Source organism: Mustelus asterias, chromosome 16 (assembly GCF_964213995.1).
Source record: "Mustelus asterias chromosome 16, sMusAst1.hap1.1, whole genome shotgun sequence".
Taxonomy (NCBI): Eukaryota; Metazoa; Chordata; class Chondrichthyes; order Carcharhiniformes; family Triakidae; genus Mustelus; species Mustelus asterias.
In genome coordinates, this window is record NC_135816.1 from 35,882,244 (window position 1) to 36,026,422 (window position 144,179).

At 42.6% G+C, this 144,179-nt stretch overlaps 1 protein-coding gene and 1 non-coding gene across 2 annotated transcripts; one reads left to right on the forward strand and one right to left on the reverse strand.

The window, feature by feature from the left end:
* Positions 1–10,148: 10,148 nt before the first annotated feature.
* Positions 10,149–97,776, reverse strand: LOC144505096 (polypeptide N-acetylgalactosaminyltransferase 10-like). Its single transcript, XM_078230909.1, has 12 exons — positions 97,505–97,776; positions 69,253–69,358; positions 58,986–59,124; positions 49,216–49,382; positions 39,225–39,410; positions 36,248–36,431; positions 33,505–33,622; positions 31,121–31,228; positions 27,002–27,223; positions 21,672–21,788; positions 19,886–20,035; positions 10,149–11,060 (listed from the first exon to the last, which is right to left on the reverse strand). The coding sequence occupies exons 1-12, from the start codon at positions 97,634–97,636 to the stop codon at positions 10,896–10,898; spliced, it is 1,794 nt and encodes a 597-aa protein (XP_078087035.1). The 5' UTR covers positions 97,637–97,776; the 3' UTR covers positions 10,149–10,895.
* trnav-aac (transfer RNA valine (anticodon AAC)) lies at positions 60,798–60,870 on the forward strand. Its single transcript has one exon. It is a non-coding gene; the product is annotated as a tRNA-Val (tRNA).
* Positions 97,777–144,179: the final 46,403 nt, after the last annotated feature.

Sequence of the window (144,179 nt, forward strand, 5' to 3'; positions counted from 1 at the left end):
GAGTCAAATGTCCATTGATTTCAGTGGGACTGGAAGATCCCATTAGCAGATGGAACTAGAAAATCCTACCCTGAATCTTTGTAAAATCAGTTCATTTTTGTGTTAATTCTTTGAAAGAAAAAGCTGGCTACGTACTTAGAAATGGGTTGGCAGTTATAATGATTAGTAAAGGATAGGTATGCCATGGCACCTGATGAGTTTCTATACTGCTGGTACATTGAAAATGTTATTTTCTTGTGGAAAGCATCAAACCAGGACAGATTGTCAAATGTGGCAGGGTCAAATGTTTTACTGGTATAGGAAAAATATGTCTTAGTGGTTACAGTTAATAGGTAATGCTGCCTGAATGAACATAAGTGGTAACAAGGGGTTGGAATGTCTGTATTCAGATGTTCTTTTGTCTAAATCTTTTGTCTTCTTCAGAGAATGCACTTACCCTTGTACTGTGGGAATGCTTTTCTTTAAAAGGAACAATATTCCAACATTGAACTATGTGAGTAATTTTTGGGCAGAAGAATGAGAAATTCCTGGAATGTTTCCACAGTTAAATCAGTTAAAAGCATTGACAACTATTTACACTTGATTATTCACCAAAAGATACATTGTTCCATCGTTTGGATCAGCATATCAATAGGTAAAACAACAGATATTAAGCCCAAAAGGACTCAAATGCAGTGTCCTTATTTATTGTAAGGTGCATAGAGATGGAATGGATGTTCACTGATACAATGGAACATAAAAGTACACATATTGGAATAACCTATCAAAGCAAATTACTGCAGATGTTGGAATCTGAAACAAAAACAGAAAATACTGGAAAATCTCAGCAGTTCTGTAGAGAAAACAGAGCTAACCTTGAGTCTGTACGATTTTTCGTCTCCATTTTCTATAATCAAAATTTTTGCCATTAATGGCTTAAACCCATGTTACCTCTGCAAACGCCATCAGCCCTACTTAATTGGATTCTGATTTGATTTATTGTCACATGTATTAGCATATAGTGAAAAATATTGTTCCTTGCGCACTATACAGACATTGAGAAGGAGAGAGTGCAGAATGTAGTGTTACAGTCATAGCTAGGGTGTAGAGAAAGATCAACTTAATGCGAGGTAGGTCCATTCAAAAGTCTGATGGCAGCAGGGAGGAAGGTTGGTATGTGTCCTCAGACTTTTTTATTTTTTTCCCCAATGGAAGAGGATGGAAGAGAGTATGACTGAGGTGCTTGGGGTCCTTAATTATGCTGGCTGCTTTTCTGAAGCAGCGGGAAATGTAGATAGTGTCAATGGGTGAGAGGCTGGTTTGAGTGATGGACTAGACTTCGTTCATGACTCTTTGTAATTTCTTGCGGTCTTGGACAGAGCAGGAGCCATACCAAGCTGTGATACAACCAGAAAGAATGCTTTCTATGGTGCATCTGTAAAACTTGGTGAGAGTCATAGGGGATATAAATCTCCTTAGTGTTCTGAGAAAGTAGTTAAACCTGTCCTCTTAAGTTTTCCTGCTCCTTCCTCCTACGAAAGTACCCCCTCCTCTGCCAATGGCAAATAAATCAGCTACAAGTTTTGTAGATCTTTATCCTTTGTTTTCACGTTCCTAGCTTTTAAGTTTATTCAAAATCTATTTTTGCTCATTTCTTTTGTCATCTCTCCTATTCTATTAATGCATTGTATTCTTTGACATATTGAAGCTCTTGAAACTTTTCATGCAAAAGCATTGTTATGTAAATAACTTAAGAACTGCAAGAAATATGATCTTGCAAGAGCACTTTTAATTCCTGTGGAATGACTCTTTCTTTGTTAGTTTCTAAGTTTGCACAGTTAGTAACTTGGTGCGTTTTTCTGCTTTGATGTATTATCACTTGCTGCATTAGTTTTACTCTGAACAGGATGATCTGACTGCGGTATTCAGCACCTTTCAGAGAAAACAGAATCGAAACAAGAGCTCTGACGAAAGGTCATCCAGACTCAAAATGATGGATCTGTTCTCTCTCCACAGATGCTGTCAGACCTGCCGAGATTTTCCAGCCTTTTTTGATTTTGTTTCAGATTTCAGCATCTGCAGTATTTTTCTAGCATCTAAAGTATCTTTCCTTGCCACAGTAAATAGGAGCAGTAAGTTGCCAAGGGGCATTTATAGATTACCTGTGAGCAAAACTATGGCAGATGAAGTTTAATGGAGGAAACCGTGTGGACATCCACTACGGACCTTAGAAACAAATTTCAGATTACTCTAACTGGCGAGAAACTAGAAATAACAAATGAGTGCAATGTTTCAGGGGTCCAAGTACAGAAATTGCTAAAAGCTGGTGGAAAAGTACAAAAATAGTTTAAAGGCAATTAAAATATTGAATTTTAGCTCAATTGAGCTGAAATAAAAGGTGGTGGAAGTTACTGTGCAACTGTACAGTTAGACACCATCTGGTGCATGTTCAGTTCTGGGCAATGCATCACAGAAAAGAAATATTGGCTTTAAAGAGGATGTTACATAGATTCACCTGAATTATAACGGGGCTAAAATAGTTCAATTATGAAAACATATTGCATAGACTAGGGCTGGCGCGGCAAGCCAATAAGATTGCATGCGCAACGAAAAATTGAGTTCACGCCCGGTTTCTTGCCGCGTGCAGAGTTACCGGCAGTGTTTTGCTGGAAGGATCGGCTCCGCGCTCAAAAAAGGGCACAAAGCCTATTTAAATATTAAGAGCATGCTTAGCAAATCATTAACGAGCCCCACATGGCATCATCCAGCCTCATTTGCGGTTGGTCCTCATGCGAACAAGTCTTATGGCTGGTCTCCACCAGCGGAGAATAGACGTGATGGCCTCGCATGAGGCATCGGAGGCCATTGAAGCCCCAGATGGTCGGAGGCAAGGCCAGGCAGTGCCCACCTGGCACCATGGCACTGCCAAGGGCACCATTACTGCCAGGGCAGTGCCAAGGGGATGGGGGTGAGGCTATAAAAGATGGGGAGCTCTGTGGGTGCAGAGCTCAGCAGACAGGGGGCTGATTAGCATGGGGAGTAAGCAATGGGGTGTGTTCAACAGGGAAGGAAGACCTTCAAAGTGGGTGTTCGCCAAAGGGGATGACCGGCACAGGGGGATGATCGGTGTACAGGGGAATCTGGCAAATGGTGGAATGGGCAGGGTATGCTAGAGAGCGGGTTGTGTCTGGGGGTTCATGGGGGGGTCCCAATGCCAGTGACCTGTGTTGCCATGGGGAGAGGGGGGGGGGGTTACATTGCCTAAATTGGTGGTAATGTCCATGGGATGGATGAGGTGCAGGGGTGGCAGGAAGTTCCCAGTGCACTAGAAGATCAGGGAGCCTGTGCAATGGCACCCTGAGCAGTGTGCAGCCGGCTTCACTGGTCAGCTTGGTCTCCGCACTCCCCCCAAACTGGTGAGACTCTCACTTCTGTCATAAGACTGCATTTTCAAACTCGCCCAAAAAACAGGTCTGAAACTTACCTGTTTTCTCACTTGTTCGGTACTTTGGATTTTTTTTGCAAGATTGGAAGCTAGTTTTTTTATTCCCTTGATTATAGAAGAGTGATTGAACTGAGGTGTTTAAGATGATTAAATAATTTGACAGGATAGATAAATATAAACTATATCATCTGGGTGGGAGAGTTCAGAACAAGTGTGTAATACTTTTAAAATTAGTGCCGGACCATTTAGGAGTGATGTCAGATCACGCTTCTCCATACAAGTGTTTCTGAAAATTTGGAAATCTCATCAGAGTAGGTAAATTGAAAATTTAAAAAATAAATTGTAGATTTTTGTTAAACAATGGTATTAAAAGTTACAGGACCAAGCCAGTTGGTGAAGTTAAGATACAGATCAACCATGATCTGACTGAACAGCAGCAGAACAAGTTTAAGGGACTGAATAGCCTATTCCTGTTCCATTGTTCTCAAGTAATTAACTTCATACCCTGCCATTACAAACTGTATGTATGAATGTCAGATGTTCTTATCTCTCCCACTAAAACAAGCTCAGAAACCAAAAATTCCAATATGTTTGATTACACATACAGCACAGCTTTCTTGAGCTGACTGGCCTTGATGAAAAGTCTCCATGAAGTCTGAACCTCACTGATAGGTTCTCAGTTAAAAGCATACTTTTAGATAGTAGTAGCACTGGAATAAATTCAAAGAGTCAAAAACTGATAAAGTACCCCGTTTTTACTAATGCTGCAAAAAAAAAACTCGGGTTACATCTTGTGTACTGCAGTTAGTTTTCGGAACACCCTTCAGGGAAGATACTTTAATTTTCTTACCAAATTTACAATTTATCTAAGGACTATAGCATTCTTTTTCTTTCAACATATTGCAGATATGTTACAAGGATTTCAGATTTGTTTGAAGTATCAAATTCCAGACAAATACCAAGATTTATCCACCTAATGTATGTCATTAGCCCAGAATGCATAATATATTTAGTACTGAATATGTACACAGGTGGCAACAGGCAACTTTGGAAAATATGATTCCCAAATCTTTCCACCACTCAGAATTTCCTCACCTCATATCTGTATCCATTGAAGACTATTTGATAGAGATAGATTGCAGTGATTGGTCTTTGATACAAAAATAATGGAGTTGTTGACCAAAGACATGCTACATGACTGTGGCATCATTCTCAACCTGTTTCCCCTGACATGGATAATCCTCTTCCAACACTTCTCTACCATATTCCATATGCTATGAGTGCACTTGCTTGGTTCCATTCATATCTGGTTGTTGCCAGAGAATCACCCACAATGGCTTCTCTTCCCACTCCCTCACAGTTACCTCTGATGTCCCCAAGGATCTAGCTTTGAACCCCTTGCATTTCTCAGCCACATGTTCCCCCGGCAACCAAAAACATAGCATCAGTTTTCACGTGTGCTGATGACACCCAGGTCACCACCACCACCACCTCTCCACTATCTCCTTTTCCTACATCCAATACTGGATGAGCAGAAATTCTCTCCAGTGAAATACAATGTATTGGGAAAACTGCAACCACTGTTCAGAGCCCACTACAATCTGTGTTCCTTAACCACTGACTCTCCCTGACAACTGAGGCTAAACAAGACTTTTTGTAAACTTAGTATCATATTTTGCAGAGATGAGATTGCAACTACATATCTGTACCATCACTAAAATTGGCTAATTTCACCTCTAAGATCACCTGACCCAGTACTCCCTCAGCTAATCTGCTGCTGAAATCATAATTCATGCCTTTCGCATCTCTTTTCCTCAACTATTCCAATACACTCCAGACCACCCTCTCACATTCTCCTGTCAATAATTAGGTAATCAAAAACTCTGCTGCCCACCTTATTACTTGCACCAAGACCAGCCATCACCAGTTTGTTGACTTACATTGGCCTCTAATTAAGCAAAACTTTGATTTTAAAATTCTCATCTCTATTTTCAAATCCACATCCTCTAGTCCCACAACCTTCCAAGATACTGTGCTGCTCTAACTATAACCAACTGAACATATTTTTTTTATTTGCTCCAATGTTGGTGACCATGCCTTCAGCTGCCTCGACTCTGGGCTGCACAATTCCCTCCCTGAACCTAAAGCGTTCCTTAAAACCTCTTGACCCTAATATCTCCTCGCATGGTTCATTGTCAACTTTTCCTTTATAATGCTCCTGAAGCAGTTAAAGACATTTTATTATGTTAAAGGCACTATATAAACACAAGTTGTTGTATATCACCAAAGGATTATGTTTCTGAAACTTCGTTTTGAAATATCCCTTAACGAAAGACATTTTTGGAGGTTAAATTTTCCCCGTTGCTATGCAAGATTTATCAGACCAATAGAACCAGAAGAGTTAAAATTAAAATCACAAAATTAGTATTAGGAGAGAATTGTTTACCTAAAATGATGATCAACATTTGGAATAATCTAGCATGCAAAGTAGAAGAGTCAGACATGGATGTTGAAAATACATTTGAAGGTTTGGCTGTCAGAGTTACAGGGGAAGCGATTCAGGTTTCGAGCCACATGTCCTTATGCCCTTACATTACGGTCAGTGCAATAACTTTATTTTGATCTGGTGGCTCTATTATATATGGATCTATGAGCAGATTTCCAATTTCACCCACTAAAGTAATTGTGAACAATTACTATTCATGTTGGGAACAGCAAGCTCTATGCAAAGGTCAACAGTGCCAGATCCTCTTCATTCCGATTTCCTGTTTAAAGCAATGTGACCATTTATGGTAATAAGACAAACTGAAAGGTTGGATTACCTCTTCTATGGTATTTTGTTTCTTGACCCTCTCAGTTTACATGACTGGAATTTCATGGCAGTGGGCACTAGGCCAGCAACAAATTTCAACATAATCCGGGGGGGTATAATTAAATGCAAAAGGAGGAAGTTGCCAGGACAAGTACTTAGTTTCAATGTACTCAAAGCAGTAAAGCCTGTTCTAATGATATAGTCTCTTGCACAGACATCGATTAAAAATGGATTTTAAGACCTAAATTGAGGCCATCTATGAAGCAAAATAGTTCATGGGTACTTTCAAATAACCACCTTAAACAAGGAAACCTGGTCTGGATTTAAGCTAAAGATAGTTTTTATTGCTGATACCTCTCCCCGGCTCTCCCCACCCCCAGCAAATGGGTATTTGGTTACTTCTTCCTGCTTTCCTATTCTGTGTGAGATTTTGAGATGAAATTGATGTGGATTACGTAGAAGAAATGCAAAAATTAGTTCTGATAGGAAGAAGGATTTGCTGTGGTGAACTGGGTTGCTGAGTCCTTCACTGCCTGGGTAACAACAGTGCTAAACTCAGTAATCTTGGCACACAGGTAATGCAAGATCTTAGAACAACACTTAAAAGACAGTGACCACTATGCTGTAGGTCCACATGGCATTTCTTTGGTTGCGCCAAATATCAAATTATTTCAGCCTCCAAAATTATGCATAGTTCCCAGAATGTTCATAACCATTACCAACAACCTAATGTTACAAAACAGTAGTGATTTAAAATATTTTCAAAGAATAACAAATGGTCAAACTGAAGAACCATGTTCATTTAATAGTACAATTTGTCAATTTCCTCAGATATTTACAATGAGATAATTCATGTAGCAAAAAAAAAAAGACTTGATGGAAAATACCACAAAATATTTATACAAACAGTTTGAGAGCCAGTGGACATTCAGTTTTGAGGACTATACATTTGAACAGTAAAGCACTTGGTAGTTCTAACGATGATTTTAAATTTGTCAGAATATATTCTGTGGTTGACACATACATAATCCTAAGTAATTAAAATGTAATATGGCTACCCTTACCAAAAGGCCATTTCAAATGCACATTTTCTCAAAGGCAGAACTATTGTATTTCCATTGTAATGGTATATAGTTGTGAGGCCAACTTATCTTTATACTTCAGCAGGTTTTTTACAGATGTATTTGATAGATGTGATATTGGTTTGATTTCTCAAAAGTCATTCTAATCCACAGATCAGAATTGGACTGAAAGCATGTCTCCATTTTATGCTTGTACAAATGTTCTGAAGAAATCAATAAAATGTCTAAAAGCCAATACTGGAGAACAATCATTTAATATTTAACTCTCAGCACCCCTCCCTCCACTAAATTTGGATTTTTGAAAATAACGAGTTCTGCTTGTGGGAGAGTCTAAAACAAGGGATCATAAATATAAGACACCCACTAATAAATCAAATAAAGAATTCAGGAGAAACAGCTTTACTCAGAGTGGTGAGGATGTAGAACTTGCTACCCACATGGAGTAGTTAAGACAAATAGTATTGATGCATTTCAAGAGAAACTACATAGGTATATGAGAGAGAAAAAATTAGGAAATGTCGCATGCTACCTATACCAATGGGGACAAAGTAGAAATGGTTGGGAGCTTCAAGTTTTTAGGTGTCCAGATCACCAACAACTTGTCCTGGTCCTCCCATGCCAACACTATAGTTAAGAAAGCCCACCAATGCCTGTTTCCTCAGCAGACTAAGGAAATTTGGCACATCCGCTATGACTCTCGCCAACTTTTACAGATGCAACATAGAAAGCATCCTTTCTGTTTGTATCACAGCTTGGTATGGCTCCTGCTCTGTCCAAGATCACAAGAAATTACAAAGGGTTGTGAATGAAGCCCACTTCATCACTCAAATTAGCCTCCCACCCATTGACAGTGTCTACACTTCCCACTGCCTCAGAAAAACAGCCAGCATAATCAAGGCCCACACGCACCCCGGACGTACTCCCTTCCATCTTCTTCGGTCGGAAAAAAGATACAAAAGTCTGAGGTCACATACCAGCCAACTCAAGAACAGCTTCTTCCCTGCTGCCATCAGACTTTTGAATGGACCTACCTCGTATTAAGTTGATCTTTCTCTACACCCTAGCTATGACTGTAACACTACATTCTGCACTCTCTCCTTTCCTTCTCTAAGAATGGTATGCTTTGTACAGCACACAAGAAACAATACTTTTCACTGTATACTAATACATGTGACAATAATAAATCAAATCAAATGTTGTTAGAGTGAAATGAAAGATGTTGGGAGGAGGCTCAGGGCAACATAAACACTATTGGGCTTATTAACGCATTTTTTGGGCTCTTCCATGCAAGATGTAATGCATCCTTGTATTTTCATTGGATAATCCCATTAGACTTCTATAAGAGCTTTGAATTCAGTCATAATTGAATCTAAGCATTTCACAGAAATTATTTCTCTTTAAAATCATGCACAATGGAAAACATAGTTCAAAAAACTATGTAATTCCCATAACTCTAATCTACTGATGAGCTGTGTGGCAGTTAAAAGTTGTCTTGTGCATAGATTCGCCTTGCCTGGTGCAGATCACGCCGATCCTGGAAAATAGCATGCGGGCCTAAAAATTGCTTCTACACCTGGTGCCAAATGGTTTGCAATCGTCCCGGTCCCTTTCTAATGGCGCCAACCGGATCACACCCAGGAAAGGTGCGAGGTCAATTAGCATATTTAAAGTGGCGTTTAAATATAATTAGATGGTTTAAAACCCAGCTCCCAGGATCTTCTAACCTATGAGTGCGGCACGAGAACAGTGAGAATGAATAGTGGTCTCGGCCAGCGGAGAAGAGGAGCGATGGCCATGCCTGGGGGCGGGGGGGGAGCGGTCAGAGGTCATTGAAGCCCATGGGTGGTTGGGGGCATGAAAAGAGAGTACCCACCTGACAGTGGACACCAGGCACCCCGGCGGTGCTAGTTGAGCAATGTGCTGGGCATGACAGGGAGGGCTGTGCAGGAGGGGTCATCCAGGATGGCGCTATGAAGAGGTGGCGTATGATGGGGGACTTGCAGGGTAGAACTTGAAGGGGGTCACAACGGGGGTGGCATATCAGGCGTCAGGCAAAGGGACCCACAGGGAGGGCTTCATGTCCGCAAGGCCGGGGGTGGGGGGGGGGTGGGGGGGAGGGGGTGGGCGGCGGGGGGGGGGGAGAATAGTTGGGGAATGTGCACAGATGAAGTGGGGTGGGGTGGAGGTCTCCCAGTGCACTGTGAGATCAGGGTGCCCTTGCGAAATGACGCCAGAGTACACTGAAGCTGGGCTCACCGGTGTGTTAGCTGCCTGCCTCTCCACCTCCCCACCCACCCAGCCTCAGTATCGGTATGCAACTTACCACTCTCCAAAAAGTAACTGTGGGATGATTGCGGTGCAGAGTGTGCCTGGGAGACAGGCGCGGATCGCTCTCTTATTCTCACTATTATGACAGTTTATTTTGGGGAAAATTCCACCCATAAATAAAGTAGAAGTTTAAATATTCCCCACAATCATTGTATTTCCTTTAAAAGAAAGCAAAATTGTGCTTAACTGTTGCTCATAGATTCAGAGTTAAAATAAGATTCTTATGCTAAATTTCTCTGAGTGCATTCAAATTTTGTTACAGACATTGCATAAAGTTATTTGAATACAGGTCCTTACATATTTCTAAATAAGATCATTTCCAATAACCACTATCCAAGGTTGGTAACATGCAGAAATTGTCATCTTAAAGTGCAAAATAAAAGGGATAAGTAAAAACTCTGAATCCGGAATAAAATGTAATATTGGTGTCAACATGAGAAACATGTAAATGTAGCAACTTGATTGTTAAAAACAGGAAATATACAGTCATGGACGCACCACAGCATATTTTATATTCTCCCATTTTATTTCAGTGGGGTGCTTCTGAAGGTTATTCTGGTCATAATTAAATAGTGAATAAACTATACCTGGCGCCATTCCTTTCTTTATAAATCAAGGAATTTCAAAATTGTGGCAACCTCCACTATGGAAAATAGAACTTTGTATAACATGGATACTTAGCCAGTTTAGAAAATATTGCAGTCAATTTTAATTGTTATTTTTCACCGCACAGGTTTCTTTAAAGTGCTATCACATCAGCTAATTTAAATAATCACTTGCAGCAATTTAGCGAAGTTATAAGTTTCCTTACATTATAATAGTGACTACATTTCAAAAGTACTTCATGGACAGTGAAGCGCTTTGAGACTTCTAGTCATCGTGAAAAGCACAGACGCAGATCCTTCCTTTTCTTTAATCAAATTAGAAAATAAATTGGCAAAGAGTGTGAGCTGGCTAATAGCTCGGGTGAGGTATGAACCATAGTGATATGTGTACTCTCTGCTTTTCACCTGCCAAGGCACTAGAAATTAGCTCAAGTTTATTATTTCAGCATACAAGCGTTTGTACACTTCAAGAGCGTATGATGTCATCACTGAAACACCAGCCTATACCTGATTCATTCCTGAGATTAACCTTTCAAAATACCATAATTATAAAAAAAAACCTGGATTTGGCTATAAAAACATCCCATAGAAACCACCCTCAATAAAAATGAATGATTACATCTCAGTGTTTTAAATACAAGTCACTACAAGTTTTGGGCGTTCATATATTCCAAGACTGTTGCATTTATATTTTCAAATATCCACTGTTGTGTGGGAGACGAGGGATTACAGATATTCATAAAAATGTTTTTATCTGTTGCACTGCAGTCCATACAGCTATTACTGACTGGATGGTACAGAGTCTTGTCCTAGAAGACAGAATAAAAAAAAATATTGAGTAAATGATTTTGGTATCAGTATGATAACATCTACTATATGTACATTTCCTTCTGCTAACAGGCTTAACCCGTTTTGCTTAAAAGAGATAAAATTTCCTTCGGCTACAAAGGGAGAATTAAAATAAACCAGCTTAGAGTTTCAGTAGGCCTTCATGGAATGTAAACATGTCTTGATGTTAGTCAAAGGTACGGCTGAGTGCAAGTATGTGATCCCGAAGCTCACTATACTTCACCTCCTGGAGAGGAAAAAATAGTGAAGGAGATCAAAAAAAATGCTTTGAAATGTTGGAAATATTCAATAGGCCACCAGTTAAGAATGTCTGCTCATGGTGCAAATTGCACCATTTGTTCTCCTCAAGCTTCAACTCACCTGCTAAATCAACTCGCCACTCAGAACTCATTTTGTAGAATGTAACATTTTTGTGAACCAATGAAAATCAGGCAGCATTTTATAAAGCTCTTTTCAGTTGCTTAAAAAAAAGATATTCTTGATGCAGTTCAATTACAGAAAATAAGCATTTTTAATTCCAAAGTCAATTCTCTACCTGTGAGTAACCCAAAATTACTTAAAAAGGCTTTAAAAAATAGATACAAAACCATTTGCCAATTCTGCTGGAGTACAATGTTCAATTTTAGTAAATTTTTGAGAACATTGAATTCAATTACTTCGAAAATATGCTAATGGAGTTCTTGCATCCAAAGTTCCTTGGAGTTTAGAAGAGTAAGGGATGATTTTATTCAAACATATAAGATCCCAAGGGGTCTTGACAGGATAGATGGGGAGATGTTTTCACTGGTAGGAGAGTCTTGGGCTATGGGGAAATGGCACAGAAAAGAAGTTGAGGCCGGCCTAGACAGCCATGATTGTATTGAATGTTGAGATCAAAAAGGAGGAGATTTTCATGTCGAGATCAAAAAGGAGGAGGTATTGAGAAACATTAAGGTAGACAAGTCCCCAGGGCCTGTTGGGATATACCCCAAAATACTGAGAAGCAAGGGAGGAAATTGTTGGGGTCTTGAGAGAAATCTTTGTATCCTCACTGGCTACAGGGGAGGTCCCAGAGGATTGGAGAATAGCCAATGTTGTTCCCTTGTTTAAGAAGGGTAGCAAGAATAATTCAGGTAATTGCAGGCCAGTGAGACTTATGTCAGTACGGCACGGTAGCACAGTGGTTAGCACTGCTGCTTCACAGCTCCAGGGACCTGGGTTCGATTCCCGGCTTGGGTCACTGTCTGTGTGGAGTTTGCACATTCTCCTCGTGTCTGCGTGGGTTTCCTCTGGGTGCTCCGGTTTCCTCCCACAGTCCAAAGATGTGTGGGTTAGGTTGATTGGCCATGCTAAAATTGCCCCTTAGTGTCCTGAGATGTGTAGGTTAGAGGGATTAGCGGGTAAATATGTAGGGATATGGGCGTAGGGCCTGGGTGGGATTGTGGTCGGTGCAGACTCGATGGGCCGAATGGCCTCCTTCTGCACTGTAGGGTTTCTATGATTTCTATGAGTGGTAGGGAAATTATTGGAGAGGGTTCTCTGAGACAGGATTTACTCCCACTTGGAAATAACTGGACGTATTAGCAAGAGGCAACATGGTTTTGTGAAGGGAAGGTCACGTCTCACTAACTTGATCGAGTTTTTCGAGGAAGTGATGAAGGTGATTGATGAGGGTAGAGCAGTGGATGTTGTCTACATGGACTTCAGTAAGGCCTTTGACAAGGTCCCTCATGGCAGACTGGTGCAGAAGGTGAAGTCGCATAGGATCAGAAGTGAGCTCGCAAGGTGGATACAGAACTGGTTCGTTCAAAGAAGACAGAGGGTAGCAGTGGAAGGGTGTGTCTCTGAATGGAGGGCTGTGACAAGTGGCGTTCCTCAGGGATTAATGCTGGGACCTTTGCTGTTCATTTTATCTATATATGATTTGGAGGAAAATGTAACTGGTTTGATTAGTAAGTTTGCGGACGACATAAAGGTCGGTGGATTTGCGGATAGCGATGAGGACCATCAGAGGATACAGCAGGATATAGACAGGTTGGAGGCTTGGGCGGAGAGATGGCAGATGGAATTTAATCCGGACAGATGTGAAGTAATGCATTTTGGAAGGTCTAATAAAGATAGGAAATATACAGTAAATGGCAGAACCCATGAGTATTGATAGGGAGAGGGATCTGGGTGTACAGGTACACAGGTCACTTAAAATGCCTTCACAGGTGGAGAAGGCAGTCAAGAAAGTTTGCTTGTCTTCATCGGCCGGGGCATTGAGTTTAAAAATTGGCAGGTCATGTTGCAGCTTTATAGAACCTTAGTTAGGCCGCATTTGGAATAGTGTTTAATTCTAGTCGCCACACTACCAGAAGGATGTGGAGACTTTGGAGAGGGTACAGAAAAGATTTACCAAGATGTTGCCTGGTATGGAGGGCATCAGCTATGAGAAGAGGTTGGAGAAACTTGGTTTGTTCTCACTGGAATGATGGAGGTTGAGGGGCGACCTCATAGAAATCTACAAAATTATGAGGGGCATGGACAGAGTGGATAGTCAGAAGCTTTTTTCCAGGGTGGAAGAGTCAATTACTAGGGGCTTAGGTTTAAGGTGCATGGGGCAAGGTTTAAAGGGGATGTATGAGGCAAGTTTGTTTTTACACAGAGGGTGGTGGGTGCCTGGAACTCGCTGCCGAGGAAGGTGGTGGAAGCAGATACAATCGTGACTTTTAAGGGGCGTCTGAACAAATACATGATTGGGTTTGGAATAGAGGGATATGGTCCCCGGAAGGGTAGGGGGTTTTAATTCAGGGAAGCATGGTCACTGCAGGCTTGGAAGGCCGAAGGGCCTGTTCCTGTGCTGTAATTTTCTTTCTTCTTTGAATGGTGGGGCAGGCTGGAGAGGCCTGGTGGCCAACTCCTGCTTCTATTTCTTGTGTTCAAGATTAAGCAAGCTTAATTTGAGATTCTGATGAAAGATCATTAGCTTTTTCTCTCTCTCCACAGATGCTGTCTGACCTGTTCAGTATTTCCAGCAATTTTCATTTTTATTTTGGATTTCTAGCAGCTGCTGTATTTTAATTTTGTACTAATTTTCAGAGCCTGTTCACAGCTTGCAAGCAGGGGTACAATTAGTGGAAATTTCCAATGATGATTACTTCATCCTGGAGGCGTGGCCAGTTGTGGGTGGGGCTGGCTTCTAGTGTGACTCTTTATAACCAATGCCAGTGATTATGGAAACTCAATTTGTACGGAATATAACTGCCACTTAAAATTCCATGTTCGGATGAATTTCACTGAAAGAAACAGCGTGACCGAACAAAAACCCTACCTACCATTTTTACAACAGTGCAATCAACCAGAATCAACAATGTTAGCTATTGGACCTTCAGCTAAGTAGACAATGATCACATTCAATTGTTAACTGAGATTCGGTCAGAATTTCTGCAGAAAGCATTTCTGTCACTGTCAACTAGAGAATGTGGGGAGGATTACCTTCCACATTGGCTTGATAGCTCATAGTGTCTATGGGAATTTATTTAAACTGTACCATATTACTTTATCAAGTAAGTATAATATAAATAGAAGATCTTGTGGTGCAGTGGTAGCATTCCTACCGCTGGACTAGAAGCTCCAGACTTGTGTCCAACACCAAAACTTATTGGCCACAGAAACAGCGTTCAACGTGGTTGTACAAGCTGATAATCAGTTCAGAAAGCCTTCCACTATTTCCCCCACTTTTCCCCACAATGGTAAAAGATGGGTATGAAGATACACTAACAACAATATGAATGCATCGTTCTTAATTTTAAAATTTGATTTCTTAATCCAATCTTAACTTTAATCAGATAACCTGCCTTGAAGTGAACTACCAATGCAAATAACTCATCTGATGGCAGCCATTACTGATTTGGTACATTTATGCATGTCAAAAATTGACTTTGTTACATCCAGGATATGACCACTTACATCTGGTCTTAAAAAAAACTAGTTTATAACTAAAGATTGTTACCTCAAAGTCATTACTGCTGTCAAAGTGAAGAGGGGGAAGCAGGATCTGTTTTCTTTTAGAAAAGAGTAAAAGGTTTTGAACTGTTAATGTTAAGTAGAAAAATAAAAGGAAGCAGGGAAATTATGAAATTTAGGAACAATAGGAAAAACCAAAATGTTGTTTTAAGTTGAAAGCAGTGTATAATTTTACAGTTGTATAGTTAAGGTTACATTACATTAATAAAACTATTCTTGACATCTGATACAATAGTAACATTATTTGCTTCTGTGCTAGTGTGTGAACTGAATTTGATTTTGGAAAATTGACTAGTATGGGAGATAACTCATTTCTCTGGACTTGCTAGCAATCTAAAAGTTAACACAGAGCAAGCTAAGCTCTGTGTTAAATTAATGGGCCACGTGAAATGACTTTGAACAGTCACAACCCAGCATGGAGCAGGGTTACGAATAGAAAAGATGCAAATGTCTCTCTGATGCAATACAAGATGGATGGGCAGAGTATTTTTCTTTTAAATACACCAGTTTAGATACATCATGTTTTTATACAGGAAGGATTTAGGAACTATTCATTATGAGAAAGTGAGGAATGATGTTCAGGATTGGTGGTCTATTTCCAAACCCAAAATTATATAGTTAGTTCCATGTCATCAAAGTAAATTGCACCACTTAGTGGAAAGTTGTGGGTTTGCATGTAAAATTCTTCACGTGGCAAATTCTCAGTAGCAGGATTGGGAAACAGCATGGGTGAATTATCAAGCAATTCTATTGGGCTCCTGCCAAAGTGGCATTGTCAGATCCAAAGCTATCTGCATCAGATCTAGAGTGTAGGTACTTCACCAGTGTGGTATGATTTTGTGACTAATAGCTTCAAATCAGCATCTATGAATAATAAAAATGTTAATTTTTGCTTAATGTAGGTACTCAGTCACTGTTTAACAGCTGAGTGAAAATCCAGCCATGAATTAATCTGAAACATTCAATTTATAGGGTGGGTTATAGTCTATAGTGTATAATGACTTCCCAGAACATGTACGGAATTTGTATTATTGTGTACAGCTGATGCACAGAAATGTACTTCACAATGATAATCCTCCCCCTTGCCCTTTAAGTACATTAACCATTCCAGCAGTTTCCTTTTCTTTTGGTGTGTTATCTAGCGGAATACCTTTGCAAAAAATAGAAACAGGTACAATGCAGTGGACTGAATATATATTCACACTATTTATACTTTTGTGAATGAATAAAGCCTTTCACTTATTGAATGTTTGCTAATTTACTTGATTGTTAATTTGCATTTTCACTTGCAATGTTTGGATTTACATTTTTTCAGGATTAGCCAAAATCTTCCAGCCTTGTTTGTAGCTGGGGACTTTCCCAGTTAGGTACACAATGAAGTCCAGTTAACTGATCAGATTGGGAATGCGACTGCTGATGGTTGGCTGCTCATGATTCAGCAAGTTATCAACCTCAAACTTTCCATCATCTTCAACACTGACAACTACTCATCTTCTTCCAATACACTCTATTGCAGTCCAGCTCTGTGACACTTAGGATACATTTCAGTCCTATCTGCTTTTACAAGGTCACTACATCTCCATGGTGTTCTCCTTTTGTGCTCGTATTGTCAATATTTAGTACATCCTTGATATTCTCAATTTACATTATGCACATTGGGAACAGCATCTAGAAATGTGGAGTCTTGTACACCATTGCAACACTGCTTCAATTCTTAGCCTCCACCTTTAATGCCACCACTGTAACCACCCTTGCCAAATGTTCACCTAACATTAAGCTTAAGAGGAGTTATAACCCTCTAAAGAGTAAAGTTGAAGCATAGAATAAAAGTCAGTGACAGCATGAATATGCTGCCATTGAGTTGAGTGATAGGAAACAGTAATGATGAATGGTTGTTTTTAGAATTAGGCAGTAATCAGTGGGATTCCTCAGGTATCAATACTAGGACTTCACCTTTTCTTGATATGTATTACTTGCATTTGATTCTGGTGTACAGGTCACAATTTCAAAATCTGCATATGACACTCAAGTTGTAAGTTATACGAACTGTAAGAAGGATAGTGAGAGATGTCAAACGACATAGGCTGGTGGAATCGGAGGGAGGCATATGGCAAATGAAATTTAATGATGAAATAATGCGAAGCGACACAGTTTGCTAGAAAAAAACAAGGGGAACAAGATAAGATAAAGGGTAAAATTGAAAATGGGATGCAAGAGGAGAAAGATCTGGGCATTTATGTGAACAAATCATTGAACTTGGCAGGGCAAATTCAGAAAGAGATTAAAAGGCATACTGTATCCAGGGCTTTATAAATAGAGGCACAGAGTACAAAAGCAAGGAAGTTATGAAACACCTTTACAAATCACCAATTCTACCTCAATTAGAGTAGTGTATCCAGTTCTGGACACCATACTTTAGAAAAGATATGAAGGCTTCAGAGAAGATGCAGAAAGAGGGATGAGGGGCCTTAATTACATGGATAGATTAGATTGTTTTTTTTAAAAAAAAGAGTAGGTTGAGAGGGGATTTGGGACAGAGTGAGCCGGTAAAATCACGCATGAGCCGAGAAATCAGGATCACACCCGATTTCCTGGTTCTTGTGATTTTACAAGGTCAGCCTCTCGGCAGAAAAGGGCAAAAAGCTGAATAATTTAAATATATTTAAATTTGAATTTCTATGTATTTAGTGAGCCCGGAGTCCAATTGTCCGAGCTCACTTGCCTTTACGGCCTCTCCGGGAGATGTTCTCTCTGGTGAGGAAAACACCTGCTCCCCGTGAACAGGGAACAGTCGGTTGGCCTCGCCGGTGGAATCGGAGGCCATTGAAGCCCCCCCCCAGGAAGACCTAGGGCAAAGGGAATGCCCCTTGGGCAGTGCCAGTCTGGCAGCTTAGCACTGCCAGTCTGGCATCTGGACAATGTCCATCGGGCAATGCCAGGGTATGAAGAGGGTGACCAGATTGGATCGGGGGTGGGGGCCCGCTGCCTTCTGCAATGGGATCACATCAGGGAGAGGGGAGGCGTGATTGGTCTGGACTGCGGGGGCTGGATGCCTATGCATTGTTGGACCTGATCAGCCATGGGCCCTCGTGATTGCCGGGGACACGGAGTCTGTTGAGGCTGCCTGCATAGTAAGAAGTCTCACAACACCAGGTTAAAGTCCAACAGGTTTATTTGGTAGCAAATACCATAAGCTTTCGGAGCACAGCTCCTTCGTCAGATGGAGTGGATATCTGTTCTCAACAGACACAGAAATCAAATTACAGAATACTAGCAGCAGGGGTCTGATAGCACACTCTGTCTGTTGCTATTGAGCATGTACAGAATCAGAAGTCTACACATGCACAGTAGCTCTCTCTGCAGGCTAACTGGTGAATTAAGCCCAGTCCACTGCCTGCAGCAGCTGGAAACAGTCTACACCAGGTTTTCAATGACGAAGTGCATAAGATTGAGTGTGAAAACGTGCCCAAAAAATGGATCAGGAACTCTCCCATTTTCACGCCAGCTGGACACTTAGAATCATTCTCGTAAAATTCCGCCCTTGATACAGGCCTTTAAAGGCTTGAGGCGGTCGAGACAGAGCTGATAGAACTAAACTGCTCCCATTAGTAGGTGGAAGGATCGAGAACACAGAGTTAAGGTGAATGGCAAAAGAATCTAAGGGAACATGAGGAAAACATTTTTTAAAGAACAATGACTGGATAGGGTCTGGAATGAACCGTGTGGCGATCGGATCAGTTGTGGCTTTCAAAAGGGAATTGAATAACTGCCTGAAGAAAGGAATTTGTAGGGCTATGGGGGAGTGAGACTAGCTGAGTTGCTTTTGTAAGAGAGCTGGCATGAGCACACAAAGACCAACTGGCCTCCTTCCATGTTATAACCATAAGTGTTGGTAAAATTAACTCCAGCTGCATTTCCATCTCACAGTCCTGGCTCCATCAACCTCAAGCCTAGCTCAGGGAATAAAGGCTAAGCATCTCGCTAGAACCCATGCTGAGCTTCCTCACTACCTTTTAACTGTTGCCAAAATTACTCTAACATGGGCCAAGTAGAGTGTTGGTGCAGGGGTTTGAAATGAGCATGTCGGCTCAAGGTACCAGGGATAGTGGAGGAGTTGATTTCCATCTTGGACACAGTCAAGTGCAAGCAACATATCTTAAAACAAGGATGTCAAGGCGTTGGAAATTAAAGCAACAAACAATATTAAATAGGACACTTGCCATCATAGATTATCTTATTTGACTCCTGCATATTTTTAGTAATTCATGGCACCTTTTCTCTTCCAGGTTAATTGCATTGGTAGCTGCTTGCGGACACTCGATTCTTGATTAGTAATTTGTATGCCCACTTATTACATTTGAGGAACATAAGAAATAGGAGCAGGAATAGAGCCAACGGAGGGATTTTTCCCATTCCTTCCACCACGGGATCGTAGTGGGTGGGAGGATGGACCATGCAAAGGTTTGTTGACCTCAGGCAGGATTTTACAGTTTTGGGGCAAGTGCAACTGAAAAATCCCACCCTACAACTCATTCAAGCTTGTTCTGCCATTCAGGAAGATCATGGATGAACTTGTACATCAACTTTTCATTTATCAACACTTACTTTATATTAAATTTAACGTGCTGGATCGGCATTTCAGAGTTAATACCCTCAGTCAATTTGGAGAGAAAAAGAGTGTTTCCAAAAATAAATGGTACTAAGAGAGACTTCCTCATCTGTGAATTTGTCCTCTCATCTATGTTATTCACAGCTGTTGGAAATTATTCCCTTATAAAAATTGATTAATACCATTCACCTTTTTATACTTCCATAGCTGGTTCCCACGCATTCCATGGCAATCAAATAATGTAACAGGACTATTTTGTGAAACAGCATCAAAACAAAATTTTCTCGTGTGCAGGGGATCTCCGGGGCGTATATCTTCTCGCCAACCCAAAGTGAATACCTAATGAAGTTCAAAATCAAATGTGAAAATTAGTAATGTAACAACTTACTACTGCTGTGACTAAAAATCTTAACACTACAATACCTATGAAAAGGAATGAGACAACAGGGCAAACAGATTAAAAAAGAAAAGCCAATGGGATCCAGGGAAATGTAGTGACCTGGATACAAAATTGGTTCAGTGGCAGAAAATAAAGGGATACTGATGGATATTTTTGCAACTGGAAGGCAGTTTCCAGTCGGGTTCCCCAGGGTTCAGTACTAGGTCCTCTGCTTTTGGTGGTAGATATTAATAATTTGGAGGTGAATGTCGGGGGAATGATCAAGAAGTTTACAGATGATACAAAACTTGGCTGTGTAGTTGATAGTGAAGCAGATAGCTGCAGACTGCAGGAAGATATCAATGTACTAGTCAGATGGACAGAAAAGTGACAAATGGAATTCAACCTGGAAAAAGATGTGGTGATGCATTTGGGGAGATTAAACAAAGTGAAGGGAGACTAGTGGGAGAATACTAAGAGGTGTAGATGAAGTGTGGGGCCTTGGACTGAATGTCCACAGATCCCTGAAGGTAGCAGGACAGGATGGTTAAGAAGGCATATAAAATTCTTTCATCATTAGCCGAGGTATAGAATGTGAGAGCAGGGAGATTAAGCTGGAACTGCATAAATCATTGGTTAGGCCACAACTTGAGTACCATGTGCAGTTCTGGTCACCTCATTACAGAAAGGTTCAAGTGCATTAGAGAGAGTACAGAGGAGATTTACAACGATGTTGCCAGGACGGAGAAAAAACTGCTATGGAGGAACGATTGACTAGGCTGGGGTTGTTCACCATGGAACAGAGAAGGCTGAAGGGAGATTTGATTGAGATGTACAAAATTGAAAGGGGCCTGGATAAAGTGGATGGCTTATTTACTTAAACAGAAAGGTCTCACACTAGGTGGCATAGATTTCAAATGATTGGTAGAAAAAATAAAGGGGAGATGATGAACATCTTTTTCACCCATAGAGTAGTAAGGGTCTGGAACTCACTGCCTGATAGAGGCAGAAACACTCGATTCATTTAAAAAGATGACAGGATATGGATCTCAAGTGCTGTAACCTGAAGGGCTGCAGACCAAATGCTGAAAAGTAGGATGAGGCTGGGGACTTGTTCTGCACTGGCACAATCAAGATGGGCCAAATGGCCTTTTTCAGTGCCATAAGCTTCCTATGACTGTAACATGGGACGGAGGAGATGTGGAAGTATGTGATTGGGAGAAGGTATTGAAAGGCCCATTGAAGATCATATTTTCCCCATAAATGCCATCCCAAATGCAGACTGCAGCTGCTAGTGGCTCCTTTCCTTGGTAAAATGTGTTGCACTATCCAGTGCCTCTCTCCCACCCACAAGACGTGGACACACAGAAAAGAGTAGAGTTAAAGAAAGAAAAGCAGCAGGAAAGGGTGAGACAAAGGCAGACATTATGGGCATTTGCACCAATGCTAAAAAATCCCGTCTGAGGTCAACGGACCTTTCTGTGGTCTGTGCCCCACCTGCTACGATTCCCGCAGCAGGGAAAATTCCACCCCTAATCATGACCAACTGGTTCTTAGTTTGTAATTGAAATTAAAGCACTGTTTCAGCTCACTGACCTGTTCATGAGACCAGGTTCCATCTACACCACCTTTGATACAAACATCCAACTTCAGCTGTGAGCCAGAAGCCCCATGTTTACTGTGCACACAGAGACCCATGCCAACATTACGAATCTGGGAAGGAAAGTTATTTACGTGAATTATAAAACAACTTTTGTAATGAATTGCACTTTTTTGGCTCGGGTTTTTCTAGTTTCCGAGCTCTGAACAGGAAGGGACAATTGTGCACTGATTCAAATCTCTTAGGAAAGTAGTTTAACCTCCTCCCTTTTTAGAATTTGAATCTTTCATCATCAATGAAAACAAAATATAGACAAGGAAGGATATTTGGCCATCACAGCTGTTGTTTTTATGGGCTATGTAGAATCCATCAATAACTTCCATTCCTATTTCTATCTCACTTGACTATTTCAAGCTATTAGCAAGAATCCATTTAATATAATAAACGTTCATTTTCTGAACTTCTCTCTTTATCACTATTATCGTAATTTCTTCTATTAGCTAATTCTTTGTTTTTCAATAGTTAAGAATCTCAACCCCTATCATGCTCTCAACTAGCTGAAGAATAGGAGAAATCACCAGCTTTGGTGGGATTTTGTTTCTATCTGTAGCTTTTTCAGCACAGTGGCAAGCACTGCTGCCTCACAGCGTCAGGGACCAGGGTTCAATTCTGACCTCGGGTCACAATGTGTGTGGACTTTGCACATTCTCCCCGTGTCTGCGTGGGTTTCCTCTGGGTGCTCCGGTTTCCTCCCATAGTACAAAAATATGCAGGTTTGGTTGATTGGCCATGCTAAATTGACCGTGTCAGGAGGATTAGCACGGTGAATATGAGGGGTTACAGGAATTAGGGCCAGGGTGGGATTGTGGTCGGTGCAGACTCGATGGGCTGAACGGCCTCCTTCCGCACAGTAGGGATTATATGATTTATATTCTTTGTTATAGCTCCATTGAAATCTGTTCAGGAAATAATTTTGTTTGACATGCAAGACCCTTCTACTGGTTCAGGGCCTTCCCCCTCTTAACTCATCAGCCCTTGTTTCTATATTTTTTACCCTAGGAAAAATAATAAAAATTCTACTAACATTTATCTCCTACATTTCACTGTCTACCTATGTAACTATTTAGTTCTCCATAGCAATGGTTTTTCCAGCTAGGGTCTGGCTTTCTATTACCTGTATTAGTTCACTCCACTTAACCCAATTTTTCATTGGTACCAATTAATAAACTTTTGCTGTTGACCTATCCACCATTTCAAGAACCAGTCATAGCACCTAGATAAAGGTTTCCGCCACAGAACTGTCTGCTGAGGTTTTACTTACAAGGCTCATACTTATTGGATACAAGGTTTATTTATAGTGGCTTCATGGAACACCTAGTACCAAGTATTATCTTGTCTTCTTCCTCACTTAACTACACTCACCTTCAGGAGATGGACCGCACCAGACCTGCGAGGGACACACTGCACCAGGATAGGATAAAATAGAGCACGGGGACGAGGCCAACACTCATCTTTGGGCGGTGGATAGCTGTGGACCCGTGAGGTACACGCTTCACCAGGGCAGGGTAAAAGAGTGCGGGGACTAGGCCTTCACTCACCTTTGGGCAGCAGAGAGCACCGGACCTGCAAGGGGCACACTTCACCTGGACAGCCGTCAAACAGCGCGCTGAGTTTGAAAAAAAATCAAAGAGTGACGCCACACGAATACAGAAGCTGATTGGTTTGTGAGTCGCTGATATTAGGGACTGTGTTTAAATAGCTGAAGCTAAAAGAAACTTATTTATCGGGAAAAGTATTATTTATTAGCTATATTTAGATTTGTATAATCTGAGAGGGTTGTGAATCTATGGAAATCACTGCCGCAGAGTGCAGTGGATGCAGAATCAATCAATGGATTCAAGAGAGAGATGGATAAATATTTGATCAAAAGCAGGATAAAGGGCTATGGGGAAAAGGCAGGGAAGTGGAGTTAGGATGAGATGGAGATCAGCTATGATCATATAGAATAGCGGAGCAGGCTCGAACTGCTGAATTGCCTACTCTCGCTCCTAATTCCTATGTTCCTATGTTAATTTTACATTTAAGACATGTCAGGTAAGGACAGCCGAGTGGAATGTGTGACTTGTCATTTGTGGTGAGTCCTAGCTGACCACATGTGCAGAAGTGCTCCCAGCTGCAGAAACTGGAGCTCCGGGTTTCAGAGCTTGAGCAGCGGCTGGAAACACTGTGGCACATACGTGAGGCTGAGTGTTATGCGCTTAGCACGTTTAGAAGTTGATCACACCACAGCTCAAATGACTAGAGGGCAGAAGGGAATGGGTGACCAACAGGCAGTCCAGGAAAAACAGGCAGGTAGTGCAGTTGTCCCCTGGGGTCCCATTCACTAACCAGTATTCCATTTTGTAAGCTGATGAGGGCACTGGTACCTTAGAGGAGTGCAGTCAGAACCAAGTGACAGGGGATTCATTAGTCAGGGGAGAAAATAGGCGTTTCTGCAGCCAAAGATATGACTCAGGATGGTGTGTTGCCTCCCTGGTGCCAGGATCAGGGATGTCACTAAATGGCTGCAGGGCATCCTGAAAGGGGAGAGTGATGAGTTAGAGGTCGTGGTACATGTTGGTACCAACTGCAATAAGTAGAGAAGATATCTTGGAAGGGTCCTCAAACGAGGCTTTGTGGGTAGAATTTAGGAATATAAAGGGGGCAGCCACATTGCTGGGAGCGTATTATAGACCCCCAAAGAGTCAGCGGGAAATAGAGGAGCAGATATGTAATCATTCACTGAAGTGTAAGTAATAATCGGTAATTATACTAAGGGATTTCAACTTCCCCAACATAAATTGGGATTGTCATAGTGTAAAGGGTTAAAAAGGGCCAGATTTCATAGAATCATAGAATACATTGCAATTTCTTGCAATGTATCCAGGGAAGTTTTTGTATTAATACATAGAAGGCCCAACAAGGGATGGCAAAATCCTCTATCTGCTTCTGGGGAATGAAGCCAGACAAGTGTTCAATGTGGCAGTGGTGGAGCATTTTAGCAATGGCGACCACATCACACTACAGTTCAAATTTGTTATGGACAAGGAGAAAGATGGCCCGCAAAAGATAGCTTTGGAATAGGGGAAGGCAGATTTTATTAAAATAAGGCAGGATCTGGCCAAAGTTAACTAGGAACAACTCCTTGCGATAAAGTCTACAGTGAAGCAGTGGGGGACATTTAAAAAGGAACTGGGGAGAGTACAGGTTCAACATGTCCCCTATCGGGGGGTAAATGTAGGAGCAATAAGTTCAGGGAACCCTGGATGTCTAGGACAATTCAGGACTGGATCAGGAAGAATAGACAGGGTTTTAGCAAGTCCAAAGGGAGCAATTCCAGCTGTGGCCCTAGAGGAATATAGGGAGTGCAAGGAGGAACTTAAGAAAGTAATTAAAAGAACAAAAAGGGGGCATAAAAAAAGACTTATGAACAAGATTAAGAAGAATCCTAAGAAATTCTATAAACACATTAAGGGGAAGTGGTTAACCAGGGAGACAGTAGGGCTCATTGGAGACCAAGGGGGCAACCTGTGTGAAGCCGCAGGACATTGGAATATTTCTTTTTGGTCTTCAGTCAGGAAAAGGAGACTGTAGGTACAGAATTCAGGAAACGGGACTGTGAGGAACTTGCACAGTTTGACATAGGAAACGAGGAATGAGGTGGTATTGGTGGCTCTGACTGGCTTAAAAAATGGACAAATCTCCAGTTCTGGATGAATTGCATTCCAGACTACTGTGGGAGGCAAGGCAAAAAATTGCAGAAGTTTTTAATGCCTCTCAGGCCATGGGGGAAGTGCCAGCGCATCGGGGGATGGCTCATGTGATGCCACTTTTTAAGGGTGGTGGTAGAGATGAACCAGGAAATTACAGACTGGTGAGTCTCATGTTATTGGTAGGGAAACTATTGGAGAAAATTCTGAAGGAGAGAATTAATCTCCACTTGGAAAGGCATGGGTTAATTAGGGATAGACAGCATGGCTTTGTTCAGAGGTCATGTCTAACAAATTTGATAGAATTTTTCAAAAACGTGATCAAATGTGTGGATGAGAGAAGTTCAGTTCATGTAGTTTATATGGATTTTAGCAAAGTCTTTGAGAAGGTCCCACATGGGAGACTGATTGAGAAGATTTAAGCACATGGAATTCAGGGAAACTTGGCGAGATAGATCCGAAAATGGCTTCGTAATAAAACACAGAGTGGTGGTAGAAGGCTGTTTGAGTTACTGGAGGCCAGTATTCAGTGAGGTACCACAAGGTTCAGTGCTGGGACCCTTATTGTTTGTTATATACATATATAATATAGATGATAATGCGGGGGGGGGGAATGATAAGCAAGTTTGAAAATGACACCGAGATTGGTAGGGTGCTTAATAGTGAAGAAGAATGTTGTAGGTTAAAGGAAGATATAGATGGGCAGAGCTGTGGCTGATGGTATTTAACCCTAAGTGCAAGGTGATGCACTTTGGAAGAAGTAACAAGACAAGGGATTATTTAATGAATGGCAGGACACTAGAAGTTCAGAGGAACAGATGGATCTTGGGGTGCTTATTCACAGATTCCTGAAGGCAGCAGAGCAGGTCAATAGGATGGTTAAGAAGGAATGTGGGACACTTGCTTTTATCAGTCATGGCATAGAATACAAGAGCAAGGAGGTAATGTTGGAACTGTACAGAATATTGGTTAAGCCACAGCTGGAGTAGTGTGTGCAGTTCTGGTCACCTCACTATAGGAATAATGTGATTGCACTAGACCGGGTAGATGAGATTCACCAGGATGTTGCCTGGGGTGGAGCATTCAAGCTATAAGGAGAGACTAGATAGGCTAGGATTGTTTTCTTTAGAGCAGAGAAGGCTGAGGGGGGCCATGATTCAGGTGTATAAGGATATGAGGGATATGGACTGGGTGAATAGGAAGCAGCTATTCCTCTTGGTCAAGGAGTCAATCACAAAGGGGCATAGTTTTGGGTTGGGGTAGGAGTTTTAGAATAGATTTGAGAAAACCTTTTTCACTCAGAGGGTGGTGGGAATCTGGAATGCACTGCCTGGGAAGTAGTGGAGGCCAGAAGTGTAACAACATTTAAAAAGTATTTGGAATATCACTTGAAACATCAAAACATTCAAGGATATGGGACAAGTATTGGAAAATGACATTAGCGCAACTTTAGCTGTAGTTATTGTCAGTGCAGACTCGATGGACCAAAGGGCCTTTTCTGCGCTGTACGCCTACACCTTCTGTGAATTATACAGCACTGAACCACAATATCCCTTTGTAAATTCCAGCAGACCCACCTCTCCCCAGGCACAAGCTGGGGGTTCCACTGGTGGATAGTATTTAGGCAAATCCCACGCCACTTCAGTCATAAACCACTTAAAGTTTTTGCAATTAAGGGAATTCCTCAGTTCTTTCTGTGCAGTCAAATCTCCAGCAGAGATATGCCTGTATTCTGGTCTTCGCTGATAAAGATACTCAGCATATCCATCCATCCACACCTCAGCAACTCGTTTCAAATTCTGTAACACAATCAAAATTTCTCTGAATGAATTACGTAATCAGTCTTCTTTTGCATAATGAAAAAAAAATGACAAACATATCTTGTGTAAATGCTTCAAGGGCTGAGAAATTTGGTTCCTGAAGTTTAAGTGGGTGAGGAGATACAATGTTTTCGCTGATGTAGATTGGCAATCATGTGAAATCTGAAGTTTCTGTTTCGAGGAGCATTGGTTAATCAGATTTCCCTCTCTGTTTTGGTAATTTCTTTCATTTTGAGGGAATTGTTTAGGTATAACGTAAAAGTGAACTTCAAACTTTTAAAAATTCATTCATGGGGATCGCTGGAAAGGCCAGCATCTGTTGTCCATCTCCACTTGTCCTCGAGAAGGTGGCGGTGAACTGCCTTCTTTAACTGCTGGAGTTCATGTGGTGTAGGTACACCTATGGTGCTGTTAGAGAGGGAGTTCCAGGATTTTGTCCCAGTGACAGTGAAGGAAAAGCGACACAATTCCAAGTTTGGATCATGTGTGGCTTGGAGAGGAAACTCCAAGTAGTGTTGCTCGCAGGCATCTACTACCCTTGCTCTTCCAGATGGTACCGGTCATGGGTTTGGAAGATAATGTGCAGGTTAAGTGGATTGGCCATGCTAAATTGTCCCTTCGTGACCAATAGGAGGAATAGCTAGGTAAACGTGTGGGGTTACCAGGATAAGAGGGTGAGGGGGGGGGGGGGGGGGGGGGGGGGCGGAGTTGAATAAGATGGTCAGCCAGAGAGTCAGTACAGACTCAATGGGTCGGATTCTATGAGTCTTGGTGAATTCCTGCAGTATATTTGGTAGATGGTACACACTGCTGCTACTGTGCGTTGGTGCCGGAGGGAGTGAATGCTTGTGGATGAGGTGTCAATCAAGTGGGCTGTTTTGTCCTGGATGGTGTCAAGCTTCGAGTGCTGTTGGAGCTGCACTCATCCAAGCAAGTGGAGGGATCACACTCCTGATGTGGGCCTTGTAGATGGTGAACAAATTTTGGGTAATCAGGAAATGCCTTCTTGAACTGCTGTCAGCCATGCGGTTTAGGTCCACCCAACAATGCTGTCCCAGGTGAGTTACTCGCTGCAGGATTTCTAGCCTCTGACCTGCTCTTGCAGCCACAGTTTTTATAAGGCTGGTTCAGTGCAGTTCCTGAGCAATGGTAATCCCAGGATATTGACAGTGGGAGATATAGCAATGGTAATGCCATTGAATGTCAGGGGGCAATGGTATTTCTTGTTGGAAATGGTCATTGACTGGCACTTGAGGCACAAATGTTACTTCCCACTTGTCAGCCCAAGCATCGTCAGGTTTTGCTTTTGTATTTGGACATGGACTGCTTCAGTATCTGAGGAGTCTTGAATGCTGCTGATTTCTGCAATCATCCCTACTTATGACCTTATAATGGAAGGAAGGTCATTGATGAAGTAGCTGAGGATGGATGGGTTTAGGACCCTTAGGGACTCCTGCAGTGATATCCTGGAACTCAGATGATTGACCTCCAACAACCACAACCATCTTCCTTTATGCCGGGTATGTGTCCAACCAGCAGAATGTTTGCCCCCAATTCCCATTTACTCCAGTTTTGCTGGGGCTCCTTGATGCCATGCTTGGTTAAATGCTACCTTAATGCTGGGGGCAGTCACTCTCACCTCACCTCTGAAGTTCAGTTATTTTGTCTGTGTTTGAACCAAGACTATAATGAGGTGAGGAGCCAAGTGATCCCCAAGGGAACCCAAACCGAGTCGCCGTAAGTCGGTCATTGCTAAACAAGTGCTGCTTGACCCTTCCATCATTTTACTGATGATTGAGAGTAGAATGATGGTGCATAATTAGCCGGGTTGGATTTGTCCCTTTTGTGTACAGGGCATACCTGGGCAATTTTCCACATTGCCGAGTAAATGACAGTACCGTAGCTATACAGGAGCAGCTCGGAGTGCAGCAAGTTCTGGAGCACAAATCTTCAATACTATTTCTGGAATATTGTCGGAGCCCATAGCCTTTGCAATAGCCTGTGCCTTCAGTATTTCTTGATAATGTGTGGAGTGAATTAAATTGGCTGAAGACCGGCATCTGTGATGCTGGGGAACTTATGGAGTCATGATGTGGAGATGCCGGCGTTGGACTGGGGTGAACACAGTAAGAGTTTTAACAACACCAGGTATTTGCTACCAAATAAACCTTTTGGACTTTAACCTGGTGTTGTTAAAACTCTTACTGAACTTATGGAGGCCAAGGTGGATCATGCCCTTGGCACTTCTGGCTGAAGATTGCAGCAAAAGCTTCAGCCTCATTTCTTGCACAGAGTTGCTAGGTTCCCCGATCAATGGGGGTATTTGTGGAGCCTCCCCCACCAATGAGTTGTTTACTTGTCCACCAACATTCATGACTGGATGTGGCAGGATTGCAGAGCTTATATCTGATCCATTGGTTGTAGGATTGTTTAGCTCTGTCTACTGTATGCGGCTTACGTTGTTTGGCATGCATGTCGTCCTGAGTTGTAACTTCACCAGGTTGACATCTCATTTTTAGGTATGCCTGGTGCTGCTCCTGGTATACCCTCCCGCACTCTTCATCGAGCTTGATGCTTTACAAGCACCAGGAAGAGAAACATTACACGAGTTGGTCGAGCTTCAGAAGCTGAAGGACGTGTGTGTTGGAGCTGCACTCATCCAGGTAAGTAGAGTGTGTCCAATTGCATTCCTGACTTGTGTCTTTGTAGATGGTAGAAAGGCCTTAGGGAATCAGGAAGTAAGTCAACCATCAGAGAAAACCCAGCTTCCAACCTGCTCTTGTAGCCACGGTACTTTTGTGGCTGATCCAGTTAGGTTTTTGGTCAATGACAACACCCTGGATATGAATGTTGATACTGTTGAATGTCAATGTGAGGTGGTTAGACTCTCTCTTCCTGGAAATAGACTTGCCTGGCACTTGTGTTGCATATATTATCTGCTACTTATCAGCCCAAGCCAGAATTTGGTGCAGGTCTTGCTGCATCTGGGAACAGATTGCTTCAGGATCTGAGAAGTTGCAAATGGAACTGAACACTGAACCATCATTGAACACCCGCACCTCTGACCTTATGAGGAAGTGAAGTTCATTGATGAAGCAGCGAAACATGTTTGTGCCTGAGGAAGTCCTGTAGCGATCACCAGGTCCTGAGATGACTGGCCCCCAATAGTCACAGCTATCTTTCTTATTGATAGACATGATTCCAACCAATCAAGAGTTTTTCCCTGCCAATTCCTGTTGATGCCAATTTTCCAAAGGCTCCTGGATGCCACATTCAGTCTAATGCTGCCTTGATGTCAAAGGCACAATCTCATCTCATCTCTAAAATTCAGCTTTTTTGTCCATGTTTGAACCAAGACAGCAATGAGGTCTAAAATCCAATGATTCTGGCTCTAAAACGAACAGCATTGGGAAGGTTTTTGGTGAATATGTGTTGCTTGACAGCATTACTGATGGTACCTTCCATCACTTTGCAGATGATCGAGAGGAGGCTTTTAGGGCAGTAATTTGCCAGTTGGATTTGCTCCACCCTTTGTGGGCAGGACATACCTGGGTAATTTTTCATTTTGTTGGATATATGCCCTGCATTGTAGCTGCACTAAAGCAGCTTGCCTAGAGGTACAGCTGATTCTGGAGCATGTCTGCAGTAATAGATCAGATGTTGCAGGGCCCATAGTTCTTGTTGTATTCTGTATACTCGATCATGTTTCAATTTTCTCAGCCTTGAGCATATTATAGATGTGTTTCATCGATTGGAAGATGCGTGGTATCCAACAACTGAAACATGATAAGGTCTCACAATTTCCTTTAAAAAACAGGCAAGTTTACATAATGAAAATTAAAGAGAAGAAAGGACACATAAATGGAAATCACTTACTCTAGGCAAGCCAAATCCACTTGGAATCTTGTAGGGAACGTATTTTCTGTAGATGTGTCCTACCCTGGAGCAAGGGATATCTTCCATCCGTCCACCACACATCCATACCTGAAACCCCAGTCAAAAGCAGTGTATTAACAATGTAAATTTAAGATAGCCAACCTGAGATCCACATGCATAATATAAGTCATCAGCACTTTAAAATGATCAAATCAACCCAGTGTAGTTCAAAAAGATCAGATTTATTTAACATTCGCACAGTGTGTGAAGACCAAGAATAATCCTCACTTCAAGCTGAGTTGAGTGATGATTGGATTTAGACCTACAGAATTAATTCAGATCCCATTTTAAAGTTATACGTTCCAGTATTATTTTAACACAATACAACCAGATCAACTTACTTAGAAAATGAACAGTTGAGGATTTGGGAAGGGGTGTGAAAGGGTGAAGCAATAGAGAGATGAAAGTGAATGAATGAGAATTAGCCTTTGAAAACAGGCAGGGCATGGAGCTTTCCATTGTCAGAGACCAGGTGCCACAGGGTTTAAAGACATTTAACTGAGAGAACAGTGAAAACGTCCCAAGTGTGGGATTGGGAAGGAGAGAATTACAAATGCAAAAGATTGATGGGGGACAAATCAACACAGAGGAGTTCATAATGAGTGCCATAAAGGTTGCAGAGACTGAGAACCTGGAGAGGAAGCACAGTCCTGTTGCCCAACTTCAGAACCCCAGAAATGAGGAGAACACGAGTGGGGAACTACCCAAGAAGACGGTCCAGATGATCTGTGGAGAAGTTGTATGGCATGTGTCATCTGAATCTCTGGTGCTTCGGTAAGCTGCCCAGATTCATATAGGTTAGCAATGTGCAACACAGTAAAATTAATCATTATACAGTACTCCTACGTAGAAATGCCACCCACACAAATCAGCAGTTACATCAAAGAAAATAAATAAGCTCAATGGCAGGACAGATATTAATCCACAATTTTTCATATTTGTGAAAAGGGCACAAGGAAAAGTGAAAGTAATCTACAACATTAGACATTTTGTAAAATTGAGTAATAACAGATGAAGAATGACTTCACCTTCCATTCAGTCTCATAATTATCAGTTTGGAACTTGAAAAAAAACTCATTGAAATAGATAATTGCAGAGTTATCAGATAGTTAAATAAACTTTACAGAGCAGAAACATGCCATTTAGCCCAATTCGTCTTTATTTATGAACATACAAATTAGGAGCAGGAGTAGGCCGTTTCGCCCCTGGAGCCAGCTCCGATTGTGGCCTCAATTGCACTCTCCTCCTAACCCCTATTATCTTTTGACTCCTTTGTCAATCAATAATCTAACACAGCCTTAAAAATGTTGAATGCCTCTGGCCCACCACTTTGAGGAAATGAGTTTCACAGACTCATGATCCTCAGAGAAAAAGTTTCTCCTTATCTCTGTCTTAAACGGGAGACACCTCATTTTTAAACTGTGCTCCCTATTTCTAGCCTTTCCCACAAGGGAGAACATCCTCTCATCATCCACCATGTCAAGTCCCCTCAGGATCTTCTATACTTCAATGAAATTGCTAAACTAAACTAAACTCCAATGGATACAGGCCCAACCTGTTCAATCTTTCCTCATAGGATAACCCCCTCATCCCAGAAGTCAGTTGAATGAATCTTCACTGAACTGCTTCTAATTAGGCTTTTTTCTTAAGTGGGGAGGCCAAACAGTACCCAGTACTCTAGATGTGTTTAAGCCCCATAAGAGCAATCCTTCTTCATCTATCAGCATACCATTTTTCCTCATCTGCTTACCTATCTTTCCTTTAAATGCATCTATGCTAGTCACCACAATTACTTTGTGTGGTGGCAAGTTCCATATTTTAACCCCTCTGGTTAAATGAAATTCTTCTGAATTCCTTGCTGGATTTATTAGCGACTAAATTATATATTTGAGACTCCTAATTTTGGACTCCCCTGAAGTGAAATATTGTCATAATAACCTATCCAACATACTTAAAATTTTAAAGACCATTCCTAGGTCAGCCTGGAGCCTTCTGGTTTCTAGTAGAAAGAGCCCCATTCTGCTGATAATTATAACCTATCATAATTGTGCAATTCAAGATTCCACATGCTTGTATAGAAGAATGCAATGTATAACTTGAATACTGTACTTCAAACCAAAAAAAATTGTCAACATTGTTATATAGTAGAGTCAATACCTTGGAAAAGATGATCGACTTTCATTCACAGTGAAAGTTTCTAATTAAAATATAATATTTGGCAGCTGATTATGCTGCACTAAAGAATATTTTAATGATGTACACTGCTCCCAAATACAGTTAGGAATGTTGTGAATGCATTCATGCGACCATGGTACGTCACTCACCTTGAATGATATTTCATATTGTTCTCCTCCCCAAATTTCCAAGCCTGTGTCATAGCCACCCAGCTCCCAGAACCACTTCTTGTCAACAGCAAATAAACCTCCAGCCATGACAGGTGATCTGGAAAGATACAAGTAGACCATTTTGAGAACAATTATATAATTAAGTGTGCAAGGTAAATAGGAAGTGTTAGAGAACACAAAAATGGAGGAAGTTATTAAGTTAGGGCAGAGGGCAGCAAGGCTTGAGATTTGAAAAACAAGAACTAGAATTTTGAACTCAGGGGTAATGAGGACATAATGATGGGAATTTGAGAGTTATTTTGGTGTGAGCACAAGCTGTTGTGTGTTAGATAAGTTCAAATATACAATGGTTCAGGTAGAATAGCCAGAGGGGTCAAATTTAGAGCTGGAGGAGACATGGTTTCAGCAGGAAATAGGAAAAACAAAGTCAGAGATGGAAGAATGTAATTTTATAATGGAGTGCGCGTAAAGAAGGATGAAGAACTCAGGTTGATGAAGGAAACCAATGTTCCACACTTCCTGACATGTTCAGGTTACAGGTGGTGAGGTTGATGAAATAAAGGCTGGTGGCATTTAGCCAGAAGTTTTGTTCATCCACGTCTTGATATTAAATGGGCAATTTTAGAGAATGACACCAACCTTTGGAACAATGGAGAAGAGAGTGAGGTAGAGCATCCCTGTCATCAGCATACATGTGATTCTGACCCTCAAACGCTCTGTCTCCTGCCTTCAATCTCCTCCCAGATTTCTGGTTGTGGATGCAACCAAGCCAACTATAAATGTACCATGTGCTCCCAGACAAGATGGAATGAACTCCCTTCCATTTCCAGGACTGCAGAACAGTCGGCCACTGGGGAGAATGCAACCCAACTTTAAACCCCTGATCCTCTTTAAGAACAAGGCATTAGAGCTAGCAGGAACACATTCTATTTTCATCATGGAATCGGCAAAACGGACGACATCTTACCAGTGTCAGATAAGTGACTGAATATTTACACCGTCGCCCTCACATCCCCATGAAACACCACACAAACACAGGGATCCAATCCATTCTCCGCCTCCTTAATTCCAAGAGAGTTGTTCTTACCTTCCACACTTTTACCCTTTATCCTGCAAAGGAATAGGTAGTGCACGAGGAGGAACATCATGCTGATGGAGGAGGAAGAGGAGGAGCTGGGTAGATCCAGGGCCCAGTGGAATGGTGTCAGTTGAAGTTCACCTGCCTGTTCCTGACTTTCAGCACAGGAGTAAGTCAGGCCTTTGCCCTAACAGAACCATGCCAGCCAAACACTGAAAGGAAGACCAGCCTCTCATGACCAAACTCCAGGGCTGCAATCAGGAACCAACTGGCATCAGCCTTATTACCAACCCTTCTGTGTAACATCAAGAAGCACCCAGGGCCAGAAATTTTAGCAAGGTGGGCTTTCCCGTCCCACCATCAGCAGGGAATACACCACTGCCAACATGGTCTGCCTGACAGCCATTTCCGCCTGTCACTCGGGAGGAAGTCACACCTTAGAGAACTGGCCAGTAGCTTCTTAGTCCCTGAAGTGACAGAAGCTGCAGTGGGCAGGAATGGGACTACAAGCAGCCCCTGGAGCGGAGGTTCGGGGATTCCAGGAAGAGATAAGTTTTGGAATCTCAGAGCTGTGAGGGTAGGGGTGGCCTGGGGAGAGGACAGTGGGGGATTGGGTGTCAGGTGAGAGGCACCCAAGTCCTGTGGTTGGTTACCGAACGTTAAAGAGGAAGGAGGCCTGAAGTTGAAAGGGGGCTTCTGATGGAGGTGCCCTCCTCCCCTTCCCACCAGAGGCCACAATCAGATTATTTTCGGGCTTCCCACACACACAAGAACTTCTCCTAACAGCCTAAAAGTTGAGGCTGGGTAGGAAACAGCCTTTAAGTGGCCAATACTTGGCATTAGAGTGCAGAGGGGTTAGGGCAAGCACAAACCCAGCAGGAAGCCCATCCTGGGAGTTTTGCTCACCCATGCCTACAAACCTGCGGTGAGCATAAATTTCAGGCCCACATCTTGTATTTCAGGTCTATGGAGACACTGGTGTCTAAAATAGGTTAGCACTGCTGCCTCAAAGCACCAGGGACCCAGGTTCGATTCCAGCCTTGGGTGACCGTCTTTGTGGAGTTTGCACATTCTCCCAATGTTTGCGTGCAAAAAATATGCAGGTTTCGGGTGCTATGGTTTCCTCCCACAGTCCTAAGTAGTACAGGTTAGGTGGATTGGCCATGCTGAATTGCCCCTTAATGTCCCAAGATATGTAGTTAGGGGGATTAGCAGGGTAAATATGTGGAGTTACAGGGATGGGGGGGGGGGGGGGGGGGGGGGGGGATGGTGGCCTGGGTAAGAAGCTCTGTTGGAGAGTTGGTGCAGACTCGATGGGCCAAATGGCCTCCTTCTGCCCTGTAGAGATTCTATGATTCCAGGTGACAGAGGAGCCTATAAAATCACTCAAGGCAAGTATAGTTATAAAATAGGAGTAGGGTAATTGTTAGCATTTTGCAATAAATGATTTAAAACAGACTGCTCCGAGATGGCAATTTCTGATTCAATGAATGGAGTTAAGTTGGCGGGTAAAGAAATTCACTCTGGTTTTAAAAATAGCAAGTGAACTTGACTAGGGCAAAGGATGACAAAAAAAATCTTTGTTCACTTCATCATACCACAGCCCTATCCTTGTTGATCACTAATGTTTCAGAAAAAACTTACTCAAAAGGGTCACTTGGATCAGGTTTGCGTAGCTCTACTGGAATGGGAATACGTTTATAATACATTTCCCAGTCAAATGCTCCTCGCATGGCATCACCAGCCTGAGTCTCATATCCAAAATTGTCATGGTCAATAACATCAATCATAGGACACACTATTGTTTTGTGGTTCTGAGCAATTCTGTCTGAAAAAATTAAGAGAATAAGGATTCAAATTTAACATGTAGTCTTAGAATGACATAATAAAATACTATTTCAATGAAAGACAATTTTCAATCCAAATATGATTAGAAAAAGTCAGCAGACATTCTCTTGTGCCAGCAAGGGCAGTGTGCATGATTGTGAGCCATTCTATCATTTGGCTTATTTCAACAAACTCTAATCTAGTGTGCCCATGTACTCTTACAATAAGGAACATAGCGCTTAAGGAGAGGCGACACTAAATGACTTCTCTCCTCTCTAGCTGAGAGTCATTGAGAAATTGGGTGTAGGACCTCTAAATTAAGAATGTGCCTGCAATTCGGAAGTTTAACTACATTTTCACCTTGTACACTTTCTCCAAGTTATTTCCACCATTCCAAACTTTCCTTTTAATTTCTCTGCATGCTTATTCAATCCCCCCCCCCCCGACCCTCCCATTTAAAACAAAATGTGCTAGTCTGTTCATGACCAACAGTGAATAAATTCCAAATTCAGTCAGACTGATTTAATGATACTTAATATGCATAAAGGTTATCTGCATGTGCTAAGAATAAAATACAAGGCATTAATTCCCAAGGTAAGAAGCAAAATACTGCAGATGCTGGAATCTGAAACAAGAACAGAGGATGCTGGAAAAACTCAGCAGGTCTGGCAGCATCTGTAAGGAGAGAAAGCAGAGTTAACACTTCAAGTCCTTTGATTCTTCATCAGAACTGAAGGGACGGAGAATGTTTAAGGTTTATTTATTAGTGTCACAAGAGCTGTGAGAGATTGCAACAAAAATGTGGCAACTTTAAGGACAAAAGACCTGGTGTGGGAGGGGGAGGGGGAAATTGCATTGAACATATGAGATATTTTTAAAAAGAGTTTAAAATGGAGGAGAAAGGTCACAATCTAAAGCTGTTGAACTTGAGTTCCGAGGACTGCAACATGCCCAACAGGAAGATGAGGTGCTGCTCCTCCAGTTGCGCTGAGTTTCACTGGAGCATAAGCAGCAAGCCAAGGACTGACATGTGGGCATGAGAGCAAGCAACAGGAAAGTTGGGGTCATGCTCATCGGCCACCCAGTCTGCGTTTAATCTCCCCAGTGTAGAGGAGACAACATTGGGAGCAACAAATACAAGGGACCAAATTGAAGGAAGTGCAAGTGAAACATTGGTTAACCTGAAAGGAGCGTTTAGGGTCTTGAATGGTGAGGAGGGAGGAGGAAAAGGGTCAGATGTTGCACACCTTTTGTGATTGCAAGGGAAGGTGCCATGGGAAGGGGATTGGGAGTTGAGCATGATGGAGCAGTGGACCAAGGTTTCACGGAGGGAGTTGTCCCTGTGGAATGCTGATTTGGGGAGGGGGGGTGAGGGGAAGATGTGTTACATGGTAGCGTCATGCTGGAGTTGGCAGAAATGGCAGAGGATGATCCCTTGAATACAGAGGTTGGTAGGGTGGGAGGCAAGGACAAAGGGGACCCTATCATGGTTCCGAGAGGGAGGGAAACGGGGGAGGGCAGAGGTGCAGGAAATAGGTCGAACCCAGTTGAGTGCCCTGTCAACTGGTTGAGAAACTTCAGTTAAGGAAAATGCAGACATGTCAGAAGCACCATTTTCAAATGTGACATCATCGCGACAGAGGCAGAGAAACTGGGAGAATGGGATGGAGTCTTTACAGGGAGCAGGGTTTGAGGAGCTGTAGGAGTCGGTGGGTTTGTAATGAATATTGGTGGCTAGTCTATCACTCGAAATAGAGATAGAGAGGTCTGCGGAGGAAAGTGTTGTAGATAGACCATGTGAAGGCGAGAGAGGGGTGGAAATTGAAACGTAATTGATCAAATTTATCCAGTTTCAGAGGAGAGAATGAAGCAGCCCCGATACAGTCATCGATGTAACAGAAAAAGAGTTGCAGGAGTGGGCCCCGAGTAGAATTGGAACAAGGAGTGTTCCACATAACCCACAAAAAACAGGCATAACTGGGCCCACACGGGTACCCATAGCCACACCTTTTACGTGCCGGAAGTGAGATAAGTTAAAGGAGAAGGTATCTAGTGACAGAACACGTTCAGCCAGGTGGAGGAGAGTGGTGGGGACGGGGATTGTTTGGACCTCTGCTCTAGGAAGAAGCAGAGAGCACGCAGACAATCTTGGAGGGGGATGGAGGTGGACAGGAAATGGACGTCCATACTGAAGAGCCAGTAACCTGCAAATTGTTGATATGACGTCAGACATCAGATGAATCATGAATGTAAGTGGGAAGAGACTGGACAAAGCGTGAGAGAATGAAGTCGAGATAGAAAGAAATGAGTTCCGTGGAGCAGGAACAGGCTGAAACGAGGGGTCTACCAGGGCAGTCCTGTTCATGCATTTTGGAAAGGAGGTAGAAGGAAGTTGCATGGAGATGAGGGATTATGAGGTTGGAGCTGATGAGGTCAGTGGCAATCCTGAAAATAATGGCTTGATGTTCAGTGGTCGGGTCATGGTCCAGGGGAGGTAGAGAAAGTGTCTGAGAATTAGCACTCGGCAAGCCAGATAACAGCGGCACTACCCTTCTCAGCAGGTGAGGGTTGGACCTAAGAAAACGGAGTGTGGAAAATTGAGAGGGAGATAGGTTGGAGTGAGTGAGAGGAGCAGAGAAATTGACACGGCCAATGTCACACCAATAACTCTCAATGAAAAGATCAAGAGCTAGAAGGAGACCAGAAAATAGGGTCCAGGTAGGAGGACAATACTCCCTCTGAGCTTTCCGTACTCCCTTTCATGCATTACCTACTTGTGATTTTAGTTTCTTACCAAGTAGTGGGGGCAGCCAATTCACATTTGCTTCACAGTGAGAATCCAAGAAAGTTATGACCTCCGCTTTAGCCATCGAAGCCCCGAGTAGTCGCGTTCGAATTAAACCTTCTCGTTTCTTGGTCCGCACAATCCTGACCTTCGGAAACTGTGCCATATATTCCTCCAAGTTCTTTTTCAAGTATTCTTTTTGAAAAATTAAAAGAAAGTGCAGAGACTGTTGGTTTCAGAACAACACAAAGACACCAAGTACCCTGCGTGGCATCATCTGTCTGATTAGGTACGTTGTGAAGCACAATGTGTAATCTCTGTCTCTTTAAATATTACCCTTCCATGATGAAAATCAATAATTCTGAATTCTATTTGGATTCTGAATGTGCATCATTCCCCAAGGACAACTGAATTTAATCCCAACCCAAGAGCACCAAATACTTGCATGTTTCTCTCTCAGCATAGCATCAGATATTTATAAACTGGAAGATTATCATTTTACTTCCCCTCTTGGTGCAAACTAAGTGTGGTATATCATAAAGCTATTAATTCTGAACTGTAAAGATGGTTACCATAACAAAGATATTTTGTTAAAAATATTGAAAATAATAGGACAATAGCATTGATACTACTTACAATTACTATTGATAAAAATAAAATGTCCAATCTCTCTCAATTTACAACTGGAGTGGAAATGGCAAATTAGTTACATTCGAAGGGAGATATGTAGTTTTCCTCATTCACAAACGGGATTTTATGGGAGGGGCAGGGGAATATACGAGGCAAGGTCTGTGTCTGGCGTATAAGCAACTTCACCAAACTAACTGACTCAAGTTTCTTTACTTCCTTAAAAATAGGTTTCACATTTTTCTCTTCGATTCACATTTGACAAATTTGTTACTTGAATTCATAATATTTCCTCAAATCTTTGTTAGCAATATTTACATAGGTAAGATGCCACTGATATTTTTAATATGTTTCCAGGACTTGGTTTTCTCAATGCGTTCTCCAACAACAAGAAGTCATTGCTCAGTGCTACTTTCCCCTACAAGACTTTATGTAAAATTATTGATTAATTACCAGTGCCCTAAACAGCATTCCATTTAAATCCTGGGGAAGTAGACAGGTTTTTAAATCTTTAGGTCCCTGATATGTTTCACACTTTGATTTTGGCTGATGAGCCACTCCAATATAATTTCAGCAAATCATCTATCACTTAATTATAGAACTATAGATTCAACACCACCCTAATTTGGTCAGAGGGCAAATCAAATTGTCGCACACTAAACCTGTTCAAAGTCCAGTTCCCCCTCAAATTGCTCTAACACTGCTATAGCTGATGGATCATTTGCCATGAACCAGAGGAGAATGGGATTTGGTGATTTCTTCAGAGCGTTTCCACTCTCCCATTCTATTCCCTTTATTCCATCATCTCCTCCCCTCATAGGCTTGTACAATCTACTTTTGTTGATGATTCTACTCTACATTTGTCATCTTTCTTTCAGATTACAAAGACTGCACGTAACTTTCAATTATTCTAGTGCACTGCTGATATCGCTATCTTTAGATTTCCTCGAATGGATTTTTTTCCAATCCTTCAGGAAGTGATTTATTGTTGTCTAGTGTCAGTCATGGCTTAGTTAGGAGCGCTTCCACTTCCAAGTCTGAAAATTGAAGGTTAAAGTCCCACTCTTGAGTCTTGAACACAGAAGGGGTGACATGGTGGCACAGTTACTACTGCTGCCTCACAGCACCGGGGACCCGGGTTTGATTCCCGGCTTGGGTCACTGTCTATGTGGAGTTTGCACGTTCTCCCCGTGTCTGCGTGGGTTTCCTCCGGATGCTCCGATTTCCTCCCACAGTGTGAAAGACGTGCTGGTTAGGTGCATTGACCCGAAGAGGCGCCGGAGTGTGGCGACTAGGGGAATTTCACAGTAACTTCATTGCAGTGTTAAGGTAAGCCTTACTTGTGACTAATAAATAAACTTCACTTTAAAAAAGACTCCAGCCTGACACATCAGTGAAGTATTGAGAGAATGCTGCACTACTGGAGGCACCATCTTTTAGAGGAATGCTAAATTTGCTACAACAATCATGAATAAAAATAAATTCAACTGTCACATAATTTAAGAAAAGAACAACAAACCAGCTACAATACAAATGCTGGACATAGGCAGCATCTGTAAAGAAAGAAGATATTGTGAAGTTGTACGAACTAAGGAATAGCATGATGGGAAAATTGGTCAACTATTTGGTACAATACAAGAACGGCTGACCAAGCTATTTCAAAATGCCTGTCCCCTTTAAGACCTGATAAGGTTGACTCCGCATAACTTAAGGCATGAATAAGACCAGAGAAGGTCAGGCTATTCCAAAATGCCTGACCTCTGTAAGGCCTGATAAGGCTGGCTCCTCATATCTTGTCTTACTCATACAGCCCTAAGTTAAGGTCAGGGATGAAGGAGTCACCGACCTCTTTCTGTTACATCAAAGGACAAGATAAGGGTATGAATGATGAGACAGAGCTCTAGGAGGTCAGCAGGTTGTGCCATGATTAATGACATTGCCTATGATTCTATTACTGATCAAATTCCTGAATAAGCTCTGGTCACGCAAACTGATAATGATTATGTATAAATACTGAACTGATTCTTTCTGTAAGTGCGGACTTGGAGGAATTAGCAAGTTGTACCAACTGCTCTCTGAACTCAAGTTTCAGCCAATACTGCATGCAGTCTTTCGTAAATAAAGAGTTATTTAGTCGGAACGAATTTTGTTGAGTCTTTCTATCACAGTCAAGAAGTAGGAAAATTTTCACTTCAACAATATGGCGGATCTACTGTGCATTTCCAATATTCTCTACTTATAAATTATTTATTGTGAACACACTATATAATCAGAATATACTTAAGCATTGCAGAGTTTATTAGTCAATTAATAAACTCTGTGGAGGTTCAGGCCCAATATTTATTTTGTTCCTTGACACAAGGTCTCTTTTGCGAGGAATAGCAACACTTGAGCCCTGATATTATTCAGTTAAAAGTCTGGGAAGAGCAGAGATCAGGAGGGAGATCAGAATGAACACACACACGCACACACGCGCTTGTGTCATGGTATATCAACCGAATAAACTACTTGCTCCAGGACTCTAATTTGTAGCTTCTTGTAAACGTAAAAATCCATGTGAATCATAATCGTGTTGCAAGTTGAAACACCAGAATTTCTTTAATACATAACTGTTGCAACATCAATAAGCAACTTGATGATAAAAGCTAAATGGATATTATTAGGAATGCAAATTCAAAGCTAATAGGGATAAATTCTAACAAGAATTGGCATTGATTAAGATAATGATATGATCTGCAGAACCTCACCCCGAGGTTCTGCACTACTAGAACAATAAATAGGCATTGCCATGGTAGCAATTAGTCCAGGTTTATAATCTAGAAACAAAGGTTAGATGAGTTCACTGGAACTTGACAGAATTTGTTTTTGTAGGGCAGGTGGTGCTTATGCAGAACAATATTAAATAGGCTGGGAGGTCCATTATGGGCCATTTAGTAGAAAGTTGAGAATATTAAGCAACTTTAAAGGCTGAATGGCCTTTTTGCATTTCATGCTTTTGTTCTCAAGCCCGAATGAATTTTATAAACGTTTGGCATTTAACCATCTAATTTAAATAAACTGATCATGGCACCGCTTACTGCAATAAAATTCTACTTTGAGAGAGTCCCAATAGCATCCAACATCCTCCCAAAACTCACGAGTGCAATTTAAATTGTGCCAAATTTTATCTTCAGTAATTAATGAGGGAAGACTCCTGAAATTCACCTTCAATAGACATAACTTCAATACAAGTACGTCAACAGCAAAAGATATTTGAAGTAATGACCTAAATACTGCTGTGTACATTTAGTGGGATTGCATCACCACGAAGAAATTCTTCTGAGACTGCCACCATTTATTGTAAACTGAAGATAAATAGGACTGTTATTCATTATGTAGGGAAAGTTCAACCTATTCATCTATTATTTTCTTTAAATTTTAAAACACTGAAAGGTTCATCAGTTCAGTTGAATAGAAATCAATCTGGCTAATTAAAACAACTTTACCCAACATAACTGTTGACTAAAACCTCTGTAATGAAAAATAACATTATGGAGAGTACAACGATATTTCAAGAGGTGCACTTCCCCACTGAAACAAAACCATACAGTCCTGATCCCTTTGTATTATAGAATATACTTAATGGGGCAGCGTTAACATTAAAATGCAAAACTCTTTGCACCATGCCCTCAGATTGCAGTGTCATCTTTCAAAAGAAAGCATGATAGCTCTGAAATTTGAGAATCAGATATCCGGAAGCAGAATGACTCAAACTATTTGTCACTTATTTTTATTCTGGAGAATGTGCAATCCTGGCAAGACAATGGCCCAGAGCTTCCGATCCCAATAGTAGTAAATGCTTAACACATTGGCTGCTATTAAGGAATATAGCAGAACTGGTAGCTCTGCAGAGAGCTGAGCTGTGCAGGAACTCTGAACTTCCAGCTCAGCATAAGGGCTCACCCGCTATTGATTCCCCTGGAACCTGCCAGTGTGCAAGCTTGGGCTGTTTGCCCAGAAGTTAGCTACTTCTTTTGTACTGATTTATTAGCACTGTACCCAGCCTGCTTGGAGCAGAGCAGACCTTTCAATCAGGAGGCATGTCTACACAATCCTCTCATCCCCGATACTGCTAAGCATCCCCCCCACCACCCCTGGCCCACAGCACAGTTCCACCCATCACCCGCAACCCTAGTTCACATCCCTCCCCTGGCTCATCCTTCACCCAGGGTGGAGGGAGTTGCTGGAATGAAGGATTAATTAAAAATTACCTTGAAAACACCAAACTGAAGGTAAGGGAAAGCCTTTAATCCATGACGTCAAATGATTTCATTTCAACTACACTTTGTCCCTAGGCCTCCCTGTTCACCTCAATGATTGATCAATGCTGCTGCTGGGTCACAAGGTTCCTGTTGCAGCCGGCAAAAACATAAAAAAGGCATGAGCCACAACTCTGCTACTGACTGGAAGCTTCAGTCCCATATTTATTACCCATGCCTAGTTGCCCTTAGTGAGTGTGGCAGTCTCCTTAAACTATGGAGAGCCTTAGTTTTATTAAAAATATGAATAATTTATTTTCATCCCATCATTTTGGTTCATTATTGCCAACTATAGATACTGTGATAAATTTTGCCACTTGGAATTTATTTCCACAAATATTAAGATTAGCCTAAATTCCAGACTATAGAATTGCTTTTTGACATTTATCTATTCACAAGATATTATTGTGTTATGGGTTTGTTTGGTGTCTCATTGATGAGATCTTGAGACTTGTATGGTTAAACGTGAACTATTTATTGGTAATTCTTAATTACGTACATGTCCCAGTTGCTGCTATACATGGTGCTGTCAAACAAGTATCTTCAAGACAGTTCTCAGAGTCCAGTAGAGGTTGTCATTCTGCACATAATGCCATGGACAGTGCTATTCTCCAGTCCCATGTTAACCTTTGCTTGGCAAGTACCTTTACATTACAATGGCATGCAGGCACACACAACATCACTCTTTCTTCTCAAAAGAAAACTTCCGCCCTTCCAGCAGAGTACAACTATTTACAATACAATCTTCACTTGCTATCTCTTCTCCCTCACCTCAAGGTTCTGATTTTATAAACTTAGATGGTCTTGAGATTTGACAGTTCTTCCACATCTTGGTCCATCACGTTTGGAGGAGTGGTAGTAGCACTCTGTTTCTGTTACTTGGTTATCTCCATTTGATTCAATTTTTGCACTCCTTCAAGTTCCGTTTCTCTTTGTTAACAACACGTCTGCTTTTTTTGACAGTGTAGCTTTGTCCTGTTCCTTCCAGAGAGAATGAGCATTCTATTCATTCCTAGTGTGGACAGAAATGTCTTTTTTTCCAGGCTTCTTGAATGCTGCCATGTTCTTGCTGGACATTGATGCTTCGGAATTGGAAACTTAATTTCCACTTGTTTCACAATTTCTGCCAAACAATTAATTTGCTGTTTTATTTTCAATTATTGTTTGCAAGCTTATGCATCTTTTCATTCAGCTCAGCAACTACTCTGGTGAGTTTTTGTTTCAGAGTTATCTATGCGATCCTTAAACACACTGAACAACTTTACCTCGGGAATTCAGTTCCATTCACGTCTTAACTCCACGATCACTGGCTGCTCCTGAGATTCTTCCTTAGGATTTTCTTTTCTGCTTTTAAAGTCCAATTGCTATTCCACACTGCACAGATCATCTTTCATTTTCTTCAAACTTGACTAAAGTTCAAGAATTTCATTGTTCTTTTCTTGATGATGTTCCAACATTTCATCAAAAATTGGTTTTCTACATTGGCCAGTTTTTCCTTCAGAATCTGATTCGCTGTGCTGTCTGTCAAGCTCACATTTTTAATTTTACTTCTGCCAGTTGTGAGAGACACTTCACGCTCCTTTATGCAAACTTCTACTTTTTGCAGCAACTGTTCAAATTTTTCTTGACATTCTCAGTTATTGATTTTCATTTTTCAACAACTCAACAGTTCTCAAAACATCGTAGACATCCAGTGCATTTTCTTCTTCCAGTTCCTTGTATTTACTGTCAGATTTACATTTTCTGATCTTATTTCTGTCTTTTCTTTCTGTGTCTGCAGCAGAACCTTGTCCTTCCTTTGACCAGGTCCATCTCCGGCGAAGTCAGAATTTGTCTCAGTTCTGTGTATTCATGGCTTCATTGTATATGTGTTGTTGCTGTCCTTTCCTTCCCCCCCCCCCCGCAAAGAGTTTAGATGTTTCTTACAAGTCTGTTATGTGGCACTGTATCAAATTCCTTTTGAAAGTCCATGTACAGCATATCAACAGCATTACCCTCATTGTCCCTTGAGGAATATGGTCCCCGAAAGGGTAGGGGGTTTTGGTTCAGTCAGGCAGCATGGTCGATGGGAGGGCCAAAGGGTCTGTTCCTGTGCAGTAATTTTCTTTGTTCTTACAGCTTGGAAAGTTCTACTCCTTTTCCTTTCAATACCTCCTCATTTTCATTCAGCTGGTTCTTCAGCCTTTTTCTTGTAGCTTTCGGCTTTCTCCTGGACTACTGAACAATGCTGAATCTGCTCTGCCCGCTGGTTCTTCGGTCTGTAACACATGAAGATTTTTCAGCAGGTTTTCTTTTTCTTTGCAAAGTTTGCTTGCTATGTCTTGAGTTTTCCTGTAATTCAGCAGAGTCTCCTCAAATGTTTTCTGTTGCTCCTCATACTGCTGATTAAGGTAGTCTTTGTTTTTACATGATACTGAATGGTTACACATTCCTTTTACATTTGATCTTGAAGGATAATCAGCTTGTCTTTCAACTGTTTATTGTCTTGTTAACCACTTGCCAAGCCACTCTCAACTTCGGTGTATCGTTTTGTTGCTACTGATAGTTCCAACATTCCATTTTCTGAACTGAGATTCAACGTCCTTTTTAGTTCCTCATGTTCTCCTATGGCGACATAACAATTCTTTAAGGCATCTTTCAGGTTCACAACTTTTTTTGTGTGCCTTTTCTGCCAGCTGTTTTGCCTGGCTGCACACCTGAACAAGGTTTCCTAATTCCCGCTTTGATTTGCGATCTGTGGAATTAAGGGTTGTTATTTCCTCCTGGTATCCTTGTGCCATCTTTGATATTTATTTGTTCAGATCTCAAACAGTTTGGTTCACTAAAGACCTCAGTTCATCATGCATTTTCAAACTGGAATCTTCCAGTTCTGCTCTGATGGGAACATTTTCTTGTAGGACAGCTTCATTTATTTTTTGCAGGTTTTGCTTCTTTTGAGTTGCCTCAGATATCTTTCCTTCATTCACACCCACCTGCTCACTCTGTACTGCCATCTGCTGTTGCAGTTTGGGTACTGTTTCAGCATTTGCAAAGATCTCTATTTTTAAAGCTTTCCCTCCTTTTCAGTGACATTAGCAACATTGCAGGGCAACTAGGGATGGGCAATAAATGCTGGCCAGCCAGTGATGCCCGTGTCCCACTAATGAATTAAAAAAAAACAAATGAAAAGTGTTTATTCAGTAGTTCAGTCATGCCTTTGTGTCCACAAGATGATCTCCTTCTTGGTTCCTAATTACCTTCAGCCTTCTTTTAATGACTCTTGAATATTTTTATGAAAGTCTATGGGTTCCCTTTCATGTTAACCACTAATCTATTCTCTCTCTTTGCCCTTAGTTCCTATTTTCAGCTCCCTTTTGTACTTTCTGTATTCACCTTGGTTCCCCACTGGATTACGAACCTGACAGTCATAAACCTCCTTTTATATCTTTATCATTAAAAATGGACTAGGAGAAAACTGTAAGGAAACATAAAAGTGAATATCACTACACACCAAGAACGTAGGATTAAATTTTTGGAAAATATTTAAAATGCTAACAATCTATCCTTAAGCACAAAGGTCTCCAGACTCATAACGTTGTTATTGTATGGCTCTTTTAAACCCTGGGTGGGATTTTCCTTCCCCTTCGCGGCATGTTTCGCAGTGGTGGGAGGTGGTGGAATCTTATGGTCCTGCCATTGTCAACGAGGTGCCCTGAAGAATGCTGCCGGAAAACCCACAGTGGGGTTGTGCCATTGGCGGGACCATTAGATCCCGCTGGCGTAAACGGCACGCGTTTGTTATTTAAATGAGCTCAAGTTAGGATGGTGCGCAATTAAGGGGTGAATTAGGAGGTAATAGTATTTTTTCCAGTTTTTGCCCTTCTCAGTGTTAGAGGTCACAGGGGAAAGAAAGAGCGTTTGTTTTAATTCTGTCATGCAGTACCCATGAATCCAACTAGTCCTACCCTACCACCCCCCCCCCCCCCCCCCCCCAGATAAATTTTACTTCCATTATAATCATGTTCTTGTTTCTGAAACGACAATAAAAACATCACCTTTTTTCATTTCTGAAGGAAAAGGAGCAGTAATAAAACACCGAAGCTCATGACTGACCATGAAAAAATAGTTAACTTCATGAATTACAGCAAGAATTTTATGTTTTAACCTTTAAAAATACAATGGTAACCACGAAAAGAAATTTATGAATCATTAAAAGTTTATTGTAAAAAAAAATTGTCATTACACTGAACAATCCAAAGTGTTACAACCTTGGTTTTCTGAATATCACCTTTGGGGCTTGAATTGCATATCGAGGGATGAGCAATAAATGCTGGCCCAGCCAGCGACGCCCACATCCCAGCAAAGAATATAAAACAAAGGTAACTGTCAGTGAAACTGAAAACGGTAACTGAGTCATGCACGTCTGATAGTAAAAACAGCCAAGATTTGGCAGCACTCAAATTTTATTCATTTTTCATTACTGACAATACGCAACAGGGCAGTTGTACTCGTTAGTGAAGTTAGTTTTCATTGTGTGCTGGCCATTGCCTTTCTTGTTTTTACTGAGGCATCCCAGTTTAAAGAAGGTAGGGTGGAAAACATTTGAGACTTTGCGGGAGCGATCTTACTGGCTCGTCATGCCGGTCGATCAGCGTGGTGAGCCAGCAAGATCGCGAGAGAGGCAAAGATCTGGGTTCACACCCACTTTCTCGCCTCGATACCAGCCCTGAATTGCCGGCGTAATCGGTCTCGCGTCTGGGAAGTGGGGGGTGGGGGGGGGGAAAACGCGACAATCTCCGAATGCATTGTGTCTGTACCTAGCGTGAATGGACTCCATCTGGCGTGAATCACACTTTGCCTCATTTTTTCTCAAAGTGGTATAAGATAGCATCTAAGAGCTCGCCCAAAAATGGGTGCGATTCTCTCCCATTTTCACACTTGTTCGGCACTTAGAACGATTTTTGTAAGATCGACCCTTGCATCTTTGAAAGTCGAAATTATTTAACATTTAGTTCATGTCCAATTTTTAAAAAATATTTAAAACATTAACAATCTATTCTTAACAATGGTTTTTAATAAAAGCTCAACAGGTTTACCTCTATCACTGAAATCATCTACAAGTATGATTTCTGCAATAAGTTCTGGTGGTGAGCGATTAAAGACACTGTGCACAGTTCGAAGGAGCGTGGACCAGCCTTCATTGTGGAATGGTATAATCACGGTGGTATTTGGAAGTTTCTCCAAATACAGTTTCTTCTTGCAGCTGTCAATTAAAGAGGCACAATTAGTGTGAAAACCATTGTACAACCTGAAATAGCCACTGCAATGAAACACAGTCCATTTTTAAAATATATATATATTTTTTAATATATACGCAATTAATAACCAGCAGTTTAGGACTTTCTCAAACATAAAACCAGCAACTTCCTTAGTCCGTACAAGTAGAAAGTTCATCCATCCCTAAAACCAGATGGTGCAATGTGATGTCCACAAAATCACCAAGCACCCCAAGTGGACCACATAGATCCTAACTTGGGCAAGCTCTTCACTATTGGTGCAGGGCACAGAGGTGATTGTGAAAGGGGCCCCCATACTTTCAACATGGAGTCCGATGAAAAATAGCCCAATTGAGAAATATCATGAACTCCCTCAAGGTGAATTGAAGAGAAATTCTTAAAAAGCTGCTGGAATATTTGGTCCCTTGTCAGCAGTTGACTGACAGAACCTCAGCATATCAAGTACCTAGACCAAAGTCCGATCCATTCAGAGAAACTGTCAAAGAACGAGTGGCATAATCAAAACCAAATCAGGCACTGACAGAGCAAGTTGCATCACCATCAAAGGTTGCCAGAACATCAGTTAGCAAGACTAAACCCTAAAATAATGCAAATGTTGTGAATCTGGAATAAAAACAGAAAAGGGTGGAAATGATCAATACATCAGATAGTATCTGTGGATAGTGACATATATAATGTTTCAGGGCAATGACCTTTCCTCAGAACCGGGAAAACTTAAAGCAAGTGAAAGGGAAGAGGTTGGTAGAAGAACATATGGAACGGTCTGTGATAAGACGAAAGACTGGGGAGATTAAATTACAATAATGTTGGTGGAGTAAGGCCAAATGTAGTAATGAAACAAGAAGCAACTGTGGGTTGATTAGGAAGAGCCAGCATGGATTTTTAAAGGGAAAATCATGTTTAACTAACTTGGTGTTTTGAAGAGGTAACAGAAAGGGTCAATGAGGATAAAGCTGTTGATGTGCTGTACATGGACCATCAAAAGGAATTTGATACAGTGTCACATAACAGACTTGAGGAGGTAATAAGGAAGTTAGATAAAGGAGAACCAGAGGATGTGATTTATTTATATTTCCAGGAGGCCTTTGACAAGGCGCCGCATAGGAGACTGTTAAATAAGTTAAGTGCCCACGGTGTTAAGGGTAAGATCCTGGCATGGACAGAGGATTGGCTGACTGGCAGAAGGCAGAGAGTAGGGATAAAGGGGTCTTTCTCAGGATGGCAGCCGGTGACTAGTGGTGTGCCTCAGAGGTCAGTGCTATGACCACCACTTTTCACAATTTACATTAACAATTTGGAGGAGGGAACTGAAGGCATTGTTGCTAAGTTTGCAGATGATACAAAGATATGTAGAGGGACAGGTAGTATTGAGGAAGCGGGGGGCTGCAGAAGAACTTGGACAGGTCAGGAGAGTGGGCAAAGAAGTGGCAGATGGAATACAATGTGGGAAAGTGAGAGGTTATGCACTTTGGAAGGAGGATTGGAGGCATAGACTATTTTCTAAATGGGGAAATGTTTAGGAAATTAGAAACACAAAGGGGTTTGGGCATCATTGTTCAAGATTCTAAGTTAACGAGCAGGTTCAGTCGTCAGTTAGGAAGGCAAATGCAATGTTAGCATTCATGTCGAGAGGGCTAGAATACAAGAGCAGGGATGTACTACTGAGGCTGTATAAGGCTCTGGTCAGACCCCATTTGGAATATTGAGAGCAGTTTTGGGCCCCATATCCAAGGAAGGATGTGCTGGCCTTGGAAAGGATCCAGAGGAGGTTCATAAGAATGATCCCTGGAATGAAGAGCTCGTGATATGAGGAACAGTTGACGACATTGGGTCTGTACTTGTTGGAGTTTAGAAGGATGAGGGGGGACTTATTGAAACTTACAGGATACTGCGAGACCTAGATAGAGTGGATGTGGAGAGGATGTTTCCACTAGGAGGAAAAAACTAGAACCAGAGGGCACAACCTCAGGCTAAAATCCTTTAAAACAGGGATGAGGAGGAATTTCTTCAGCCAGAGAGTGGTGAATTTGTGGAACTCTTTGCCGCAGACGGCTGTGGAGGCCAGATCATTGAGTGTCTTTAAGACAGAGATAGATCGGTTCTTGATTAATAAGGGGATCAGGGGTTATGGGGAAAAGACAGAAGAATGGGGATGAGAAAAAAAAAATCAACCATGATTGAAGGGCGGAGCAGACTTGATGGGCCGAGTGGCCTAATTCTACTCCTATGTCTTCTGGTCTTACTCTGGTCCCCTCTCAAATCTTTTTCTGTTACATTGATGACAGCGCTGTTTCCTTCTGCCTACTTGAACTGGAAATTTCACAAATTTCGCTTCCAATTTTTACACACAGTCTATCTTTGCCTCGTCCCTTTCCTTGAATTTTTGGTTTCCATTTCTGGTGATAGGCTATTAATGAATATTTAGTATTAGCTCACTGACTCTCCTAGCTCTCTCAAATATCCTTCCTCCCGCTTCCTGTAAGTGCTCCATTCCATTTTCCAAGTTTCCCTGTTCCTGTCACACCTGATTTCAGTAAGGCATTTGACAAAGTCCCACATGGCAGGTTGGTTAAGAAGGTTAAGGCTCATGGGATACAAGGAGAAGTGGCTAGATGGGTGGAGAACTGGCTTGGCCATAGGAGACAGAGGGTAGTGGTCGAAGGGTCTTTTTCCGGCTGGAGGTCTGTGACCAGTGGTGTTCCGCAGGGCTCTGTACTGGGACCTCTGCTATTTGTGATATATATAAATGATTTGGAAGAAGGTGTAACTGGTGTAATCAGCAAGTTTGCGGATGACACGAAGATGGCTGGAATTGCAGATAGCGAAGAGCATTGTCGGGCAATACAGCAGGATATAGATAGGCTGGAAAATTGGGCGGAGAGGTGGCAGATGGAGTTTAATCTGGATAAATGCGAAGTGATGCATTTTGGAAGAAATAATGTAGGGAGGAGTTATACAATAAATGGCAGAGTCATCAGGAGTATAGAAACACAGAGGGACCTAGGTGTGCAAGTCCACAAATCCTTGAAGGTGGCAACACAGGTGGAGAAGGTGGTGAAGAAAGCATATGGTATGCTTGCCTTTATAGGACGGGGTATAGAGTATAAAAGCTGGAGTCTGATGATGCAGCTGTATAGAACGCTGGTTAGGCCACATTTGGAGTACTGCGTCCAGTTCTGGTCGCCGCACTACCAGAAGGACGTGGAGGCATTGGAGAGAGTGCAGAGAAGGTTTACCAGGATGTTGCCTGGTATGGAGGGTCTTAGCTATGAGGAGAGATTGGGTAGACTGGGGCTGTTCTCCTTGGAAAGATGGAGAATGAGGGGAGATCTAATAGAGGTATACAAGATTATGAAGGGTATAGATAGGGTGAACAGTGGGAAGCTTTTTCCCAGGTCGGAGGTGACGATCACGAGGGGTCACGGGCTCAAGCTGAGAGGGGCGAAGTATAACTCAGACATCAGAGGGACGTTTTTTTACACAGAGGGTGGTGGGGGCCTGGAATGTGCTGCCAAGTAGGGTGGTGGAGGCAGGCACGCTGACATCGTTTAAGACTTACCTGGATAGTCACATGAGCAGCCTGGGAATGGAGGGATACAAACGATTGGTCTAGTTGGACCAAGGAGCGGCACAGGCTTGGAGGGCCGAAGGGCCTGTTTCCTGTGCTGTACTGTTCTTTGTTCTTTGTTCTGATGATGCAACCCTCTGTACCAGTGCATCCACTATGTTTTTCTTTTCCCTCAAATGGAGGATTATCCACCCCCACCCCATACTGTAGTTGACAGAGCCCTCAACTGTGTCGTCCCATTTCACTTCAGCTTTCACCCCTCCCAGAGAACCGGGGGTGGGGGAGGGGAACGCAGAGAGAGAATGAACATCCCTGGAAGCCAGAAATTAGAAACTGTTTAAGTGACTTAAAGGCATTGGAAGAGTGACAGATGTAAGCGAGAAGATACTCGTCAAAGGCAGAAAAGGAGGGCGCTGAACGTTTTCTGCTGTATTTAGCCTATAACTAGTCGCCAAGTACTACAACATTATGCTTTTGCATGTATTTAATTGCCAAGTCTATCGAGGAGGTTTGTTCTTTCACAGCCAGTGGAGAAGCTGGGTAACTCAGAATTTTACCTTAAACTGCACTTGTACACACACAGGTCGCAGTCGAAATAACTCAACAATAATTTGGGGGCGGCGCAGTGGTTAACACTACTGCCTCACAGTGCCAGGGACCCGGGTGATTGTGCAAAAACTCCACAGACATTCTCCCCGTGTCTGCGTGGGTTTCCCCCAGGTGCTCCGGTTTCCTCCCAGAATCCAAAATTGTGCGGGTTAGGTTGATTGGCCATGATAAATTGCCTGTTAGTGTCCGGGGGATTAGGACTGTAAATATGTGAGGTTAGGGGGATGGGACCTGGGTGGAATTGTAGTCAGTTCAGGCTTGATGGGCAAAATGGCCTCCGTCTGCACTGTAGGTTCTATGGTCCTATAATACTGAATGCTGATTGCTTCACTAACATTATGAATAATACAAAATCTGGGCCAGCAATTTGGAACATTTTACTATGCTAACGACACAAGTTGTTGTGCAACACTAGTGTTCAGCTACCAGCACATTTAATTTAACTTGATAGTTACCCATTTTATTCCTCCATAAATAAACCTGATTTCACGGAAGGTGACATTCTAGCAATTCCCAAGCTAACAGCAGAACACACATAAATCATGGAAATGTGAACCGTAGTATCTCAGGATCTTTAACTCTTGCTGCAGGAAAGGTCAATGCCTTCGAGAAGCAACGGGGGAATGAAAAGTCATGTTTAGGGATTTAAAAGGAAAGCAAAGTTATTACAGCTGTTTCTCTTAGTCCGCCTCCATCTTCCCTTTACCAAATAATTAATCCGTGGGCTTCTCTTGCTTTTTACAGAGAGTTTGCTGCAGTTATTCAAAAGATATAAGCCATTCATATACACTGCTTTGTTACAACTTATGCCGTGCATCTCACAAAGTGAGGCAATGAGAAAAACTTGAAAAGAAATTGAGGGGAAATGGGAAATGGAAAGATTTGGATGGAGAATTAAAGTTGCAGAGTTTTGTGCAGCTTAAAAAGATATTAAGGCAAAGGAAATTGGGCAGAGAATTCCAGTGAGAAGGATGAAGTACCTAAATGTCCACAAATGTTGGAACCAGGAGGGTTAGACATGAAGGAAAATTTTGCACCAGCAGGACAAAGAATAATTGTAGTAAAAAACTGGGTCTATCAGGAGGTACAGGAAATGGATTGGTTAGTTTATTTTTATGTTGTAACCCAATACTACACAAGATCCACGCAATCACAATAGCACCGATCTCTTACAACATAAAAGCAGCTTCAGAATCAGGACATAAGTGGCTGCAGGTAAGCAGTCGATAGATTAGTACATCTCACAACTGTGCACACAATCAACTACAAGCAGACTTTTTGAGTTAGCTCACTCGGCTTTTCTTTGACAGTTTTGCTCAACTAGACAGAATCAGTTATTGCAAATGTTGATAGATCTTTACTTGAGAATGATCTCCCTCTCCATAATCTGCGATGCTTCCCCTTCTCCATTTTTGGCATCATTTAATCCCTGCTGAGGTACGATTCCATGAGAACTAAATGCCTCTGGCACCTAGCTCATTGGACTGGATTTTGAAGCAACTTTCCCAATGTCAGTCTGAACCTGGCACAAAGCCAAGTGCATCACCAGGCACACTGCAGCAGGTGTGTCATCAAGCAGGGGAAGTAGCCAATCGTGTGTAAACATTCTGTTTAGCCAGCAAACCAGGAGCTAAAAATCTACTGATTCTCTTGACATTTACAGGTTGCAAGATAAACGATTGGAGCATACAAATGGAATTATGGTCGAACTATGATAAACAAACTTTATTTTTATTGTTTTAAAATATGCAATTCCTTACGATGGAGACATTTGATATTCAACAAAAAGTTACTCTTTCAGGGTCAGTGAAGTTTTTAAGGCATTAGTTATGAAGTTAGAAGGCTATAAACTTATTGCAACTTTGTGTTTTTTTATTGGTACCTTTTGATACTTTATTTCTAATCAGAAATGCCAATTCAAATCAAGTCCGAACACGGTCCCCACATGAGGAACAAACAAGATCCAAGAAGACTTTGCTCCCTATCTTGGGCTCGATCAGGCAAGATCCAAGCTGACAGGATGAGGCATTGCACCCCATCTCGGGCTTGGTTCTAACGCTTCATCTTAGCCAAAAGGCTGAGATGGCTTTGGAAAATTGCATCAGGTAAAGCCTCGGTTTGACCTCATTGGCTACCCTGATCCTTAACTCTATCCTAGCTTAGGGAAACCACAATCATAGGGTTCAGCACACCCCCAGTGCCAGGTACAGACAAGCTAAAAATGTAAGAGTGAAAGCTCTCATCAGTTCAACGATTTCTAATAGACTGCAGTCCGGGGCTCATTATAGATGCAGGGAGGATGTTCCTGATGCTGGGGGAGTCCAGAACCAGGGGTCACATTCTGAGGATTCAAGGTAGACCATTTAGGACAGAAATGAGGAGACATTTCTTCAACCAAAGAGTGGTGAGCCTGTGGAATTCATTACCATAGGAAGTAGTTGATGCCAAAACATTGAATGTATTCAACAGGCGGCTGGATATAGCACTTGGGGCGAATGGGATCAAAGATTATGGGGGAAAAAGCAGGATTAGGCTATGGAGTTGGATGATCAGCCGTGATCATGATGAATGGCAGAGCCGGCTCGAAGGGCCAAATGGCCTCCTGCTTTTCCTATCTTCTATGTTTCTATCAACAGTGGACAAGTGTAGAATAGTAACTTTGAGATTTCCACTTTCAACTACACATGGCCAGATTCCAGAAGTTGCTATCAGTTCCAGAGAAGTAAAGAGTAAATCTGGCGAGTGCTGACAGTTTCATCGTCAGTGCCACTATAAAATCCAAACCAATATTTCTGAGGACTAAGAGAGTGAGTATTAGCAAGATATTTATCACAGCTGAGATAGATCTTTTTCTTAGCATATTTGCACAAGGTTGCTCTCGGTTGAAGTTGCTGGATTGCGGTTGGAAGCATTGGCTGTTATCCTTTTCTAATCCCACCTGCAGAATGATCATCATCCAATTTGTATCCCCCTCCAATTGTAAAGAGTGAGTAGTCTTTCAATTACAAGCAAATTCATTTGTATTTATGAAAACTCTTCATTTTCCAAGAAGAAAACTCAATTTATTCTCCTTAGTCCAGTTTGTGAAACCATACGGAGTGTTAAGGGCAGGGCAAGATTCCTCGCGGGTGAATGGAGGAGCTAGGTGTGACAGTTGAAAATATGACAGAAATGTGAAATAAATATTATGCTTTTGATTTTATGAATGAAGGTAGAAAGAAAAGCTTGAATTGGGGCATTTATGCAGCGCCTTTCATAACATTAGGAAGTTTCAAAGAGCCTCACAGAGAGAATAACTTTGAACTGTATTCATCATCGCCTACATTATAAATGACGACTGCACTTCAAAAGTACTTCATTAGCTGTAAACTGCTTTGGGGTGTCTCAAGGCAGAGAGCAACTGTAATTAAATCTAAGATTTTTCATGTAGGAAAACAAAGCAGCCAATCTGCTCACTGCAAGGCTCCACTAATAACCAATGGAATAATGACCCAATAACTGCTTTGCTGCTATTGATCAATGGATTAATTGTTGTTCAGAGCAAGGAAGGAGAACGGGGAGTTCACCTAAAGTGTTAAAATGATTTTTACATCCACCCATATAGACCATAAGGTTGTCAGACACAAGAGCCGCAGGAGGCCATTTGGCCCATCGAGTCCACTCCGCCATTCAATGGAATCATGACTGATCTGATATGAAAATCCTCAGCTCCACTTTCCCGCCTTAATCCCTTGATTCCCTTACTGATTAAAAATCTATCTCAGCCTTGAACTTACTTAATGACCCAACCTCTACAGCAACAAAATCCACGGATTCACTATCCTCAGAGAAGAAATTCCTCCTCATCCGTCTTAAATGGATGATCCCTTATTCTGAGATTATGCCCTCTGATCCTAAACCTCTCCTACAATGGGAAACAACCTCTCAGTATCGATCCTGTCAAACCCTCTGAGAATCCTATATGTCTCAATAAGGTGGTCTTTCATTCTTCTAAACTCCAATGAATACAGGCCCAACCTATTCTACCTCTCCTCATCAGAAAATTCCTCCCTACCTGTGATCAACCTAGATAACCTTCTCTGGACTGCCTCCAATGCCAGTATATGTTTTCATTAAATAAGGGGACCAAAATTGCTCACAGTATTCCGGGTGTGGTCTAACTAGTGCCGTGCATAGTTTTAGCAAGACTTTCCTATTTTTATACTCCATCTCATTTGAAATAAAGGCCAATATTCCATTTGCCTTCCCTTTTACCTGCTGAACTTGCATGCTGGCTTTTTGTGATTTATGCACAAGGATCCCCAGATTCCTCTGTGCTACAGCTTTCTGCAATCTTTGTCCATTTAAATAACATTCAGCTCCTTTATTCTTCATACCAAAGTGCATAACCTTGTTTTCCGACATTATATTCCATCTGCCAAGTTTTTGCCCATTCACTTAATCTGTCTACATCCCTCTGTCATCCTCACCACTTGCCTTCCCACCTATTTTTGTGTCATCCGCAAATTTGGCAATAGTACATTCACTTCCCTCGTCTAAGTCATTAATATATATTGTCAATAATCGCGCACAAGACATTTCAAAAAATGTTCGATAGGGCGATTTATCACAAAAAAAATGCAATAATCATGATTCTTGTAGTTGTTGGTCAAAGGGACATAGAAACAGGAGCACTATTTAACTGGATGAATGATGATTCACGTCTCAAATACATTCACCATCCATTTCATCCAACTCAAAAGTGATATCAGAAAAATAAAAGCAAAATTCTATGGATGTAGGAAATCTGAAATAAAAACAGAAAGTGCTGGAAAAACTCAGCAGGTCTGACAGCATCTGTGGAGAGAGGAACAGAGTTAACATTTTGAGTCACATTTGGGTGGCATGGTGGCACAGTGGTTAGCACTGCTGCCTCTCTGCACCAGGGACCCGGATTTGATTCCCGGCTTGGGTTATTGTCTGTGTGGAGTTTGCACATTCTCCTCAGGTGTGCGTGGGCTCCCTCCGGTTTGGTTTCCTCCCCCATTCCAAAGATGTGCAGGTTAGGTGGATTGGCCATGCTAAATAAAGAGCCCCTTAGTGTCAGGGGGACTAGCTAGGGTAAATATGTGAGGTTATGGATTTAGGGCCTGGGTGGGATTGTGGTCGGTGCAGGCTCAATGGCCAAGTGGCCTCCTTCTGCACTGTAGGGATTCTATGATTCTGTTTGACTCTTCTTCTGAAGAAAGCTGCCAGACCTGCTGAGTTTTTCCAGCATATTTTTTACATTATATGTGACAAAACAAACTAAAATATAGTTGACAGGAATAGTTCCAAGCTTGATTAAAAAAAACTTTAACCAAATAAGGGCAACTTAGTTAATTGCAAAGTGGAAGGAAGCTGCTTCACTTACTTTGGATGTCGAATGTCGGGGAGGGTCCGATTGAGAGAGATTTTATTACTCACGTAGATATTGAAACCATTTTCTCGGTATGCTTGGTCAGCTCGATCTTCATCAGACAATTGGACAGGTTTCCCCTGTTCTCCAATACCTAACAGGATAAAGCAGAAGGATAATGCTGAAATATGCATTCACTCTTAATAGTTAATCTTGGGATCTACCAAATATACAATTAAATCTTCATTCTTTCGTGGTGACTTTCTTGCAATGGTGCAGTATCCTTATTTAATGATCATTGGACAAAGTTAAATAGAGCCTATTATGTAGTTTCAATTAGCGGGCCTGCACACCACTCCCGTAGTGACATCTTATTTTCATCATTTCTCATCTCAACTCACCCTGGTTTCCTGAACTTTAGATCATTCCTCTCAGATGCCCTAATTAGATGCACTCTCCACCTATTCCTAGCTTCTTGTCTTTCCCAAATGTCATCATTTCCCCCATACTGGTGCCAGGCCCCCCCACGAACCGGAACTCAATTCTGCCACATCGGTCTGAGCCACACACTCATTTGCCTAATCTTATTTGCCTTATACCAATCTGCATGTGGCTCAAATAATAACCCAGAGATGATAACCTTTGAAGTTCTGCTTTTCAATTTTGTGCCTAGTTCCTCAAAACCTCTATGCAGAACCTCTTTCCTAGTTCTACCTATGGTTGTTGGTACCTATATTGGATCCTCCCCTTCCAATCGCAGGTTCCTCTCTAGCCCTGAGCCAATGTCCCGAACCCGGGCACCAGATAGACAACGCAGCCTTCTGGACTCTTGCTCTCTGCTGCACAGAACAGCATCAATCCCCCTCATTATATTGTCCCCTACCACCACTACATTCATTTTGCTCCCTCCACTTGAATGGCTTCCTGTACCACAGTCAGTTAGCTCATCCACCCTACAGCCTACACTCTCAACCAAAGAAGATGAGAGAACCTCAAACTTGTTGAGCAATTGCAGAGGCTGACACTCCTGCCCTCTGGATTCCTACCTGCCTCACTAACAGTCCTGTCCCTGACCACTGACCAAATCAGAAGATCCCCTCCTAGTTGGTATGACTGCTTCCTGGTAATTTCCCCCCTCCCTGATGTGACACAGTGTCTGCAGCTCAGCCTCCAGCCCAATGATTCTGAGCTGAAGCATCTTGAGTCACAAACACTTACTGCATACCTGTTGCCCTGGATCACAACGACATCCAGAAGCTGTCACATGCTGCAGCCTTGACACCTCACCTGTCCTGCCACCTTTAATATGTTTTAATTAATTACATTATTCTCTTATTTATTTTCCCTTATATATTTTGTTAACCATTCCACCTATTTGTACTATTGATAAACGTTAGGAGTACAGCTTAACCTTTTACCGGAAAGTTTTAAAACATTATTAGAATTATTATAAGTAGAATAACTTACCAGCTACTCACCTAATCAGCTCCTTCCCCTGTACAGAAATAAGAGCCAGTTACTGGAGGCTGAAAAAAGGTTAAAAAAACACATCATGTCCCATTTCACCAAACTCCTGCTTACACTCTCTGCACCCAATGCAGCACTCAGTGCAGACAAGAGAACACCGAGGAAAGCCTCCCTTTATGCCCCCTGAAAAACAACTAATTCGGTCATCTGACAAAACAGTTTGAGCTAGCTACCTAATTAAGTAGCTGCTGCTGCTCTTGGAGAGCTTGTGTATGCCTGTTTTGAGGCTGGAATAAAGCTTAACTTCTAACTTAAGTAGTAATTTTTACTTAATTACAAAATTAAAAGAGAAAACAAACTGCTTCTGTAGTGCAGTGGTTATCACGTTCGTTTAACACATGAAAGGTCCCCGGTTCGAATCTGGGCAGAAGCATTCCTTAAACTTTCTCATCTCGGGTGAGGGAAAATTGCATGATTTCGGTTTGTTCCTTCACATTATCTGAACCATGATATTACAGCCATGTTATCATTGCTCAGACATCGGCCTCCAATGTTTGTGACCACAATTCTGTTAGCTTTAGGATAGTGATGGAAAAGGATGAGTGGTGTCCCAAGGGTAAGGTGTTGGATTGGGGGAAGGCTAACTTTCGTGGGCTTAGGCAGAATTTGGCAGCTGTTGATTGGGAGAGGCTGTTTGAGGGTAAATCCACATCTGGCATGTGGGAGTCTTTTAAGGAACAGTTGTTAGGGCTGCAGGATAGGCATGCGCTTGTAAAAAAGGATAGGAAGGATAGGATTCGAGAACTGTGGATAACCAGGGAAATTGAGCGATTGGTCATAAAGAAAAGAATGGCGTACATTAGGTCCAGGCAGTTAAAAATGGAGGGAGCTCTGGAGGAATACAAAGAAAGTAGGAAAGAACTCAAACGAGGAATTAGAAGGGCAAAAAGGGGTCACGAAATGTCCTTGGCAGACAGGATTAAGGAGAATCCCAAGGCATTTTATTCATACGTTAGGAGCAAAAGGGTTGTCAGGGAAAAAATCGTTCCTCTCAGGGACAAAAGTGGGGAATTATGCTTAGAGCCCAAAGAAGTAGGGGAGATCCTAAATGAATACTTTGCGTCGGTATTTACAAAGGAGAGGGATGTGTTGACTGGAGTGTCTCGGAGGGGAGTGTTGACCCGTTAGAGAAAATCTCCATTACAAGGGAGGAAGTGTTAGGTTTTTTAGGGAATATAAAGACTGACAAATCCCCAGGGCCTGATGGAATCTATCCCAGGCTGCTCAGGGAGACGAGATATGAAATTGCTGGGCCTCTGACGCAAATCTTTGTCTCGTCACTGGACACAGGTGAGGTCCCAGACGACTGGAGGATAGCTAATGTGGTCCCGGTATTTAAGAAGGGTAGGAAGGATAACCCGGGAAATTATAGGCTGGTGAGCTTGACGTCCGTGGTCGGGAAGTTGTTGGAGAGGATTCTTAGAGATAGGATGTATGCGCATTTAGAAAGGAATAAACTCATTAACGATAGCATGGTTTTGTGAGAGGGAGGTCATGCCATACTAACCTGGTGGAGTTTTTTGAAGAAGTGACTAGAATGGTTGACGAGGGAAGGGCCGTGGATGTCGTCTATATGGACTTTAGTAAAGCGTTTGACAAAGTCCCTCATGGTAGGTTGGTGCAAAAGGTTGGATCTCATGGGATAAAGGGGGAGGTGGCTAGATGGGTGGAGAACTGGCTTGGTCACAGAAGACAGAGGCTGGTAGTGGAAGGGTCTTTTTCCGGCTGGATGCCTGTGACTAGTGGTGTTCCGCAGGGCTCTGTATTGGGACCTCTGCTGTTTGTGATTTATATAAACGATCTGGAAGAAGGTGTAACTGGGGTGATCAGTAAGTTTGCGGACGACACGAAAATGGCTGGACTTGCAGATAGTGAGGAACATTGTCAGAGGCTACAGAAGGATATAGATAGGCTGGAAATTTGGGCAAAGAAATGGCAGATGGAGTTCAATCCAGATAAATGCGAAGTGATGCATTTTGGTAGAACTAACATAGGGGGGGAGCTATACGATGAATGGCAGAACCATAAAGTGTGTAGATACGCAGAGGGACTTGGGGGTGTGCAAGTCCACAGATCCTTGAAGGTGACGTCACAGGTGGAGAAGGTAGTGAAGAAAGCATATGGCATGCTTGCCTTTATAGGACGGGGCATAGAGTATAAAAGTTGGGGTCTGATGTTGCAGTTGTATAGAACGTTGGTTCGGCTGCATTTGGAATACTGCGCCCAGTTCTGGTCGCCACACTACCAGAAGGATGTGGAGGCTTTAGAGAGAGTGCAGAGGAGGTTTACCAGGATGTTGCCTGGTATGGAAGGGCTTAGTTATGAGGAGAGATTGGGTCAACTGGGGTTGTTCTCACTGGAAAGACGGAGGATGAGGGGTGACCTAATAGAGGTGTATAAAATTATGAAAGGCATAGGTAGGGTGAACGGTGGGAAGCTTTTTCCCAGGTCGGTGGTGATGTTCACGAGGGGTCATAGATTCAAGGTGAAGAGGGGGGGGGGGGGGGGGGGGCGGGGGGGGTAGGTTTAACACGGATATCAGAAGGACGTATTTTACACAGAGGGTGATGGGGGCCTGGAATGCGCTGCCGGGCAAGGTGGTGGAGGCGGACACACTGGGAACGTTTAAGACTTATCTCGATAGCCACATGAACGGAGTGGGAATGGAGGGATACAAAAGAATGGTCTAGTTTGGACCAGGGAGCGGCGTGGGCTTGGAGGGCCGAAGGGCCTGTTCCTGTTCTTTGTTCTTTGTAGACTTTAGATAAAAATTAACCCTTTAAACTTTCTCATTCATAGTGCAGACAAGATTATTCCCTCAAATCCAAAGGAAAATACCCCTTCCCTTCAACTGGCCAATCTGATTGATAATGGGGGTGATTCTGCGACCTCCCCAAGATGGCCAGCAGGAATCCCGAGACCCTGGTGGATGGGACGTCAGCGTTCTCGGCATTCACCCGACCACCCACCCCCCTCCCCGATTGGGTTCATCCCCAGAGCGGGTGGGAAGCTGATAATTATGCAAACCCGCTAATTTGTATGTCATCCGCCGGTTTAACGACCAATTCACCAGCCTCTCGCCATTCACTCGGTCTGCCCGCCAGTGGGAATAGCACCAGATGAGCTTTACATGTGCTTTAATGGGTTACGCATTAATTGGGGTGAGGGGGGGGGGGGGGGGGAAATGCCCTTCTTTGGTGAGAGGTTGGTGGTGCTCCTCCAGTCAGTGGCGGGGGGGTGGGCGGGGGGGGGCGGCTCAGTTCCATTATTTTGTGGGGAGGGGGCTTGTCTCAGAGTTCAGAGATCAGAGATCATGGAGCCATTTAAAAATGGACACCCAGTCTCGGAATAGCAGGACTAGCCAGCGGGTTGTCGAAATGAGCTTATTGGCCTCTTTCCCATGAATCCCATGAAAAAGACACTGTTTCCAGATGGTGTTGGCACTCTCGTTTTCCCGCCGGCGTGGGCACCAAGGCCCAAAACGAGAGAATTGGGCCCAATGAGTCAAATCAGTTTCCCTGTTTGGCTATCAATCAACTCTGTTCGTGTCCTTTCACTTGAACTTGTTGCTGGGTACCAAGATATGTCAGCTGGTAATTGATTTCCTTACCTCTACAAAGAATTAATGTTCACTTATCAGTTAAAAATAGTTGCACGTTTATCTCCCTTTAGTGAGCTATCTTTGCTCTGTGACCTTGATGTAATGTTTCTCACTGTTCTGAGAGTATGCATTGTTTTCACGGCCAATCACATTTCTAAGCCATTTGATGCACTCAGAAATCTTTCGGGCCTCAGGCTACTTTGATGCATACTTTTAAACTTAAACTCCATTTTGAGAATATACATCAGGAAATTAACAGGGTGTTTTCCTTATACTCCTACGCTGCATGAGACAAGGGGCAATTATTATAAAGGCTTACAGACTCCAAATCACTGTTCCCCAGCTTCTAATTAGATATCAGAAAAGGAGTATTAAAATCAACACTGATCAATACTACAGACATTTAAGTGACTGTGGATTCTATTTCATAGTTAATTTTTCATTTGAGTCAAATCTGGGACACTATACTCATGCAAGATCCCCAACTCCAAAGAAGAGAAGAACGTTTTTAAAATCTCAATGATTATGTCCTTACCTATATCATTATAATCCCCTTACGGTTCTGCAACTTTGAAAAGAAATTAACTTTCCAAATGGCCAATGGAAATAACAAAGGACAAGAGTTTCTGTTTTTAGACTTTCATTTTAACAAAGAAACTAAAATCAACTTAAATCAAACACAACTTAACAGGCAACTAATACACTAAATTAAAGGAAAGGGTACTTTTATATTAACTAACACAATTGAGGTACTTCTTGCAACTCCTTTCTCTGTGCATCATACTTCTGGCTGATATATAGTATTACAAGTCTAAGTTACTGCCAGCATTTCAGCAGCCCACTTCTCCCTGCCAGGCTAGGTTGAATCTGCCAGCGTCCTTCGAAAATCGCTCCACTCAGCCTAAGGGTTCCAGAAATATCTTCCACCAGCAAGGCTTACCTCAGCAGCTCCTGGTTCTTTAAATCATGAAAATTCCCATTTGTTTAAGCTCTTTCTTCAACAGAGAACCAACTCTCACTAGCATCCTGCTTGATTGCTAACACAAAAACAGTATTTTCCTGCCCTTCACAGCAGTAGCTGCACTGTCTCTGGATGTTGGACTAGAAATCTTGATGGAGAAGCTGGAAAGGAGCCCTGTATCGTTGGCATGGGAAGGGGGATGTGGGGACATGGATGAGACATTTAGACACACATGGAAATGGCAATGTTTCACAGAAGAGCAGGAGATTCCCCTGATGTCAATCTTTTTGACTAAACAATTAAACTAAACCAAATTAACTGAGGGACAAATTAAAAAAGGCAGCTCCCAAAAAGGGAACCACCCCAAAACAAAAGACAAAGTCGAAAGGAAACTTAAAACATCAAACTAAAATGTGATTAAAGGGGTCGATAATGCACCCCAACCCCTGCAGTACCCAGCAGGCACGGAAGGCACCGCATCCTGCCCAATATTTATCCTTCAATCAACAGCACTTAAAACAGATTATCTGCTCATTATCACTTTGCTGTTTGTGGGAGTTTGTTGTGCTCAAATTGGCTGCTGTGTTTCCTATATTACTGTAGGGGCTACACTTCAGAAGTATTTCATTGGTTTCAAAATGCTGCGAGGTATCTGGTGGTCATGAAAGGCACTATATTAAGGCAAGACTTTCTTTTTTGTTTTTTCAATGGCACTCTGCACCCGAGAGAAATTTGCAATCCTTGCAAACCCTCGTGCTGGCTCTGCCTGCTTCTCTCAGCAGGAAAGAATAAGATGAACGTGTCCCTCTTAGAATGCAGAGTCTTAATATTTCCCTCATGAAACAGTGTACTGCAAACTAAGAGATTTGCTAATAGCTCCAGCAACAGGCTGGAAGGAGCCAGAGGCATCGATATTCAGAGTCACCTTCCGCAGCCTCGGGAAATGCTGCCCTTGTCCTTCACAAGTTGATGTTGTAGCTGCAGGAATTGACAGCTTTCAGTGACTACCCCCTTCATGAAACACAAACATTGCAAACTTTGGATGTCATTGAAGTTTCATTGTGAGACCAGTGGGTAATTCCCTTAGGTTTATGCAAGTACACTGACTTAGTATCGAGTCTATTGACAGGGTTTGCAAAGACATACCTGTAAAGGAGCAGGTTATTACTGACAGCAAAATCCGAGTTTCTGTGTTTAACCGTGCGTGTGCAGGCATCAGAAGTTGTGGTCAGATTTAGCCTCCGAGTGCCGTCTTCCCCAGTATTTTTCTGGAATTACCCAATCTTGCTGTTAAACCATTGCTCGCTCCCACTCAAACTTCTTAGCACTGCTCGAGTCCTACGAGACATGTGCCTAGCTGTATTGCAGCCCCATTGTTCATGTACAACAGTTACGTAAATTTAGTATGGTCGCATTGAAAGAGAGGGGTGATATTCTTGATGTTTAAGATTCTACAGGGACTAGATAATATAGTTCACAACAAGTTATTTTACTTTGTCCAGTAAGAAGTCTCACAACACCAGGTTAAAGTCTAACACATTACTTGTAACCCCCACCATACTGCCTGGGTTTGCAAAATCTTACTGTCCTGGCTCGAGACAATTCACATCTCTTTAACCTGTAATTATCCCTCTCTCCACGCACATTGTTCGTACCAGTAAAGACTCACATTCCAGCCATTCCTTACATTCCAATCTATAATTATCTTGCAATATATATGCCGTATTTGTGAACCTACCTCCATTCGCCTGATGAAGGAGCAGCACTCCGAAAGCTTGTGTTAGAAACCTGTTGGACTTTAACCTGGTGTTGTGAGATTTCTTATTGTGCCCACCCCAGTCCAATGCCGGCCTCCCCACATCACATTTTGTCCAGGACATTAGCATAGGCAGGAGGGATCGGTCATGGTGTAACAGAGGCACTACTATTGCAAGGTCGGGGTGGGGTGGGGAGGGGTGGGGGGGGGGTCCCCTTCGTGGACCATGAAGTGTCCATCAAGGAGAGCCCACCCCACCCCCCTGCAGCCCAGAACATGCTGGGAGAAACCCTGGTGGTCTCTCTATGACAGTGTGCTCTCCAGATGTGACTAATTGGCCGTAGGGCTGAGTAGTAGCCCTTAATTGTGCTATTAAATAACTGAGCCACTGAACTGCCCACTGGTGGCAATGTTCCATGGTAGCAGGAAGGTGGCAGGCTTCCCTCCCGACACCTTCCCTCACCATATTACCAGCCCTCCCACACAGCACCTATGGGCCAAGAAAATTCAACCCAATATTTCCACGGATGAATGGTAAATCTACAGGGGATAAAAGCAAATTACTGAGGATGCTGGAATCTGAAACAAAAAAATGGTGGAAAATCTCAGCAGGTCTGTGGAGAGAGAATAGAGCCAATGTTTCGAGTCTGGATGACCTCTCATCAGAGCTATTGACTCTCTGGGGAGATGTTTGAAGCAGTTACAGTTAATTCAAATACAATCTGACAGACTTCAGGAACATTTTTATTACATGGGTATTTTGAGACAGAGTATATGATGATTGTAGTTTTGGAAGAAAATGCAACCTTGGATGTATCATTTCCAAATACTGTCAGGGCTAACTGATACAAATCGATTTCCATAGTTAGCGAAGAACTCCATTACTCTTGTATCACAGAGCTGCCAGGGCGGGTAGAAAGTGAGCTCAAGTGTCTTTTTTCTTGGACAGAAATTTCTTGGTTCAGTTTTCTGACTCTGATATTGTTTGCCACATAACCTAAATCCAGCCTTGCTGAATTTGTTTTGCTGCTCTCAAATCAACTGCCCGAAGCCTTATTCAGTCCCAACCAGAATATCCTCCCATCTCATCTTCCAACCTCTTAGGAACATAGGAATTAGGAGCAGAAGTAGGCAAATTCAACCCTTCAAGCTTGCTCCACCATTCAATCAGATCATGGCTGACCTCTCCCCGACCTCAAATCCACCTCCCCACCTGTTCCCCATATCCCTTTTTATTAGAAATATGTCTATCCCCCTCTTGAAACCAATGATTCAGACTCCACCGCGCTCTGGGGCAGCGAGTTCCACAAATTCACCACCCTCTGCAAGAAGTAGTTCCTCCTCATCTCAGTTTTAAATCTACCATCTCGCAACCTATACCTGTGACCTCTTGTTCTAGATTGCCCCTTAAGAGGAAACATTTGGTCTACATTTACTTTATCAATCCCTTTTAAAAATGTATATACCTCGATCAGATCCCCTCTCACCCTTCTAAACTCCAGCGAGTACAAGCCCAAACTGTTTAATCTCTCCCCATACATCAACCCTTCATCCACGGAATCAATCTGGTGAACCTCCTCTGAACTGCCTCCAATGCCACCACATCCTTCCTCAAATAAGGAGACCAAAACTGGACACAATACCCCAGATATGGTCTCACCAACACCCTACACAATTGCAACAACACTTCTCTACTTTTATACTCCAGTCCTTTTGCAATAAATGCCAACATTCAATTTGCCTTCTTTATTACATGCTACACCGACATACTGACTTTCATAGGGACATCCAGATCCCTCTGCCCAGACGCATTTTGAATTTGCTTTCCATTTAGATAATAATTTGCCTTTCAATTTTTTCTGCCAAAATGGATAACCTCACACTAATTCACATTAAACTCCATCTGACAAATTTTGGCCCATTCTCCTAGCCGATCTATATCTGTCTGTAGAATCTTTATATCCTTTTCACTGCCTGCTTTCCCACCTATTTTAGTTTCTTCCGCAAATTTTGCTATGTTACACTCTGTCCTTGCTTGCAGAGCATTCATATAGATTGTAAACAGTTGAGGTCCAAGGACTTACCCCTCTAGCACCCCAACTAGTTACATTTCTTGTTGTCCTTTGAAATTTTACTTTTTATTTCCAGTACTCTATTCCTTCACTTATTGCTTCATTTTAAGCTCTAAACATTTTTGTCAATCCGTTCTCCGGATTTTCACCTTTCAATGGAGGTGGAAAGCAGGTCGGCAGAAATCCGGTCCATTGTTGTGGATAGTGCCACAAGAGGTTAACTAGCACAAGCTTTTTTTTAAAAAAAAAGAGAAATTTGCAGTTTATTTTATAAGTATTAAAAAAAGTTAATTTTGCAAGTAATCACTCCCACGTGACCAACTACAGGAACCACAGTTAGAAAATCGGCATTGATAAATACTGACCTGATTTTGCTGCGTCTGCTCTGATTGCCTCATGGTCATGCCAATCTTTCTTCTTCAACCCATCTTCAATGAAAAAAGTGTCTTGTCTTGGCTTGATTGGTAAACCCTATTTAAAAGAAATTGCATCAAGACAATAGAGTCTAAGGTTATCAGTAGCATCTGTACTATTCACTTGATTGACAATTTATAGTTGGAACAATATATAGGAAAAGCTACAATAATTCTAACCACTCCTATAATAGTCATGAATGCACATACTTCAATACTTTGCCCCACAGTGAAACAACCAAATGATTCACCAACTGTGCCATATTCCACTTATTGCCACGGTTTGATTATTTATTGCGCTTGCTGTTTTTTAAAAAATAAATTATTGGCTGGATGGACAGAAAGAATTGGCACATGTAACTGTGCTGCTTTATGAGAAGTGTACCTTTCATGACAATTTTATCATGAAATAAAATTAGAAATTCAGGCCAGGTGTAGCGTGAAGAACAACACATTTAATTTGTCAGTGACAATTTGAAGTTTAAGCATCATGATATCGAGTCATTCTGGATTATCAGATTTTAACATTACTACTAAGTTGGGAACAGATGTGCGATCTGCTTTTAGCTCTTTTCAAGTATAACAAACGGGAAATAGTAAAGTATATGATTAGCAAACTATTCAACATAAAATACACTCATATCTTCATTGTAGTTCCAGTACCAAGGAATCAAAGATAAACCAATTTGAGGTTAATTTTTTAAAATGTACCTTTTTAAAAAATATACATTATTTTGTGGGATGTGGGCAGTGCCGGCAAAGCCAGCAATTGTTGTACATCCCTAGCTACCCTTGAACTGAACATTTCAGAGGGCAGTTAAGAGTTAACTACATTGCTCTGGAGTCACACATAGGCCAGATTGGGTAAAGATAGCAGATTTCCTTCCGTATAGGACAGATAGGTCTCCCACAACAATGTCAGTCTGAAAGTCATTTTAATCTATCAATTCTGTTTAAATACCATTGTGACCATCACAATGGAATGTGAACATAACCTCTCAAGAGTTCAAATGCAGGTTAAAATGATTCAATTTGAACAGTCACAGTAAATATACAACTTTAGGACAAAAATCAAACCTACTTCATCAGGATTTAACTAACTGTAGTTCCATATATTTGGAGAAATTCAAGTGGAAATCAATGCAGGTACATTTAATTTGAGCCCCATGAATTTAACCTCTCAGAACCTTCACCAGCTTTCACCAGTGAAAAGAACAAAGGCTCTCATTCACAATCATTTTTCCAGTGCTCACATTATTGTATTATGTAACCGTTTGTGAAAACATATTTGGGTCAGATTTATTGAGGTACATCACTTGGAAGGAAAAGCAACTTTCATTCGTATTCTCCCTTCCATGACAGCAGGACTCCCAAAAAAGTTAACTTTTGAAAAATAGCCATAGTTTTGCAAGCAAGCTTGGTAGTCAATTTACACACAGTAAAATGTCACAATGAGACAAGTAAACAGTTAATCTGTTTCAGCATCCTCTATTATAGGGTTGTGTGTTGTCGAGGACGTCTGAAGAACTCTATTCTTCAATCAAAAATGGCATGAAATCTTGTGTGCAGATTAGGCCTTAGTTTACTTGCTCATCCAATAAAAAACGCAGCTTCAATAGTGCAGTGCTCGCTCAATATTGCAGTAAATTGTCAGCACAAATTAGGCAGCCTTTATTCAGAGGCGACTATGGAACAGATTGATCGGAAGCAACGCAAGAAAGCACTTTTGGATGAAATGTTACAAAGCAAATAGCCACCAGGAAAAAACCAATATCTATCTCAGCATTGTTTCAACTGATAATGCAAGACAATTACCCCAGGGAACATACGAAAGTAATTGGTATTGACTTACAGACATCGTCTCCAGAGGTTGCAGTAGAATGAGCTATTCTTTCCATATAACAAGTTCAAATATTGAACTATGTCACTTCTTTCACAACAAAACGGAAACTTCCATTTATATAGCATTGTTCATGAGCACAGAAGGTGTTTTACAACCACTGAAGTATTTTTGAATGTATTCACTTGTTGTAATACAGGCAACAGTACATTTGCACACAATAAGCTCTCTCAAGCAGCTACATAATGGCCAGTTAAGCTGTTTTGTGGTGTTGATCGACGGGTATATATTGCCCCAGGACAGCGGGGATAACTGCCATGCCCTTCTTTGGAATGATGCCAAGGGATCCATTTTGTCCACCAGAGGGGGCAGATTGGCCTTCTCTGAAAGATGTTTTCGCTATCTTCGCTGATAGCGAAAGAAAGCCTCGCATTTACATCACACTTTCCATAGCCACTGGATGTCTCAAATACTTTACAACCAATCAAGTATTTTTTTAAGTCTAATCACTGTTGTAATGTAGGAAGCATGGCAGCCAATTATATATGACGAACTCCCATACAAAAAACAAACAAACAATCTGATCATGACCAGATTATCAGCTTTTCTGATATGTTGATTGAGAGATTTAAGAGAACTAATAAATTAAGGGAACATTACACATGCAACAAATTTGTGTGTAGTACATCTAGGACACAGTATAAAAATGAATGTTGAAATCAAATATTTTAAAACAGACAAAAATTTGAGATGTTTATATATTTCAATAAAGTTTATTTATTAGTGTCACAAGTAGGTTTAAATTAACACGACAATGAAGTTAATGTGAAAATCCCCTCGTCGCCACACTCTGGCGCCTGTTGGGGTACATCGAGGTAGAATTTAGCATAGCCAGTGCACCTAACCAGCACATCTTTCGGATGTGCTTAATTAATCTCCTTTCAATTGAAAATATTTAATCAATCAGTCCAGGCAAGGTGAGCGCAGCTGCAACAATGCTCAATAAACTTGACTCAATCTCAGACAAAGCAGCCCCCCTGATCAGCACCTCATCCACTACTTAAAACACTCACTGCCTCCATCATTAGTGCACAGTGGCAGCAAGGTGTACTATCTACAAAATGCACTGCAGCAACACATTTGAGAACAGCACTTTCAAAACCTCTGACCTCTATCACCTAGAAAGACAAGGGCTGCAGATGCATGAAAACACCAAGCTTCCCTTCAAGCACGCACCATCCTGACTTGGAAATATATTGCCAAATTAAAAACTAGAAACTTCCTTTGAATAGCAACCTGGATTGTATGGCACCTGGACTGCAGCGGTTATCATCGAATCCCTACAGTGCAGAAGGAGGCCATTCAGCCCATCAAGCCTGTACTGACAACAATCCCACCCAGGCCCTATCCCCGTAACCCCACTTATTTACCCTGCTAGACCCTCAGGGGCAATTTAGCATAAGCAATCAATCTAACCCACACATCGGAAACCAGAGCACCCAGAGGAAACCTACGCAGACACAAGGAGAACGTGCAAACTCCACACAGTGATCCGAGACTGGAATCAAACCTGGGTCCCTGGCGCTGTGAGGCAGCAGTGCTAACCTCTGTGCCACCGAGCCGCCCCATGTTCATGAAGGTAGTTCACCACCACGTTCTCAAGGGCAAATACGGATGGACAACAAATACTGGCCTTGTCAAAGCTCACAAATTAAAAGAAAAAATGGGTGATTATCAGAGGTACAGGAAATATGGATCAAAACTACATCTAAAATAATTTAATGTCATGGAATATAGGCTTCAACAATCTTCATTGTGAACTACCTTTGTTCTGTACGTGATGATCAAACCTGAATTAAATCCAAACATTAGAACATAGAACATAGAACATAGAACATTACAGCGCAGAACAGGCCCTTCGGCCCACGATGTTGCACCGACCAGTTAAAAAAAAAAACTGTGACCCTCCAACCTAAACCAATTTCTTTTCGTCCATGAACCTATCTACGGATCTCTTAAACGCCCCCAAACTAGGCGCATTTACTACTGATGCTGGCAGGGCATTCCAATCCCTCACCACCCTCTGGGTAAAGAACCCACCCCTGACATCGGTTCTATAACTACCCCCCCTCAATTTAAAGCCATGCCCCCTCGTGCTGGATTTCTCCATCAGAGGAAAAAGGCTATCACTATCCACCCTATCTAAACCTCTAATCATCTTATATGTTTCAATAAGATCCCCTCTTAGCCGCCGCCTTTCCAGCGAAAACAATCCCAAATCCCTCAGCCTCTCCTCATAGGATCTCCCCTCCATACCAGGCAACATCCTGGTAAACCTCCTCTGCACCCTCTCCAAAGCCTCCACATCCTTCCTGTAATGTGGGGACCAGAACTGCACACAGTACTCCAAGTGCGGCCGCACCAGAGTTGTGTACAGTTGCAACATAACGCTACGACTCCTAAATTCAATCCCCCTACCAATAAACGCCAAGACACCATATGCCTTCTTAACAACCTTATCTACTTGATTCCCAACTTTCAGGGATCTATGCACACATACACCTAGATCCCTCTGCTCCTCCACACTATTCAAAGTCCTCCCGTTAGCCCTATACTCAACACATCTGTTATTCCTACCAAAGTGAATTACCTCACACTTCTCCGCATTAAACTCCATCCGCCACCTCTCGGCCCAACTTTGCAACCTGTCTAAGTCTTCCTGCAAACTACGACACCCTTCCTCACTGTCTACCACACCACCGACTTTGGTGTCATCAGCAAATTTGCTAATCCACCCAACTATACCCTCATCCAGATCATTAATAAATATTACAAACAGCAGTGGCCCCAAAACAGATCCCTGAGGTACACCACTTGTAACCGCACTCCATGATGAATATTTACTATCAACCACCACCCTCTGTTTCCTATCCGCTAGCCAATTCCTGATCCAATTTCCTAGATCACCCCCAATCCCATACATCTGCATTTTCTGCAGAAGCCTACCATGGTGAACCTTATCAAACGCCTTACTAAAATCCATATATACCACGTCCACTGCCTTGCCCCCATCCACCTCCTTGGTCACTTTCTCAAAAAACTCAATAAGGTTAGTAAGGCACGACCTACCTGCCACAAAACCATGCTGACTATCACCTATCAATTCATTACTCTCCAAATAACTATAAATCCTATCCCTTATAATTTTTTCCAACATCTTGCCGACAACAGAAGTGAGACTCACCGGTCTATAATTCCCGGGGAAGTCTCTGTTCCCCTTCTTAAACAATGGGACAACATTCGCTAACCTCCAATCTTCTGGTACTATACCAGAGGCCAACGACGACCTGAAGATCAGAGCCAGAGGCTCTGCAATCACTTCTCTTGCCTCCCAGAGAATTCTTGGATAAATCCCATCCGGACCAGGGGATTTATCTATTTTCAGACCCTCCAGAATATCCTGCACATCCTCCTTATCAACTGTAATACTGTCTATTCTACTCCCTTGCAACCCAGTGTCCTCCTCAGCTATATTCATGTCCCCTTGCGTGAACACCGAAGAGAAATATTGGTTCAATGCTTCACCAATCTCCTCCGGTTCCACACATAACTTCCCTCTGCCATCTATAACTGGCCCTAAACTTGCCCTAACCAACCTTCTGTTCTTGACATACCTATAGAACGCCTTAGGATTCTCTTTAACCCTATCCGCCAAAGTCTTCTCATGTCCCCTTTTAGCCCTTCTAAGCTCGCTCTTCAACTCCCTCTTAGCCAATCTAAAGCTTTCTAGTGCACTACCCGAGTGCTCACGTCTCATCCGAACATAAGCCTCCTTTTTCTTTTTAACCAACAAAGAAACTTTTTTGGTGCACCACGGTTCCCTAGCCCTACCAATTCCTCCTTGCCTGACAGGGACATACCTATCACAGACTCGCAGTAGCTGCTCCTTGAAAAAACTCCACATGTCGGACGTTCCCAGTCCCTGTAATCTCCTAGTCCAACCTATGTTTCCTAATTCTCTCCTAATAGCCTCATAATTACCCTTCCCCCAGCTAAAACCACTGGCCCGAGGTTCATGCCTATCCCTTTCCATCACTAAGGTGAACGTAACCGAATTGTGGTCACTATCACCAAAATGCACACCAACTTCCAAGTCTAGCACCTGGTCTGGCTCATTTCCCAGCACCAGATCCAATATAGCCTCACCTCTAGTTGGCCTGTCTACATACTGAGTCAAAAAACCTTCCTGCACGCTTTGAACAAAAACTGACCCCTCTAACGAGCTAGAGCTATAACAATTCCAGTCAATATTAGTCAAGTTAAAATCCCCCATAACAATTGCCCTATTACTTTCACTCCTAAGCAGGATTGACTCCGCAATCCTTTCCTCAACCTCTCTAGAACTTTTAGGAGGTCTATAAAAGACTCCCAACAGGGTGACCTCTCCTATTTCTAATCTCCGCCCATACTACCTCAACAGATAAGTCCTCATCAAACCTCCTCTCTGACACTGTGATACAATCTCTGACCAATAATGCTACCCCTCCCCCTCTTCTACCTCCTTCCCTACTTCGACTAAAACATTTGAACCCCGGGACCTGCAGCATCCATTCCTGCCCCTGCTCTATCCATGTCTCTGAAATAGCCACAACATCGAAGTCCCAGGTACTGATCCACGCTGCAAGTTCACCCACTTTATTGCGAATACTCCTGGCATTGAAGTATACACATTTCAAACCCTGCTCCACCCCACCTCTGCAATGCCGTGCATTGCAGTCCCCATCCATGCATCCCTCACTTTCAGCCCCACTACTCAGGATCCCTCCCCCCCCCCGAATCAGTTTAAACCTCCCTGCATGGCCTTAGCAAATTTACCCCCCAGGATATTGGTCCCCTTCTGATTAAGGTGTAGACCATCCTTCTCATAGAGGTCACACCTTCCCCAGTACGAGCCCCAATTGCTTAAGTACCTGAACCCCTCCCTCCTGCACCATCCCCTCAGCCATGAATTCAAACCTTCCCTCTCCCTATTCCTCTCTAAACTATCCCGTGGTACAGGCAAGAGTCCAGAGATAACCACTCTGTCAGTCTTGGCCTTTAGTTTCCACCCCAACTCCATAAATCCCTGCCTAATATCCCCTTCCCCTATCCTCCCTATGTCGTGTGTCCCCACATGTACAATAACTTGTGGTTTATCTCCCTCCCCCCTAAGAGTCCTGAATACCCTGTCAGACACATCCCGGACCCCAGCCCCTGGTAGGCAACACACCAACCCTGAGTCCCTACCTTTAGTTCCGACCCTCCTATCTGTCCCCTTAATTGTGGAGTCCCCAATCACAAGGCCCAGTCTTTTACAGCCCCTAACCACCTGAGCTTTCTCACTCGGCTCACCCCCAGAGATCTGCTCTCTATGCTCAGTTGATTCCTCCTCAACTGTAGCCTCCAGCACCGAAAACCTATTATGGAGGGGAACCGCCCCAGGGGATTGTCTTCCCGATTGCTTCTTACCCCTCCTCCTGGCATTGACCCAAGCCTCATTTCTAGGAGTTACTATTTCTCTATAACTCCTATCAACTTCCACCTCCGCCTCCCGAATTATGCGGAGTTCCTCTACCTCCCCCTCCAGCTCCTTTACACGCTCCTCCAGAAGCTGCAATCTAATGCACTTCTTACAACTAAAATCTCCTGAAACACTACTGGATTTCCTCACCACATACATCCCACAGGAGATGCAGCATACTGCCTGAACTGCCATCCCTGAAGCCATTACCAGCAAGAAAAAAAGAAAACAAAAAACTTCCCCACACTTATAATTAGGTTAGAGGAGGATGGAAGGGTGGGATCCTCTACCAGTGTAGAGGATCGGGTATCTCCTCTGCACCAATTTATAGGGCTAGGGGCCCGAGAGAAAAAAAAACTACTACTGAGGGGGAACCACCCAGGTAACTGACTTTTAAAGTTAAAATAAAAACCCTTCTCAGACTCCTTTGCTGCCCACTTCTAGTTTTCACTTTAAACTTGAAAAACTGCTGTTAAAGTAAAGGCCAAAAAAATACACACACTAGCTGACTAATTAAATAAATAAACAATTCAATTAATCCAATTAATCTCTTACCAGCACTGCTGCTTTTCAATCACCCCTCTCAGCTTGCTCCAGTGGATCAATTAAGATTCAGTACTCCCCCATGTTGAAACACAACATGAAGGAAGCACTGGGGGTGGCAGTTCTCTCGTACCTGCAGCAACAGGAGCTACAGTGGACAGAAAAGGAAGAGCTCGAAGACAACAGAGCCTCAATCCCAGGGCGGGGAGGATAGGGAAGGCCTGGGGTTGGAAAGTGGGCGATTCAGGTATTTGAGAAGGTGCCAGCAGCCACTGGACCTTAAGGGGGATGGGTCGGGGAGTTCGAAGGGGCCTTCTGGTGGGGCATACCAAACCCCTGCTCCAACCCACGGCAAGGCCCAAGTCCCAAGCCCATCCATTTTTGGGCTTCCCCCCCCATGCTACCCTAAAAATGGATGCCACTTAAGGACCTCAAATTAGGCAATGGTCCGTCCAAGGCTTTGACCATTCCAGCATAATAGCTGCTGCCGCCCGCCACCACTTAAAAACCCGCTGGAGGGAGATCATGAAATTCAGGACAAACTCACATCTTCATAGAGAGGCCACCCTCCATGGTTTTATTCAGCACTTCCATTATGCTCGTATGGAATAGATTCAGAACAGACCTAGCAGCTTAAAACTGGTCAGGAAGTGTTGCAAGGCTACCAGAAGCACAGAAGTGTGTACAACCATAATCTGTAGCTTCAATGCCCAGCACATTCCCCACTCTACCCATTACCAGCAAGCCAAGGAATCAGCTCTGGTTCAATGAGGAGGACGGGAGAGTATGCCAAAAGCAGCACCATGCATAATCTAAAAATAAGATGCCAGCTGGTGAAACTACAACACCGGACCAGGTGCATACTAAACAAAGGAAGCATGCAATAGTTTGAAGGAGGACATATAGTGCCTGTAACACACAACCTAGCTGGGACTCTCTGGATGATGTTTGGGAGGGGTGAAGTAGTAAGATATTTTGACTTGCACAGTTGTGTCGCTAACGTACAGAGGTTATGTACTCGATGCTGTGAGCAGTTCAGCTGCATTTATCTGACAAAATGTAAAATTGCCCAGGTAGGTCCTGTCGACAAACAGCAGGACAAATCCATTCAAGTCAATTACCACCCAATCAGTTTACTCTCAATCATCAGTAAAATGGTGCAAGGTGTTGTTGATAGTGCTATCAAGCAGCAGTTATTCACCAATAACCTGCTCACTTCACTCCTGACATCATTACACAGCCTTGGTTAAAACATTGATAAAAAAGCTGAATTCCAGTGTTGAGAGTGATTGCCCTTGACATCAAAGCAGCATTTGACCTGGTGTGGCATCAATGAATCCTGCTAAAACTGAAGTCAATGGGAGTCAGGAGGAGTAAACCATGCCACTTGCTGAAGCTATTCCTAGCACCAAGGAAACTGGTTGTGGGTTTTTAAGAGGCCAATTATCTCAGCCCCACAAGATCTCTGGAGGAGTTCCTCAGAATAGTGTCCTGGACCCTGCCGCCTTCAGCTGTTTCATCAATGACCCTGCACCTTAATATTTGCTGATGACACAAAACTAGCTGGAATGAAAGTTGTGAGGAGGAGGCTTCAAAGGGATTTGGAAAGATTAAATGAATGGGCAAGAACATGACAGATGGAATAAAATGTGAATAGGTGTGAAGTTATCCAATTTGGTGGAATAAACAGAAAGGCATAGTATTTCTTAAATGGCGAGATGTTGGAAAGTGTCGATCTCCAAAGGGACTCGGGTGACCTTGTTGTTAAGTCGCAGAAAGATAGCATGCAATTATGAAGGCAAATGGTATGCTGGCCTTCATCACAAGAGGATTTGAGTACAGCAGTAAAGATTTATTGCTGCAACTGTGCAGAGTCTTGGTGAGACCACATATTGAGTATACAGGTTTGGTCTCCTTATCTAAGGAAAGATGAACGTACCATCGAGGGTATGCAACAGAAGGACACCAGACTAACTCCTGGGATGGCTGGATTGTCTTATGAGGAGAGACTGAAGAAACTGGGCTGTATTCTCTAGACTTTCAAAGAATGAGAGGTGATCTCATTGAAACTTACAAAATTCTTACAGGGTGTGACATATAGTCAGTGTGTTTCCCTGACTCGGGAGTCTAGAACTAGGGGACACAGTCTCAGATTAAGGGGCAGGCCATTTAAGATTGAAATAAAGGAGGAATCTTTTCACTCAGGGAGTGGCACATCTTTGGATTTTCTTCTCCAGAGGGCTGTGGAAGCGCAATCAAGAATGTTCAAGACAGAATCCTTACATTTCTGGATATAAATGACATCAAGGGATATTGGGCTCATGGAGGAAAATGGCACAGAGATGGATGATCGGCCATGATCTGTTTGAATGGCAGAGCAGGCTCAACCGGCCAAATGGCCTATTCCTGCTCCTATTTCCAATGTTCCTATCGAAAGTGGTGATGTTGGCTGATGATTGCAGTTCAGTACCATTCATAACTGCGAAAGCAATCCCTGCCTGTGAGTAGACAGACCTCGACAACAACCTAGGACACAAAGGGTTTCTCCTATTCCATTTTCTTATCTTTCTTATTCAGGCTTAGGCTAATAAGTGTCAAGTAATATTTGTTCCACACAAATGCCACGCAGTGACCATCGCCAACAAAATGTAACCATCTCCTCTTAACATTCAAGGTAAGGAAGATAAAATGCATGCCTCTGCTTTGTTAATGACCTTTGCCCCACATTCTGCCTGACAGTTTCCTGAGGAAATGTTCCAGTTCCTCTGTCCACAGTACCTTATTACATCAAGGGTCCACAAATCTTCAATCTCTGGACAAGCTTCTGACCTCCTCCTGCTCAAGCGGGTGCTCAGGTGAAGCCAGAGGTCTGAAAAGGTTCCAGGAGAGATAGATTGGAGAAGTTGGGATTGTTCTCCTTGGAGAGAAGAAGACAGAGAGGAGATTTGATAGAGGTATTCAAAATCACAAAAGGTCTGGACAGAGTATGATAGGGAGGAACTGTCACCACTCATGAAAGGATCGAGAAAACGAGGACGCAGGTTTAAAGTAATTGGCAAAAAAAGCAATGGCAACATGGGGCAAAACTTTTTCGCACAGCGAGGGTTAAGATTTGAAATGCACTGCCTGAGAGTGTGGTGGAGGCAAGTTTGGGTCCAAAATTAGCTCAGTGACAGGAAACAAGGGTTATGGTCGATGGATGTTTTTGTAAATAGCAGATGGTTTCCAGTAGTGTTCCACAGGGTTCAGTCTTGGTGCCCTTGCTGTTTGTATTAATGATGTCAAATGGACACACTTTTGAATCTTCTTTTAAACAAAGCTTTCCCTCAGCTGCTTCCATCAACAATTCACTTCCAGGTTTTACACCTCTCCCTTCGAGACTCCTCCTGTCTAGACTGTTACACAAACTCTTCACAATTGCTTTAACTGTTGATTCCCAGACTATAGTAAGATGGCACCTCTGAAGTCTGCTTTCCCACTTTTCCCTACTGCAGCCGTCTCTTCAACTCAGAACACCATCTACTCTTTCCTTGAATCGTCCTGAACAGTACCTTGTTCAACTTCTTCATCTCTGTTCCCTTAACTTCAGTCTAAGACATTATTTCCGTCCCAATTGCTTGGTCCTCTGGACTTTATCTGATTCTTTAGGATGACTGCCTTTTCGAAATCCCCTTGTCCTGTCCAGCTTTTCTTCTGGCAGAGCCGAGAATGTTAACTCTCCAACTGCAATATATCCAGCTAAAAACTAAACTCAAAAAGCCTTCCTACCTTAAAAGGTGTCCCTGGTTACTAAGCAACAACTTTTATTTGCTTTTCACACTGTAACTTCTCCAAACACAATAGGAGCACAGATTGATTTGAAACCAAAACCCTCGCACATACGAACATCTTAGTCTAGCATGAATCCAACTATAGGTTTACTCTTCCTTAATAAAAACACCAAATTAAATTCACTTAAAACTATACCTATTTCTGATATTCAAAAATACAAATATAGCAAATCTACAAGTACGTCCGTTTTCTTGACAAATCCACTCACCTGATGAAGGAGCAGTGCTCAGCAAGCTCATGATTCCAAATAAACCTGTTGGACTTTAACCTGGTGTTGTGAGACTTCTAACTGTGCCCACCCCAGTCCAATGCCAGCATCCCCACTTCTTGAAAATAGAAATGTCGTATTGCAAAACTCTGCTTACTTAAAACACAGGTTTTAACGTAAGCACAAACTGTTCCTAAAATCTGTAAACACGATTTGATATACTGGCCAAAAATGCCAGATTAAAGTTTATTTATTAGTGTCACAAGTAGGCTTACATTAAACTGCAATGAAAATGCAATTTACTGCGAAAATCCCCTAACTAAGTAATGAGTGTACAGGCGCATAATATTTAATGGTTCATTAATATTGGATATAAAAGCAGAGGTCATTCACTAAACCTGAAGGCACTTCAGTGGAAACTTACAACATTCAACTTCAGAAACAGAGGCTAAATGAAAAAAGTTACTGTTTGGTTCTTTACACGTTGCCACAGCAAAATAGAAACAGTCAATAAAAAATTTGGTGTTTCACAGTAGATAGGTCTGCCAAGGCATCAAGTCAAAGTCTGAATTAATTTTTTTTAAAAGTGAAATGTTAAGTTGCCCTGAAAAGTTAAAGTTTATTTATTAGTCACAAGTAGATTTATATTTACTGTGAAAATCCCCTAGTCGCCACACTCCGGCGCCTGCTCAGGTACACTGAGGGAGAATTTAGCATGGCCAATGCACCTAACTAGCACGTCTTTCGGACTGTGGGAGGAAACCGGAGCACCGGGAGGAAACCCACGCAGACACGGGGAGAACGTGCAAACTCCGCACAGTGACCCGAACCGAGAATCGAACCCGGGTCCCTGGCGCTGTGAGGCAGCAGTGCTAACCACTACCCGCCGCCTGACAACAGATCAAGTGAAGTAACCATGCCAGTATACCAATCCTTGATCATGCCACATCTGGAGTGCAGCACATATTCCTTCACCTCATTCTACAGGAAGGATGCAGTTGAGCTGGCAAAGAGACAGGTTGTTCAAGGTAAAATTACAAGACTGACAACAGAATAAAGCAAGTATCTATAGGCCCCAAACAGCTGGTGGGACCAAGGGGGGGCGAGACAGAGTATGATATTAGGCAGTAACACAATCAAACAGAAAGTGGTCATACTATTATGTTAATACACCAAGACAACATCTGGGACTAGATCCTAACTTTGAATTATAAGATTAGCGAGAATAGATCTTGAGCATATTTTACAGAATTTGCCTCAGTAGAGGTTTTATTTTAAAAATTTATTAAAAAGTCTATATTTTAATCGGGCTGGAGCTAATGCAGAGATTGTTAAACTGTACTTGGTGATGAGCATTACTGGCAGCCTGCAGGGAGTTGATTGCCCCTTTGTCAACCTAAGTAGAGCTAACCACAAGACAGTGGAAAATATTGGCTCCTTCCTGTGTGCTGGAAACTAAACTCCACAGGACTGATTTAAAATAAATCCAGCAGTATGTCATGCAGCTGGGAATCTCAAAATGCACAGGATCCAAAAATAAACCATCGCACCAAACAGTAAATAATGTGTGTGCAAGAACAGAGGGGAGGAAGGGGGTGGAATACTCAATTCTTTCTTAATTCAATTTGACCCTGGGGACGGGGCTGGGAGACTAGTCCAGAGTCACTGATTTTACTTTGATTGGAATAATTTATTGGATGAAGAAATATTTACAGCTTTCCAATATGAAAGCCTTAAAATGATCCAGATTACTATTCTAATTAGAACAGATTTCAAATGCGTCAGCTTTTTACTACACCCGAGGAGTTAAATCACGGTCTCAGACATTTCATTTGCTATTGTGAAATTTTTTTCTGTGGTATTCTCACTGGCCTCTTCTGGGGGCGTCCGGTCTGTATCATGTTTCGCCATTTTCAGCCAAGTTAATAAACAAAGCTGCATTAAACTAGAAGACTAGGCAGTGAAAGGAAATTGTAGTTTTTCTTTGCACAATATGAAGTCTTCTCTTGTGCGGTTTCTTCCTCCGCGGCGGCACGGTGGCACAGTGGTTAGCACTGCTGTCTCACAGGGCCAAGGGCCTGGGCTCAATTCCCAGCTTAGGTCACTGTCTGTGTGGAGTTTGCACGTTCTCCCTGTGTCTGCGTGGGTTTCCTCCGGAGGCTCCGGTTTCCTCCCAAAGATGTGCTGGTTAGGTTGATTGGCCATGCTAAATTGCCCCTTAGTGTCAGGGGGTTAGCAGGGTAAATAAGTGGGGTTATGGGGATTGTGATCGGTGCTGATTCGATGGGTCAAATGGCCTCTTTCTGCACTGTAGGGATTCTATGATTCTAAGTCTGTCATATTGCATAGTTGGTTCAACATTGTTTAAGAACAAAAGCATGATGCAGACACCGACCCTATGTAAAACAATCCTCAATAACTCAGCTAATGTTCTGGGGACCTGGGTTCAATACCGCCACGGCAGATGGTGGAATTTGAATTCAATTAAAAATACTTGGAATTAAGAATTTACTGATTCGACAATGGTTTCATGGTCATGTCTGAAAAATCTATCTAAATCACTGGTTCACTAATGTCCTTTAGGGAAGGAAATCTGCTGCCCTTACCTGATCTGGCCTATATGTGACTCCAGAGCCACAGCAATGTGGTTGACTCTCAACTGCCCTCCAAGGGCAACTAGGGATGGGTAATAAATGCTGGCCAGCCCATGTCCCACGGATGAATTTTTTAAAAACCTGCAACTGTATATCATTTTTCACTATCCTAGTCATGGTAATAAGAAGAATTTGAGGCATATGGATGAAACCTAATTATTGGGAAAGAAATAGACTTCAGAAATCATTGAACACTGTGACTCCGATTATTACTGTGCAATTACTGTGCCACAGGTAGGGAAGCTGCTGATCTTGGGAGCATTTAACCAACATTAAATATTTATTAATGAGAGATTAGTGTGGAGTATTACAAATGATGCATTTATCTTGATAAACATCATGCAATAAGGCACAGAGAGCAGAAATAATCATTGACATGAAATTCTGAAATTACAAAGAAGCTACAATCCCAACACAGAGTTACCACCAGAGGGCACAGTAACAGCAAGACCATATAATTTGTTAATTAAGGGAAACAAGAGTAAGGCAAATCAAATAAGGCCATGCCTAACCCAGTTATCTTCAATAAACACACATGCTGTTAATCTTATAATGCATGGCAGCTGATTGGGGGATTTGGTCTCCACTTTCTGTTACTCAACAGACATTTTAAAAAGGGTGCCCCTCCCACCTTATTACTTATTTGAAAGAGAAGTTATAGACAGAACATGAACTGTATTTAGCTATTCACTCCCCACTGTTGCAATGAATAATATCTCAGCAAAAAAAAAATCCAAATTCTACAGCATGGAAAATGATCTTTAATTATCCAAGACACAAAGGAATATTTTTTCCTCATTCACCTGGAGCATGGAAATTTACCAGTAGACTAACTGCTGTTACAATTATGAGGTTTATAAAATTGCTATGGTTTGGGACTGTGTCTTTAAGCTAAAATGAAGGGGGACATGAGACCTGTTCAGAAGTCTGCCTTCCAGCACGCCTGAGTGGTTTGATTGTTCAAAGTTAAAGGGGTCCCAGATTCTTTAACTGTGAAGGTGGTGCAAGACACCTGCAGACAATAGCATCAGCCTTTCTGCTAACAGTAAGCCTCCAAAGTCCCAGGAAAGAGTTGGTAATGTTGGGTTGTAAACTAGCTTTAAAATGTCTGTTTACATTCATGATAAAAAAGAGCTGACGTCTCAAGTATAGCAAATTGGCATTTGTACTTGACTACAAGGCCCATGTGATTCATGTTTTCATGACACTATCCCTGAAAAACACACAGACAAGGTTAGTCTGCCAGGATCCAGGAGGGAGTGCAAATGAGATAGACCGCATGTGAGAAAGAAACAGGGGGCTAAATGTTTCTGTGGTTCACCGTGCAGGAATGCAGGTGGGAGCTCACACTTTTATTGAAAAGACAGAATTGGGGAGGAGGCAAAGCAAGGCTGGAGTATTCAGCTAGCTTGAAATAACTCATTGTGAAAGACAGTTCTGAGATTAAAATTCCCAAGCTGAGAAAGGAAAAGAACAGAAGTAAATACTTGGCAGCTAAGAATCACCTTGGACTGGTTCTGGGAGAATTGACTGTTTACTTAAAGAACAGTGTAAAGTTCTGTGAAGTGTATTTTGATTATGTTAAAAGTAAAAAGGGAATATCCTGTTTTGTGGTTTAAGGTATAAGTTGACTAAACATTAATTTTGTAGGCAATGGCTTTCTTCATCTTTTGTTACAGTTAATGTCTTAAAACATTTACTCTTGGTGTATCACTCTTTCCTCTATTATCTGGAAGTTTGAATTTCTTTTTGAAAGTTATCATCTCCACGGAGACCATAATACTGCTCAGTAGGAGGTTGTTTAAACCCAATCACAATTCCCTGCATTTGAAAATTGGGGGCAGTGATTTTAAAGGGACAGGTCAAGTTGGTATTACTTTGCTCTAGACTTCTGGGATTATAATCATAAAAAGGTTGCCAGTATGGATTAAATAAATGGGCATTTCAGTATCCTCAGACTGACTTAGGTTATTGCAGCACGAGTTGTACAGAATCACCAACAGATTCTACATAGCATGACCCATGTCTCTTAGGAATATAGGAATTAGGGACAGAAGTCGGCAAATTCAGCCCTTCGATCCTGCTCCGCCAATCAATCAGATCATGGCTGATCGCTCCCTGGTCTCAAATCCACCTCCCCACCTGTTTCCCAAATCCTTTTTTTATTGGAAATATATCTATCTCCTTCTCGAAACCATTCAATGCTTCAGACTCCACCGCGCTTTGGGGCAGCGAGTTCCACAAATTCACCACCCTCTGCGAGAAGTAGTTCCTCCTCATCTCAGTTTTAAATCTACCGTCTCGCAACCTATACCTGTGACCTCTTGTTCTAGATTGCCCCTTAAGAGGAAACATTTCGTCTACATTTACTTTATCAATCCCTTTTAAAAATGTATATACCTCGATCAGATCCCCTCTCACCCTTCTAAACTCCAGCGAGTACAAGCCCAAACTGTTTAATCTCTCCTCATACATCAACCCTTCATCCACGGAATCAATCTGGTGAACCTCCTCTGAACTGCCTCCAATGCCACCACATCCTTCCTCAAATAAGGAGACCAAAACTGGACACAATACTCCAGATGTGGTCTCATCAACACCCTACACAATTGCAACATTTCTCTACTCTTATACTCCTTATAGTTTTATTTTAGAAAAGGCATAGTTCAAGCCTCTGTTTCAGAAATTTAAAACGATATACAGAAGGGGTCAGAGACTGTAGGAGATTTGCAAAATCAAGTGGTGCTTGAAGCAGTTGCTGATCATCCATCATCTAGGATTCTTTACAACCTGATATCGAAATTTTGGAGCACGAGAGCTTGTCCTGAAGGATAAACTAGATTGGCCAATACACTCCTTAAATGTTATTAGTCTTTTTGTCAAGGTTGGGATCTGAATGTGAACTGAATAGATGCTGGCTGCATCCCCAAAGTAAGAGTTTTAATAACACCAGGTTAAAGTCCAACAGGTTTATTTGGTAGCAAATGCCATTAGCTTTCGGAGCGCTGCTCCTTCGTCAGGTGGAGTGGATATCTGCTCACAAATAAGGCACACAGAGACACAAACTCAAGTTACAGAATACTTGTTAGAATGTGAATCTTTACAGCTCATCAAGTCTTAAAGATACAGACAATATGAGTGGAGAGAGCATTAGGCACAGGTTAAAGAAATGTGTATTGTCTCCAGACAGGACAGTTAGTGAGATTCTGCAAGTCCAGACAAGCTGTGGGGGTTACCGATAGTGTGACATGAACTCAAGATCCCGGTTTAGGCCGTCCTCGTGTGTGCGGAACTTGGCTATCAGTTTCTGCTCAGCGACTCTGCGCTGTATGTCGTGAAGGCCACCTTGGAGAACGCTTTCGGGTAATTGCCAGTATGGCACGACACACGACAGTGCAGAGTCGCTGAGCAGAAACTGATAGCTAAGTTCCGCACACATGAGTTCGGCCTAAACCGGGATCTTGGGTTCATGTCACACTATCGGTAACCCCCACAGCTTGTCTGGACTTGCAGAATCTCACTGGCTGTCCTGTCTGGAGACAATACACAGTTCTTTAACCTGTGCCTAATGCTCTCTCCACTCACATTGTCTGTATCTTTAAGACTTGATTAGCTGTAAAGATTCACATTCTAATCAGTATTCTGTAAATTGATTTTGTGTCTCTGTATGCCTTATTTATGAGCAGATATCCACTCCATCTGACGGAGGAGCAGGGCTCCAAAAGCTAATGGCATTTGCGACCAAATAAACCTGGTGTTGTTAAAACTCTTACTGTGTTTACCCCAGTCCAACGCCAGCATCTCCACATCATGCATCCCCAAAGACATGCTCTATGACAAGCTTGTTATTGGTGCAAGACCACCAGGTCATTCATGTCTGTAATACAAAGGTGTCTGCAAGCAAGTCTTCAAGTTGAACGGGATCAGAATTGATGTGTAGGAAATGCTTGATGCGGGCTGGAATGCATGGAGTCAAGCAGTCAGGAGAAGTGTGGAAGGACAGAGGCCAGATGTTGGAAAAAGAGAGTCCGCTGGAAGGCAAAAGTCACCAAACCTTTGGTCAATGCTACTCAATTATGCCAGCTGTAGAAGGAACGGCACTTCATAACTGGACCTCTACAGCAGCAGTAGACAATGTTCAATATAGAAGTGAGGCACAGTCCATCATCTCCTGAGGCAGATGGAGAGGATACAAGTGGTTTGAAATCCGAGAACAAAAAGAAATGATGCAAAGGTCTACAGATCTTTAATGTTTTGTTAGGGCAGTGAAGGAAGGTGAAGGTTGCAAAACATTTGACAGGATTATGTGCTGTGCATTGTTGGTAGCTTCGTTGAGGCACAAAAGTAAAGGGAAAGAAAAGGGAATGAAAAACTTGCATTTATGTTGCCCAAACGCTTGAGAGAGCCTGTCCATTTGCTGTTGAAGTCATTCCATGGCATGGAACATTGGTGCAGAATTGTCAGTGTAGAAGAACAACTCTGTGATGAGGACTGACCTCCTCAAGCCACAAGTGCAGTACCAGCAGCGGCCACTACTCCCAGTGGTGCCAAAATCAAACATCTCAAAGCACTTTACGACCAATGAATTCAGTGTCGTCACTGTAACATTGGAAATGCAGCAGTCAATTTGCACACAGCAAACTCCCACAAACAGCATGGTGATAATGATCAGATAATGCGTTTCTGATGATTATTGAGGAATAAATATTGGCTCAGGCACCGTCGATGATTATCCTGCTTTTCTTCAAAATGGTGTTAATAATGCCCAAAAGATTTCTAATAGAGCAAAGGAATAATTCTGAACATTACGAGTTTCTGACAACAACTTAATTCTCAACACTGCGTAAGAGTGGCAGACTGTTGCTCATATACCGTCCGAGATTGACTGGTCAGTTATTCAGAGAGTTTTAAAAGTCAATCTTCCAGACTGAGATACAAAAGTGTTGACTGTGCTTACTCAGCGACTCTGGGCTAATTTTACAGCCCCCCCCCCACCTAGTTTAAAAGTCCGGGCTAGCCCGTCTAGCAGGATGACATCTGTCCTTCTGTGCTTTGTTGCCAATTCAGAGAGGTGAAAGAGAATTCCATTATTCAGGAATAGGAGACCACCTCAGGGATCGGCCTGCCAGATGCTGGCACCACTGGGAGTAGTGGCCACTACTGGTACTGCACTCATAGCTTGAGGTGGTCAGTGCTCATCAGACAGTTGTTCTTCTACACTGACAATTCCGCACCAGAAAACGCCTTCAACAGCAAATGGACAGACTCTCTCAAGATTTTGGTTTGACCACCAACACCAGGAAGACAAATGTTATGTTCCAGGACATTGTCAGTGCTGATGGATAGTGTGGCAATGTGACATTAGTGGTTGCTGATAGCTTCACATATCTTGGCTCTACAATCACCAGCATTCTGTCGCTTGATGCAGAAATCAATACACCTATCACAAAGACTGTAATTATGTCCAAGTTGAGTAAGAGCATGGAACAACAGCAACCTGCAAGTAAACTGCAAGTCCTCCTCTACAATAGTGAGACCTGCACACTTGGCATGAGAAAGGGATGAACAATCTCTCAAATGTGTCCTTGACGTCTCTTGACAAGACAAGGTCACCAATTCAAGAGATCCTGGATTATGCTGATGGAATCAGCATATATGCATCACTAAAAATTACAACTGGGCTAGTTCAGCCACGTACATCGGATGGATAACAGCCATATACCGAAAGGCTTTCAGTACGGTGAACTGGTTATGACTCCCGGTCACCCATTCCTCCACCAGCAAGATATGAAGATGGCAGATGTGACACTGACAGCCAGCAGGCAGTCACCGACTGTAGTGAACTATGGAGGCTGATTGTTTGGAAAGGCATTTGAAAAGAAACAGAAAGCTCAGCTGGCCGAGTAGAGGGTGCAGAGAAAACAAAGGCCCATGATTCCTGAAGCTTCTTAGCCTATTGTCTTCCTCTACAGAAAATGCAGCCGAGACTGCCATGCCCAGAGTGGGACTCCTGAGACACACCAGGCAATGCTTAACACAGCATTGACCACCTTAGCAAAACTATCATTTCACGAGACGCAAGGCTGCCAATGACCACTAGAGAGAAGACTATTTAACTAACAGGAAGCAGAGTCAAGAGAAGTAGGTACAGTAATTTCATCAGAAATAGGAGTGGGCCATTGGGCCCAACAAGCCTACTCTGCCATTTAATAAGATCACACGTGCCTCACTTGCAGTCACACCCTCCTGTTCCTCACTACACAGGCCAAATTGAAGTACCTCATCTAAGGCTTGTGGACACCCGATGAAACAGTGTCCAGGTAACCCCCCGCCCCACTCCCTGATGCAGCACAGTAACCGAAGCAGATCATTGCTGAGGCATCAACGATTTACAATCTATATTCAATACTTGGATGAAGGGACCAAATGTATTGTAGTCAAGTTTGCTGATGAGACAAAGATAGGTGGAAAAGCATGTTGTAAGAAGGGCACCAAGTGCCTGCAAAGGGATAAAGATGGGTTAAGTGAGTGGGCAAACATTTGGCTGATGTGTGGGAAAATATTATCCACTTTGGTAAGAAGAATAGAAAATCAATATATTATTTAAATGGAGAGAGACTACAGCAGAATGTGGGTGCCTTTGTGCAAGAATCACAAAATTATTTAGGTACAGCAATTTTTTTTAAATTTATGTCACGAGTAGGCTTACATTAACACTGCAATGAAGTTACTGTGAAAATTCCCTAGTTGCCACACTCCGGCACCTGTTCAGGTCACTGAGGGAGAATTTAGCATGGCCAATGCACCTAACCAGCACATCTTTAGGACTATGGGAGGAAATTGGAGCACCCGGAGGAAACCCATGCAGACATGAAGAGAACGTACAGACTCTGCACAGACAGTCACTTAAATCGACAAATGAATGTTAATTGTTATTGAAATGGGAATGGGGTCTAAAAATTGACAAACCTTCTGACACCTGGAGTACTGCATACAGTTTTGACCTCCTTATTAAAGGATGAATATGCAGACTCTGGGCTGTCTTTCGGCCCTGCTCCAGAATGGAATTCAATAGCAAAGCACCACTGACAAAAACTGCCAAGAAAAGCGGCTCAGGATGGAGCATTGGCAGACAGTGAGCCAGGGATCTGCCTTTAGGCAGAGCACATATACCATACTCACATTATAGGAGTTCAGAGAAGGCTCACTCGGTTGATTGCCAAGATGAAGGTGTTATCTCAGGATGAAAGATTGGGCCTATGGGCCTATATTCCATGGACTTCAGAGGAATGAGAGGAAATCTTATAAAAACATATAACATTTTCAAGGGACATAGCAGAATGGGTGCTAAGATGATGTTTCTTCACATGGAAGAATCTAGAAAGCACAATTTCAGAATAAGGGGTGACCCACTTAAGGAGGACGAATAGGAATTTCTTCTTTCAGAAGGTTACAAACCTTTGGAATTCTCTATTCCAGAGAGCAGTGGAGACGGAGTCATTGAATACAGGACAGCAAGATGGCACAATGGTTAGCACTGCTGCCTCACAGTGCCAGGGACCTGGACTCAATTCGGCCTCGAGTAACTGTCTGTGTGGAGTTTGCACATTCTCCGTGTCTGCATGGATTTGCTCAGGGTGCTCCCGTTTCCTCCCACAGTCCAAAATGTGCTGTTGAGGTGGATTAGCCATGATAAATATACAGGGTCATGGGGATAGTTGGCCTGGGTAAGATGCTCTATCAGAGAGTCAGTGCAGACTCAATGGGCCAAATGGCCTCCTTCTGCACTGTCGGGATTCTACATTCAAGGTTGATTTGGACAGATTTTTGAACAATAGGAGAATCAAAGGTTAAGGGGGACATGCAGCAAAGAAAGATTTCAGGTCAACTCTGATGTCACTGAGACCTGGTGATACCAAGGCTCCTTAAACAGCACCTTCCAAACCCACAACCACTATAATCTAGATGGACAAGGGCAGCAGGTACATGGGAACACTGCCATCTGGCATTTCCTTGCCAAGCCACACTGTGGATGTACCTACCCCACATGGACTGCAGCTATTCAAGGCAGCTCACCACCACCTTCTCAAGGGCAACGAGGGATGGGCAATAAATGGTGGCTGAGCCAGTGAAGCCCACATCCCTTGAAAGAATAAGAATGCCGATGCAGCTTTAAAGCACACATGGCCTATTCCTGCTCCTATATCTTGTGTTGTGTATCCCCACCAATGGTATGCATAAAACGGGCAATTAAAGGCGACACATCTGTGAAGGTACAAGTAGGTTCAGAGGAAGCAAAACTTTAAAAAGGTACTTAGCTCATCTTTCCAACGTTACCGCAAAACACAGTTTAAGTGAATTCTGTTGCCTGACCTCAACTATTCTTCCTGCCAACCAGTTTTACCTGTTCCACACGTAAAGGAGCATATGACATTTGTCCCATTCATATTTTTGAACCAGTGTACTCTAATCTTGCATAATCTTCCCTGTTCTAAGTGCCACGTGGAGTTCTATAAGACAGGGGTGGCCAAAAAGCTGTGGCTCCCAGGCTGTATGCAGCGTGTGTTCCCTAACCCTTAAACTGGGGCTCCCGATGGTAAGGACTCAGTGACAAAAGCAAAAGATTTCTCTACCTGAAACTGCTGAAAGACAGAATGCAGAATTTATTTTTACATTACATAACAGAGGTCACATCTTATGTTTCAGGCAATCTTTCAGAAACGTCAAAGGTTCATTCAAAACTCAAACATTTTCCAGGTTTGACATTTCCTGCATTTGCACCTCAGGTGGAACATGGAGCGAGACTGGAAAAATAGCAGAAATTTCTCCTGGAGCAACAGCCAGGAAACAGCTAACAAGCCCCGGGTATCTCCATGCATACCCCCATGGACCAGGAGAGGGCTGTGCATGTGCAATACAGCCTTTAAAGTCCTTCGGGTCAAGGACATGGGCTTAGTAGACCTGCCTAAAAAGTAATTAGTATAAAAAGTGTTACGTGACCTGGGAGCAGCGTGCCATAGTCTAAAGTCACAGACGGGGGACAGGGAGAGGTTCCAAAGGGAGAGGGGACAGGAAGGGAGAGGTCCAAGTTAAGGAGAAAAAGGAGAAGAGAAAGAGACTCCAAACAGAAAAGTAATGTGGTTGGAAGAACGTAAGTGGAGACAGCTTAGGAGCAGCCCTGGCAATTAAAGAGAGTACGGTAAGAAGTCTCACAACACCAGGTTAAAGTCCAACAGGTTTATTTGGTAGCAAATACCATAAGCTTTCGGAGCACTGCTCCTTCGTCAAATTAAAGAGAGTTCAGAGGAAGTCCTAGCAATCAAAGCAGGCAGCAGAAGGTTGGTGACTCTGTGATTTGGGCTATTGGGGCGAAGGTAACCCTTTGTAGCAGCAGCATTCTGCCCAGCGTAGCCGAGCGCTGAAGTTGTGCTTGTGACTTGATGCTGGAGTGCAGACTAGGGAATCCACGGGAACGGAGTCTTGGGAAACAAGACTGAAATCCTATGAGATGAGCCATTGTTGATGCAGTCTGGGTTCAAGCAACTTTTGGAAAGAATTTCAAGGCAAAATCTTCAGAAGACGGGAATCCCTCGCAAGAAAGAAAAAGTTCAATGAGATTGGTTGACTCAGTGTTTACTGATGTCCGGGTGCGTTATTGCAAAATCTGTGGAATCTGTCTTGGTCACATCTAATATTTATTGTGCAGGGTAGTGTGTTTGACCATAGTTTGCCTCTTAATTAATAAGTACCTCATATTAACCTTGAAAGTTAGCATGTAAGATAGATATTGTAAATTGTTTTATCTTTCTGACCTTGTAAAGTTTATTTTTGTTTGCTCCAAACCTGTGTAACCTTGTGGCTTTATTCTCTTAGCAACTGTCTTAAATATCAAACTTTGTCTAAGCTAAACAGAAAGTTACTGGTCCGTAACTGGATCATACCAAACATTTGGGGGTCTGGTCCAGGGTCATAACATGCTACCTGCCATCTCTTCAGAGGCGAGGTGGGAGTGAAGTAGGAAACTCCATGGCGGAGATGGAAGCCATCAAAATGGCATTCAAGCACCTTCCACATTCACAATCCCCGACAGCAGAGCAGACATGCACCGTGTTAGCAACTTAACAGGTTAGAGAAGGTGAATGCATTTGAATGTCGATCAGTTTCTTTTAACATAGTTTCCCGACTGCCTGATGTGGAGTTGCTTGACCTGATAAGCACCATTTGCAGCGCTCTCTCCAGCTCCCTAACCCACCCTCTCATTGCTGACCCTACGACTTGCAACCTCCATCTCTCCTCCATTTTCAAAGGCCTGTTATCCAGGAAGAAAACTCAAAGCCTCTACATCCAACAGTATTGTCTGACTGAAGGGATATTACTATTATAATAGTTTAAGCAAACAGTCATACTGAATACATGTAAAGCTTTTCCATGCCTTGTGGCTTTTGAATGTTGAAGGTTATCATATGTGGCTCTAAGGTTCAGAATGTTTGGCCACCCATGTTATAAAACATTGAGGCTCCAGTATCCCAACTTATCAAGTCATTCAAAGCTCTTTTCTCAGACACCAGGAATCAATTTTAAAGTTTGTTTATTAGGCTCACAAGTAGGCTTACATCAACACTAAAGAAGTTACTGTGAAAATCCCCAGGTCACCACACTCTGGCGCCTGTTCGGGTACAATGAGGGAGAACTTAGCATATTCAAAAAATACGTAATCTATTATAGTCCCAACATTCAACCCAGCTCACTTTTCCAAAAACACCTGATGGAGTCAGACATGAGTAGAAGCAAAGGACAAAATGAAATTCAACACTAGGGATATTCTAATGCACCTAACACGCACATCTTTCAGACTGTGGGAGGAAACCGGAGCACCCAGAGGAAACCCCATGCAGACACGGAGAGGACATGCAGACTTCGCACAAACAGTGACCCAAGCCGGGAATTGAACCCTGGCGCAGTGACATAGCAGTGCTAACCACTGTGCCACCAAGCTGCCCTCTCCTCTTATGTACATTGCCTTTAGGGTAGGCATGCCCACATTTTTGTTTGTCTTTATATGTTTAGTCCCTCATTATTTCTTGGCACACGCAGCAGAGGCGTGTGCCAAGAAATAATGAGGGACTAAACATATAAAGTTGAAATAAATTTTCCTGTTATCTCAAGTTGGTAGCACTAATAGAGCTCGGCACTCTGATGCAAGATTAATACACCAATGAAAGAAATAACTACAAACGGGCCTCCAAGTGTCGAGGCCCATGAACTTCAAATCTGACATGCCAACAAACATGAAATCCTTGAGGAAGCAGACCCAAGTAATACCAAGGCTCACAGGCTTAAATGGTACCCAGTGCTGAGTTTTTGACAGAGAAACTAAACAAACGAAATGACTGACACAATTCCCTTATCCTTTCTGGCTAAGGAGTCTCTTAGAAGAAAAACTTGGCAACAAATGCTGGCCTCACCAGCAAGGCTCACATCCCATGAAAAATAAAATAAATCTGTAAGTGTTCACTAGTCCGTCTAACTAGTAGTAAAGAATACTGTGTAATGACTTCACGTTTCTCTTACATAAAACTTCAGCCAGATATTTAAAATAATTGACAACATGGAATAAAAAATTATAGGACATTAAAAAGATGTTCATTTGCAAAAAAGATTCAATTACTTCACAACTCCTCCACACTCCCATAAAGGGCAGCTAATGGCCATTAACATGAATCACAAGCAAGTAACATTCAGCAGTACCCATCACATACCCACCACAGTAGCCGACAGTAAACTTACCTGGCTGGATTCAGCTGAACTTTCCCACAGTTGCTCCATTTGCACAGAAACTCTATTTCACTAGCTCATGACAAATTATCTGCAAGGTGATTCATTACTAGACTATGATTTGAAAATCTCTTTCCTCATTAAAATAAAGTGGAACAGTGGATGAAATTCTCAAACAGCCAGATTGAAACTGGACATTTTTAATTACACCGTTAAGGCAGAAATGTAATTTTTTGTACATTCACTTGTACTGTGAACTTAATCTCATCAGTACAATTAAGTGACAGATTTTTGTGTTTCATAGAATCCCTACAGTGCAGAAGAGGCCATTCAGCCCATCGAGTCTGCACCGACTCTCAGAGTATCTTGCCCCGGCCCTCTTCCCCCGCCTATCCTTGTAACCCCACACATTTCCCTGGCTAATCCCACTAATTTACACATCTTTGGACACTAATGGGCAATTTAGCATAGCCAATCCACCTAACCTGCACATCTTTGGACTGGAGGAAGTATTTTGAGGTAGAACAAAATACTACCATTAGAAGTAGTTATAGTCTGACTAAATGGCATTATAAATAAAGATATCACTGAAAAATTTTATTGGCACAATCCGCGAGTGTACTTGTTCATCATTTTTTTTCTTACATCAGCTTCGTGAAACTATTACTTCGAAGTAAAAGTTACTTCAGACTGCTCGCCAGAAATAAATTACCATGTGAAGCTATCAAATAAAGTGGCCCAGAGCTTAGTTACACTTCAAAGGTGCTTAATTGGCTGTGAAGTGAGTTGTCGCAAGGTTGCATAAGGTTCTCTATCTAAGCTTGTCCTTCCTTTCCAGATTAATATTTTATATTTTTAATCTGACTGCCTACCAGAAGTACTTAAAAAGTTATCAAAAGAGAAAAAAATACTTCTATTTAATCAAGTTTATGAAAAAAAAAAGCTGTTTCACCTCAAAACAAAAATTGGTTGGCATTGTGATTACAGCATAGATGGCATTCAGCGAGGAACACGTCAAGTTTGAAGACCGTGAGCTTATTGAAGAACATGGGAGTAGATACCAAAGCTATTATCAGATACAGTCCATTCCATTATGCTTACTCTACCAGTTTTATGTCAGAATTAAGCAATTGTATTCCAGCAAGATGCAAAACGAGATACCTGGAAAGAGATATAGCCATTAAGCATAACTCCCGAGAACTGTCAAACCAGGTTTTAAAAAGTGTCTACGAGCTCCTTAGTATCCACTCCTCCACATTTTTAGATCCACTTGTATTTATTGAATGAAATATTTAGGCTATGCTGACACAGCATCTAAATATTTACCACTTAATTGCCGGGAAGCCAACCACGCCTGTGTCTGAAGAATCAGTCAAGCAGTGTGGACAAGGTACTGACTAATTGGATCCACACAGCAGCTTTTCATCTGAAATTGCAGTATAAACATAGCTTCGAATATCAAGGAAGTCAAGCTGGGAAAGCCCCTCCTCGGAATTGTATAGGAGAGTACCAGGGCATCGCACTTAAAAAGTTCCTCTTAATTATACGACCGTGACCCACATCTTAAACTGTCGCTCTCAGAGCATTGACCAATGATCCAAATTCTAGATTTATAATTAAAACAGTTTAGTAATCAAAGATTGTTGCTACATTGGGTTTAACGCAGTATGAATCTTAAAAGTTGAGAGATAACGAGGGCCTCCACTGTCTACCAGAATGTGAGGTGCACCACCTCAAAGAATAACACTTCAGGTCCCAGGTATCACAACTCTGGTGTGAATGTGTTTTCTTACCTGCACCAGTTCAGCCGGGCTCTCTAACTGCCTCTCCCTGTACAGGGACCACAGACCGACGTTTGGCACGAACACTATGGTCAGGAGGATTAAACCGGCCGCCTGGAGAAGCCTCTTTTGCCTCCGCCTCATCTCCCAGTGTCTGATTGAAGAGGGGACTTTGCAGTCAGTAATAACGTATCCAACTTTCTTCCTGCGCCTCCTCGCAGCTACTGAATCGGGGACTTCCGTTTGACTGCTACCATTCACCTCACAGGGGAGATCCGACAATGAGGAACACTTACCGAGCCATCTTTTCCTCCACTTTCCTTTCAGTGAGATTTTTGGGGGGGCCAAGTCTCATAATTTCCCATCCAGTTTTGAACAGTTTAGAATCTAAAGCGATGGTTTTAGTATTTTTGTGGCTGTATATTTGAGGATGGCTCCCTCCTAAGGCACCAATCGCTCCTCCCGAGTAGGTTTGATTGTGAAACCCTGACTATTACTGAGTTCCAGGCAGAGGCAACGTGTTCCAGTCGTTATTTCTCACGATTAACCCGCTGGGTTCAGTCTCCGACCTGAATTGTGAGACGGTGGGAGGGTTATGCCATTATTCGGCACCGATGTGTATTAAAAACGCCTTGAGATGCTCAGTGTAAGCGCAGGTCTTTAAATGCGAAGTTCAGCCTCTGGAACCAGTATCCTGCCCGTAAACAAATATTCAGCCTCTGGATTTCACAGTTGCAGAGAAAATAAAAACCTCCCAGGGCGACAGCAGCCCTGGATGCGATGTTGCTGTTATAGTTTAGCTGTGTCTATTTCACCGACAACATTCCGTGGTATGCAATTTCAAATCGGTTCCAAGGCAGGAATCGCTGCAAATGATTGCAATACTGGTGATTTATTCTGACGTTGGTCCAAGGCTTGTGCTGCTTAATCCCACCTTTCGGCTCCAGCACAGACACAGAAGCAGAGCTGAGTTACAGAAGCTGTTATCCAACAATTCTGGCCCGGATATATTTCAATTCACCCGGCTTGGGAAAAAGAGATGCCAAATCTTGGTCTTTGCAAAGAATAAAAACCAGGGCTCGCATATAATCAGGGGGAAAAAATAAATGATATTTTAAGTTGTTACTCCCTATCGTTTATTTTCATTTACAGACAAAACGAGAGGCGCCGGAATAATCCTGAAATTGGAGGGGCCCCTGTTATTGGAATGGCGACTTCCTCATTTTGTTTGACTTCTTTAAAATTTTCAATTCTTCGGAAACTTCACGGTGAATGTAGTTTGTTCGAGCGGCCGACAGGTGGTTCACTTGTACCAAGCGGATAAGATGTATCTGCTTCAGCCTCAGCCCACTCACAATTCGCAAGATCATTCACCCTCCGTCCACCATCCGCAACAACCCCCGATTCTCCCGTTGCCGTTTCTTGTGAGTTATTAAATGATTACAGGGGGTTTTCCACTATCACGCCTGGAAATCCATTCCAACTGTTGATCATTCTGCATGCCCTGCAGATAACAATCAGAAAAGTTCCCCTTCTACCTGTGTCCAATCACGGTTTATTCCGGTGTAGTATATTACTTCAGCTACTATCCATTCACTCCCTTTCTGAGCTGACCTTGTCCAAGCTCCCTTGATCCCATTCCCATTAAACTGATAACCTTACATTTATATTTCAGCGGTAAAATATCCCAAGGTGCTGAACAAAAGCCATCTCAATTAAACTATTTTTGACACACCGCCATCAAAAAGAAAAATCAGAAAAATGTCCAAACTCCTGCTCAATTTTTTTTAAGGAGCATCTTAAAAAGGAAGGTAGATGGAGAAGCATGGGGAAGAAATGGGCGGCATAGTGGTTAGCACTGATGCCTAACAGCACCAGGGACCTGGGTTCACTTCCAGCCTAGAGTGGTTGTGTGGAGTTTGCACGTTCTCCCTGTCTCTGCGTGGGCTTCCTCCCACAGTCCAAAGATGTGCGGGTTAGGTTGATTAGCCATAATAAATTGCCCCTTAGTGTCAGGGAGACTAGTAGGGTAACCAGAACTGCGCGCAGTTCTGGTCACCTCATTACAGGAAAGATGTTGAAGCCATTGAAAGGGTGCAGAGGAGATTTACAAGGATGTTGCCTGGATTGGGGGGCATGCCTTATGAGGATAGGTTGAGGGAGCTTGGTCTCTTCTCCCTGGAGAGACGAAGGATGAGAGGTGACCTGATAGAGGTTTACAAGATGTTGAGAGGTCTGGATAGGGTAGACTCTCAGAGGCTATTTCCAAGGGCTGAAATGGTTGCTACGAGAGGACACAGGTTTAAGGTGCTGGGGGGTAGGTACAGAGGAGATGTCAGGGGTAAGTTTTTCACTCAGAGGGTGGTGGGTGAGTGGAATCGGCTGACGTCGGTGGTGGTGGAGGCAAACTCGTTGGGGTCTTTTAAGAGACTTCTGGATGAGTACATGGGATTTAATGGGATTGAGGGCTATAGATAGGCCTAGAGGTGGGGATGTGATCGGCGCAACTTGTGGGCCGAAGGGCCTGTTTGTGCTGTGGCTTTCTATGTTCTATGTTCTAAATAAGTGGGGTTATGGTGATAGGGCCTGGGTGGGATTGTGGTCGGTGCAGACTTGATGGGCCAAATGGCCTCCTTCTGTAGTGTAGGAATTCTACGAAATTCCAGAGATTCTGACTGCTATCAGGATGGCTGTTCATGGTGGGATGATTCAAATCAGGGCTGCACAAGAAGGAGGAGGAGAGACAACATCCTGTGAGCAAAGGTGATTTTGACCTTGGACGATAGATGGCCCTGGTGGCTTCAAATAAGCTTTACATGTCATGATGCTCCGTATACTGTCAGACTATACTATACTCGGCCTTTATCTTCCAAATTTGTCTTCGGGTGTCTTGAGCTTTTGGAATGCTGTCTTCTTGATTTGCATCCTTGGGTTGTTCTCCCAGGCAACGAATTGGAATGAGTTAAGATATGGGCAGCAGAGCTTTGGATGAGCACAAGAGTTTGTAGGGTGAAAGATGAGAGGGAGGCTTACCAGGATGGCATTGGAGGTAACAAAGACATGGATGGGGTTTGGAGTTGAGAATGTTACAGAGGTAAAAGTCTTGGTGACGGTGCAGATATATGGTGGGAAACTCAATTTGGAGGTCAAACACAGCATTGAGGTTGCCACCAGTTTTGCTTAGCTTAAGTCAGGTACCAGGGATGGCAAGTGTGGACAGGGAACAGAGTTCATGGTGGGACCAAAGGCTTCCCAATATTGGAGAAAATTTCTGCTCATCCAGTATTGGATTTCAGACAAGTAGTGTGACAAATCAGAGACAGCTGAGAGGTCAACTTCTAGTTGATGATAGGAATGGTTTTCTCTCCTGTCCTGCTCCCTTTCAGACTGCTTCTCATGAATGGTAATTGGATGGGCTGCAGTACCTGTTACACCTCCACAGACAACTTGCCCATTTCAACAATACAAAGGAGATGTGGGTGAGGTGGGGTATGAATGCAGTGGAGTCAGGCCCTGTCCCTCCTGTCTTTGCAACAGTGTTTTAAAAATTGAATTCATTACTGAGCACTGAAGAATCCAGAGTTGAGCCAGACTAGCATCTGATCTGTTCTGTGAAATCCAATTTCCCAGAGCGGACATTAAATAGGCGCTGGTCCCTCAGTTTCATACTTATGTTTGGAAAGGAGAAGGAAGCACTGCTAAATCTATTGGAAATCAGGTGGGGCCAAGTAGATCAAATGTCGGTAGAGGAACATTTACGAGACAGCAGTCATTGAATCATAATGTGTAGAATCCCTACAGAGCAGAAGGAGGCCACTCGGCCCATCGAGTCCACACCGACCACAATCCCACCCAGGCTCTATTCCTTCAACCCTACACATTTACCCTCCTAACCCCCCGACACTAGGGTCAATGCATCATGGCCAATCAACCTAACTAGCATACCTTTGAACTATGGGAGGAAACCAGAGCACCCGGAAGAAACCCACACAGACACGGGGAGAACATGCAAACTCCACACAGACAGTCACCCAAGGCTGGAATTGAACCTGAGTCCCTGGCGCTGTGAGGCAGCAGTGCTGACCATTGTGCCACCATGCCGCCCCATGGCAATCCAGATAAGAATAATTAACTGGGGGGAGAACCAACTTCAATGGGGTAAGAATGAAAGTGAGCCAAATAGACTGGAACTAAAGGTTGGCAGGAAAAACTGTAGGTGAACAATGGGCTTCCTTCAAAGAAGAAATGGTTTGGGCACAGTTAAGGTATGCTCCCTCAAAAGGGAAAGGTGGGTCAAACAAATCCAGAGCTCCCTAGATGGAAAAGATGATAGAAATTAAGATAAAGAAGAGAAAGTATGTTTATGACAGGCATCAAGTAGAAAATACAATTGAGAACAAAGCTCAGTACAAAAGGTTCAGAGGAGAAGTGAAGAAGCAAAGAGAAACAAAGAGGGATTATGCAAAACAATTGGCAACCAACACAAAGGGAAATCACAAAACCTTTTATAGGCACATAAATAGCAAAAGGGTGGCAAAAGATGGAGTGGTGCTGATTAGGGATCAAAAAGGGGATTTATGGAGGCAGAGGGCATGGCTGAAATGTTAAATGAATACTCTGTATCTGTCTTGACCAAGGAAGCAGATGCTAACCAGGCCATTGTGACAGAGGAAGAAACTCTGTCTCTAGAAGAGTTCAAAATTAGAGGAGGTGGTATTGGATAAACTTAAATTTGACAAGTCACTAACCCTTCTTCTCCTGATATATATAATGGGCGGGATTTTCCAGCTGCGCTTGACCCCAAACTGGAAACTCCTGCCTGAGGTCAACGGACCTTTGCGTGGTCTGGCCCCACCCGCTATAATTCCCGTGACGAGCAGGACGGAAAAATTCTCCCTGATGTTCTGGATCTTGGTATGCAGGGGACAATTTTGCAGACATGATGGGCTAAATGGCTTCTTTCTGCACCGTAACAATTCTGTGAATAAATGAGTTTTCATTTCCCAAATCTGTACCCAATTTTGCTGAAGTTCCAGGTTTGCATCTTTCCACCGAAGTTCCTCCCAAACACTGCAACAACTCTAATCTGTCACAAATAAAATTCTCTGTGACTGTGACCATAATCCATTTCCCTTGTCCTCCTCAACAACTCCTGCAGACTTTGCTGCATTCAACCCACATCATCCTCCTCCAACACTTCTTTATTATCCAGTTCAGTGAGAATATCCTGGCTCGGTTCCAATCTTAATTATCCAATCATAGTCTGAGCATCTCCAGCAATGGCTTCAGTTTCTACCCTTGCATAATGACTTGCACAGCAAACTCTGTGCCTTTGCTACCCATTCCCGTCACCTTCTCGGCCAATTGTCTCAGGTTCAACCAGACAGCAACTTAAACATTCTATTCAACTCCAAGCTCTGTTTCTGACTCCAAATTATATCACCTTGCTCTCTGGCTCTGCTGCTGGAATACTCATCCACACCTTTGTCCCCTTCAGATTCAACTCAAAAGTCATTCTCAGCATGTCTCAAGTTGCTCTCGAGAAGATGGTACTGGGCTTCCTTCTTCAACTGCTGCAGTCTATGTGGGAAGATTGTTGTACAATGCTATTTAAGACGGGGGTTCCAGGAATTTCATGCAACATGAAGGAATGGCAGATTATGTCTGTCAGGATGGTATTTGTCTTGAAGGGACTTTGGGAGGTGGCTGAGTTCCCCTGCTTCTGCTGCCCTTTTCCCCTAGGGTATGAAGGTCATGATTCTAGGAAATGCTGCCATTTGTTGTAATGCATTCTATAGTTAAGGACCAGGTCAGAAACTATAAGGTTCCTTATGAAGCTAGCCTAGATCCCGACTTTTGCATTTGATTTTGGCATTAGGGTCAGCATAAGGTGTTTCACTCCAGGTATGATTCAAGTGGTCCACTAGGAAACTTCTATGAAAAGAAACTTTATTTAAGAATACAGTTAGAATATTTTAGAAGGCTAAGATTAAGTGTAGTTTGCAGATCCTACACTTGATAGAAGTCAGTGAGTTTACACTGAGGCTTCACTTGAAGCAATTTTTTAAAACGCCATCTCAACCTATTGGCTAAGATGAAGCTCAGATCAAGCCCAGGAGGGAATGTAATGTCTCCCCCTATCAGCTTGGATCTTGTTGATTGAGCCAAAGACAGGAAAAGTGGGACCTGTCTTGTCAGCTTTGATCTATAATGCCACTCTTGTCGGAATTTGATTGGGCCAATTTGGTTTTTTGATTGGATATAAATAAAAAATAACAAAAGGAATTAGCATAAACTTTGCCAATTAAAATATTAAAACATGACAAAATATAATTCTTAACAGCTAGCTGTCTCTAATGTTCCAATTTACTAGTGTCCCCCACAGACATGAATCCGTTCTTTAGTACCAGTTAGCAAAGAAACCAAAGATGCTGTTCCTCCACATTTTATAAATAAAAGTTAAGGTCTTTTGAGCTGGGGTTCCATTCTGGAATCTTCCAGTCCAATTATAACTTCAACTGGGATTGTAACAACATGCACAACCTTGAATATTCCACATCCTATCATGAATAGCAGTGGACAATTAAACAACTAACTGGAGGAAGAGGAGGAGGCTCCACAAACATCTCTATCCTCAATGATGGAGGCACCCAGCACATCTGTGTAAAAGTAAAGGCTGAAGAATTTGCAACAATCTTAGGCCAGAAATGTTGAGTGCACGGTCCATCCTGGCCTCTTCCTAAGGTCCTCAGTATCACAGATACCAGTCTTTAGTCAATACCATTCACTCCAATTGATATAAAGAAATGACTCAAGGCACTGGATGCTGCAAAGGCAGTGGGCTCTGTAAATATGCCAGCTGCAGTACTAAACACTTGCTCTTGTCTAGAACAAGCCACGCCCTTAACCAAGTTGTTCCAGAACAGTTACAACAGTGCCAGTGTGAAAACTTGTCCAGGTATGACCTTTCTACAAAAAGCATGACAAATCCAATCCAGCTGAGTGATGGAAGCTATCATTAACAATGGTATTAAGCAGCACTTAATCAGCAACAACCTACTTGTCAATACTCTAGGTTTTGCTTGGGCCATTCAACTCCAGACCTCATTACAGCCTTGGTCCAAACTTGGATAAAAAAACTAAACTCAAGAGATGAGGTGAGATCAACTGCACTACACATCAAGCTAACATTTGACTGAATGTGGCATCAAGGAGCCTTAGCAAAACTGATGTGAATAGGGAATGGGAAAAGTTTCCACTGATTGGAGTCATATCTAACACAGGAAGATGGTTGTGGTTGTTGGAAGCCAACCATCTCAGCTCCAGCACACCGCTGCAAGAGTTCTTCAAGGTTGTGTCCCAGGCCTAACATCTTCAGCTGCTTCATTAATGCTCTTCCTTCATCATAAGGTCAGAAGGGGGAGTTTCACTAATGATTGCACAGTACCACTCATGACTCCTTAGATACTGAAGAAGGCTGTGTTCACATTCAGAAAGATCTAGACAACATTTAGGCTTTGGTTTAAAAGTGACACTCAAGTGTCAGGCAATGACCAACAAGAGAGAATCTCAACATCTTCCCTTGGTATTCAATGGCATTACCATTGCTGAATCCCCCACTATCAACATTCTCGGGATTGGCATTGATTAGACACTTAATTGGACCAGCGATATAAATTCTCTTGGTATTTAAGCAGGTTCTGCGGCAGGTCACGAGCTGCAAGCCACAAGTCAGGTGTGTGATGGTATACTCACCGCATGCTTGGATGAGTGCAGCTCCATTAACACTCAACACCTGGTGAGCTACATCCTGTTCTGTGGATGGCAAGCATTCCCTCCGAATTCATCCAGCCCTGGCAGTTCACAAATCACAATCAAATTTGGCCATACCATGAAAACATTTCTGACCCCTCATTCATGTCACCCAGGCTTTACGATGATTGCCCAACCTGTCACCTGCCCAACGTGAGTTCTGTGTGAAAATTGGCATCACTATCACTTTATTGCACACTAAATGTTTTCCATGCTGTCAACTCTTCATTTCAGGTTTGACAGCTTAAGTGCAAAAATCACTGTAGTTGGCAATTTGGAATTATATCCATTGGATACCACTGTAATATCTGTTGTGACCTTTAACAACTGTCAACAATGTTGACCCAGACTGATGTACACTTCAACATTCCTATGGTAACCAAAATGATGAGTGGGAAATCAATGGGACTTCATTGTAAAATTGTTCTGCTGGGATTCTGTGAAGTGTCATTTTCGCTAGCCAAAGTTGTGAAGGATGCAGGTGTGCTCATCTGTTTGGCTTATATCAAAAGTGTCCAAATGGAAAACTGGAACTATCCCACAGTATCGAAGAGCAAATGTTACCTAACATCCAGTGCAGGGCGTTGCATGTGGTGGAGATGTATGTTGATCTACCTGCAGCGTATGGCATTACTTGGATGACTTCAAAAATTAAATCTCCACAAGCACTGTCTCTTATTCGAGCTCAAGTTCAAGTGACTTTGCCTATTTGCTGCAGTGTGGGAGTGGTGATCGGCTGGTGCCGTGTAACTGCAGAGTTTTGTTTGTTTTTTTTAAAACATCTTATCTTCTTCAAGCCTTTCAAGTTCTCCATTAAATTCCACACTTTGACTAACCCCTTTGATTTCTGATTGGAAGGCATTTAATCTGTACCTTATCTGCCTCAGATTAGGATCTCTCACATCTAGTTTGCTACTATTTTTCCAACCTATTATTATTTGGGCTAGAAAGTTGATGGGAAATGCCACAAAAAACACAATCAACATCCAAGGAGTTATTTATTTTGTTTTTTGTGTGACAAAGAACCTTGTGCACCAACGATCAAAGCCAATAATTTCACTTTTGTTCCTGACAAGCACATTTTTGGTCAGGAGTCATTTCACATTGAAAATCAGTTTCCTTTAAATATGTCATTTTTGAGAATTTACATACAAATATTCTGATAACCTGTTCACTCAGAAACACAGCAAAACAGCCCAAAATAACTGTTTGTTCCAATTTACAATTGTTGCATCAATTATTTTTTTTAAAACTGTGAACTGAAGGGGACTGTTTCTGCAGCAATTTCCTTCACTTTCTCACTTAACGTGATACAATCAAAAAAAAAAGCTTTCACCATATGGTCAACATCCACATTATTTTTGCCACTGGGAAGCTAATTGAGAGCAGCACTCGATTAACACTTCAATAACTGAATGATTTGCATAAGTATTTAAGAAATAATTGAAAATATGTTTATATCATGGCGCTTAATTTCCTTCTGCTGTCACATCAGAGTATCAGCTAGTCATGCACTGTACATGTGCAAGTCTTTGGCTAACATAACAGAAGGGGTACTGAGGATTGATTAGGTTATGTACATTGTGTTAAGGTACCAGAGCAGAAACCCCAGGGTATGTTATGAAGCCTGATTAGGCTCCAACAGTTTTTTCTATTTTGGCATTAGTGTGAGGATAAGATGCTTCACTCCAGGTGTTATTCTGTTGACACACTAGGAAGCTTTATCAAAACAAACCTTTTTTAACAATACAATGTAACTATAATGAATGAATTAGAACATAGAACATAGAACATTACAGCGCAGTACAGGCCCTTCGGCCCTCGATGTTGCGCCGACCAGTGAAACCAATCTAAAGCCCATCTAACCTACACTATTCCAATATCATCCATATGTTTATCCAATAACCATTTGAATGCTCTTAATGTTGACGAGTCTACTACTGCTGCAGGCAGGGCATTCCACGCCCTTACTACTCTCTGAGTAAAGAACCTACCTCTAACATCTGTCCTATATCTATCACCCATCAATTTAAAGCTACGTTGTTTACCAAATGAAATACTTAAACAGGACAAGATACAGTTCTTAACTGTCAATCTATCTCTATTAGTTACAATTCAGGCTGTATTCCTCTTATACACTTAAACTCCTCTTCTAAATCAGTTTTCAAACCCCTCCAGGCTTACATGCTTGTACTTGTTAACAGTCCTAGAGCCTTTGAACACCTCTGGAGAGAGAGAGAGAAAGAGAGGGGTGGAAGGGAAACGGAGAGTCATCTGTCTTCTGACGGCCCCAGGACCCCTCCTGACCCTTCTCCACAAAATGGTCAATCTGGGACCCCCCGCCCCGAGTTGCACTTATCTTTGTCTCCCGAGTCCTCTCCAGTGCACCCTGAGCAGTGCACACCCCAGAAGGTGTGATCTACTTTTCAGCACTGCCTACCTGAGTGCTCACCTCTGAAATCCCCCTCGGAGGCGAAGGCACCAGGTTCACACTTACGTAGACCTGTTGTAAATGGTGCTAACGTGACATCACACAGGCACCTGCTGAATATCCAGTGAGGGGGAAGTCCCGGAGAGAGTGCTCGCTAAGAACATGCTAATTCCTTAAAATTAGCTTCCTGGGGTCCCACGGCATATTTCACACCAATCCACTGTCAAGGGGGCTGGAAGGTCAGAACTCGGAAACCCTCTTGGCGTGAATCACATTTTCCAAGTCTCTCTGGAATTTGAGAATGCACAGCATTCCCATGGATGGAGAGCATGGGCTCAAAATCTATATTCTCAAACATATGAATTATGGATCATATTTTCACAACAACATCTCAGCAAGTTAGTTGATAATGGAAACGAGTTTCTGACCTTTTCTGTATTGTGCTGCTGCCTAAGGAGCAGGGGGTTCCTTTCTCTAGTGTCAATAGACAGTACAAACCAGTGTCCCAATAGTATGTATCCAGAAACTATCTATTGGTCGTTGCCTTCAAAAAATCTTTGATTTGAACTATAACTGGATTCACCTTACTTGATTTTTGAGCAGACATTAAAAATTGGTGGCTTCAGTGAACTTTATTAAAAGGTTTAACTTGTGTTTGTAGAACTTCAATGCAGTTTTTGATACCAATGGGCAGAAGGCCGGAAGGTTATGGCCAATGGGATTTTCTCATCCCCCTGCAGTGGAAGGAGGTTTGGCTGGGTGCCAAAGTCTCTGACCTCGCTGCAGCAAAGGCGTGGCATGAACGGCCGATAAGATCACGCCCATTGCAAACACTGTGCATCCATGTTCGATGCAGTGCAGTGTGACCTACATCAGTCATTCTTCAAAGAGGCTGCTCCCAAGCTCCTGTAATAAATTTGTATCATTGGTGTTTTTTTTGTTCAGAAGCAACACGAATGCTTCTCCTAGCCCACAAAACCTTTTCCTTTCGCTCTTGGTCACTCAGTGACTTGTGCCAGGAATGCCACCTCGACTTCAAGCATTTAGTTCCAGCTCAATTCTGTGGAAGATTTGCCACAGCCGGTTCCAACAAAGAACAAAGAAAAATACAGCACAGGAACAGGCCCTTCGGCCCTCCAAACTGGTGCCGATCATGATGCCCTAACTAAACTAAAAAAAAAACCTTCTGCCCTTACTCGGCCTGTGTGCCTCTATTCCCTCTCTATTCATGTACCCATTCAGATGCCTCTTAAATGTTGCTTATGTGCCTGCATCCACCACCTCCTCTGGCAGCGTGTTCCAGGCACCGACCACTCTGTGTGAAAAACTTACTCTGCACATCTCCCTTAAACTTCCCCCCTCTCACCTTGAACCTGTGCCTCCCCTTGTAATTGACAGATCCACCCGAGGAAAAAGCCTCTGATTGTCCATCCTGTCTATGCCTCTCATAATTTTGTAGACCTCTACTATGTCTCCCCTCAGCCTCCATCTTTCCTAGTTTATTCAACCTCTCCTCATAGCCAACACCCGAGACCAGGCAACATCCTGGTGAACATTCTTTGCATCCTCTCCAAAGCTTCCACGTCCTTCTGGTAGTGTGGTGACCAGGACTACGTGCAATACTCCAAATGCAGTCTAACCAAGGTTTTATATAGCTGCCAGATGATTTCGCAACTCCTGTACTCAAAGCCCCGGCTGATGAAGGCAAGCATGCCATATGCTTTCTTAATCACCTTGGCCACCTGTGTTGCCACGTTTAGGGAACTGTGGACCTGCACGCCCAGATCCCTCTATATGTTAGTGTTCCGAAGGGTTCTGCCATTTACAGTATAATTCACACCTAAATTTGACCCTCCAAAATGCATCACCTCGCATTTGTCTGGATTAAACTTCATCTGCCATTTCTGTGCCCAAGTCTCCATACTGTATACTGTTATTATATCCTCTGACGATCCCTGGCACGATCAGCAACTCCACCAATCATTGTGGCATCCACAAACCTACTAATCAGAATCCTCCCCCCCCCCCCCCATTTTCCTTCAGATCATTTATATATACTACAAACGACAGAGGTCCCAGCACTGATCCCTGCAGAACACCACTAGCTACAGTCCTTCATTCTGAAAAATACCCTTCCACCGCAACTCTCTGTCTTCTATAACCAAGCCAGTTCTATATTCATCTAGCCAGCCCACCCCGAACCCCATGTGATTTTAGTTTTTGTATCAGTTTGCCTGTGGGACCTTGTCAAAGACCTTACTAAAGTCTATATAAACTACATCCGCAGCTTTTCCCTCATCAATTATCTTTGTTACCTCTTCAAAAAACTCAATCAAGTTGGTGAGACATGACCTTCCCTGTACAAAACCATGCTAACTGGTCACTAACTGGTCAATTTTCTTGCAAATGTGCAGATATCTTGTCCCTCAGTATTTTTTCCAAAAGCTTCCCCACCACCTACGTCAGGCTCACCGGCCTATAATTTCCTGGTTATCCCCGCTTCCTTTCTTAAACAAGGGAACAACATTGGCTATTCTCCAGTTTTCTGGAACCTTGCCTGTGTTCAAAGAGGATGCGAAGATATCTGTTAAGGTCCCAGCTATTTCTTCCCTTGCCTCTTGCAGTAACCTGGGATAGATCCCATCCGGCCCCGGGGACTTGTCTACCTTAATGCAATTTAGGATATTCAACACTTCCTCCTTTAAGATATTGCCAGGCTTTAGAGCATTCACACACCTATCCCTGACCTCAACTCCCGTCAGGTCCTTCTTCTTGATGTGGTAATATAATCCGGGCCTAGTTTTAAGGCCGACTAAATTGGATATCCTAAATTAAAGAATTGGGCATATTAAAATCAAACACAGTCAAACCTCGGGCAGGCCAGACTTGACTAAGGTCAAATATACAAAGACACAGAAACATGTCTGGGCCTGTCCTATCAATCACCCATCAAAGATCATCGCATTGAGACCCAGCCAGAGATCATCGCACCCCATTGAAATGCACTGGTCTATTGTTAGAAGCCCAGATCAGGCCAGACTTTCTGTCACCTAGAGTTCCTGCAGTTACCTTATATGGCAACAGGTGACATTAAGCAACACCATGGAGATGGACACCTGGGGGCGGACCCCGTGTCTTGTCAGGCAGACATCAAGAAACCCACTGGGTATTGGGACCCCCTCCGGAGACCTCATTGGTCGGAAGCCAGAGAAGTTTCTGGAAAGGCGGGGAGGGAGGGGGATAAAGGTACATATCTCAGACACACCAGCAGCGAAGACTCGACGGTGACCTTAACCATCTGGAAGACTGACCAGAGAAGGAAGGAAGGAAAAAACTGCCATCGAAACTCACCTTCGTGAAGACGGACCAGAGGGACTCAGAATCGGGCCTGCAGTTTAACCAAACCATCTTTGCGGGAGTACTTTTGAATCTGGGATATCCTCTTGTTTTATGTGGGTAATTTAAGGGTTAATAGTATTATTGATAAACGTATTGAACCTTTACTTGTGTTTGTCCTTTGTCCATCTTGCAAATAAGAACACCGGGTTAAACTTTTGAGTAAGTAAACTGGTCGAAAGTATCTGTGATTTCACAGGTACAACATTGGTGAATACTGTTACAAAGTACTCATTAAAGATTTCACCCACTTCCCTGTAGTTCTGCGCATAACCTCCCTCATTGTCCTTGAGTGGGCCTATTCTTTCACTTGCTACCTTCTTGCTCCTAATATACACATAAAGAACCTTGGGATTCTCCTTGACCCTGTTTGCTAAAGACATTTCATGGCCCCTTTTAGCCCTCCTAATGTCATGTTTGAGTTCCTTCCTACTTTCACAATATTTCTCAAGGGCTTTGTCAGTTTTTAGATGCCTAGACCTGTCGTATGCTTCCTCTTTCCTTCTGACTAAGCTTACAATTTCTCTCATTATCTATGGTTCCTGAATCCTGCCATTTCTATCCTTTATTTTTGTGGGGACATGCCTGTCCTGCACTTCAATTAACTGGCCTTTAAAAGCCTCCCACATGTCAGACGTGGATTTGTCCTCAAATAGCCGCTCCCAATCCACATTCCCCAGTTCCTGTCTAATTTGGATGTAATTGGCCCTTACCCAATTAAGCACCCTCACCCAAGGGTCACTCTTGTCCTTATCCATGACTACCCGAAATCTTATGGAATTATGGTCACTAAGCCCAAAATGCTCTCCCACGAAACATCGATCACCTTGCCCAGCTCATTGCCCAATACCAAGTCTAGTATGACCCCTCCCTGGTTGAATTGTCAACATACTCTATCAAAAAGCCTTCCTGGATACATCTAACAAATTGCTCTCCATCCAAGCACCTGGCTATAAGGGATTCCCAGTCAATATGGGGGAAGTTAAAGTCACCCGCCACAACCTTTTTCACACCTTTTCAGTATCTGACTACACAACTGCTCCTCTGTCTCTTGCGGGCTTTTGGGAGGTCTATGGTACACTCCCAACATTGTGATTTCACCCTTCCTATTCCTGAGCTCCATCAATAATGCCTCACGACAAGGTCCCGCCAATGTCTCCTCCTTCAACACAGCTGTAATGTGCTCCCTAATCAGCAATGCAACTCCCCCACCTCATTTGTTTCCCCTTCTGCCCCGTCTAAAGCATCGATATCCCAGAATGTTAAGATGCCAGTCTTGTTCCTCCTTTAACCATGTCTCTGTAATTGCAATAACATCATAATTCCATGCAGTAATCCAGGCCCTCAATTCATCTGTCCTGGTTTGCAAGCTGCCTATCATTATTCATGATGTGGAGATGCCGGCGTTGGACTGGGGTAAACACAGTAAGAGTTTTAACAACACCAGGTTAAAGTCCAACAGGTTTATTTGGTAGCAAATGCCATTAGCTTTCGGAGCGCTGCTCCTTCGTCAGATGGAGTGGAAATCTGCTGTCAGATTTCCACTCCATCTGACGAAGGAGCAGCGCTCCGAAAGCGAATGGCATTTGCTACCAAACAAACCTGTTGGACTTTAACCTGGTGTTGTTAAAACTCTTACTGTATCATTATTCATCCAATCCTGGCTACTCACAAATCACATTCAAATGCAGTGTGACAGTGCAAATGTTTAAGATTTCTCCGTTGTGTCATCAGGTTTTGGTGCATTCACCCAAACTATCACCTGCCCATTGCGTGTTCTCGATGGAAATTGGCCTTGCTATCTTTCTTGCACACAAAACAGCAGAATTCATTCAATGTAGTATTTTTTTTCCATGTTGCCGCTCTTCAATCAGGTTTGTTTACTTAAGTGCAAAAATCAGTGTAATTGGCATTTTGGACATATACCCATTGGGTCCCAGCGTAATACTGATAGTAATCTGTTGTGACCTTTAACATATGTCAGGAGCAGAGAAAAGAGACTTTTGTTCCCAATTCTCAATTATAATTAAGTAGTGGCTCTTGTTGTCAGTTTATTGTGACATTTGAAGAGTGATCCTTGTCAACAAGAGGCTGAAATAAAATAGCCCTGCAGTTAACTATAAGTGGACTGAAACTATCAAACAAATATGTGGGGAAAAAAGATAGAAGCAAGCAAGATAACTATAGCATCGTGTCTGCGATTTCTCCGATATTCTATTTGTACAAATAAATAATGCATTCAGAATCAAGTCATTGAGATTTTGAGGTCCTCTACCCAGTGAAATAAAGTAAAGTTTATTTATGAATCACAAGTAGGCTTGCAATGAAGTTATTGTGAAAAACCCCTAGTCACCACGCTCTGCTCCTGTTCAGCTACCACTGAGGGAGAATTTAGCATGGCCAATGCACCTAACCAGCACATCGTTGGACAGTGGGAGGAAACCAGAGCAACCGGAGACACAGGGAGAACATGTAAACTCCACACAGACAGTGACCCAAGCCGGGAATCGAACCCGGGTCCCTGACACTGTGAAGCTGCAGTGCTAACCACTGTGCCACCGTGCCACCATGGGGCGGTAGCTATATTGGTATAGATAAATATCGGTGAGTGAGTTACCTCCACATTCCCGCTGATGGTGTAGCTGACTTTAGTTTCCCCAGGACTTACAATTTTCCACCAAACAGCCCATCTGTTTCTGGTGGTTGACCATTTAATATGCTCCTGGGAATGATATGACACTCAGAGGACTCCAATTGTTATTTTAGAACAGTGCTTTGCTGAAAATGCCACCAGCGCGTAAGTTTTAATTTATTTTGAGACACCAAGAGGAACAAATTGCTCCTCCAGACTTTACAAACAACCTGGGCCACTGCTGCACCAGAACTTCCTCTGTCTTCTACCCCTTACACTCCCCTCCTGAGGACAGAGCATCACCCCGCTCTGTAACAAAACTTGGGAAAAAAAATCTACTCCCATTTTCTCATGTTTCTTTTAACAGTCCAAAGATGTGCAGGTTAGGTGGATTGGTCATGCTAAATTGCCCCTTAGTGTCAGGGGGATTAGCAGTGTAAATACATGTGGTTATGGGGATAGGGCCTAGGTGGGAATGTTGTCGGTGCAGGCTCAATGGGTCAAATGTCCTCCTTCTGTACTGTAGGAATTTTATGATTCTCTAAATGATACGTTTGATACTTTTATACACATAATAGATGAGTTTACTTACACTAAAAGTATTTAGTGTAAGGGCCCTGTTTCTGAATAATTGTCATTGGAGTGATTGAAGATTGACATAACTGACAATTGGGAAAAGTTGGTAAAGAAAACAAACGTGTTAGGGCTTCACAAATATTTCTGACCTTTATTCAGGTTTTGTTTTGCAATTTCCACCTGATCATAAGAATTTGTAACAATGTTTGGAGTTGCTTATTATAGATGCTTCCTGTACACCACTGTTGCAGTTTGATGTCCCAGTGCTACCTATCATTTTAATCTGCCAGTTCTATGCATGATAAATTTTGATAATACTTACCTGAGCTGGTGAGCACAGCATCTCAGCTTAGGAGGAAACTGGCACTGATGGCTTTCTCGTTGCCTTTGTTTTGTACGTAAAGCTGTGGAGTAGAATGTGTAGCTTAGAGACATCTGAACAAGGAAAGGAAAGGAAAGGCCACTTAGTTCATCGCGTCTGCTCTGCCATTTAATATGATCATGGCTAATCTGATAGCAATCTCAGATTTGCACCCCGCCTACTACTGATAACTTATCACCCTCTTGCTGACCAAGAATCCATCTACCTCTGACTTAAAAATAACCAAAGACTCTGCTTCCGTCACTTTTTCAGGACGAAAGAAGCCTCCAGAGAGAGAGACAGAGAGACCTCTTGCTTCCATCAGAACATGGCAATAACTGCCTGCTTTTCCCTCTCAGTTTAGCTCCTCCCCTGAAGCCCGTGACTGCCTCTGTCAATCAACCTAATCAAAACCCTAGTCTGAAACCCCAGGGAAAAAAAAATAGACAAAATGCATTTACTCAGATTAAAACAAACACATCCCTAGCCAAAATCAATTATTCTCAGCATGTGAGCTACCTGGTGCCCAGACAAACTGGCAAGAGCTGAATTTTAAACATACCCCTTCCAAGAAACATGATATAAATACATTTCTTAAAGGCACAATATCATCACAATAAATTATAACATTCCATTAGCTTTCCGAATTACTTGGCTGTACCTGTACACTAACCTTTTGTGATTCATGCAGTCAGACATCCAGATCCCTCTCCCAGATCCAGAGCTCCACAATCACTCACTACATATATAATATGCTTCAATTTTATTCTTCGTGCCAAAATGGACAATTTTACATTTTCCCACATTAAACCACATTTGCCAGATCTTTGCCCACTCACTTAACCTATCAATATCTTTTGGCAACCTCCTAATATCATCTTCACAACTTACTGTCCTACCTACCTTTGTGTCATCAGCAAATTTACAATAGCAAAATACTCTGTGTCAGCGTGTGGTACAATCGACCCACTTGCACACCAGTGGTACAGTGGTTGGCACTGCTGCCTCACAGCACCAGGGACCTGGGTTCGAATCCCGGCTCGGGTCACTGTCTGTGTTGTTCTGAGTAACCTTAGGACGGCACAGTAGCACGGTGGTTAGCACTGCTGCTTCACAGCTCCAGGGACCTGGGTTCGAATCCCGGCTCGGGTCACTGTCTGTGTGGAGTTTGTACATTCTCCCTGTGTCTGTGTGGGTTCCCTCCAGGTGCTCCAGTTTCCTCCCACAGTCCAAAGATGTGCGGGCTAGGTTGATTGGCCATTCTAAATTGCCCCTTAGTGTCCCGGGATGCGTAGGTTAGAGGGATTAGTGGGTAAATATGTAGGGATATGGGGATAGGGCCTGGGTGGGATTGTGGTTGGTGCAGACTAGATGGGTTGAATGGCCTCTTTCTGCACTGTAGGATTTTATGATTCTATGAACCTTTCGCTCTTAAATGAGCACCAGGGACGATTCCTGGCTTGGGTCACTATCTGTGCAGAGTTTGCGTGTTCTCCCTGTGTCTGCGTGGGTTTCCTCCGGTTGCTTCGGTTTCCTCTCATAGTCTGAAAGATGTGCTGGTTAGGTGCATTGGCCATGCTAAATTCTCCCTTAGCACGCCTGTCGAGGAAATAACTTAGGCGGAGACTTCGGAGTTTGTCCAAGGATTTATTTACATGATATCATGGAGAGATGCAGCAGTTTTCCAACTGCTTATCAGCACTCTGTCTTACATTCACACAGAGCTGAAGTTTATACAGTGAAAAAAACAACTTTGTGTGATTGATACTGATAATATTTGCACATCTAATCACATTTTCTTACAAGATATGTTTATCACCAAGGGTGGAATACACTTAGTTCTTTGTTCCAAGAGTCAATCATAAACAGGCTTATCGCGTTCCTTATACAACAATTATCTGTTTCTAATTAGTACAAGTTTCTCCTTGTTCTCCTTCTGACCCAACACCAATTAAAATATAGTCAAGTATCCCATCATGCAGCAGTATATACATTTCCTTCTACAGTGCCCGAACAGGTGCCAGAGTGTGGCAACTAGGGGATTTTCACAGTAACTTCATTGCAATGTTAATGTAAGCCTACTTGTGACACTGATAAATAAACTTTAAAACTTTTCAATGTGTGCTTCAAATTTCAATGATGTTGGTGAGGAAATGCCATTTGGCTGAATGATGTACAGAATGAAATACAGAATTAAGGCACCATAATATTTAGAGGCTATGCAAAATTTCTGTCATCCACCATGATACTCATAGCCTGAGAGAGGGCATACACACATTGGAGCTAAACTGGTACCATAGAAGTTTACAGCATAGAAGCAGCATTTTAAAAATTATTCTATATTCTTAACAAAGCAGAATTTATTACCTTGAAGTCTGTAAGTCAACCAGGGCTCAGAAAAAAAACAAGGAAGCAAGCTCTGTAGCTGGCATCAGGGGTCAAAATTTAATTCCAGTCTCAGGAGTTACATCGCTGTCAAACAGATTTCCATGAGGCAAATGGCTGCTGAGATACAGAAATATCAGCAGATATGGCGATACTTAATGAAGGGTATATATTTTTTAAAAGCAAGCTATATCATTCTGAGATTACCTCCCTGGATTTATACATGTGCCAACATTTTGCTTCCTTCTTAAAAGCTGGGAATGTGGTGCTGACAGTTTCAGCAACCTATTCACCAATACCCTCAAGCACATTCCCAATGAGCACATGATCCTCTCAATCTATCCTCTGCCAAATCTCATAGCCTTACATTTCAGTATCAAGTTGTATCCACCATTTCTCCATCTAATAATTGAGCATGTCATGATTCTTTTGAATCTGACAACACTCATTGTCATATTTTGCCTCTCTTCACTATTTGGTATCATTCTCAAATTTGGTAACTTTGCAACAATCCCTTCCCCTAGATTAATTACTAAAAAAATGATAAACAACAGAGATCCCCAAACTGACTTCCACTTGTATTTTGTGGTCAACTTGATACTGACCCATGCATGACTATTCATTATTGCCTACCAAACAATCGTTTACAAATCAATTATGACACATCCCTTGGGCTTGGACCTTACGCAGTCATTTATTATGTAGGACAGCAAAATGCCTTTCTGAAATCAATGTAGATTATTTTTATTTGTTCATGGGATGTGAATGACGTTGGCAATGCCAGCATGTATAGACCATCTCGAACTACTCTTGACAAGATGGTGGTAAGCTACCTTTTTGAACCACTGCACTCCATGTGGTGTAGTGCAACCACAGTGCTTTACTGGAGGGCATTTCAGTATTTCAAGATTTTGACCTGGTAACAGTAAAGGTGGGCAACATAATCCAACATAATAGAGAGGAATCTGTATGTGTTCCCCTGCAAATGCTGCTTATTCTCTTCTAGATGGTAGAAGTCGATGGTTTGGAAGGTGCTCTCCAAAGAATCTTGGCAACTTGATGAAGTGTATATTGTAGATGGTATGTCCTGCTGCCACTTTGCACTGGTGGCAAAGGGAGCAAATGTTTGGATAAGATGCTATGTCCTGGATGGTGTCCAGCCTTCAGGAGAACAGTGACCACGACACCACACAACCCTGCCACAGCAACCTCTGCAAGACGTGCCGGATCATCGACCCGGATGCCATCATCTCACGTGAGAACACCATCTACCAGGTACACGGTACCTACTCTTGCAACTCGGCCAACGTTGTCTACCTGATACGCTGCAGGAAAGGACGTCCCGAGGCATGGTACTTTTGGGAAACCATGCAGACGCTACGACAACGGATGAATGAACACCGCTCGACAATCACCAGGCAAGACTGTTCTCTTCCTGTGGGGGAGCACTTCAGCGGTCACGGGCATTCAGCCTCTGTTCTTCGGGTAAGCATTCTCCAAGGTGGCCTTCATGACACATGACAGCGCAGAGTCGCTGAGCAGAAACTGATAGCCAAGTTCCGCACACATGAGGACGGCCTAAACCGGGATGTTGGGTTTATGTCACACTATCAGTAACCCCCACAGCTTGCCTCCTGGACTTGCAGAATCTCACTGGCTGTCCTGTCTGGAGACAATACACATCTCTTTAACCTGTGCTTAATGCTCCCTCCACTCACATTGTCTGTATCTTTCAGACACTGGTTGGCTGTAGAGATTCGCATTCTAATCAGTATTCTGTAACTTGATTTTGTGTCTCTGAGCCCTGTTTGAGAGCAGATTTCCACTCCATCTGACGAAGGAGCAGCGCTCCGAAAGCTAATGGCATTTGCTACCAAATAAACCTGTTGGACTTTAACCTGGTGTTGTTAAAACTCTTATGGTGTCTTCACTGACAGTGAATATCTATGTTATTCGATCATTCCACTTTTTGCTCGAGTCATTTAATCTTTGTACTCAATGATATTACTGATAAAATAGAATCTAGTTACACCCCTTCTGTGAAATAATTGTATTCAATAATATGGATGGACACAGGCAGGAGAAATTCTTCTAAATATTGGAATAAATATTGTGCAGTTTATCTGGGTTGCAAGTATTGTATCTTTTCCCCAAGTATGAATTTAGTGCCACTGTGTTCATATGGTGCAATGTGCAGAATATGTTAATGAGGGCGGAGACAGTCACCAAAATCAGTGTTTATCATCTGTACAGTGTCATGAATAACTAATGGTTAATTTCCTGTCAAATTAACAATATTGCTCAATGCTGTTAAAATAAAATTTATATTCTCTGGTTTGTTTAGTTGCCACGGTTGGATCACCTGTAGGTGCACACAAACTAACAATTGTTGCTGCACTTAATACTAATGGCCCATACTGCCAACAATGTGTGTTGTCATCTTATGAGGACCTTTCTGTGATTGCTTGGTCAATTGCTTGGTGAGTCATGAAAGGGGAAAAATATTATGCATGATTGAAGGAGAGGGTGAAGTGGGGGTGAGAATAAGGGCGTGGAAAGGGGGACTGCACCAGGGTCCATGGTTTCTCTTCGTGGTCCTGCTATTCATGCCCCTAGCCAAGCTATTGGAAACATTCTGAGCAGAAACGTTCTGATGAGTTTTATGCTTTGGGAAAAATGAAACCTCTTGTGGTGTATAAATTCTTAGTATTCCACTGCACCTTTGGAAATGTAAATATAAATTAATTAATGTGGTAAAAATTTGGAAATACATATAATTTATCAGATCAAGCTATTCTTAGTTTGATATTGGTGTATAAGAATTTTAAGTAATTTTCAATCTCATAAACCAATTGAACAAATCAAAGATTCCTTTTTTTTTCCTTTTAAAGTTGTTCTGAAGACAGAAATCACCAGGTGAGGTATGTGCAACTTTAGTCTTTTTGGTGTGGAAAGGCAATTCTAACAATTTGAAATGCTGTTGCATTTTAGGTGTTGCATATGGATTTGACTAACATTTTCAAACGAATGGATGACTTACCATTCCTATCATGTTTCCCCAGAATGTGGCGGAACAAAATGAGTGCACATAATTTTCATTAGAATTTCAAATGTATACTGAATTTTGTCATAATGCACTTCAATTGATTCGAAACCTTCATTACAATTCAAATGATCCACTCTCTTTTTATCTTATCACCTTGTCTCATTCCGTATCAACTGGTGAATTCTTATTCCTTTCTAATGCTTATTCACGTAGAGAATGTCACTGTTGTGTTTGTAAACTATTAAAAATGTTCCAGGTGAGAAATTCTCACCAAAATGCTCTGTTGATATGAAAAAGACCAAGGAGCAAACTCATTAAAAGTAACTTGAATCGTGAAGAATCCAAAGAATAATCATGTTGGCACAAAGCTGATGTGTTATCTAACATCCTCATTGAACAGTATGCTGGAAAAAGACTTCCTGTGCAGAATGCAAACTCCCAAGTCTCTTGCCAAGGTTGTGACTTTACAAAGCTTGCCAGAAGCTTTGGAAAATTATACTGAGCCACATTTTATTAGGTTTCATGCAAGAAATAAAATTGATATCTCCAAAACCATAACGCTACCTTTTACATATAAATTGATGCAATTTCAAGCATTGAATATATCGAATTCTGATTTCTTCATCTAATATGAAGCTGCTCAGCATTGAACTCTGGAGATTTTGGCAAGCTTTACAACATCATAAACTGGGGACGTGCTTTTTTTCTGCAGCAGAAGGACTCCCTGCAGCTTATCACATACTACAGGTTTTAAATATTAATCAAATGTTTCTTCGTAATGCTCCCTAAATTTCTACCAATCAGACTCATTTTTCACTGCTCCAGTTATTCCTGAATTTACAATAGTTACATAAATAAGCAAAATATTGCATAAGCAATTATACCCAAGAGGCTCTTAAACAGACATGCTCAGCAATTTTGTCTGGAAGCTCTTAATTGTTCAGAACTCAGTACTACAATTAAATGTAGCACTCTGTAAGTGAGAATGTAAAACTCAGTTCAGTTGGCATAATGGAGGTAGAAGGGAAGGAATTACCAGGGTAACCCAGGATCCCTCCAGTCACTGCACCCCTTTGACCTAAGGAAGACAAAAGACTCGCTATCTCATTTTCAACCCTCAACCAACCCTAGATTGGAGCTTCTGGACTCCTTACAGGAGACTCCAAGAAGAATTAGGAAAAGTTCATGGAGTCATAGAATCCCTCCAGGACAGAAGGAGGCCATTCGGCCCATCGAGGCTGCACCAGCAACAATCCCATCCAGGCCCTATCCCCATAACTCCCCTTTATCCAGCTGATCCCCCTAACACTAAGGGTCAATTTAACATGGCCAATCCACCCAAACTGCTCCTCTTTGAACTGAGGGAGGAAACCGGAGCACCCGAAGGAAACCTACACAGACACAGGGAGAATGTGCAAACTCCACACAGACACTGATCCAAGGCTGGAATTGAATCCGGGTCTGCTGTAAGGCAGCAATGCTAACCACTGTGTCACCCCTGAGTTGTTGAATATTTATTCAATAAAACTCAAAGCCTTGTTAATTATACATATGACTGCTTCCAGTAGATTTCAATAGGAAAGTTCAGAGAAGATAACATTAATAAATAATTTAATATAATCATTTGTACAATATTTTATAAATAATAATATAGTAGTACAGAACCGAGTATTGCTGAAAAAAAGACATTTTGTCAAAGATTTCAATCTTGCACTTACCAGAACAATGGCAAGAATACCAGTGTCAGGGGAAACAGCAACTTTATAATGTAAGAAGAGTGTGCTGACTGGTTGGCAAGTGGGCACTGAAATGGACTCTGGTTGGCAAGTGGACTGTAGGCTATATGTTCCAAAGACTGGCACATCGTATCAAACTTCTACTGTGCCTTCTGCTGTTCACAATGGGCAAAGTACAGGCCATACCCAATCAGTCCATGCTTGCGAAACACAAAACCCAGTGTCCAACATTAGATGTGATTCTGCAATTGGACAACATTTGCTGAATAATCCTCAGTGTGCTAAAATTATGTCGACAACCAATTTAAGAATGTCAGTCAGGCTCACAGTGTGATGCATTTGCATGTACTGGAAGCTACATATCTCAATACACAGGGCCCTGTTTTTTTACAGACAGAAAGAACAGATACACACATTGTGCCTGTTTCAGCTAAACAAAATAAGTGACAGGCATGTGTCAGTTCATTCCACAGGGCAATGGCATCACCAAGCAGAGTCAAGTTGTCTGGTTTAAATTTCAAACAAATGCTTGGCAATTAACTGTCAGTCACCACCAACTGGTGCATTCTCCATGGCAAAACCTCTACCAATCCAAGTCCACTTGTTAACCAATCAATGCCCTCTTCTCATACGGTATAACATTGTTGATTCCCCTAACATTGGTATTCTTGTGATTGTCCTGATGAGTGCAAGATGAAAAGTTTTGACAAAATGTCCTTCAAAAAATATTAATATCTTAAAAAATAAAATCAAATAAAATCTCAGTGATCCAGTGAGTAGATAGTACTATGAAGCCTTGGCTGAGAACTCAAACTTCGTTAAGATGATTATCTCGATTGACATAGCTGAGGAAAAGGGAAAACTTTGCCTAATTGACAATTTTATGATGTTATAATAAGCATTTTTATGTGATCTCTTTTTTTAATGGCTCAATGTTTATTTTCACAGGATAAAGAAGTGTTGAGTGTTTATGGTTACTGTTACTGTCCAGCTGCATCTATTTAAATTGTATTAGAATCTCAAAATGTAGACCTCAAAAGATTCAGCACTACCTCAGTTTGCAAAAACAACATTAGTTCCAGAACTAACTTTGATTTTCTGTCTAAAACCATTATTTAGTTCAAAGCATGCTTATTGTATTTTAGCCCAAAGATAAAGATCTTGGCAGATTAGGATACCTAAAAGCCCTTTATTAATGAAAACAGTTAAACATATATTCAGCAGCAGGAAGGGTTCCCCAATCCTCACCACCATTAAATGAATCATCAACTCACAGGTTAGTTTCTCAATGATTTATTCTGTCTGTTACTATGATTCTAAAAGTGCTTAGTACTTCTTTGGTTGCATAACTTAACAGAGTGATGATTCACCAACAATCCCACATCATTATTCCCATTGTCACTGACCACCTTGCCTCCCTTCCCTCATCACAGCGTCCACTTTGAATGCGAGAAGAAGGATTAGATATGAGGATAAGTCAGCTGCAATGGCTTCAGCCCCACCACACGCCACGGCCTCACAAATGATGGCTCACACAGTCTCGGTCATGAGGATCAGGATATATAGATACGCTTGTCCCCACTCCGATTAGCTCCTGCTGCTTTTGGTTGTCCACAATCTTGTCCTACAAAAGATATGCTTTTCTATGAGTGACATGCAATGTGTTTGGCTGATGATGTGGCTGTTATGGTTGACTCGCACCATTGTGAGGGTGCGAGGCTTGCAACATTGCTAAGTACGTAATGCTATGAATGTTAGGCATGAGACCTGATTGATAGAGATTGCTGGTTGATGAGGTTCCAACAGTTGAGGGATCATGAACCTGGAGCCTTAGACATAAGATTCAATGTTAGAGATAGAACAGAAAGCAGGAGAAACATCTTCACACAGAGTTGTGAGGCTGCAGAATTCACTTCAACATTAATTCTTGGGGCAGATATTATATCAACATTGAAGATTAGATTGGATGAACTAAATGTGGTTGAAGAGATTTGGTAGTTGCTGATTGGAACCACTTGCTCAAATGGACGGTGAAGGACAGTGAACACCACTGTGGACCGGGCTGAATGTACTGTATTGCAACTTCTTTACATTTCTGTAACAAAAATCATCATCATTTCTCCTTCAGGCATGCAATCACGAAGTTGAAACACAAATCATGACTTCAACAATGATTAAGAACACTGTTCCCACTGAGAATAGGGCGTTAACATGCATTTTCATGCAAGGATTCTTCATCAATCCTAGTCCTGCGTACCTGTCAAACAGCAGCATCAAAGAAAACTGCCACGGCCTCCATATAAACTGACAGCTCCAATGCAGCTCTGAATATAAAATATATATTTGAAGATAATAAGCTGGGCTTATATGGTTTATCATAATCAAGTTGCAGATATAGCCAACATTTCATCATTTTTACTACAGCACAAAAAATTAAAATTAGCAGTGCTGGAAAGAGATAAGAATACTGGAAGCATTTGAACTCTTTCCTACGGGAAGCAGGCCTCCCACATGGTATATTTATTGGCGTTTTGGAGTATACTGTGATCCTGAGCATGAACCTCACTGTAATTGTTGCTAGTCATAAATAAAATTCATCATCGCTACAACCACTCACTCAATTTTATTTCCACGCCTTAGAATTTCTTCATTTTCCAGTCAGATGAAACCAATTATACATTCACAATAAGGATCCATCCAAATCTCCTCAGAAAACACAGCTCCAACCAGTATTGAAGAAAATAAGCATCATCTATAACAGCCAAGCACGCTCCAGAAAATTCATCCTCGTGAAGGAAAGCTTTTAGAAGTTGCTTTGTTTTTGCAGTTTACTTTTCATTTTTATTATTTATTAGTCACAAGTAAAGCTGCAATGAAGTTACTGTGAAATTCCCCTAGTCGCCACACTCCGGCGCCTGTTCAGGTCAATGCACCTCAGCAGCACATCTTTGGACTGTGGGAAGAAACCGGAGCACCTGGGGGAAACCCGCGCAGACATGGGGAGAATGTGCAAACTCCACACAGATAGTGACCCAAGCCGGGAATCGAACCCGGGTCCCTGGCGCTGTGAGGCAGCAGTGCTAGCCACTGTGCCACCATGCCGCCCACCATTTCTCTCTTTATGGGAATAAAGCCTGAAATGATGGTCCTCGGAAATCAAGTCATTTAAGGCAGAATTTTACCTATATTTGGCAGAGTGCAACAGTGGGCAAGAAAAGCGGCATTGAAGTTGGCATCAATGACGGCTTTCTCCGCCATTTCGTTGGGAGAATAGAAAAATAAACTTCAAGGGGCAGCTTCCATGCCATCACAGCAACTTAGTTGTTCAAAGATTGTGGCCCCATTTCCAAAGGCCAGAGTTCACCAATGACCATCCCCCACGCATGCCACCCCATCGCGAATGGCCCCCCAACCACAAACCTCCCTCCACCTCAGGCATTGCCCTCATCATGGCAGTACCCAGGTAATGCCTGGGCATGACTCTTTCCCCCCCTGAGCGATGTACCCACCTCAGCTCCTCTGGGAGGTCTGCCCGCCATGCTATAGGAGACCAGTTGTCATTGGCGCCGGTTTGTCCTCCTGCCAACATGAATGGATTTTCTTAAAGGGGGTGGGGGGGGAAGGTGATTCAGGCATAGAGAACTGATAACGATATTAAAGTTGTTTTAAAGTTTATTTATTAGTGTCACAAGTAGGCTTACGTTAACACCGCAATGAAGTTACTGTGAAAATCACCTAGTTGCCACACTCTGGCACCTGTTTGGGTACACTGAGGGAGAATTTAGCACGGCTAATGCACCTAACCAGCACATCTTTCAGATTATGGGAAGAAACCAGAGCACCCGGAGAAAACCCACACAGACACTCCCATTGCCAAAACCACTCGAAAAGAACTGAAGCGGAGATGGCGCCAGATTGAGGCGACTTCTTGCAAGCTGTACCTTCTAATTCCATCTTTTACTCTCGTTCTCTGCTTCGAAAACTTCATTATGACTGTAACACTACATTCTGCACTCTCTCGTTTCCTTCTCTATGAACGGTATGTTTTGTCTGTATAGCGCGCAAGACTTAGTTGTTTAAAGATTTTCACTGTATGTTAATACATGCAACAATAATAAATCAAATCAAATCAAATCAAAGGAAAATCCCTGTCCCCCGCCAACCCCTTTAAGTTTTTTTTTCACTCCAATTTTGTGCACAAGAAAAAAAGAGAAATAAATTTCTTACAGTTTTCAGTTTCACCATCCAAATGGCCTCTGGTTGCCTAACACTGACATTTTTTAACACTTGTCAAAAAAGCTGATTTCTTGATAAGCTGACGTGTGAGTTAAAAAGAAGACACTCAACCTACAAGGTGACAACTGACATATATGCTAATACTTTGGGATCTGGGCAGTTCCAAGGCTTTCTTACCAACAGCAACAGAACACAAGAAGAAATGAGAAAACTTACACTTGTAAATTACTAAATAAAAGCTCAGTTGGTTGGACAGCTGCTTTGTGATGCAGAGCAACACCTACAGCGGGGGTTCAATTCCCATACCAGCTGAGGTCATTCATGAAGGCCTTGCCTGGAGGTGTGGCAATCCTCAGGTTAAATTGCCAATAGTCATTTCTCCCCCTCAAAGGGCAAACAGTCTATGGTCATCGAAGACAATGGTGGCTTTACCTTTTTTACCTCATCATTGTTGTGGCATAGCAAATGTAGCAGTCAATTTGCTCACATCTCCAACAAAGAACAATATAGTTATGTTAAAGCTGGTTCATAGAAACATTATTGCTATTTTCCCTTTCTGCAACTGTTGCTTCTTTATTTCAATATACATTGCATTCGGCTGAATTTTAGCAATGCCACAAAAGCTAATTTCAACACTTAGTTTTTTCATGGAACTTTTGGTTCTCCAAACTCTTTCCAGTGCATTTTTTTTCAGGTCTATTTTTGTCAATAAAAGCACGAACATGCTGTGCCCAGTATTAAAGTACCACTGAGGAGATTCATGCAGTCCCTGTCTGGATGGGCTGCAGCTGCTTAAATCTCTGCAGTGAAATGTTAATCTATTAAGTGACAGAGTGAGATGTGATGACATTCCCCATGGTGAACATTATGTGAACTGCTTGATCCCAGCAGAAAGAAGGATGTTTCGAGGAGATAAAAAGGCATTAACCTTTGGATCAGTTTTCAAAGCACAGTTTGAGAGATCGTATAGACGCAGGAAATGTGTTTTATTATACCATTTTATTCCATAACTTGTTCGTTCCTTTATGTCCAAACATTTTGTGTCTAATTTAGTTTCTCACCAGACATTTGCACAATCTTTATTTTTTTTAAGGGGAAAATTATTGCACGCAGGTAGTTCCAGACTTCTATTTGAAGAACTGTGACATACAGACAATTAAGGTCCCTGGTTCGATCCTCAATTTGTGCAGAATAAGCTGAGTTCAGTCAAGATTGTCTGTAGTAAAGACATTGCCAGTAGCTTCGAAGAATATGCTGGAAACCAAGGCAGAATACCCCTCGCTGAAAGCTATTCAATGACTTATAGTTCAAAAGTGCTGATATATATTGACACCTAATGGGGACACAGATGATTGTAGCTGGAACTGCCTCACAAAGGAAATAAATTGGCAATGTCGATTGCCATCAGGCGGGTAAGTGGAACTGATCCACTTCAGATCAGCCATGATCTTATTGAATGGCGGGGCAGGCTCGAGGGGCTAGATGGCCTACTCCTGCTCCTATTTCTTATGTTCTTATGTTCTTATGCTTAGGCTAACACGAAAAATAACCATTCAGATGAGATAGCAGATGTGGCTAAGGCCTGTGCACCAGCACAGTTCAGCATCTTCAGAACGGAGGCCAGCAGTGTGAGGGGAAACTGAAAAGTAAAATGCACAATTGAACATTAATCAAGGGTGTAGTAACTATTGTTAACTTCTTTTTATACCGGACTGCTTGGTTGGAAGTGCCTCTGTTTGTTTTGGTTCCTGTCGCTATGGAATTCAGTTCTACCACACTCCCTATTTAAATCTATGCTATTGGGTAAAACCTTTGCAGGGGGTAGCAACTTCCACTTAAAACGCAATCCTCTGCTGTGTCAGAATGTTTCTGACTCTATGTGAACGGCATCATGTTTATGCCTTCATGGAGTCTACTTTTTCAATACCTCAATTAGGTTATCCCTTTATCTCCTGAAACCAAGGGAATTTAAGCTACTGTAATGAAACCTGGCCTCATCATTTAACCCTCTAATTCTGGTGAGTCCGCACTGTACTTCCTCCAGCCAGCATACTCCTCTCCTAGGTTATGGTACTCAAGACTCAATGCAGTAATCCAGTTGAGGTCTGACTAAGACTGCGTAAAACTGAAGCGCATTCCTGCCCTTTGTATTCCAGCCCTCTTGAGATAAAGGTCAATATAAATGCCAGCATTTCATTAACCTTTCTGATTACTTTTTGCACCTGGTTTACAGTCAACAGTGCAAATTAAAGGCGACTCTGCCTTTTTGCATCATTTTACTAAAGAAAAACAGAGCAGTCAGGAGGCTGCCCCAGTATCCTCAAACCATAGACTCTTAACTCCCCTTCAGAGAAGTAAACTTATTAGTTCTTGGGGAAATTAAGTCATAGAATGAATCGGAGATGGGGAAGTAAGAGGGCAGGTAATGCACTGAGATTCCACATTTCTTCTTTCTCATCAGATTGTAACTGGGTGATTGATAAAGGAATGGAATTAAAAAGCTGGATTAGCAGGATAAATACTTTGTGAAAGAGCATATAAACAGCAAGTGATGGTTAACTTATGCAGCAAACACAATTAAAAAAACTTCAGTTAAACTAATTTGGGATCTATTGTTAGAATGTAACCGGTGACAACTTTGTATTGGATGTAATGTGACCAACGGTAACAAGCTGTAAGGATCAGCTGACCCAGTAAACCATGGAACCAATTACAGAATGATGTGATGGTCAGCTGACTATAAATAAGAACCTGTTGGGAATTGTGGGGAATTGGATTGGCCCAGGGCGAGGCCCCAAGTTTGGAGTAATGAAGTTTCTTATTAAACCCTTTCTTTGATTTATAAGTTGGAATAAGTTTTGTTATATTGTCTGCAATGGAAGAGTTCCTTCTGAGGAGACATCTATAACCAACCAGATTGTTTGGAGCTAAACATCAATTGAGCTAAAGCTTTGGGGCTACAATTGTTAGCTTGGCCAGAATCAAAGAACATCCGGGAGTTTCTTACAGCTCAAGATGCGTCGGGAAGTCATGTTTGGTCGCCTGCCTTGCTGTACTGTTCAAGAACATTTACACAACAGCTCTGCTAGACCACAACTAATGAAAAAAAAACTATTCTGTCCAGCAAAGACAGAACCATTGATGCTTGCAGTTGGTTTAAGGAGGTACACAGAAAGCCACAAACACCATTTGAAGACAAGAAGCAACTCTTCCAGAACAAGGATCTGTAGACAAGTCATATGGACTCAAAACATTAACATTGTTCCTCTCTCCACAGCTGCTGCCAGACCTGCTGAGTTTACCCAGCATTTTCTGTTTCTATTTCAGATTTCCAACATCTGCAGTATTTTGCTTTTACCTGTGTAAGGATCAGATAACAACTTGGTTCTGAGTTGTGTTCCCAGATTACAGTTGACTGACATTATTATCTGGAAAAGCTATTGGCTCTTAATATCAATTAAATTATTTAGTGTATTTGAAATGGTTCAAGAATCTCAGTTGATTTTTAACTGTTCAACCCCAAGAAAAGAGAAAAACTGACACAATCAACAATTACCAAATTTTGATGTTCCTTCATGTGCTATAAGTCATATGTGAACTCTGTTCCTCAGCAGCTCATTGTAACACTTCTTCCATTCATATAGCCATGCCTGAAGAACAAGAGGATGGAGAGCCATGCCAGGGCATGCCTGACCCTGCCAAGTGTCTGCATCTTCACCCATTCTCAACCACTCTCAAACACTAGCTCAAAAATATCAACTATGGAAGGGCAGGATAGGTGAGGAGTTATGGGGTGAGCCAGAGGGTAGTGCAATGAGTGACACACAGAGCATATGTAAAAGGAGGATGCTTGTAACTTGAGGTCGACGAAAACTCTGCTGCCCGTATCCTAACCCACACCAAATCCCGTTAACCCATCACCCCTGTGTTTCCTGGCCAACACTGACTCCCAGTTTGGTAATGTTTCAATTTTGAAGTTCTCATCCCTCTTTTCAAATCCTTCCCTAGCTTTCTAAGGCCCTGCTGTCTTCCAAGACCTCTGTGCTCCCCTGGTTCTGGTCTCATGGATAAACACAATTTTAGTCACGCCACCATTTATGAATATGCCTTCTGTTGCCTAATCCTAAATTCTGCAATTCCTCCCTTATCTTCTCCACCGCATTCTCTCATCCTTTAAGCTGCTCCTTCCTGCCTAATTCTTGTTTATGTTTTTAATCACCTGTCCCTTTGTGTGGCTTAGTGTCATTTTTTGTTGATGATGCTCCAGTACTGTACATAGACACTTTAAAGAAGCTATATAAATGTGAAATTTGTTGTTGTTTTCAGAGCATTAAGTATATTTGCAGGTTCAGAGCTCGTCAGTCACTCTCATAGAATCAAAGAATCCCTACAGTGCAAAAGGAGGCAATTCGGCCCATTGAGTCTGCACCGACCACAATCCCGCCCAGGCCGATGAACGATTGAGTAAACCAGTCCGTTTACTATATGTTGAGTACTCTGATGGATAACTTTGTAAATATTAGCCCTGATATTTACTGGGGCAAGGTCTCCAGGCAGGGAATGAAGAACCTCTAGTCAGGGTGCCATGAAGTTTTAACTCTACAGTGTGTTTGTTCTATTTTAGCATGTTGCCCACCCAGACACTGAGCTGATTGATAGGCTTGGCTGCCTATCGGGGAGGAATTGATGGAGAAGGTGGCATAGCCCAGGAACAGGCACGGCTTGTGTAGAGATCGCCTGGAAGGATAGGGGTGGGAATGGTTGAATGTGGCTACTGAGAGTCGGGGGTGATTGTAGTGGGTTGAAGATGGAGGGAGGGGATCATTGATCATGGAGGGGCAGGAGATAATCAGTAATTACAGACATGGAAGGATGTCAGTGACCAAAGTTGGTGCTCAGTAATGGCAGTGGGGTCAGTGATCTCGGGGGTGTTGGTGTCTGCAAGGGGTTAGTGATTGGCTGTGGGTCAGTGAGGGTCCGATCACATGTGGCTTTTCTTGGGGGGGTGGCGGGGGTAAGCACTCCTGTTCCTCCTGACTGATAAACAGCACTGGGAAAGCACTTAGCTCTTACAGTCTTCACCTTGTTTTAGCAGCTGGATTTCCTGAAGGGAAAGAAATATCCAACCAATGTTAAAAATGCAAGGGGAGGCAAAATATTTAAATAAACAACCCATCCCCGGGGGCAAGATTGGCCACCTGCCCTTGTCCCAAATGGCGGTGTGATAATCCCCAGGACTTGCATGGTGAATCACTGATCGATCTCCCTGTAAGAGTAATTGAATACGAGCTCCTTGGGGATTGGTAATTAACTCACCAGTGGAGCTCATATACCAAGCCCTGTATAAAGCAGACCCCTGAGTGGATCCATTATTGTATTGTCCCGGTTGGGGCCTGTTTTGTGTTCACCACAGGCTTGTGGTTTTGCTTTGCTTTATTTTGTGCAATAAAACAATGTTCCTTTACAACGACTCCTGGAGTGATTACAGCCAGAAACCCATTTAAATTGTGAACATCAAGGCAGGTTGAGTACAGGTTGGAGAATTGTTTACATTTTACCATCGCATCCAACCCAAACCCAGCCATTAACAGGTGTTAAATGACCCCATTGTTTTTGGCAGGGTTTGAAAGTGGCTACAGTGGGTGGGATGATTGAGAGCTCTGTGAACTGATGCATATTGTTACAGATTTTTTGTGTCCACTGATGTCTCATCAGGTTCAATGACACCAGACATTCCATTGTGTGGGCTCACACTGCGCCATATGTACTTGCACAATAGGATGCGATAGAGATGTAACAATAGAATTTTGTTGTGATCTGGGCTGGATTCTTTAATATTCATGTCTTCACCTATGAAATGGAATGAGTTAACATTATACGAAGCGAGGCTTAGTTTAAATCAGTTAGTTTTGATGGGTTGCCATAGACTGCAGTAATGCGAATGTGCAGAGGAATAATGTTTAAATTCACTTTGTTCACTAAATAAAACCTACAGCTATGTAACGATCCATAATAAAGATTATGCCACGTATCAGTGGGTTATTTCAGAATAGTACAGCACAGTAGGAGGCTATCCATTCAGCCCATTGAGTCTGCAGCGGTCCTTTTGAATGGCAATAGGGTTATTGAGTCAGGTGCTAACAGACATCTGTGTTCTAGAAGGAGATTTGCTCCCTGCTGGTAGTCATTTATTACCAGTGGCTGTCCACCACCCTCAATTTCTTTACCTCTGTATCCTTCCAGGGTAGTGCCAGCAGCCCACACATAATGACATAGATGCTTGATGGTTTGTTTGCCAGGGCCAAATTAATTACATGAACTTTGAATGCAGTAAAATGAATCAGAATTTGTGCCTGTGGCTGGCTGCCCACAATTGCTGGGTGTCATTGACTGTACATACGTGACAATCTGAGCACATACAGATCAAGCAGGAGTATTTGTTATCACAAGGGCTTTCAATCCACCAATGTTCAACTAGTGTGCAAACAGAAAAAGTTATTCCTGCAGGTCTGTGCAGGATTCCTGCGGAGTTGCCATGACGTTTTGAGCTACAGCCGTCCAAGCTCCCTGATGTGTTTGTTCCAGGAAGTAAACGTGAGCAAACTAGGTGACAAGGGACACCCACTTCAAACCCAGCTGATGACTCCCATCAGAATCGGAACCAATGGCTTCAAAGCCATATGACCATCAGATGTGTAATCAAATAAGTCATCTCTGTGCTGAAGATGCGCTTCAGGTGCCTAGACAGATCTGGAGGTGCCCTGTTACACACAGCAGCCAGGGTCTCCCGAATGGCTACAGTGTGCTGTGTCCTGCGTAACATTGCAAAGTAGCGAGGTTTGGACCCACAGGAGTGATGAGGCACAGAACACAGATCCCGATTGGATGATTCTGAACAGGAGGAGAAGCTGAGCCGGAGGAAGGTGATGAGGGTAATGCAGCACCAGCTGTTCGTGGTACTGCCTGGGATGCCCTCAAGCTTTACTTAAGTGGCACCAATATAATGAGCACAAACAATGGCTACCCTAACCACAACTCCCAAAGTCACTGACACAAAGCAACCCTGGAAACAAGTAGCCAGGCCTTGCACGGGTTCCCCTTGGAACCTGTCAATTCACGTCTGGCCTTTTATAAGCAAGCAAAATAAAATATGACTTGCCACTCAGCAATCAAGGGGGCAAGTGGTGCAGAATAATAACCATTTGTGATTCTACTAAAGAACAGAAATTTCACAACAGCATTTTCTTCACACATTTGCGTGTGTACCCTTGTCCAACCATATAACTCTACACTTATTTTCTCTGTGGTTTCAGCAGAGGTAAAAACTGTTTGCTCAGATCCCTGCTCTGACTGCTGAGATGCTCTTGATCAATGTTCTGTAGGTTTTGGAGGCTGTGAGCCTTGCCACAGACTCCTGTACCCGTGTATGGCCAGACTCTGAATCAAGCCATGTAGCAGTATGTCAGGCCATGACTGAGGTTAAGTGGGGGACTAATGGAGGTCCAATTTGCACATTCTCTTTTGCAATCATTACTCTCAAGAGCCAGCTGCACTTCATTGCTATCACTCTGCGAGGGGGCACTTCAATGCAGAGCAATGCTGTGTTGTAAGGCCTATTTAAGGCATTAAACATGTTGGCATCCAATGTGCACAGTTGTAGTCAAATCATGTCTGGCCTCATCTGGTTACATGTTTTATGAAGTTGGCCACTCTAACCATGCGAGAACATTTCAATACAACGGCCTAAACAGAATCCACTCACATTTGAAGTGGACCCATCTAGTCTCTCTGCAATTGTGGGTCAGTGTGCTTATGAGGCTTATCAGTAACATCACAGTCTCTGCTGCTGCTCAGTTATCCTGCTTTGAGGGTACAGCACCTGTGTCCAGCTAAGCAGAGCTTAGACGCAGGTTCTCCATAGCTGTTCCTGCCACTATGATCTGCTCTTGTTCAGTTGTGAGATGTACATCACCAGGTGAATACCCAACTATCTGCTTTATTCCTCACCATAGTCTGGATACCTGAGCTGATTAAAGGATATGGGGTGAAGGTGGGATTAGGCTATTGAGTTGGATGATCAGCCATGATCGTAATGAATGGAGGAGCAGGCTTAAAGGGTCAAATGGTCTACTCTTGTACCTATTTTCAATGTTTCTATGTATGTTTCAATCTCTCCCTGGTTCCTCACAGTTCCCAGTTGTGCACCAAGCAATGCATTAAATCAAGGTGCAGCCCTTGAACATCCTGAATCCGTCATGAAACCTCTCCACCCTCTGTGCAAACTCTCTCCCCTTCAAATTCCAATCTTTGCATTAGCTCTTTAAACATTGCAGTTGAGAACGAGGACTCATTTGGGTCCTTATCATGCCCGCAACCACGCACTTGACACCAAAGCCTAAAGTGAAAGGATAATTAGGTGGCTGTTAAAATGCCACAGATGGATATGCTGAAATTCCTTCCAGGTTTGCTGTATGTTATCAGGCTGTACTGCTGCACCTCCCCAATCAACATTGAGTTAATATTGAAGTCTTCTACAGATTTTGTAATTTTTGAAAACTATTTTGCTAGCAATTATGCCATTTGTGTTTGCTCACTGGCCAAATAAAATGAAAGAAAAATATGTCTTTTTAGTTCAAAGTGTAAAACTTGATCTCGTGTTTTTCTCAAAATGGAATCTAATTTAACTTATCAAATTCAATTTAACCGGGATACAAATTCTAATGAAATTGCCAACATGTTCTACAGAGAACCAGTCAGCTGTTTATTAGGTGAAGAAGACAAACTTTATTTATAGTGCTGACTTGATTCTCACACTGCAATGGATCAATCACTATTTGCTATTGAAAAGACAGTAGTTTGCCAACAAAAAGTTAACAATTGTCAATAGCGTTCTTGTATTTTATTGGATAAACTATCTAAGCTGTATGTTCTTAAATGAATGTCACCTTGCTCCTAATTCCTATTATATGACTCAATGATTTTCATAACAAGTTCAACAAACATTATATAGCATTGGATTCCAGATCTGTTCTATGAATATGAAAGCAATCCACCCACTCCTTGGTAATATAATGACAAAAAGTGCTGCAGGAAGTAGGTTGTTTTTAATCTCGCTCTGCAGCAATATTATAATTGACAGACAGACACTTAAGTGAAGCCTGATGGTGATAATAATGGTTTGGTTTTGTAAGAGGCTGCTATCACCTTCCACAGGAAGGCTGAAGGAACAATAGCAGCTGTCATTTCAATGCACACACTGTGCAGGGTGATAGGTTTGTAAATTTCCCAATTTTATGTGCCAGTTACAAAGCTGTTTTCATTCTCTCTCTATGACTATCATGAGAATTGTACAAGTTTCCCCAGTATGATGTTTTAGTATCACAATATTATAAAAGAAATACAAATTCTGCTCAAAACTTTAAAGCGTGGAGAGCTGAAATACAATTGAATCCACATTTAATTGCATTATGTTTTAAAGGTTGTTCAGAAAAAAAATGGAAACATTGGGATTCCACTTGATTCTAAACATCTCAATAATACTTTCTCTTAACACATTTAGAAGTTTACTGAAAACTATCTTTTTTGTCATGTGAGAGTTGGGGTAGCTGTCAGAAGTATTTAACATTTTAAAAGGATGAAATGACTGTTGTCTAGTTTATCAACCTGCGTTTTTTTTCTAACATCAACTTCACCGGATGATACCTTGCGTTGGCTTTTGACAAAGTCACAGACGTTTTGACAATTTATGAAAATTAGTTAAGAATAGTTAGCAGGAAACAATTCTTTCGCTAAGCATACTGTCGACAGCTGATAGAAACTGTGGGACGATGCTTCTGAAAAGCTGAAGTTTCTATATTTTTTTAAAAACAGCAAGATTTGGATTTCGGAAAAAGGTGCAAAATATTACCAGAATCTTGGCTCATCAAAATGCATAGATAACAGTTTCAGATCATTAAAGTAAAAACAAACATACAATTTCAATCAAATCACTGACTTCCTCATTGAGCCTCTCAATGACACCAGTTTTGTGCTATTGCTGGCTGGTGGATGGAATGGAGGGTGTTCTGGAGTGGTGGTGAAAATGGGCAGTGTGTGAGTGGTGGTGGGGAGATACAACAGCATATAAAATAAATGTGCATTCATTTTTTTAAATTAATTTCATAGGATGTGGGTGTTGCTGTCTAGGTCAGCATTAATTGCCCATCCCTAATAGCCCTTGAGAAGGTGATCATAAGCTGCCTTCTTGAACCGCTGCAGTCCCTGTGGTGTAGGTACACCCACAGTGCTGTTAGAGAGGGAGTTCCAGGATTTTGACCCAAACATAGTGAAGGAATGGTGCTATATTTCCAAGTTAGGATGGTAAGTAGCTTGGAGAGGAACTTCCAGGTGTTCTCACGTGTCTGCTGCCCTTGTCCTTCAAGATGGGAGGGGCAGTGAGTTTAGAAGGTGCTGCCTGAGGAGCCTTGGTGAGTTCCTGCAGTGCATCTTATAGATAATGCATACTGCTGCCGCTGTTTGTCGTTGGTGGAGGGAGTGAATGTTTGTGGATGGGGTGCTGATCAAGCCGGCTGCTTTGTCCTGGATGGTGTCGGGCTTCTTGACTGTTGTTGGAACTGCACTCATCCAAGCAAGTGAAAAGTATTCCAATACATCTCTGATTTGTGCCTTATAGATAGTGGAATAGGCTTTGGGAGTCAGGAGGTGAGTTACTCGCCACAGTATTCCTACCTGTTCTTATGGCCACAGTATTTATATGGCTAGCCCAGTTCAGTTTCTGGTCAATGGTAACTTTAGGATGTTGATGTTGATGATTAATTGAATAGCAATTGTACTTGAATGGAGCAGCCATTTTCTTTCTTCACTTGTATATTTGTTCATGCAGATTCATACGGTGTGATGGATGTTAACAGCGTTTTGTTTGTCCTTACTAAATTTGAAGATTTCCTCCTAAATTTTGATAGTATAAGGGCCAGTTAAAACAAGCATCTATAATAGAGATCTGACAAAGACAAACCAGTACATGGGACAGTAGGGAAACAGAGAAAAATGTGTGAAATGATGGGCAAGAACACTGCATGACAAACATTCCTGGCATTTTTACTGCAAGTGTCAAGACATCAGTTAGCTTTCTATGAGAGAGAGCAGAGCAGAAGAATAGTGCAATAAGTGAAATTCTCTAAAATACTAGTACCACTTTGTGTATATTTCCAACCCTTTTTTTATTTATTCACATGGGCATTGCTGGAAGGCCAGTATTTGCCTATCCCTAATTGCCCTTGAGAAGGTGGTAGAGAGCCGCATTCTTGAATACAACTTACATAGAAAATAGGTGCAGGAGTAGGCCATTCGGCCCTTCGAGCCTGCACCAACATTCAATATGATCATGGCCAATCATGCACTTTCAGTATCCCATTCCCACTTTCTCTCCGTACCCCTTGATCCCTTTAGCTGCAAGGGCCACGTCCAGCTCCTTCTTGAACATATCTAACAAACAGGGCCCAACAGCTCTCTGTGGTAGAGAATTCCACAGGTTCACAACTCTGAGTGAAAAAGTTCTTCCTCATCTCAGTCCTGAATGGCTTACCCCTTATTCTTAGACTGAGACCCCTAGTTTTGCACCTATCCAACATCGGGAACATTTTTCCCGTATCTAGCCTGTCCAGCCTCATCAGGATTTTATATATTTCTATGAGATCCCCTCTCATTCTTCTAAATTCCAGTTCGTACAAGCACAGTCAATCCAGTCTCTCTTCATATGTCAGTCCTGCCATTCCAGGAATCAGTCTGGTGAGCCTTCGCTGGACTCCCTCAATACCAAGAACGTCCCTCCTTAGACCAGGAGACCAAAATTGCACACAATATTCAAGGTGTAACCTCACCAAGGCCCTGTATAACTGCAGCAAGACATCCTTACTCCGATACTCAAATCCTCTTGCTATGAAGGCCAGCATGCCATTAGCTTTCCTCACTCCCTGCTGTACCAGCATGCCAACCTTCAGCATCTGTTCCACCATGACACCCAGGTCACATTGCACTTCCCCTTTTCCTGAACTGCCATCATTCAGATAATAATCTTCCTTCTTGTTTTTGCCACCAAAGTGGATAACCTCACATTTATCCACATTATATTGCATTTGACAAGTATTTGCCCATTCAGCCGGCTTGTCCAAATCACCCTGCAGCCTCTTAGCATCCTCCTCACAGCACACACTGCCACCCAACTTAGTGTTGTCTGCAAATTTGGAGATATTGCTTGCATTCAATTCCTTCGTCCAAATCATTAATATATATTGTGAATAGCTGGGGACCCAGCACTGAACCCTGCAGTACCCACTAGTCACTGCCTGCCACTCTGAAAAGGACCTGTTTATTTCCACTCTCTGCTTCCTGTCTGACAACCAGTTCTCTATCCACGTCAATACATTACCCCTAATACCATGAGCTTTAATTTTAATTTTGCTCTCTAATCTCGCGTGGAACATTGTCAAAAGCGTTTTGAAAGTCCAGACACACAACATCCACTGGTTCACCCTTGTCCACTCTACTGGTAACATCCTCAAAGAATTCCAGATGATTTGTCAAGCACGATTTCCCTTTAGTGAGTCCGTGCTGACTTGGACTGATCCTGTCACCTCTTCCCAGATGCTCAGTTATTGAAAATCTTGGATTCAGAGAGCCAGAGAGAACGCAGAGAACAGCAGCTGCTGGAGACCAGCAGAAGGAAAATTGCTGTTTCTCTCTGTTAGCTTCCAGACAGATTATAGGTGGGAAATCATTCTCTGGTCAAAGAGATGGAAGCTGTTGGAATTTAAGAACACTGGAAGATTTGTTCTGTTGTAGCCGAGTGAAAGAATTACTGGAGTGAGACATGGGGCGGGATTTTGTGGCCTCGCTTGAGCGAGACCGGAAATTCCCACCTGAGGTCAATGGACATTTCCATTGACCGATTCTCACCCACTCTGATTCCATGGCGGGCGGGGCAGTAGAATTCTGGCGAAGGTACTGGAGGTCAGTTTGGGATTTCTCCGAAGACTGAGGGAAGGGACCTTTGACAGTCACTGGACATTACAACTTGGTAAAATCAGGAGAAGTCCTCAAGCTCTCCTCATAAGAGGATCCCGCCATCCCAGGATTAGTCTGGGGAACCTCCGTTACACTCTCTCCACGGCAAGTACATCCTTCCTTAGATAAGGAGACCAACATTTTTCTAAATGTCCAGTTATCATCTCTTTATAAGAGATCCTAATATTTTCCCCACTACTGACTTAGGCCATTAATGAAACAATCAGTAGTTTCACAGTCACCATTACTGACATCCTTCTTTTAAACATTCCAGATTTCTTTAATTAATTGAATGGGTGGGATTTTCCAGTCCTTCTGACCAGCGGGATTGTCCAGCCCCACTAAAGTTTACCCCCTGTGGCGTGTTCCTTGGCAGTGGAGCCAGCGGGACATGGAAAAGCCCATAGACTTTGTTGGGACCAGAAAATCCTGCTCTCCGCATTAGTTGGGAGAAAACTCACTTCAGGGGAGGCCTGTAAAATCTCAGTGGTTTACAAAAGAGACTGTCAATCAGGGTTAAACTCTGTCAACATTGCAGTCAGGATCAATGGGGTACTTGATATGCAGCCAACCATGAAGAGAAATCAAAATAAACACAGGTGGCTGAAGGGTGATAGAAATCCCTTCATCTGACAGCTGAATCTTTTACGAGGCACTGCAGGTTGATCTTGTTACGGATCAAAGGCTTCAAGTGCAATGGAGAGGATTTCAATGATTTCAACTTGCTGGGAAGCCTCAGCAACTTCAACTCAAAGCTGTGTGCATGCATTGGGGCTGAGTGTGACTAACAGGGTAAATACATGTGCTTACTATGATAGTGCCTGGGTGGGATTGCTGTTGATCGGCTGAATGGCCTCCTTCTGCACTGTAGGGATTCTATGGTGAAGAACCCACTGGGGAGGCGGGTGAATTGCGAGGGCCATTTGACTGAGGTTGCAAGCTCAGTAATTATAGTTAAATGTGTGGATTTGAATATGCATGGACGGGGACCCGATCAAGGCCTGCAGTGTGGCCCGGGACGGTCACAGCGGGTTTTGCACCTAATGCAAAACCCACTTTTCCGTCAACTCTTGATTCACGATCGGAGCTAGTGGGCCCAGAGAAACCCCCCAACCCCCCCCTGCTCTCCACCCCCCCCTCCCCGCCCCCCCCCCCCCCCACCCCACAGAAAGACATAATTGGTAAATGAATAAAATTATGCCACAAACAGAAACTGAAAAAGAAAAAAATAATGGGATAATTCTGTGCAGATTTTATTAATATGTCGACATCAAATTGCTTCTGGGCAACAATCTGGCAAACCAGCAGGCAACTCAAGGAAAGTGGCAGGAACTGGATTTGAAAGCCATGCAGTTTGATCAAGAATGTTCATTCAAACCAACACACAATTTCAGCTTTGATGACATGTACCATCTGTGCCTCTTCAGCAACTGTTATCACTTCACTCACTGGCAAAACCTGAGAACCAAGAGAAGTGACAGAACACTATTGAATTGGAAGGAATTCTAATATCCTCAAGTCATTTTTGCTCTTTTGCTATGCACAAATTCTGCAATAAAGGTGAACAAAATCACTTTGAAAATCAGGACTTAATTTACAGATTAATGTTTGCATCCTGACAACAAATAAGCCCCTACAATGCAGAAAGAGGCCAATTGACTTAACAAGTCTGCACCAATTCTCCAACAGAGCATCCCACCCAGGCCCTCCCCTCAACCCTGTGCATTTACCATGGCTAATCCACCTAACCTGCACATCTTTGGACTGTGGGAGGAAACCGGAGCACCCGGAGGAAATCCAGACAGACACGGGGAGAATGTGCAAACTCCACACAGACAGTGACCCAAGGATGGAATCGAACCAGGGTCCTTGGAGCTGTGAGGCAGCAGTGCTAACCACTGTGCCACCGTAAATGTAAATATTAATTTCTAAAAGGCTAAAAGTTTGATAGCCCGCTTATCACACATGGGGATTGTGATGTACCTGACTGAGATGGTACAAGCAGAACACAACATTTAGCTGCTTACTCATTGTGTGTAGCCCAGTATTAAACACATTTCTGACTGGCTGCACATTCAGCAGGGGGCCCGGGCATGTGTGTGACAAGCCCGAGTTAAAGGCAATCTGTACTTCTTAAAGGGGAGGTTCTGGCTGGAGCAGGTGGTGGAATTAATTCCACAAGTGTTTTTGAGAAGAAATAAAGATTACAAATGGAGCAGCAGGCCAGAGAGGGGAATCATAGATTTTCTGATGTGGTGTTTACTCCAGGAAGTGGGTAGGAAGTGGAATGTCATGTGTCCATAGGCATACGTTAGGGAGGGAATGGGAGCAGGTAGTCACAGAGGTCAATTCAAGGAGTGTGATCCTGAGAACCAGGCTGCAGTTCAATGGCCTCATACCATTGTTCAGTGTTAGTGAATTGACCTTCAAAAGCCATATCCTACCCATCAAATCTCTAACCTCACACATTGTTCAATGAGCCACATCCCCATCAGAATCCTCCAGCAATCAGGCTCAGGTATTTAACGCTCCAACTCACCCACTTACCAATATTGCAAGCCTTACGTCCACATCTCACAGCTTCCACTATTCAGCTGTGACAGACACATCACCCAAACACACTCACTGGTACTCTTCCTCTCTCTTGCAGGACAAGGGGGCATATAAAAGAAGGAAGCAACAGAAAACTGGCAGGGTCAGGCATGCCCCCATCGAGAGGATGGTACTCTGAATTATTTGGCTGGCAGTGACTGAGGTTGTTGCAACTGGCATTGCCGAGAGCAATCAGGATGATGCTATGTTTCTGCCTTTTGCATCTTCTGAATCCCATCTCACCATTACCCTCCAATCTGGATAAGTACAAACTGCAGATAGTGTCACCATCGACCTCAAATTTCAATAATCCGCATTCATTTATTCCAATCCTCCCTCTGTGCATCCATTTTTTCAGATGCTCAAGAATTGCCAGCTGGCCAGTGTAGCCTCACCATGTCTGATGAAGAACTGTCACTCGATATGAGACACAAAGCTTACTCGCTGGCAGTGCACCTACTTTAGAGGGTAGTATACAGTTAGGATCAGCATACAGTGAGTCACTGGGAATGAGTGGACTGAAGAAAGTCAGTGGGAAAGAGTGTGTGGACAATGGGCTCGCTGACAAGTTCTGCTGCAGAGGACTCAGATAAGAGTGATGGCGTCATCTACAGGAGAACATGTTGGGCATGCACACAAAAATGACTGGTCCTTTGGCAGGCCATAGAGTCACTAGGTGAACTTTTCTTGTCCCGCACGCCATAGGAATCGTAGCGGGCAGGGGCGGACCATGCAAAAGTCCGTTGACCTCAGGGGGGGGATTTCTGGCCTTGGGCTGAGCCCAGCTGGAAAATCCTGCCCACTGTCTAGGAGCATGGGGGAATCTGACAGCAACTTCACTCAGGGTTTTTGCACAGAGCAAGGAATCCACATTTTTTAGTTTGGAAGAAATGGCTAACTGCATGGTGGTACCTTGGATATCCATCAGTGATGCAACATCTGGTTTCCAATATCCCAGCTTCCCTTGCAGCACTGGCTGCTGCAGTGGAAACACAGTCTAACATAATGAGATCTCTGCTAGCAGCCATGCTGGTGTCACCAGGGCTGCGGATATCAGTGCCCAATGGGGCTGGCAGGCTCTCATAGCTGTCCACCCATCTGTGCTCCGGCAGATGAATGAGATTGCTTGAGGTACCGCCTGAAGGCATGGCAGTGAATCTCTGGGGTATGAACCTGCTGTCCTCTCAGGGGGAAAATATCTGTGTGCCAAACACCACCATTCCCTTGGTGTCCTTGCTGATGCCTCTCAGTCAGCCAGCCCAGATTGCTGCAGTCCAAAGCTGGGCCCTCAAGACCCAGATATGCTTAAGGTCATCCAGGAAGGCTGGAATCTCCCCCGGTGAAAGTCAGCAGTAACCCTGCTGCAGCCATTGGTGTCCCATTGTGTAGGGGCACTAATGGAATTCCCGGGGGTTTAAATAGTTACATTTTAAATGAATGATTGGAAGTGTTGTTGGACAAAGTTGTTGTCAATTTACTTTTCAGTGGTGGCTTTTATTTCAGGATTTTAGCCAAGAGGACACTGATGATCTGTAGCAGAGCGATGGGAAGGTGGGGGATTGTGGAACAAGGGTGAGATGCAGTTATTTTCAGTGGAACCAGAGTCTGATTAGTCACTCACAGAATTCCCAGCGAGGGTGACGGTGTTCCAGCTATCTCTTCCTCCTCACCAAAGGAGCCAAGGTTAGAGTTTGTTATATAGAATACAGCAGACCAGCGCACAGTTGAAGAAACATGGCAGTGAGTGTTAGAGTGCTGCCCGGAGCAGTTTGGGCAATGGAGCTGCTGTTTTTGAATGCCTATGGTCTACTCCATGACATTCCTGATGGCAGCGTGGATCTAACTGTATGGTTGGATGTCAGAGGGCTGTCTTGAACCATGTGTAGATCTCATCACCAAGCAGCCACCTTTTGGTTTATTGTGGCTGTTCAAAGATGCTGGAAATAACTGACTGGGGATTAGAATGCATCATGACTGCTGCCAGGGGTAGCAGGCATTCACCAACACAATGATCTGTGTCTGATCTTATACCAACTGTTCATTAAGGGAGTTGAACACTTTGCAGCCATGGACATCTCCTGAGAGAGCCACATGTGTGTGCAGTCGATGGCTCTCTGCATTATTGGGAATCCCACTATCCTTGCGAATCCACATGCCCATTCTCCAAGAATGTGCAGGATTATGAAGAGAAGGTTTGAGAGTCATACTCAGGGAATTGCTCATTCAGAGAGCTGGTGCAGACACAATGGGCTGAATGGCCAGCTGCACTGTCAGGTATTCAAAGAACATATCCCACACAGTGGAGCTGGTTTTGAGTGATTAGCACCTCAATGCTGGGCAAGCTGGCTTGGAAGAGGATGCTGTTGTTGGACCACCTTTCCTGCCACCAAATTTGGAGGATGTTACAAAGGCACTGCTGCCT

Excerpts from the sequence above, each read along its gene's own strand:
- LOC144505096 (XM_078230909.1), bottom strand. The coding sequence starts at position 97,636 with ATGAGGCGGAGGCAAAAGAGGCTTCTCCAGGCGGCCGGTTTAATCCTC. Across the intron at positions 31,229-33,504 it reads AATATGAAATATCATTCAAG|GTATGGATGTGTGGTGGACG; the intron begins GTGAGTGACGTA and ends CTGGGGTTTCAG. Across the intron at positions 27,224-31,120 it reads GTGGATTTGGCTTGCCTAGA|AATTTGAAACGAGTTGCTGA; the intron begins GTAAGTGATTTC and ends ATTGTGTTACAG.